This window comes from Oncorhynchus nerka, linkage group LG25, assembly GCF_034236695.1.
Source record: "Oncorhynchus nerka isolate Pitt River linkage group LG25, Oner_Uvic_2.0, whole genome shotgun sequence".
NCBI lineage: Eukaryota > Metazoa > Chordata > Actinopteri > Salmoniformes > Salmonidae > Oncorhynchus > Oncorhynchus nerka.
Window position 1 is genome coordinate 56,331,655 of NC_088420.1, and position 144,179 is coordinate 56,475,833.

The window sequence follows — 144,179 nt, forward strand, 5'->3', positions numbered from 1 at the left end:
AAAAATACAGTGGGTGGTCCGCCCAGTTCTAACTAGTGTATTTAACAAAGTTCACCTACGGGTAGTGTATGCCCATGGGCGACTTGTCTTGGTTTCCCCCTTTTCCCACCAGCAAACAAACAAACACCATAACCAAAAACAATACTCACAGGTGATGACAAAGTGCTATGGAGGTGTTTAAACAAAAGAGAGGTTAAGACACAAAGCGAGAGTGAAACACAGAGACCTACAGACATGGCATTTACAGAGAGATTGAGCTAGAGATCAAACAAATGGTGTTTTTAAACCATGGGGAAGGAACTGTGATAGGATAGGAAGTAGGAGGAGGTGTGTCTTCTGATTGATGATTGATTGTTGACTGATTGGGGAGTGATGGTTTTCACCTGTGAGGGGAGAAGGAGAGAAAAGAAAACACACACACAGGATACACACACACAGGATAACTGTATCCGTAACAGAGGCTTAATTAAAGATTTTGAAGAACAGCTGTATTTCAAGCACCACTCCCTTCTGCCACCAGTTTCCCCGATGTTTCGACAGCGATCAAGCTGTTTTTACCATCCCTGTAGCTGTCGCTTCTGCGGAGAGGTCGTTTTCTAAACTAAAACTCATAAAGAACTACCAAAGAAGCATTAGGCTCTCGGTCTGATATGTGCCGAGTAAACTCTACTCATTGCACTGGCGCTGTCATTGCCTTGACCACGGCATTTATTCACTGATATCCCCTTATACTTTCAATCAGTTGCATTTTTTATTTTTCAATTTATTTTTCAGTCCGATTCATGAAGCCCAAGAAACAAACATATAGCTTCCTAGTACATGGAAAAAAAATTATGAATTACTTTTTGGTGGGTTACTGCGGGGGGCTGACAGGTACTCCAATTTTCAGAACTCGGGATAAGACCCAGATGCAAACAGCTAAAGTCACAGATGTTTATTGACCCAAACAGGGGGCAGGCAAAAGATAGGTCAAAGGCAGGCAGAGGTCTGTAATCCAGGGCAGAGTCAAAAAGGTACAGAACAGCGGGCAGGCTTGGGGTCAGGACAGGCAGAGGTTCGTAAACGGGTCAGAGTCAGGCAGGTACAGAACGGCAGGCAGGCTCGGGGTCAGGGCAGGCAGAATGGTCAGAACCAGGGAAACTAGGGAACTGTCACTACTTCCACCGAAGTCGGTCCCTCTTCTTGTTCTGGCGGTCACCGACCTTCTAGCCATCATTGATCCATTTTTCATTTTCCATTGGTTTTGTCTTGTCTCAGCCTCCAGTATTTATGCTGCATTAGTTTATGTGTCGGGGGGCTAGGGTCAGTTTGTTATATCTAGAGTACTTCTCCTGTCCTATTCGGTGTCCTGTGTGAATCTAAGTGTGCGTTCTCTAATTCTCTCCTTCTCTCTTTCTTTCTCTCTCTCGGAGGACCTGAGCCCTAGGACCATGCCCCAGGACTACCTGACATGATGACTCCTTGCTGTCCCCAGTCCACCTGGCCATGCTGCTGCTCCAGTTTCAACTGGCCTGGGCCCTAGGACCATGTCCCAGGACTACCTGACATGATGACTCCTTGCTGTCCCCAGTCCACCTGGCCATGCTGCTGCTCCAGTTTCAACTGTTCTGCCTTACTATTATTCAACCATGCTGGTCATTTATGAACATTTGAACATCTTGGCCACGTTCTGTTATAAACTCCACCCGGCACAGCCAGAAGAGGACTGGCCACCCCACATATGCTCTCTCTAATTCTCTCTTTCTTTCTCTCTCTCTCGGAGGACCTGAGCTCTAGGACCGTGCCCCAGGACTACCTGACATGATGACTCCTTGCTGTCCCCAGTCCACCTGACTGTGCTGCTGCTCCAGTTTCAACTGTTCTGCCTTATTATTATTCGACCATGCTGGTCATTTATGAACATTTGAACATCTTGGTCATGTTCTGTTATAATCTCTACCCGGCACAGCCAGAAGAGGACTGGCCACCCCACATAGCCTGGTTCCTCTCTAGGTTTCTTCCTAGGTTTTGGCCTTTCTAGGGAGTTTTTCCTAGCCACCGTGCTTTTACACCTGCATTGTTTGCTGTTTGGGGTTTTAGGCTGGGTTTCTGTACAGCACTTTGAGATATCAGCTGATGTACGAAGGGCTATATAAATAAATTTGATTTGATTTGATTTGTCTTCCTTCACACCTGGTTCCAATCCCATCAATTACATGTTGTGTATTTAACCCTCTGTTTCCCCTCATGTTCTGTCAGAGATTGTTTTATTGTATGTTTGTGCATGTCATATGTCGGTGTGCGGCGGGTTTTATACCCACTTATGTTATTTTTTGTATATTTTGGTTTTTGGAGTTTCATGAGCATTTATTAAACGACTCCGTTTATACCAAGTTCATTTTCCTGCGCCTGACTTCCCTGCCACTGACACGCACCCATTACAGAATCTCCGACCAATACTATGGAGTCAGCAGGAGAGGGTACCCGGCGATTGAGGTGGAGGAGCGCGTCCAGGAGCATGCAGTTTTACTTTACCGTCTTGGCGCCGCCATGGACCGTGTTGTCCAGACAATGGACCGCTGGGAGAGACAGTGAGTTCTTCCAGCGCCAACGCTGTGTGGAGAGAGGGTTAGATGCGGCGTTGGACCAGTTTGAGGAGTTCCCCAGCCATTACCGGGTAGGTTTCGACCACCTGCCCGAGGGTGGAGTGGCGGGTGAGCGCCTCTACCATCTGAGGCAGGAGACGAGGAACGTCCAGGAGTTCGCCCTGGAGTTTAGGACCCTGGCTGCCGGCGCGGGATGGAACAACGATCCCTGAATTTTCCCCGCATTCCCAACATAAGGCGCTCGTCGATTCAAGCGCAGCTGGGAATTTTATTGATAGTGCTTTAGCCTATAGTTTAGGGATCCCTATTTTGTTCCCGTGGATGTGCCCTTCCCCGTTCATGCCTTAGATAGCCGACCATTAGGGTCAGGGTTAATTAGGGAGGTCACCGCACCGTTGGGCATGGTGACGCAGGGGGGTCATACGGAGAGAATTAGTCTCTTCCTTATTGACTCTCCTGTGTTTCCCGTGGTGCTGGGCCTACCCTGGTTAGCTGGTCATAACCCCACTGTTTCTTGGCCAGAGAGGGCTCTCACGGGGTGGTCGCAAGAGTGCTCAGGTAGGTGTTTAGGGGTTTCCGTTGGTGCTACTACGGTGGAAACTCCAGACCAGGTCTCCACCGTGCGCATTCCCCCTGAATTTGACGATTTGGCTCTCGCCTTCTCCAAAAAGAAGGTGACTCAATTATCACCTCATCGACGGGACGATTGTGCGATAGATCTCCTGGTAGACGCTGCACTTCCCAGGAGTCATGTGTATCCCCTCTCACAGGCGGAGACGGAGGCTATGGAAACATATGTCTCTGAATCCCTCCCAAGTTCGTTTTCCTGCGCCTGACTTCCCTGCCACCGACACGCACCCATTACAGGAACAGAACTTGAGCAAGCAGGGAGACAGGAAAACACGCTGGTAAGACCTGACAAGACAAGACGAACTGGCAACAGACAAACAGAGAACACAGGTATAAATACACTGGGGATAATGAGGAAGATGGGTGACACCTGTAGGGGGGGTGGAGACGAGCACAAAGACAGGTGAAACAGATCAGGGTGTGACACCAGTGATTGCACCAATAATCATGATGAAGCAGTATCCTATGGGATGATCCTTTTCACATCTAAGGCGGCTCTGATGATCTGGTCATGTGACTCTTGAAAGAAGGACATTTCGTCTCAATTCAACCCTGAGCGAGTCAGTGAATCACTCAGGCACAGCCTCTCAGTGCATGTTGATGTTCCAACACATGCATTATCTCTGGTTTAGCACAAGAAGCCATCGGCAGCCTGCCATGGCGGAACCAACCACATTATGCTAGACAGTCACTCTACTGGAAATGGTCACTGTCTGCACGCAAGTTACTATGGTGTAACGTTACTCTGTTTGGGAGGGATTCATTATTTCACTTCTGTGTTTGGAGACATTGGATCAGCATTCTTGTCTGGTCTTCTGTTAGTACCTTTCATGTAGGGAAGCTAATGGTCCATCATGTATGACAATCCTGGGAGTGTGTAAACTTGCATTTTTATTAGCATTTTTGTATGTTCTCTATAGTTACGTTCTTGAAAATGTGGGTATAACTTGGGTATATTTGGGCAACTCGTGAGGGACATCTGGGTGACTTCGTGCTAAATGTCATGTACCTCGCTCATTCTTGAAGTTATCAGTCTGAAACTTTGCACATACACTGTTTCCCTCTTGTGAAAACAATCTAAATTACCTCCAGCATCCTATCTGAATGTATGGCTTTTATTTTTCATGTTAAAGATGATGCAATAAAAATAGAAAATGTTTTTTTTTTGGTTTGTGTTATCTTTTACTAGATCTATTGTGTTATGTTTTCCTACATTCATTTCACATTTAGACAATTTCAATAGACACGCTGCAGTTTGGTCCGACTCTCCTTCACCATTAGAAAGCCGTTACAATATGCATATCCTTGCTTCAGGTCCTGAGCTACAGGCAGTTAGATTTGGGTATGTCATTTTAGGCGGAAATTGAAAAGAAGGGTCTAATCCTTAACAGGCTTAAATAAGCCTGATTTGGCAACAACAACAAAAAACACCCTTAATTTTGCTTCTAACTACCACACACTGGGCAAACCCGCAAGCTGCCTTACTGTGAGTTAGCCAAATTTAGATTTTTGGTTATGTTGAGAACTGGAGCATGTAAAGAAATTATTTCAATTGGACAGTTATTATCATTTGGAAAAGGAACAGAAGTAACTGATCCAGCATTTGAGAAAATAGGGCCGGGTTAATGTCAGAATACATGGGAAATGATCTCTCTTGTTTTCAAACCATCTCACTGCTGTTCAGATTTGGATACAGAAAAGCATTATTGGTCCATTATTGTATGAAAAACAATACAAAAACACAGATAATCAATAAAAAGCACAATAACAGGATTTCAGAATGAATACATACCATATACTACTCATAAAGTGTAGCAGTCAGTGTATCCCGTCCTCCTCTCCTGTACCCTGCAGTCCTGTTCAGTTGTAAGGGACCAGGGAAATGAATAGCCTATAATTAAGGCCTATTGTTATTACCGAATTAAGTCATATTCTTTCTATGGACTAGAATGGGATGGTCAATCTAGTAATTATATTTCTATGTCTTCAGTCCTGTCCTCCTATATCCTACTATACACTGCAGCCCTTGTGCTCTTTATGAGTAGTAAGGGACCTGGGGACTCCTGCTACTGTATGCGTCTCATAAAAATACAATTTCTATTGACTTGAATGGGGATCAAATCAAATCAAATCAAATTGTATTTGTCACATACACATGGTTAGCAGATGTTAATGCGAGTGTAACGAAATGCTTGTGCTTCTAGTTCCGACAATGCAGTAATAACCAACAAGTAATCTAGCTAACAATTCCAAAACTACTACCTTATAGACACAAGTGTAAGGGGATAAGAATATGTACATAAAGATATATGAGTGAGTGATGGTACAGAGCGGCATAGGCTGCCCTTTGTAGTAATTATTTTTCTATTTCTTCAGTCCTCCACCTGCAGCCCTACGTATTATCAGTTGTAATGGACCATGGTATCCATGCTATGTCTTCCATAGAAATGTAAATACTACAATTACTATCATTATATTTCTATTGACTTAAATGGGGATGCCCATTCTAGTAATTCTATTTCTGTCTTCAGTACTGCTCCTATACCCTGCAGCCCCACTCATTATCAGTTGTAAGGGACTCCGCCCAGTACCACGTTAGAAAATACTGTAATTGTCCTCCCCTTCTCTCCTCTCAGACTGCCTGCAGATACATCTGTGGATCATCTCAGTCCGAGTAAAATATTCACTTAATTTCCTCCTGGATGCAAATGATCTGGAAAAATACTAAAAGGACTATTACTGTAGGAGTTCATGTATAGAGTATGGGTAGCTATAGGGATGAATGGCCCTCTAGCATGAACCTACCTGACCTCATCAAATCAAATCAAATCCAATTTTATTTGTCACATACACATGGTTAGCAGATGTTAATGCGAGTGTAGCGAAATGCTTGTGCTTCTAGTTCCGACAATGCAGTGATAACCAACAAGTAATCTAACTAACAATTCCAAAACTGCTGTCTTATACACAGTGTAAGGGGATAAGGAATATGTACATAAGGATATATGAATGAGTGATGGTACAGAGCAGCATACAGTAGATGGTATCGAGTACAGTATATACATATGAGATGAGTATGTAGACAAAGTAAACAAAGTGGCATAGTTAAAGTGGATAGTGACATAAGGATGCAGTCGATGATCTAGAGTACAGTATATACGTATGCATATGAGATGAATAATGTAGGGTAGTAACATTATATAAGGTAGCATTGTTTAAAGTGGCTAGTGATATATTTACATCATTTCCCATCAATTCCCATTATTAAAGTGGCTGGAGTTGGGTCAGTGTCAATGACAGTGTGTTGGCAGCAGCCACTCAATGTTAGTGGTGGCTGTTTAACAGTCTGATGGCCTTGAGATAGAAGCTGTTTTTCAGTCTCTCGGTCCCAGCTTTGATGCACCTGTACTGACCTCGCCTTCTGGATGATAGCGGGGTGAACAGGCAGTGGTTCGGGTGGTTGATGTCCTTGATGATCTTCATGGCCTTCCTGTAACATCGGGTGGTGTAGGTGTCCTGGAGGGCAGGTAGTTTGCCCCCGGTGATGCGTTGTGCAGACCTCACTACCCTCTGAAGAGACTTACGGTTGAGGGCGGAGCAGTTGCCGTACCAGGCGGTGATACAGCCCGCCAGGATGCTCTCGATTGTGCATCTGTAGAAGTTTGTGAGTGCTTTTGGTGACAAGCCGAATTTCTTCAGCCTCCTGAGGTTGAAGAGGCGCTGCTGCGCCTTCTTCACGACGCTGTCAGTGTGAGTGGACCAATTCAGTTTGTCTGTGATGTGTATGCCGAGGAACTTAAAACTTGCTACCCTCTCCACTACTGATCCATCGATGTGGATAGGGGGGTGTTCCCTCTGCTGTTTCCTGAAGTCCACAATCATCTCCTTAGTTTTGTTGACGTTGAGTGTGAGGTTATTTTCCTGACACCACACTCCGAGGGCCCTCACCTCCTCCCTGTAGGCCGTCTCGTCGTTGTTGGTAATCAAGCCTACCACTGTTGTGTCGTCCGCAAACTTGATGATTGAGTTGGAGGCGTGCGTGGCCACGCAGTCGTGGGTGAACAGGGAGTACAGGACAGGGCTCAGAACGCACCCTTGTGGGGCCCCGTGTTGAGGATCAGCGGGGAGGAGATGTTGTTGCCTACCCTCACCACCTGGGGGCGGCCCGTCAGGAAGTCCAGTACCCAGTTGCACAGGGCGGGGTCGAGACCCAGGGTCTCGAGCTTGATGACGAGCTTGGAGGGTACTATGGTGTTGAATGCCGAGCTGTAGTCGATGAACAGCATTCTCACATAGGTATTCCTCTTGTCCAGGTGGGTTAGGGCAGTGTGCAGTGTGGTTGAGATTGCATCGTCTGTGGACCTATTTGGGCGGTAAGCAAATTGGAGTGGGTCTAGGGTGTCAGGTAGGGTGGAGGTGATATGGTCCTTGACTAGTCTCTCAAAGCACTTCATGATGACGGAAGTGAGTGCTACGGGCGGTAGTCGTTTAGCTCAGTTACCTTAGCTTTCTTGGGAACAGGAACAATGGTGGCCCTCTTGAAGCATGTGGGAACAGCAGACTGGTATAGGGATTGATTGAATATGTCCGTAAACACACCGGCCAGCTGGTCTGCGCATGCTCTGAGGGCGCGGCTGGGGATGCCGTCTGGGCCTGCAGCCTTGCGAGGGTTAACACGTTTAAATGTCTTACTCACCTCGGCTGCAGTGAAGGAGAGACCGCATGTTTTCGTTGCAGGCCGTGTCAGTGGCACTGTATTGTCCTCAAAGCGGGCAAAAAGTTATTTAGTCTGCCTGGGAGCAAGACATCCTGGTCCGTGACTGGGCTGGGTTTCTTCTTGTAGTCTGTGATTGACTGTAGACCCTGCCACATGCCTCTTGTGTCTGAGCCATTGAATTGAGATTCCACTTTGTCTCTGTACTGACGCTTAGCTTGTTTAATAGCCTTGCGGAGGGAATAGCTGCATTGTTTATATTCGGACATGTTACCAGACACCTTGCCCTGATTAAAGCAGTGGTTCGCGCTTTCAGTTTCACGCGAATGCTGCCATCAATCCACGGTTTCTGGTTTGGGAATGTTTTTATCGTTGCTATGGGAACGACATCTTCGACGCACGTTCTAATGAACTCGCACACCGAATCAGCGTATTCGTCAATATTTCCATCTGACGCAAAACGAAACATGTCCCAGTCCACGTGATGGAAGCAGTCTTGGAGTGTGGAGTCAGCTTGGTCTGACCAGCGTTGGACAGACCTCAGCGTGGGAGCCTCTTGTTTTAGTTTCTGCCTGTAGGCAGGGATCAGCAAAATGGAGTCGTGGTCAGCTTTTCCGAAAGGGGGGCGGGGCAGGGCCTTATATGCGTCGCGGAAGTTAGAGTAACAATGATCCAAGGTTTTACCACCCCTGGTTGCGCAATCGATATGCTGATAAAATTTAGGGAGTCTTGTTTTCAGATTAGCTTTGTTAAAATCCCCAGCTACAATGAATGCAGCCTCCGGATAAATGGTTTCCAGTTTGCAAAGAGTTAAATAAAGTTCGTTCAGAGCCATCGATGTGTCTGCTTGGGGGATATATACGGCTGTGATTATAATCGAAGAGAATTCTCTTGGAAGATAATGCGGTCTACATTTGATTGTGAGGAATTCTAAATCAGGTGAACAGAAGGATTTGAGTTCCTGTATGTTTCCTTCATCACACCATGTCTCGTTAGTCATGAGGCATACGCCCCCGCCACTCTTCTTACCAGAAAGATGTTTGTTTCTGTCGGCGCGATGCGTGGAGAAACCCGTTGGCTGCACCGCATCGGATAGCGTCTTCCCAGTAAGCCATGTTTCCGTGAAGCAGAGAACGTTGCAGTCTCTGATTGCCCTCTGGAATGCTACCCTTGCTCGGATTTCGTCAACCTTGTTGTCAAGAGACTGGACATTGGCAAGAAGAATGCTGGGGAGTGGTGCGCGATGTGCCCTTTTTCGGAGTCTGACCAGAACACCGCCTCGTTTCCCTCTTTTTCGGAGTCGTTTCCTTGGGTCGCTGCATGCGATCCATTCCGTTGTCCTGTTTGTAAGGCAGAACACCGGATCCGCGTCGCGGAAAACATATTCTTGGTCGTACTGATGGTGAGTTGACGCTGATCTTATATTCAGTAGTTCTTCTCGACTGTATGTAATGAAACCTAAGATGACCTGGGGTACTAATGTAAGAAATAACACGTAAAAAAACAAAAAACTGCATAGTTTCCTAGGAACGCGAAGCGAGGCGGCCATCTCAGTCGGCGCCGGAAGTTTTTCCTCATTGTTGAGCTATAAAGACAGGTGTAACAATGTTGGTCCTGTTAATGTCAGAGGTCCCTTTGATGAACAACACTTCATATTCAAGCACCATCTATGACACAGACTCAGAAGAGCCCCGAAAACAGACATGTACCTTACTCATCATTTGTTTGATGGCGCTAAATTAAACAGGTCTCATGAATCTGGTGCGTGCAAGCTGAGCGAGTGCAGGCTTCACCACCAGCCAGGAGCCAGGTCTGTTTTCTGAATGAGTCAGTGTTTACCTGCCTTATCACAACAACAAGCTAGGGAGGGATGAGCACAGAGAAGCGAGACGCACACACACACAGAGAACCATCGTTGCCAAGGAAGCCGACCATGAAATAACCTGGCTGTGATTCTAATGAATGTGATCCCATCTGAATAATGATTATATAACTACATCAAACCGCAGATCACAAGGGCTGAACTGAAGCCCGAACACACATCAAAACACACGTATAATGTCAGCATCTAATGTCGGTGCGCTGACATTATACTGCATACTCACCGGAGTTAACTTTAGAGTTTTGACATGAACCTCAACAGGAAGGCTGGTGGATACATCACCCTACAGCTTAATGTTGAAACTGTAGACAGACAACTACCTTCTTTAGGCTTCTGACAAGGTATAGAAGGGCCTATAGTCCCATATACTTAGTGTTGCCATTTGTTCCGCCATTGTCAAGCCGTACAATATACAGTATACAGGTTCCTGTGGGACCAATGAGGCTGTATATAAATATCAATGTCTATGTATGGGACTAGGCTGAGAGAGGCTGAAATAGCCTACTGTATAAGCGCCATCCTCTATCTAAAACAACTCCTCCCCCCCGATCCACTATTCACTTCAAAACCAATTAAGAGCCATTGAGCAAGGATATTCACTGCGGCTGAATCCCAGGGATAACGGAGTGCCAGTGACACCCCAAGCTTACAAACAACATTACGTAACATGACATAAGTGTTCAGATGGAAGGGAGTGAGAACACCGGGTCTGTCAAAATCCAAATCTAAATACACACCAAGATGTGTTCTCAAAACCAATAGAAAAATGCAGAGTACCACTGATATGCTACTGTAATTCCATTTCAATGAAAGCACCACCTGCCATTACTGTCTGGCATGTCTGTGGCTGTTATCTTCGTGACTCATTATTTCTAAACCCAATTATTGTACATTCCTAGAGGAAAGGTAATGACTACAGCAACATTTGCAGAGATAATGGTGCATAGAGCAATCTAGTTGTATCTTATAGGAGCCTAGATATGATATTTCTCATCATATGTAATGATTTATGTTAATACATTATGGGGGTGGGGGTGTGTGTTCTGACACAAGTACGGACTTTGCTGTGCCTCCATGCGTGTAATGTAAGCAGGTGCTGGAGAGGAGAGCTGTGGCCGCCCAGTGTTTATGCTCTAGGGAGGGTGTCTGAGCGTCTGAACAGAGACTTGCACAGTCATCTCATCTCACCTTCTCCTTTTGGTTGCATGCTTGACACAGCTGGCTCAGGAAAACACCTTCTTGCACTCGCACACACGCACACACGCACACACACACACACACACACACACACACACACACACACACACACACACACACACACACACACACACACACACACACACACACACACACACACACAGGCAACAGCTGGCGGCTTCTCATGTGTGTCGATGGTTATATAAGTGTGAAAATATAAATATGAATCCTCCATAAGCTCAGTAGAATCCCAGTGAATTGAACACCCAGGGTGAAAGCTTAGGCAACTGCATTTACATTGCAGTGGAATTTAGAAGTGGGTTGTGAATGTGCTTGTGTGCCTGTGCCGTGTCACCCATGTGAAAGCATGGTTAAATAAAACACTAACAAAAACACAACCAGGTCATACTCTTCCTTCCTGATGAACAAGTTGTCTGTGAATTGAAAAAACAGCAGCACTCAAAAGATAACATTCATAATAACGAGGCAAGAAGAGACACAGTGTTTCAGTGACACACTTTAATTACACACACACACACACACACACACACTCCAGACCTGAAATCTTTCAAATACTTTGAGCGTTTGCTTGAGCTTGCCTGGAGTGCCAGTTGGGCGGGGTTTGTCGAACTATTCTATTGGTTCCATTGCATCAGGCAAGCTCAATCGAGCACAGTTGAGTGTGCGATAGTTTTTGAACCCAGGTCTGTTGGAAAACGGCACATTGGAGATGGGAATGTGCTCATGATAACCTGTTATTAGTGGCTCTATAACATCTATAACATCTATAACATTGCTCATGCAGATAAATGATGAAAGAATCTAAATGACTCTGAGCAAAAGAAAATCTCAAAATCTTAACAAAAACAGCATGGATTAAAATCTCCTCTAAAGCTAAAATAATACAGAATTGCAAGACTACATTTTTGTTAATTCGGGAGCATTTTCAATCTTAATGCATTTTCAAACTATACCCAACACAAATATAAATACAACATGTAAAGTGTTGGTCCCATGTTTAATGAGCTGAAATAAAAGATCCCAGAAATCTTCTACATGCACAAAAAGCGTATTATCTTTCAGATTTTGTGCACAAATAGTTTTACATCCCTGTTAGTGAGTATTTCTAATTTGCCAAGATAATTCATCCATCTGACAGATGTGGCATATGAAGAAGCTGATTTAAGAGCATGATCATTACACAGGTGCACCTTGTGCTGGGGACAATACAAGTTTATTTGACACACCACAGATTTCTCAAGTTCTGAGGGAGCATGCAATCAGTATGCTGACTGCAGGAATGTCAACTAGAGCTATTGCCAGAGAACTGAATGTTAATTTCTCTACCTTAAGTCGTCTCCAACATTGTTTTAGAGAATTCATTAGTACGTCCTCACAACCGCAAACCACACCAACCCTGGACTTCCACATCCGGGCATCTTCATCTGCGGGATCGTCTGAGACCAGCCACCCGGACAGCTAATGAAACGGTCGGTTTGCAGAAGAATTTCTGCACAAACTGTCTGTTATTTAATTAGGCAAGTCAGTTAAGAACAAATTCTTATATACAATGACAGCCCACCACGGCCAAACCCGGACAATTGTCTGCCGCCCTATGGGACTCCCAATCACGGGCAGATACAGCCCGGATTGAAACTAGGGACTGTGGTGACAACTCTTGCACTGAGATGCAGTGCCTACGACCGCTGTGCCACTCGGGAGGCAGGCATAAGCTAAGGACAACAAGCACAATTGCATTTTAGCAGATGTTATTGCGGGTGTAGCGAAATGCTTGTATAAGCGCCATCCTCTATCTAAACCACTCATACCCCCGATCCACTATTCACTTCAAAACCAATTAAGAGCTAATGAGCAAGGGTATTCACTTCGGCTGAATCCCAGGGATAATTAAGTGCCAGTGACACCCCAAGCGTACAAACAACATTACGTAACATTACATAACTGTTCAGATGGAAGGGAGTGAGAACACCGCATCTGTCAAAATCCAAATCTAAATACACATCAAAATGTGTTCTCAAAACCAATAGAAATATGGCGAGTACCATTGATATGGTACTGTAATTCCGTTTCAATGAAAGCACCACCTGCCATTACTGTCTGGCATGTCTGTGGCTGTTATCTTCGCGAGTCATTACTTCCAAACCCAATTACCGTCCTGGAGGAAAAGTAATGACTACAGCAACTGTAGCAGAGCTGTTGGTGTGTAGAGCAATCTAGTTTGAATGCACAGAGATAACGTGATGAGATACTTTGGCCCATTGTCGTGCCATTCATCCGCCGCCATCATCTCATGTTTCAGCATGACAATGAATGGCACCATGCTACAAGTGTCTGTACTGTAATTCCTGGATCTGTAATTCCTGGAAGCTGAAAATGTCCCAGTCGTCCTGCATACTCACCAGACATGTCATCCATTGAGCATGTTTGGGATGCTCTGGATTGATGTGTATGACAGCGTGTTCCAGCTCCCGCTAATATCCAGCAACTACGCACAGCCGTTTAAGAGGAGTGGGCCAACATTCCACGGGCCACAATTAACAGCCTGATCAACACTATGCAAAGGAGCATGAGGCGCAAATGGTGTGACCATTTGATAATGATAATTGCTAGAGGGCCAATGATAATGACTGGTTATCAGATCCACATACCTACTTTTCTTTTAAAGATATTTAAAGATATTTGTGACCAACAGACGCATTCCCCGTCATGTGAAATCCATAGATTAGGACCTAATTAACTTGTTTCTATTAACTGATTTCCTTATATGAACTGTAACTATTTGACATTGTCGCATGATGCTTTTATATATATTTTTTCAGTGTATAATTACAATTTTAAAATAGTCATACGTGTAGTCAAGTCATTTTTCTAATGATGCATTCTGACACACAGAGGAGTGAACATTTTGAAGCTTATACATCCATATACAATACAGAACCTATTTATCCTGATTAGACCTCGGGGCTTTAAAGCAGCTGTATGTACAAGCTAGCCAGGTCTGTGACTAAAATGTTTCTCAAAATAAAATGATTTCTACAGTATATGTCCACAATTACACCCTGATGCACAGTTGAAGTCGGACGTTTACATACACTTAGTCATTAAAACTAGTTTTTCAACCACTCCACAAATGTCTTGTTAACAAACTATAGTTTTGGCAAGTCGGTTAGGACATCTACTTTGTGCATGACACGAGTCATTTTTCCAACAATGGTTTACAAACAGATTATTTCACTTATAATTCACTGTATCACAATTCCAGTGGGTCAGAAGTGTACATTCACCAAGTTGACTGTGCCTTTTAACAGCTCGAAAAATTCAAGAAAATTATGTCATGGCTTTAGAAGCTTCTGATAGGCTCATTGACATCATTTGAGTGAATGTATTTCAAGGCCAACCTTCAAACTCAGTGCCTCTTTGCTTGACATCATGGGAAAATCAAAAGAAATCAGCCAAGACCTCAGAAAAAAAATTGTAGACCTCCACAAGTCTGATTCATCCTTGGGAGCAATTTCCAAACGCCTGAAGGTACCACGTTCATCTGTACAAACAATAGTACGCAAGAATAAACACCATGGGACCACGCAGCCGTCATACCACTCAGAAAGGAGATGCGTTCTGTCGTCTAGAGATGAACGTACTTTGTAGCGAGAAGTGCAAATCAATCCCAGAACAACAAAACCTGAAAGGCCGCTCAGCAAGGAAGAAGCCACTGCTCCAAAACCGCCATAAGAAAGCCAGACTACGGTTTGCAACTGCACATGGAGACAAAGATCGTACTTTTTTGAGAAATGTCCTCTGGTCTGATGAAACAAAAATATAACTGTTTGGTCATAATGACCATCGTTATGTTTTGAGGAAAATGGGGAAGGCTTGCAAGCCGAAGAACTCCATCCCAACCGTGAAGCACTGGGGTGGCAGCATCATGTTGTGGGGGTGCTTTGCTCAGGAGGGACTGGTGCACTTCACAAAATAGATGGCATCATGAGGTAGGAAAATTATGTGGATATATTGAAGCAACATCTCAAGTCATCAGTCAGGAAGTTTGGTCGCAAATGGACCATGACCCCAAGCATACTTCCAAAGTTGTGGCAAAATGGCTTAAGGACAACAAAGTCAAGGTTTAGGAGTGGCCATCACAAAACCCTGACCTCAATCCTAGAGAAAATGTGTGGGGAGACTGTCAACGTTTGTTTGCATTACATTCTTGTTGTTTACAATGTTCGTTTTACGTGCATGTTGAAATTGAGTTATTGATTGGTGGTAGATTGGGTTCAAGTAAAAAAGTGAAACCAATTTCAATCAAAAAAACATCCCAGTTATTTTTGTATGAAAATAGAAATAATTACAGCGTGAGGATATACTGGCTGTCGTAGCCTTATAGGGGTGCGTGCTTCAGTGTATAGTTGAGTCCAGTTTTAGGCGAAGGTGGTGTTATGTTGTTTGGTGGTCAAGCATCAGCCCAGACCCACCTACAGCTCGCAGTTGAAGATGGGCATACCATCATACATGCCATGTTTGAGCTTAGCTCAGGTTTCCAGCTTTTGGACGGGGCTCTTTTCCCTGGTGAGTATCCTGGCAGGTTTCTGCAGCTTCTCCAGTTTCCTGTCCAGGTAGTGGAGGCCCTTGGCCTGCAGCATTTCAGTTTCTCACCACGGCTCTCGTCCAGGGTGATGGGGTTGAAGCGCAAGCACGAGTCGGGAGAAAGGAGGGCGTCCAGCATGACGTGGATCTCTGGGAGGGAGCGAAGGAGTGAGGCGAACTATAATCAAGTTATTGGTGCATCTAGTTAAGTATTAGTTATTGTAAGTGGAAAAATTAGCCGTGGGAGAGGACGGCATTGTGAACCACTGGAGACATAGAAGGGGAGGGGAAGGGGGAGGGGGGTGAGATTGAGGGCACATGTATGTATGTAGATGTGCATTTACAGGCACAAACACAGACATGGACGCACATTCAAACACACCACATTGGACATTGGTTGACATACAGTAATAAATATTCAACCCCACATAACAAATAAACCTAATTGTCACAACATGCGTAAACAGTCTGAAGTCAAAAGAGCTTGAGAGAGTCAAGAGATCAAGCTAGTCAAACCCATTCTGTCAGCAACATTGACAGGATCGCGTGATTTCAGATGTGCTAACATTTAGCGGCGAGGATCTGTGAGCTCTGACAGTGTCAGAAGCAGGGTTATTCAGGGTGCAGACGTCTGAGCGAGTGTTGTATCTCAATGGTGTGTGTGTGTGTGTGTGTGTGTGTGTGTGTGTGTGTGTGTGTGTGTGTGTGTGTGTGTGTGTGTGTGTGTGTGTGTGTGTGTGTGTGTGTGTGTGTGTGTGTGTACATGCGCGTGTGTGTGTTAGGGGAGGGTTGTTTCTCAGAGTATATTCAGTCATGGATGTGTTAAAATGGCGTGTCTGTAGCGGTAGGACCAGCAAGACACACACACACACACATAGGTAATAATAGGCTAGATGTGCCTGAAGGAGCTGGTCCAATAAGTAACAGCAGCTGTTCGTGTCAATGTTCCCAGAGAAATGTGAGAGAGGTTGAGGTGAATCTTAGTTCAGGAGCTAAGACATGGGTTCCATTATAGCTACAACACGATTCTCAAACTACACGTCTGGGGGGCTGTTATTATCACTATATCTAACGGTCGCATCAGTTCTCACTACTTTTCTCACTAAGATATGAACAGATTAAGTGAGTGGTTGCAGTTTTATACAAGCCTGACGGAGGGCCACAGCCCAGTAAATACTGTTGTTTGTGTCACCAGCTGTTTGTGTCACCTTTAAGTTCCCACAGAGGAGTGAATGAGGTGAGTCTTAGATCAGGAGCTGAAACATGTTCCCATTATAGTATGTAATAAATGCATGATTGAGTTTGACTCTGTTCAACACACTTTTAAGACAACATACATGTATCTGGATGCTGTGTATTCAGGGTTCAACCAATGGGAAAGAGTGATACCTAGTAAGTTGTACAACTGAATGGCTTCAAACGAAATGTGTCTTCTCCAGAAAGGTGCAGGGGGCTGCCTTAATCAACATCCACAGCGCCAGGGAACCAGTGAGTTAAGTGCCTTGCTCAGGGGTCGAACAACAGATTCTTAAGGTGTCAGCTCAGGGATTCAAACCAGCAACCTTTTAGTTACTTGTCTACCTGCCTAGCGGTTAGCTGCTCGGTACGATATAGTTATGACCACAAGCTCGCTAAGATGACGGAAGAGGGAGTGTTTTTAGTGTTGAATTTTCTAGGTGACCTCATTCCAATACACACTCCCCCCTAGCGATACGTGATCAATTCCAGCATGCACATTATGGCGTGCTCCTACTGCACTGCAAACGACATGTATTGTTTAACATTTACATTTTAGATTAGGTCTGCTGTGCCGCTGCTGTGCTGCTGCTGCTGCTCTCTGCAGGGTGCTCCTGCAGTTCGGATCCATCTCTTCTCCCCTCCTCCCGTCCCTCTCTAATCAGACAGGTTATTTATACCCACCAGATGAACATGCTTAAAACCCAGATTTCCTATTTTCCTTCTCAAAAACTCTGCTTCCACCACAGCTGCGACCTCCTCGTCCGCTTCTCAGCGTGTCCCGGGGTGTAGCGTTCGGTCTGGGTTGATGTGCGCGCAGACAAGAAAGGTTTTGAGTGTTTGTCTTTCCGTGTCGTGCAGCCGGTTGGTTTACAGCGACTGCCAAGTAGATCCGAAGACATCCGGGGGCTGTGTGTGTGCACGTTTCACTCTAATCACCGACTTCATTCCATCCCGGAGCAAATGTGGTGAGAATTAAAGTGATCATTAGACCATAGTTACACTGGGGGTGTATTGCTGAGGTGATGTCGAAATGTCAGTATTCCACGTCCATCCATGTCTGAGGACGTCGGGAGATGACGTGGGAAACGGCCACTAGGGGCAACAGTGAGCGTTTTTGTGGGTTTGCGGTTTTGCTATGGCGTTGTGGACGGGGATGGCGGATGGGCATAAGCATCTGGTTGGAAAGGTTGCATGTTTGTTTTAAGCTTATCCTTAACCCTTGCCTCATCTATTCTGAGTTAATGCCTGACCTGAAGAATTCGTAGTTAATGGCTAAACGTAACCCCTAACCTTACAATGCCGAGTTAATGCCTAAACTTAACCTTAAACACCTTGAAATGTGTCATTTGGAACAACTTTGAAATTGGACGTTTGAGAAACAGTCTAATTCTGACATGATGTGTCCAAACATAGGCTGCTCTCAGAAATCTAACGTGCTTTTTAGTTCAGGACTAGGCTTAATCTGTGTCTAGGAAACTGGACCAAAAAGTACAACGGCCCAGACAGATGTCAAGTTACCCTCTGTGTCTGTGACAGAGCTGATGACATTGGGGAGCATGGTCTTGAGGCTGGTGTAGGTGTAGGTGGTGTTGTTCTTGCCGGCCGTCTCCACGCGACCCGTACCCAGGGATACCACACACTGCACAGACGTGTTGGGCCATAGGCACTTACATTCATGGATAGCTAACACTGTGGGGTTGTTGATGAGGAGGAAGAAACAAGGTGAGGGTCATTTATGAACATTTGAACATCTTGGCCATGTTCTGTTATAATCTCCACCCGGCACAGCCAGAAGAGGACTGGCCACCCCTCATAGCCTGGTTCCTCTCTAGGTTTCCTCCTAGGTTTTGGCCTTTCTAGGGAGTTTTTCCTAGCCGCCGTGCTTCTACACCTGCATTGCTTGCTGTTTGGGGTTTTAGGCTGGGTTTCTGTACAGCACTTTGAGATATCAGCTGATATAAGAAGGGCTGTATAAATACATTTGATTTGAGGGAAGAGAGAGTGAGAGAGCGAGAGAACATCAAATTCAACATTTTATTTATTTATTTCACCTTTATTTAACCAGGTAGGCAAGTTGAGAACAAGTTCTCATTTACAATTGCGACCTGGCCAAGATAAAGCAAAGCAGTTCGACAGATACAACGACACAGAGTTACACATGGAGTAAAACAAACATACAGTCAATAATACAGTATAAACAAGTCTATATACAACGTGAGCAAATGAGGTGAGAGGGAGGTAAAGGCAAAAAAAGGCCATGGTGGCAAAGTAAATACAATATAGCAAGTAAAACACTGGAATGGTAGTTTTGCAATGGAAGAATGTGCAAAGTAGAAATAAAAATAATGGGGTGCAAAGGAGCAAAATAAATAAATAAAATACAGTTGGGGAAGAGGTAGTTGATTGGGCTAAATGATAGGTGGGCTATGTACAGGTGCAGTAATCTGTGAGCTGCTCTGACAGTTGGTGCTTAAAGCTAGTGAGGGAGATAAGTGTTTCCAGTTTCAGAGATCTTTGTAGTTCGTTCCAGTCATTGGCAGCAGAGAACTGGAAGGAGAGGTGGCCAAAGAAAGAATTGGTTTTGGGGGTGACTAGAGAGATATACCTGCTGGAGCGTGTGCTACAGGTGGGAGATGCTATGGTGACCAGCGAGCTGAGATAAGGGGGGACTTTACCTAGCAGGGTCTTGTAGATGACATGGAGCCAGTGGGTTTGGCGACGAGTATGAAGCGAGGGCCAGCCAACGAGAGCGTACAGGTCGCAATGGTGGGTAGTATATGGGGCTTTGGTGACAAAACGTATTGCACTGTGATAGACTTCATCCAATTTGTTGAGTAGGGTATTGGAGGCTATTTTGTAAATGACATCGCCAAAGTCGAGGATTGGTAGGATGGTCAGTTTTACAAGGGTATGTTTGGCAGCATGAGTGAAGGATGCTTTGTTGCGAAATAGGAAGCCAATTCTAGATTTAACTTTGGATTGGAGATGTTTGATATGGGTCTGGAAGGAGAGTTTACAGTCTAACCAGACACCTAAGTATTTGTAGTTGTCCACGTATTCTAAGTCAGAGCCGTCCAGAGTAGTGATGTTGGACAGGCGGGTAGGTGCAGGTAGCGATCGGTTGAAGAGCATGCATTTAGTTTTACTTGTATTTAAGAGCAATTGGAGGCCACGGAAGGAGAGTTGTATGGCATTGAAGCTTGCCTGGAGGGTTGTTAACACAGTGTCCAAAGAAGGGCCGGAAGTATACAGAATGGTGTTCGCTGCGTAGAGGTGGATCAGAGACTCACCAGCAGCAAGAGCGACCTCATTGATGTATACAGAGAAGAGAGTCGGTCCAAGAATTGAACCCTGTGGCACCCCCATAGAGACTGCCAGAGGTCCGGACAGCAGACCCTCCGATTTGACACACTGAACTCTATCAGAGAAGTAGTTGGTGAACCAGGCGAGGCAATCATTTGAGAAACCAAGGCTGTCGAGTCTGCCGATGAGGATGTGGTGGTTGACAGAGTCGAAAGCCTTGGCCAGGTCAATGAATACGGCTGCACAGTAATGTTTCTTATCGATGGCGGTTAAGATATCGTTTAGGACCTTGAGCGTGGCTGAGGTGCACCCATGACCAGCTCTGAAACCAGATTGCATAGCAGAGAAGGTATGGTGAGATTCGAAATGGTCGGTAATCTGTTTGTTGACTTGGCTTTCGAAGACCTTAGAAAGGCATGGTAGGATAGATATAGGTCTGTAGCAGTTTGGGTCAAGAGTGTCCCCCTTTGAAGAGGGGGATGACCGCAGCTGCTTTCCAATCTTTGGGAATCTCAGACGACACGAAAGAGAGGTTGAACAGGCTAGTAATAGGGGTGGCAACAATTTCGGCAGATAATTTTAGAAAGAAAGGGTCCAGATTGTCTAGCCCGGCTGATTTGTAGGGGTCCAGATTTTTCAGCTCTTTCAGAACTTCAGCTGAATGGATTTGGGAGAAGGAGAAATGGGGAAGGCTTGGGCGAGTTGCTGTTGGGGGTGCAGTGCTGTTGACCGGGGTAGGAGTAGCCAGGTGGAAAGCATGGCCAGCCGTAGAAAAATGCTTATTGAAATTCTCAATTATGGTGGATTTATCAGTGGTGACAGTGTTTCCTATCTTCAGTGCAGTGGGCAGCTGGGAGGAGGTGTTCTTATTCTCCATGGACTTTACAATATCCCAGAACTTTTTTGAGTTAGTGTTGCAGGAAGCAAATTTCTGCTTGAAAAAGCTAGCCTTGGCTTTTCTAACTGCCTGTGTATAATGGTTTCTAGCTTCCCTGAACAGCTGCATATCACGGGGGCTGTTCGATGCTAATTCAGAACGCCATAGGATGTTTTTGTGTTGGTTAAGGGCAGTCAGGTCTGGGGAGAACCAAGGGCTATATCTGTTCCTGGTTCTAAATTTCTTGAATGGGGCATGTTAATTTAAGATGGTTAGGAAGGCATTTAAAAAAAAAAAAACATACCAATTAGGATCTGGCTAAAAATACTTGAAATAGTTATAGAACCCATTGCCCTTTATGGTTGTGAGGTCTGTGGTCTGCTCACCAACCAAGAATTCACAAAATGTGATAAATACCCAATTGAGACTGCATGCAGAATTCTGCAAAAATATCCTCTGTGTACAGCGTAAAACGCCAAATAATGCAAGTAATTAGGGCGATTCCCACTAATTATCCAAATCCAGAAAAGAGCAGTTAGATTCTACAACCATCTAAAAGGAAGCGATTCCCAAACTTTCCATAACAAAGCCATCACCTACAGAGAGATGAACCTGGAGAAGAGTCCCCTAAGCAAGCTGGTCCTGGGGCTCTGTTCACAAACAGACCCCACAGAGCCCCATGACGGCAACACAATTAGACCCAACCAAATCATGAGAAAACAAAAAGATAATTAACAAAAAAACAGAGCAAACTAGAATGCTACTTGGCCCTAAACAGAGAGTACACAGTGGCAGAATACCTGACCCAAACTTAAAGAAAACTTTGCCTATGTACAGACTCAGCATAGCCTTACTATTGAGAAAGGCCGCCATAGTCTTCTCCTGAGAGCCAGGTCTTTGCCCACAAAAACTGAGCTGCACTTCCTAACCTCCTGCCAAATGTATGACAATATTAGAGACACATATTTCCCTCAGATTACACAGATCCACAAAGAATTAGAAAACAAACTCAATTTTGATAAACTCCCATATCTACTGGGTGGAATACCACAGTGTGCCATCACAGCAGCAAGATTTGTGACCTGTTGCCACAAGAAAAGGGCAACCAGTGAAGAACAAACACCATTGCAGATACAACCCATTTGTTTATTTGTTTCCCCTTCTGTACATTCACTATTTGCACATCGTTACAACACTGTAAATATACATAATATGACATTTGAAATGTCTTTATTATTTTGGAACTTCTGTGAGTGTAATGTGTACTGTTAATTGTTATTGTTTATTTCACTTTTGCTTATAATCTACTTCACTTGCTTTGGCAGTAGAAACATATGTTTGTTCCATGCCAATAAAGCCCTTGAATTGAATTGAGAGAGAGAGTGGTAGAGGCAGAGAGATGTTATGGCTACAGTTATGTTGCAGCGACCAGCGGGCATTTAGCATTTATTGGAAATGGATGTAATTAAATGTCCATTTGTTTTGTTTGTTTGGAAAGTAAGAAAAAGGCAAAAGATCAAAACTTAAAATGATACAAGAACGTCTGCCAAAATGAACAAAATGGGACAGATCGCTACTGTAGTTGTGGTACAGCTTCTAGGATTCAGCTCCACCTCCAGCTACGCTCTAGTTGCTTTTCCCCCTTGCCTATTCATTGTGTCTGACTGGCTTTGATATCAAGAAGCCACCCAGGAGCAATCTGGTGAAGATCCATAGACTACCCAGGGCAATAGGGGAGTAAGTAGGGTAGAAGGCTGAAGGAGGGGAGGTGGGTGTTCAATAGGCATGAGGCTGGGGGACCCGAGGGGGGCTGGAGGGGTTGCTGGCTACAGGATCAAACACTGAGGGACAGTCCTCATTAGGGCAGCCAGGCTGGGGGGTGGGAGCTCTAGGACCCGGGGTGTCTAGGGACTTTCGGAGGAGTGGGTGGTGTGTATGTGTGTGTCTCTTTGCATGTCTGTAAATGTATATGTTTTGCTGTGTGTGTGTGTGTGTGTGTGTGTGTGTGTGTGTGTGTGTGTGTGTGTGTGTGTGTGTGTGTGTGTGTGTGTGTGTGTGTGTGTGTGTGTGAGAGAGAGAGAGAGAGATAGACACCTGTGGGTGTGAATGCATTTCTCTGTGTATATGTGTGATACACTTGGGTGTGCAGTGTGCGTGTATGTTTGCAATTATGTGTGTGAGTGCGGAAGGGAAAGTCAGGGATAGGGGGGCCTTCTCCCGCTCTATCCCCATTGCCAATCCCTAGACCTATATCTCTCCATACCACTCAAGTACCCATATAGGATAATGAGAAAGAGGGTCCCTGTTTAATGTAACAATGTCAGAGAGCATGCCATGATGGGGAATATCAGGGAGGGCTGCATCCTAGCCTACCAACCACCAAGCCAGGTCTGTTAATCATCCAGGGAGCTGGACTGAGGAATTGTATCATTGCCTCAAGGTTCCCCCCAAAAAAGAAAGAAGAAAAGAAAGAAAGAGGGAATTGGATGTGGGAGCATGATTGGGACCCTGGCGGCTGAGCGAAAGAGAGAGAGAAGAGCCCTGTTGACGGAATTATTAGAGGCACATTGACAGTGCGGACACCAAGTGCGATTTTTGGCTCTTAATATCACAGCCCTCTCAAATGGAAAGTCAAGTATGAATGACATTGAGGGATTGGAGGACTTGCAAGACAGGTGAAAAAAGCTCAACTACCAAGGGACAAATATGTAGCATAAGCTAACATGGTTGCATGGGTTAGTGGTTCAAAATGGAAAACAATAGAACTTTTAATAAAAACATTGTCTTCGATTTTGACAACGGTGAAGTTTCGGGGTCATGTTAGTTCATGTCGTCTCATAAAGAGCTATTCTCGAGTTTGGAGAGAAAACAATCTCTCATGGGTTGGCACATAGCCTAGCGGTTAGAGAGACGAGGGTTTCCAGTTTGAATCTAGCCCGAACCATGAAAAACAGCCCCAGACCATTATTCCTCCTCCACCGAACTTTACAATTGGCACTATGCTTTGGTCTTCTGGCATCCGCCAAACCCAGATTCGTCCTTCAGACTGCCAGATGGTGAAGCGTGATTCGTCACTCCACAGAACGCATTTCCACTGCTCCAGAGTCCAATGGCGGCGAGCTTCATACCACTCCAACCAATGCTTGGCATTGCGCATGGTGATCTTTGGCTTGTGTGCAGCTGCTCGGCCATTTCATGAAGATCCCGCTGAACAGTTCTTGTGCTGACGTCGCTTCCAGAGGCAGGTTGGAACTCGGTAGTGAGTGTTGCAACCGAGGACATACAATGTTTACGCACTTCAGCACTCACCGGTCCCGTTCTGTGAGCTTGTGTGTCCTACCACTTCGCAGCTGAGCCAGTGTTGCTCCTAGACGTTTCTATGTCACAATAAAAACGCGTACAGTTGACCGGGGCAGATCTAGCAGGGCAGAAATTCGATGAACTGACTTGTTGGAAAGGTGGCATCCTATGATGGTGCCACTTTGAAAGTCACTGAGCTCTTCAGTAAGGCCATTTTACTGCCACTGTTTGACTATTGATATTGAATGGCTGTGTGCTCGATTTTATACACCTGTCAGCAATGGGTGTGGCTGAAATAGACTAATCCACTAATTTGAGGGGGTGTCCACATGCAGTACCAGTCAAAAGTTTGGACGCACCTACTTATTCAAGGGTTTTTCTTTATTTTTTACTATTTTCTACATTGTAGAATAATAGTGAAGACATCAAAACTATGAAATAACACACATATGGAATCATGTACTCCCGAGTGGCGCAGCAGTCTAAGGCATTGCATCTCAATTCTAGAGGTGTCACTACAGACACTGGTTTGATTCCAAGGTGGATCACAACTGGCTGTGATTGGGAGTCCCATAGGGGTTGGCTGGGGAGGTCAGTCATTGTAAATTAGATTTTGTGCTTAACTGTCTTGCCTAGTTATATAAAGGTCAAATAAAAACTTGGTAGACCCAGACCTGGTTTAAAATACATTTAAAAAATGTCACGTGGCCTACAGCCAACTTTGAGCAGGTCGACAGGGTTGGCTGTTTTGGGACATTTCTATTGGTTCATTGCGTCATGCAAGCTCAATAAAGCAAATTTAACGTATTTAAAATTATTTCAAACAGTATTTGAACCCAGGTCTGCCATACAAATGGCGAGCTCTCATCTCATTTTGGTGACTTATATGCTGACTTAAACCACTTGCGTTGCGTGACGCGCTGCATGTTCCACCTCTACCATTTCCTCATTGGTTTTTAGGAGCATATACGCACGTGGGTGATTGAAACATGAACTGAGGTCCACACTCCAGTCCAGTTGGTGGTGGTAAAGCACCTTAAAGTTGGTTGCTAACCGCCATATAAAGTCCAAAGAAGAAGACTGAAGGAGGAGCGATTACTAGAAACTATAACTATTTTATTTGTGGATTAATTGTCAGAGTAGAGGACCTTGTTTATATCCCAGGACAAATTAGCTAGCAACAGCAAGCTAGCTACATTTCCATGAATGTTTAATGCATTTGGACCTATCCTCAAATGAATATGGTTGGTTCAGAATTCGTTTTGATATTTCAACCTGTGTGTTCTGATTGCGTCTGGTGTGGGTGGACAAAATCAACATGCGCGCGAAGGCGCACGTGGACGCACGCTTGCGCCCGGTCTAGTCGGCATTCAAGACCAAAAAAAAAAAACACAGAGAGAACAAAAAGCCATCGCCATCTCACCGTCCCCTTCCACAAAAAAAAACCTAGAGGAAGTGCTGAGTTGGCAAGGCCACGTTATTCAGCGCCAGAGGGGCCGTCGTCTGGTCTGGCAGTTCCTGAAATTAATCACAGAAGAAGTGTGTGTGTGTGCATGTTTGATGTGTGTGTGTGCGTGTTTGATGTGTGTGTGTGTTTGATGTGTGTGTGTGTGTGTGTGTGTTTGATGTGTGTGTGCGCTGGATTTCCTGCAAACGGATCATTAATGGGAGGAGATAATGCTGCAGCCAACAGCAATAGATAACGTTTGGCCGACCCCAGCTGGAACAAAACAGCTCTGTACCTTCTTACCACTTACACCACTGGGAGTGACTCCATTTTACGGTCCAGGACCTAGTAGCTGTGGCGGCTTCTTTTCCTTGATAGCCAGGGGCCATTTGTCAGTTCTCAATGAGCACAATGCCTTCCACTCATAACCAGTGTGGCAAGCAAGCACACACATTCTCCCACCAAATCCGGGAGTAGAATGATACGACTTGTCTCAACGACTCTGCACCTGTTAGGGGAATTTAATAGCCGATGGAGAAGAGAGGCGTCGCCTTGAAGCGCATTCTGTGACAAGGGACACCCTATTCCATACATAGTGCACTACTTTTGACCAGAGCTCTATGAGTAGTTCACTATGAAAGGAACTGTCCACGCGTCCTGTGAAGATCAGTTGGTCGAGCATGGTGCTTACAATGCCATCGATGTTGGTTTGATTCCCACTGCAGACCGGTAAGAAAATGTATGCGCTCACGAAGTCGATCTGGATAAAAAACATATGGTAAAACGTTTGAAAAATGGATAGGGTGCCATTTGGGATGCGTCCACAGTCTGACGACTATGAAGAGACTCCATGGTGCTATTGGATTTGGACGGAAGACTGGGTTCCAAAGACGGGTTTTGTCCACTGTGGAACTTTTGGCATAATACATCATTCAGAGTCTCATTTGCATAGATCCGTCATCTCTCTCTATCTATCTACAGCTGTCAGAGACAAATAAGCCTCCGTGAGGGAGATGGAGCCGGGCCCCACACTAATAGAAACCAGTTGGCAGACTTCTTCTGACACCAACTGCGATCGTAGGCTCTGCAGCGCTGCTTGCTGTCTTTTGGGGGCATACACACAAGCACACACACACACACATGCACACACAAACACTCTCAGTCCACTTTTCTTTCCCAGCTGATGCCATTGCCACACCGAAGCGCTGCTTACGGTCTTTGGTCGCACTCTTCATCTGAGATCCATACTTGGAAAGCTTACAGTATATACTTGGACCATTGCCATGTTCTCACATTAAGCATCTCTTCAGGCCACGAGAGTCATTTGGATAGGAGGGTTAAAGTTAGAAACAATGATCTACTTAGGGGCCAAACTGTGGCAAATGAGCTGGGCACACAGAAACCTGCCACACAAGCTGCCTGTCAAACTCAGCATGACACAGGTCAGGGTTCACTTCTCTTCAGAGGGATTTAGAGCTAATGCTACTCTCACTCTAATGCCTCTATGCCATGGCCAATGCCTGTATAGAAAGTGCTCTTACCACAAGTTAAAATGTCCTCCTTTGAATGAAAAGGTACAAACCCTCTTTATTGAGGTGATTTGACAGAATTTAAACCCAGAGCCAAAGGCAAAACTGTAATTGAAATATTGAAGAAAGATTCAGGACGGAAACTTAGCACCCCTACAAATAATAACCCCCAAAGCCAAAGGCAATGAATGTCTACAGTAGCCTCAACAACATTCTGTAGGTTAGCACCATGGTGTAGCCAGAGGACAGAAAGCTTCGGTCCTCCTCTGTGTCTCAATCAATCCCGTGAACACAGACATTTACATTCAGAGGGTGAATGGTGTCATGACGCGATCATGGATCCTCTCTCTCTCTCTCTCTCTCTCTCTCTCTCAATCAATCAATCAATCCCGTGAACACAGACATTTACATTCAGAGGGTGAATGGTGTCATGACGTGATCATGGATCCTCTCTCTCTCAATCAATCCCGTGAAAACAGACATTTACATCGGTGTCATGGAACGGGGTGTTCTTTTCTACTCCAGTATAAAAAAACACTTCTGACGAAACTTACAATAGACCAGAAAACATGGAAGCTTTCGCTAAATGTTTGGCAACTCTACCAAAGGACAAGACTAGAGAACTTGGAGATCATTCCCACGTTGAAATGGTTAAGAAATCTACAAACTAAAGAACAATTATTCAGTCTGCAGCTGTTTAAGTACTTTAGTCTGGTAAACGCAACCGGACGAACGACCGAATGTTATTCTGACGTATGCTACAACTGCGAAAGACTTTGATATCTGGTGGACAAACCAGAGACTTTCCATTGACGATGTATCCAGCAGGCGGACCGGCGATCGCAGAGAGGGACAAAGCCATACACTCGTAAATATGTAAATTTAGATTTATTTTGGAATGAGCGGTTGTTTGTGTTCAAAGTATAAGCATATTTATGAGTGTAGTGTAGGTACGGGGCTCCACTCTGAGATTCCCGCTCTTGAGCTGGCCCCACCCCTTTCCTTTGTCTACAAAGCCGTCATATTGGCTTAGCCCACTAGAGACTTTTCAGTGTTACATGTCAGTAACCAATGTATAACTACTGTGTGTGTATTTATGTAATTCTGTGATTGATTAGTTAGTTAGTAAATAAATAATTAAGACAATTTGTATATAGCTGATTCATGATTTATGATGCTAGGGTTCATGCAGATATCCAAGGGTTTGCAACATTCAGGAATGAGATTGATGAGGTAATAATACATTAATAGAAGATCGATAAGATATGAAAATATCTTAAAAGTTCATTTGGGAAATAGAGACTCTATAAACATTTTCCCTTGGTGCCCCGACTTCCTAGTTAATTAAAGTTACATGATTAGTTTAATCAAGACAATGGGCAAGACAAAATATTTAAGTGCCTTTGAACAGGGTATGCTACTAGGTGCCAGGGGCACCGGTTTGAGTGTGTGAAGAACTGCTGGGTTTTTTACACTCAACAGTTTCCCATGTGCTTCCGTTCAAGAAACATTTTTAACAGAATTGGTGGAATGAACACAACCTGATCACACGTAAACATGGTTCATGTTGTACTATTTCTGGCATCTCTGCGCTCTCCTCCGCTCACCTTTTCCCTTTGCCTGTGGACTTCAATGCACAACACATTTGTATGTGACCAGGCAAAAAAAACTTTCCAAGCTAAACCATATCATAACCACTATACACAGCCTACATCGTTGTCACCATAGCTAAAGTAACATCATAGTCAACATAGCTAATAGAACTAACATGTTAGTAAACCTGCTACAATCATGCAGTCAGTAAGCAGTTTAGCATTTACACCGGCGGGCCCGGGTGGCAATACAGTAGTAGAACCAATAGCTTACCTTGACTTGGAAGAGTTCCAGTGTGGTGTTGGATAATCCTAGCCAGTTTTCTAACATAGCATACCTCTGTTTAAGCAGATTGTTTGAGTAGGCTAAACTAGCTAGCTGCATTTGCTAGCTAAGTAAGTGAAACTGAAAGTTTCATTTCTTGCTTCTCCATTTTGAAAGAAATTAATTTAGTTCAAAACTGGTTGTCACGTTCTGACCATATTTCTTTTGTGTTTTCCTTGTTTTAGTGTTGGTCAGGATGTGAGCTGGGTGGGCATTCTATGTTGTGTGTCTAGTTTGTCCGTTTCTATGTATGGCCTGATATGGTTCTCAATCAGAGGCAGGTGTTAGTCATTGTCTCTGGTTGGGAATCATATTTAGGTAGCTTGTTTTGTGTTGGGTTTGTGGGTGGTGGTCTTCTGTCTTTGTACCAGATAGGACTGTTTCGGTTTTCACTTTTGTTGTTTTGTATTTTGTAGTGTTATCATGTATGGTCTTGATTAAACATGTTGAACTGTAACCACGCTGCATTTTGGTCCTCCTCTCCTTCAAGGGAAGAAAGCTGTTACAGGTTAACTATGGTCTTTCTCCCTCTGAGTCAACTACTCACCACATTTGATGTACTGCAGTGCTATCTAGCTGTAGCTTTCAGATCTAGATTAATTATCTGATACTTTGATTGGGTGGACAACATATCAGTTCATGCTGCAACTCTGATAGGTTGGAGGACGTCCTCTGGGAGTTGTCATAATTACACTGTATGTCAATGGAAGGGGGTGAGAACTATGAGCCTACTAGTTTTTTTTATTGAAGTCAATGTATACAGAGGAGGGTGGAAGATGGCTGTCCTCCGGCTACACCATGGTGCTACCCTAGAGGGTGTTGTTGAGGCTACTGTAGACCTTCACTGCAAAACAGTGTGTTTTAATCAGTTATTTGGTGAGTATATTTAGTATAGTTTTATCTAAAAGATAACCTTTTTTAATGTTTTACCATTTTTATTTGTATGAAATTCACTGAATAAGATGGTCCTCCCCTTCCTCCTCTAAAGAGCCTCCACTGACTCAGTGTATACTGTCTGCTGCTAAAAGAGTGCCTTCGTACTCATACACCTCCCGGGGCTAATCCCTCCTTGGGTGATGTGCTCTCTCCTTCAGGCATTAATGGCTGATTCACAAATCTGCTTCTTTCCTTTTGCTATGGCCTGACTAAAATGAGATTCCTACTAGCTAATTGGGCTCTACACTGCACCTGGGGGAGTATGTTTCACTGCTAAAACCCCAGGAATTTAAACTGAATGATTTATGTATGTGTAAACAAGTTGCGGAATATAAGTTCCAGTATCAGTAAGATGATGAAAGGATAGAATTAAAACAAGAAGCTACAATTTAAAGGATGTTTAGTTCCTACTTACAGTACAATTCATTCTGCTACCGTTACTGCCAAATGTTATTGGCTTATCTTCATTGTTCTACTAAGCTATTTTTATATGGGGTTTTAAATTGGAAAGGGGTGTGATTCAAATGGGAAAGGGGTGTTGTGCCATCTATCGTTGTGATCAGCAAAAGTCATTTCACGCATCAGTGTTTGTCAGCTCCCATTAGCAACTTCCTCCTCCATCTAAATGTGTGCCTCTGAGTTATCCCCGTCTCTCCCTCTTCATCTCCCTTTCCCTTTCTCTCGGCTATGCTCCAATGGTAGCCTTGTGTGAGGGCCAAGTTGAGCGGTCCCAACAGAGGGGGACACAGGGGACACTCTGGTCCAAAGAGCCTGGTCCAGTACTTGTGTTCAACGGGGCATTCACTCTCCTCTCAGCTTCAGCTCCAGGTCAGCTGCTCTTGTCTATATCCCAAAGGGCACCCTATTCCTGATATAGTGCACTACTTTTGATTCGAGCACTATGGGCCCATGTCAAAGTATAGCTACATAGGTAATCGGTTGCCATTTGGGAGGCAGCTCTGGTCATTAGAAGTTCCTATCAGAGCGTCCATCTCAGACAAGGCTTGGCTAGCCCAGGGGCTAAAGGGTTTTTTGGCCGAGCTGGAGCTCAGCTCTGCTGCCTTGATTTACCCACAAGGATTATTTCCCTCTGAATAAGGTTTAATTGGGGAAAGGTTACATAAGTCACAGACCATCTGATGGATGCTACCCAGTGTGTCACAATAGCAGCTCTGTTTTAATGAGCTGATCATTCAGCCTTCAGTGTCATATTCAGCGATGCTGTCACGTGTATATTGAATGAGGTTTAGCGTGAGTCTTCCTCTTCAACCCAGGTTGTTATGCTCAAACAGATATAAATCACATTTACCATGCAATCAAGTTCATTCATCTGTCCGCTCAACTCATCAATTGTCCAGATAAAATTGTATCTTAGCTATGTAATCACGTGTATATCGAACAAGGTTTGCCAGTCAAGGGTGTTTGTTCAAGAAGATATACAACCTTCCTTAGTAAATAATGTTCATCCATCCGATCAAGTGAATAAATCTGTCCGTTCAATGAATTAATTGTCCAGATAACATATAATCCATATAGTCCCTGTCACCAATAAGGAGGAGACAGACAATGGTGTTAGTGTGATGACTGTCACGATGACTGTCACGGTCTAGGAGTGCCCAGGTCAGGACAGAGGTCTCCATGCCACATTATGTAATTGCACAGCCCGGTTTTTCTCTTTGACCTTTGACCCAAGAGGACAGAGGGGTACGAATGAGGTTCAAGTTGTCATCTCAGGCGGCAAATGGAGAGGGATTTTGGGACTCTGTATGGGAGAGAAAGATAGAGAGAGCCAACTATGCCCTCAGGCTAGGAAAAGCAATTGAGCGCTATTGCCATTGAGAACCACCTTCCCCCCTTCTCTCTCACACATGCCTTGATTCCCTCTTCCTCTTTCCCTTTCTCTTTTTCTCTCACATTCACATGCACACAACACACACACACACACACACACACACTGAATATTAAAGCACTCCTGCTGAGACCCCTGAGATTGGAGCGTGTGGCAGCAGTTGAAATACTAAATGGGTGTGGCTTCTCCCTATGATATCTGATTGGTCTCTACCCACCATGTCATGAATAGGTCAATTGGCTACCTCATGTTCCAATGGTAGATTTTCACCGTCTATCATAATAAGAAAAGCGAACAGATTTACCACAGCAATATATATAGATAATTTCCCAGGTGAGGCCAGTGGAAGTATAGGCTTAACCTCTAGGGTAAGTAGGACGCCACCTGGCCAACATCCAGTGAGATTGCAGAGCGCCAAATTCAAATACAGAAATACTCATTATAAAAATTCAGAAAAGATACAACTATTTTACATAGGTTTAAAGATGAACTTCTTGTGAATCCAACCACGGTGTAAGATTTCAAAAATGCTTTACGGCGAAAGCATACCTTACAATTATTTGAGAACATAGCCCAGCAGACAAATCATTACAAACAGTAACCAGCCAAGTAGAAGAGTTACACGTCAGAAATAGAGATACAATTAATCACTTACCTTTGATGATCTTCATATGGTTGCACTCAGAAGACATTCATTTATTCAATAAATGTTCCTTTTGTTTGATAAGTCTCTCTTCATATCCGAAAACCTCCATTTGTTCACACGTTTTCTTCAGTAACCCACAGGCTCATACACAGTCACAACAGGCAGACAAAAAAAATCAAAATTGTATCCGTAAAGTTCATAGAAACATGTCAAACGATGTTTATATTCAATCCTCAGGTTGTTTTTAGCCTAAATAATAGATCATATTTCAACCAGACAATAACGTTGTCAATATAAAAGGTAAACAAGAAAGGCACTCTCTCCGTGACCGGGAGGTCCGTGGGGCGACGCACAATCGGCCTAGCGTCGTCCGGGTTAGGGAGGGCTTGGCCAGTAGGGATGTCCTTGTCTCATCGCGCACCAGCGACTCCTGTGGCGGGCCGGGTGCAGTGCACGCTAACCAAGGTTGCCAGGTGCACGGTGTTTCCTCCGACACATTGGTGCGGCTGGCTTCCGGGTTGGATGCGAGCTGTGTTAAGAAGCAGTGCGGCTTGGTTGGGCTTTGTATCGGAGGACCCATGACTTTCAACCTTCGTCTCTCCCGAGCCCGTACGGGAGTTGTAGCGATAAGACAAGATAGTAGCTACTAAAACAATTGGATACCACGAAATTGGGGAAAAAAGGGGTAAAATAAAAAACACACAAAAAACACACACAAAAAAAAGAAAGGCACTCTCTCGGTCGCGCGCATGGAAAAAGCTCTGTGACACGGCAGGGTCCACTCATTCAGACTGCTCTTACTCCCTCATTTTTCAGAATACAAGCCTGAAACAATTTCTAAAGACTTGAGGAAGGCAAAGGAACTGCAATTCGAGTCCTAAGTCAATGGATACTGTAATGGCATTGAATAGAAAACTACAACTAAAAGCAAATCCTACTTCCTGAATGGATTTTTCACCAGGTTTTCGCCTGCCAAATCAGTTCTGTTATACTCACAGACATCATCTTAACAGTTTTGGAAACGTTAGAGTGTTTTCTATCCAAATCTACTAATTGTATGCATATCCTATCGTCTGGGCCTGAGTAGATGGCAGTTTAATTTGGGCATGCTTTTCATCCAAAATTCCAAATGCTGCCCCCTACCCTAGAGAAGTTTTACAGTTTTTTACGGTTGCTTACACACTAAAATGGAACTTTTCCCACAATTAGCAAAACCTTACACTCAAGGAGCAAAACAAAAGGCTATATTTGCACAACTGTAAGCACATTGTCAGCTTCACACTATTTGCAAAACATTACACACAGTGATTTGCAAAACACTAAACACACTTGTATACATCAGACACAGAAGTATATCATGATGTCACTTCCTTGCAATTCCAAAGCACTGACTGTCAAATTACCACACCTATGAGCCAATCTGTTAAACACAGCCATCAGGTGCACAAACACATGATTGCTAAATTGTAGACACACCTATCAGGTTTAAGCACTATAAAAATGCAGCAGGGAAGGTTCACCTGCCTTCAACCAAAATGGAAGGAGTCAGAAGAAGAGTGAGGGTGAGAGGAGGAGTACACAGAGGAGAGCCAGAGGTCGAGGAAGACCTGAAGCAGGAGGAGAACGTGCACAAAGAAGAAGAGGACCAAACTTATCAAATGACATTCGTGCAACACTAGTGGACCAAGTTGTGAACCACGGATTGACACTGAGGGAGGCTGGACTGAGCGTTCAGCCAAATCTTAGCAGATATACAGTGGCATCTGTCATAAGGACTTTTCGACAGGAAAACAAGTAAAAGAAGATCTGTCTACAGTTACAGTAATCAGCAGCTTATTGTCAGCACCATATCAGCACTTCTGATACCCCTTCCTGTGACATTGTACAGTAAGTTTCATGTATTATTCTCTACATAGGATTGAGGGTCGGGAACGACAAAGAGGAAGGGGACCCATATTCACGGAAGAACAAGAGAGAGAGATAATACACATGGTTTTGGCCAATAATGCTATCAGGCTCAGAACTACAAGCCAACATTATCAGTGACCATGCCATTTTCAATAATGTCCATCGGGTCTCTCAGTCAACACTGGCACGCATCCTGAAAAGACATCAGGTTCAAATTAAACAACTTTATCGAGTGCCTTTTGAGCGGAATTCAGAGGGTCAAACGGCTGCGGCATGAGTATGTGGAGGTTTGTATTGTTCACTTTAGCGCTGATGTTGCATACTGCACACATGACTTCTTTACATTGACTGTATACTAGACCTATCCTGAACTACACAATCTTGCCTTTCACTGTATTTCAGGGAGTTTTGCAGGTGGATGCTGAGGAAATCCTGCATGAATTCATATATATTGATGAGGCAGGGTTCAACCTCACAAAAGCAAGAAGGAGAGGCAGAAATATCATTGGCCACAGGGCTATAATCAATGTACCAGGGCAACGTGGAGGTAACATCACCCTTTGCGCTGCCATTTCACAGCATGGGGTTGTCCTCCATCATGCCAAAATGGGCCCTTACAACACCTCACATTCTCACATTTTTTTGGATCGATTGCACCACATCGTCACATCAGGTAATGAAATGCACCAGATGCACAACACGGTCATCTGGGACAATGTGTCATTCCACCGCTCTGCTTTGGTCCAGAACTGGTTTCAACACCATCCACAGTTGACAGTACTATACCTTCCACCATACTCTCCGTTTCTAAACCCTATCGAAGAGTTTTTCTCTGCATGGTGGTGGAAGGTTTACGATCTCCAGCCCCAGGCTCAGGTACCCCTCATTCAGGCCAGGAAGGTTTACGATCTCCAGCCCCAGGCTCAGGTACCCCTCATTCAGGCCAGGAAGGTTTACGATCTCCAGCCCCAGGCTCAGGTACCCCTCATTCAGGCCAGGAAGGTTTACGATCTCCAGCCCCAGGCTCAGGTACCCCTCATTCAGGCCAGGAAGGTTTACGATCTCCAGCCCCAGGCTCAGGTACCCCTCATTCAGGCCATGGAGGTTTACGATCTCCAGCCCCAGGCTCAGGTAGCCCTCATTCAGGCCAGGAAGGTTTACGATCTCCAGCCCCAGGCTCAGGTACCCCTCATTCAGGCCAGGAAGGTTTACGATCTCCAGCCCCAGGCTCAGGTACCCCTCATTCAGGCCATGGAGGTTTACGATCTCCAGCCCCAGGCTCAGGTACCCCTCATTCAGGCCAGGAAGGTTTACGATCTCCAGCCACAGGCTCAGGTACCCCTCATTCAGGCCATGGAGGTTTACGATCTCCAGCCCCAGGCTCAGGTACCCCTCATTCAGGCCAGGAAGGTTTACGATCTCCAGCCCCAGGCTCAGGTACCCCTCATTCAGGCCATGGAGGTTTACGATCTCCAGCCCCAGGCTCAGGTACCCCTCATTCAGGCCAGGAAGGTTTACGATCTCCAGCCCCAGGCTCAGGTACCCCTCATTCAGGCCAGGAAGGTTTACGATCTCCAGCCCCAGGCTCAGGTACCCCTCATTCAGGCCATGGAGGTTTATGATCTCCAGCCCCAGGCTCAGGTACCCCTCATTCAGGCCAGGAAGGTTTACGATCTCCAGCCCCAGGCTCAGGTACCCCTCATTCAGGCCAGGAAGGTTTACGATCTCCAGCCCCAGGCTCAGGTACCCCTCATTCAGGCCATGGAGGACGCCTGTGACCAAGTCGACGCCGCAGCTGTGCAGGGATGGATTCCACATTCAAGACAGTTCTTCCCGCGTTGTCTTGCTAATGACGATATTGTTTGTGATGTTGATGAAATTCTCTGGCCAGATCCAGCAAGGAGAAGAGATAATGTATAGTATGTTTACTGTAGTATTTTCTGTACAATATTGTCCGGTTTTTTTCAGATTATGTTTGTTGTTGTTGTTATTTACTGTAATTGTAACCTGTACTGGATACAGTATTTTACGTTTGTCTGTTGTTTGCTGAGCTAACAGTGTTATGCACACTACTGTAGTAGCATGAAAACTGGGACATGTTTTGTTGTGATTCTCCATGTTGACATGTTGACTGATTTGGGTATATGGAGAGAAATAAATGATATTTTCCTCAGTCTGCAGCATTGGTCTTGTGTAGTGTTTGTATAGTTGCACTTTCTCTGTGTACTTCATTTACAGTACTCTAATCACTGACAATTAGACTTGCTAAAAGTGTTTTAGGTTAGCAACAGCAGTGTGTAACTGGTTCAAAAAGATTGAAGTCATATGAAATGTGTGTTTCGTATGGTAACAAAATATTATTTTTATGAAGTCGTGTATAGTTTTGACAAATGATCTGAAGTGTTGTGCTACTTTGGTGTAGGGTTGTGCTAATTGTGTGTAGTGTTTTGACAAACCGGGCCCTGTTATCAAAATTGTGCTTAAACAATTGAAAAAAACGACGTGGCTGAACATGCGCGCGTGCATATGAATGCATTAATACAAGCATGAGATTGATGGCCCGTCTTTAAAACGGCAGACTTAATGCAGAGATTTCTTTGAGGAAATCTCATTTGAGCCACAGAGAGAGTGCTGTTAGGTGCAGAGGCAGTACTGTGAGGGGTTAGGGAAGGAGGGATGGAGGGAAACAGAGAAGGATCGAGGGAGGCAGTCTTTCACACAGCAGTCAGTCAGTCAATGTAATCAGTGGACTGGCCTAATCCCTAAAGACGTGTGTCAGCGCAATCGTGTGTGTGTGTGTGTGTGTGTGTGTGTGTATGTATATATATATATATATATATGAGAGGAGAAAGAGAGAGGGAGAAAATGTGCGTGTGAATGTGGATAATAACTAAGTGAATGTGTGTACCGGGGGACAGCGCTACACCGTCTATATGGGAATAAGAGGATACAGTAGATGGATAGTAGCCCGCTTGAAAAGTTCCCTCTTCCTCCAGCACTAAATGCTTAAAGGTCCAATGCAGCCGTTTTTATCTCAATATCATATTTACAGTCTACAGTCAATCACGGATTACAATAAGAAAACCAGCCCCGTCGCGGACATCGACGTCTTGCTCCCAGGCAAATTAACAACTTCTTTGCTCGCTTTGAGGACAATACAGTGCCACTGACACGGCCCACTATCGAAGCCTGTGGGCTCTCCTTCTCCATGGCCAACGTGAGTAAAACCTTTAAACGTCTTAACCCTCACAAGGCTGCCGGCCCAGGCGGCATCCCTTGCCGCATCCTCAGACCATGCGAAGACCAGCTGGCTAGTGTGTTTATGAAGGTATTCAATCAATCCCTATCCCAGTCTGCTGTCCACACATGCTTCAAGATGGCCACCATTGTTCCTGTTCCCAAGAAAGTTAACGTAACTGAACTAAATGACTATCATTAGCACTCACTTCTGTCATCATGAAGTGCTTTGAGAGACTAGTCAAAGATCATATCACCTCCACCCGACTTGATACCCTAGACACAATCCAATTTGCCCCAATAGGTCCACTGACGATGCAATCACCATCATACTGCACACTGCCCTATCCCATCTGGACAAGAGGAATACCTATGTAAGAATGCTGTTGATTGACTACAGCTCAGCATTTAACACCATAGTACCCTCCAAACTCGTCATTAAGCTTGAGACCCTGGGTCCCGGCCCCGCCTTGTGCAACTGGGTACTGGACTTTCTGACGGGCCGCCCCCAGGTGGTGAAGGTAGGAAACAACATCTCCACCCCGCTGATCCTCAACACTGGGGCCCCACAAGGGTGCGTTCTCAGCCCTCTCCTGTACTCCCTGTTCACCCAGGGAGTACAGGAAAATAACCTCTCACTCAACGTCAACAAAACAAAGGAGATGATCGTGGACTTCAGGAAACAGCAGAGGGAGCACCCCCCCATCAACATCGACGGGACAGTAGTGGAGAAGGTGGAAAGTTTTAAGTTCCTTGGCGTACACATCATGGACAAACTGAAATGGTCCACCAACACAGACAGCGTGGTGAAGAAGGCGCAACAGCACCTCTTCAATCTCAGGAGGCTGAAGAAATTTGGCTTGTCACCTAAAACACTCACAAACCTTTACAGATGCACAATCATCCTGTCGGGCTGTATCCCCGCCTGGTACGGCAACTGCACCGCCCTCAACCACAAGTCTCTCCAGAGGGTAGTGAGGTCTGCACAGCGCATCACCGGTGGCAAACTACCTGCCCTCCAGGACACCCACATCACCCGATGTCACAGGAAGGACAAAAAGATCATCAAGGACAACAACCACCCGAGCCACTGCCTGTTCACCCCGCTATCATCCAGAAGGCGAAGTCAGCACAGGTGCATCAAAGCAGGGACCGAGAGAATGAAAAACAGTTTATATCTCAAGGCCATCATACTGTTAAACAGCCATCACTAACATTGAGAGGCTGCTGCCAACATACAGACTCAAATATTTTTTATTTCCCCATTATTTAACCAGTTAGGCCAGTTGAGAAGAAGTTCTTATTTACAATTGCGACATGGCCAAAATAAAGCAAAGCAATGAAACAAAAACAACACAGAGTTACACATGGGATAAACAAACATACAGTCAATAACACAATAGAAAACTCTCTGTACAGTGTGTGCAAATGTAGTAAGATTAGGGAGGTAAGGCAATAAATAGGCCATAGTGGCAAAATTATTACAATTTAGCATTAACACTGGAGTGATAGATGTGCAGATGATGATGTGCAAGTAGAGATACTGGGGTTCAAAAGAGCAAAAAAAATAACAATATGGGGATGAGGTAGTTGGGTGGGCTATTTACAGATGGGACCTTAATAAAGGTATCACTAGTCACTTTAAATAACGGCACTTTAATAATGTTTACATATTATATTACTCATCTCATATGCATATACTGTATTCTATACCATCTACTGCATCTCGCCTATGCCGCTCTGTCATCGCTCATCCATATATTTATATGTACATATTCTTATTCATCCCTTTACATTGTCTGTATAAGGTAGTCGTCGTGAATTTGTTAGATTACTTGTTAGATATTACTGCACTGTAGGAACTAGAAGCACAAGCATTTCGCTACACTCGCATTAACATCTGCTAACCATGTGTAATGTGACCAATACAATTTTATTTGATTTGATTTGATTTCGGGGTAACAATTAAGTACCTTACAGTGATTGTTTTCAATTAAATGGTCAAAAACAAAAAAAGCTTAAGTTCTAAAGCAAAGGGCAATTTCTAAAGCAAGAATTTTGCTAGGACTGTCTAGGAGTGGTCTGAGTGGGGAGGAGAAAACAGAGAGAGGTTTGGAACTATCTTTCTTATTGGTCTATTAACTAATTTACTGCATGGTGATGTCACCATGGATGGCCAAAACTCCATCCCACCAAAACAGGCTGAAATTTCAGGTGGTCTTTTCAAACAGCTCTTCCACTAAAACTATTTTTTACAATTTCATAGTATTATTCCAACCTCATAGTGTGGAAACATATATAAAACACAGCAAAATCCTATTTTGGACTGCACTGGGCCTTTAACACAGGAGGAACGCTGGCCCTGAGGAGGAGAGGAGATGAGGCAGACTGAGCTGAAAGCACCAATAACAGCACCCTTTCTGGCCAATGAGAACAACACGGAAAGGTGAAGAAGACAACTCCACCAAGTTTACTAGCAATACTTGACAATAGCCCGCATTTTTTATATTTGGTTAGTACACTGGTACTTGAAGAGAGGTGAAACCACTTAACACAAATATCTTGTTTAAAGGAATTTTTATGGAAGCTTTTGATTACTCACACCAACAAACACCCTCTCTGAGAGTTATGAGTTCTCTGTATAGGAAGAAGCCTCTCCTCCCCTATCCATGTGAGTGACAGTGATGGTGTGTACTCAAAGTACTGAGGTGACAGGCTCCATTCCTGCGAGGGGTCTTTCTGTTTGGGATGGCGCCATATGGGAGGCTCTCCAGTCCCTTGCTTTGATCCCTGGGCTCTGAGGTCTTTCTCTGTCAAAGACTGGAGGAGGTGGGCACAAACATGTGGTTGTGTGTGTGCTGTGATCCCAGGGTTCTGAGGCATCTGTCAAAGACTGAAGGAGGGGATGGGCACACACAAACATGCCCCATTCCTGCCCACCGCCAAGGGAGACGCCATGGCAACCAACGCAAGGAGAATCACAGGGCCTTTTCCATGCATGGCATTCCCTGGCTGGAATCCCTGGCATCCTTTGTCAATTTCTGAAGTCTTATATTTCTATGGTGTTCAGAGCAGAGATAATACAGGATTTAAATGTGGAAAAGGCTCCTCACTCCTCCTCCTCTCCTTCTTTCTTTCTCTGTCTCAGAGGCATTCTCTCCATGGTTGTGGTGACTGTGATAGTGGTGTAGCTACTCCGCTTCAAAGTTATTGCTCCCAGTCACAGTGTCTTTCTCCTATGTTGTTTACCACAGTTCTAGAATCAGAATCCTGCCCCAGCTTACAATTAGTTTACAATTTCCACCATTCCAGGCCTGTTGAATCTGAAACTGGAAATGCATCATAAAGGGACAATCAGAACATTCTTCAAACAGCTGCTTGATAATTCCACAATTCCAGCGTTCGTTCAGCACACGGACTTGGCCGTGTTCTGGCACTTCCGAAACAGATAGGTGATTGTTGCGGAGTTGGAAGTCAATGGAATACTCTGTGGGTAGGGCGACTTGTGGAAAAAAGCCGGGATGACTCTCTCGCTGGGGGATCCTGAGATCACACACAAAGGCGCAACCTTATGCTCCACTGACGCTTCGTTTGGACCGGTGGCCCTTTCAGAAAAACACCCACACAAGCAACAGAAGGGTGTTGACTGCTGGTGGGGCTTTTAAATATTGCTTATTGGACTTGAGAAGTTATGAAATTGTGAAAGACTTTATGGAATTGCGAAATTTGTCCTGATTTTACTGCTCCCACGCTAACTCCAATCTAGCCTAGTTACTTAAATGCATCAGTGGAGGTTGGTGAGGGGAGGACGGCACATAACGGAGCAAATGGAATGGCATCAAACACATAGAAACCATGTGTTTGATGTATTTAATGCCATTCCACTTACTCCACTCCTGCCATTATCACGAGCCCATCCTCCCCAATTAAGGTGCCACCAACCTCCTGGGAAATGCATGCAGTTGAAGTTGTTTACATACACCTTAGCCAAATACATTTAAACTCAGTTTTTCCACAATTCCTGACATTTAATCCTAGTAAGAATTTCCTGTTTTAGCTCAGTTAGGATCACCACTTTATTTTAAGAATGTGAAATGTCAGAATAATATTAGAGAGAATGATTTATTTCAGCTTTGATTTATTTCATCACATTCCCAGAGGGTCAGAAGTTTACATACACTCAAATAGTATTTGGTAGCATTGCCTTTAAATTGGTTCAATTGGTTTAACTTGGGTCAAATATTTCAGGTTGCCTTCCACAAGCTTGGTGTCACAGCTGTCGAAAGAAGCGGACCAAGGTGCAGCGTACATTTTCTTTTATTATAAAAATGACACCAACAAAACAACAAATGAGAAAACAACCGTGAAGCTTACAGGGCTAAATGCATCAAACAAAGTTAACTACCCACAATCACAGGTGGGAAAAGGGCTGCCTAAGTATGGTTCCCAATCAGAGACAACGATAGACAGCTGTCCCTGATTGAGAACCATACCTGGCCAAAACAAAGAAATACAAAACTTCGAAAATAGAACATAGAATGCCCACCCAAATCACACCCTGACCAAACCAAAATAGACATAAAAAAAGTCTAATGTCAGGGCGTGACAGTTGGGTGAATTTTGGCGCATTCCTCCTGACAGAGCTGGTGTAACTGAGTCAGGTTTGTTGGCCTCCTTGCTCCCACATGTTTTTTCAGTTCTGCCCACACATTTTCTATAAGATTAAGGTCAGGGCTTTCTGATGGCAACTCCAATACCTTGACTTTGTTGTCCTTTAGCCATTCTTCCACAACTTTGGAAGTATGCATGGGGTCATTGTCAATTGGAAGACACATTTGTGAGCAAACTTTAGCTTCCTAACTGATGTTGAGATGTTGCTTCAATATATCCACATCACTTTCCTTCTCATGATGCCATCTATTTTGTGAAGTGCATCAGTCCCTCCTGCAACAAAGCACTCCCACAACATGATGCTGCCACCCCCGTGCTTCACGGTTGGGATGGTGTTCTTCGGCTTGCAAGCCTCCCCCTTTTTCCTCAAACATAGCGATGGTCATTATGGCCAAACAGTTCTATTTTTGTTTCATCAGACCACAGGATATTTCTCCAAAAAGTACGATATTTGTCCCCATGTGCAGTTGCAAACCCGTAGTCTGGCTTTTTTATGGCGGTTTTGGAGCAGTGGCTTCTTCCTTGCTGAGTGGCCTTTCAGGTTATGTCGATATAGGACTCGTTTTGCTGTGGATATAGATACATTTGTACCTCTTTCCTCCAGCGTCTTCAGAAGGTCCTTTGCTGTTGTTCTAGGTTTGATTTGCATTTTTCGCACCAAAGTATGTTCATCTCTAGGAAACAGAACGCGTCTCCTTCCTGAGCGGTATGATGGCTGCATGGTCCCATGGTTTTTATACTTGCGTACTATTGTTTGTACAGATGAATGTGGTACCTTCAGGCATTTAGTAATTGCTCCCAAGGATGAACCAGACTTGTGGAGGTCTACAATTATTTTTCTGAGGTCTTGGCTGATTTCTTTTCATTTTCCCATGATGTCAAGCAAAGAGGCACTGAGTTTGAAGGTAGGCCTTGAAATACATCCACAAATTATGTCAATTAGCCTATCAGAAGCTTCTGAAGCCATGACATCATTTTCTGGAATTTTCTAAGCTGTTTAAAGGCACAGTCAACTTAGTGTATGTACATTTCTGACCCACTGGAATTGTGATACAGTGAATTATAGGTGAAATAATCTGTCTGTAAACAATTGTTAGAAAAATGACTTGTGTCATGCACAAAGTAGATGTCCTAACCAACTTGCCAAAACTCTAGTTTGTTAACAAGAAATTTGTGGAGTGGTTGAAAAACGTTTCAGTGACTCTAACCTAAGTGAATGTAACTTCCGACTTCAACTGTATATTAACCTTACTGAAAAACATCCTACATACGATGGAAAGTTCATATATTCACAGCTTGAAATGAAAATGTACATTTCATTTCAGTTTCACTTTTCTTAGATCTTTTTGACAAGCAGTAGTGGATGACAATTTAGTATTAAGTATTTTATTAGGATCCCCATTAGCTGTTACCAAGGCAGCAGATACTCTTCCTGGGGTCCAAACAGAGATAAAACATTACATCAAACAAAGCATTGTGTATTTTACAAATGTACATTATTCCATTACTTTGTTACAATGTAGCAATACTACATTGCATTACTAAGAATAATGTGTGGCTGTTTTAGAGCGTGTGTTTTGAGCTCCACAATTTTATCTTAAAAAAATATAAATATATTTGTTTCTTTCTTGCTTTTCTTTTGCTCCAAAATGTGTTTGAGCCTAGCTCAGTGCTTTCTGTGGTGGTGGGGCAGCCAGCAGAAAATACAGAGCGTAGGGGTTGGTAATGTTCTCTAGTTGCGCCGTGATTGGCTCAGTGTTCTGTCATTCATGGGGACACTAAGTCACCGCCAAATCTATGGGTAGAGCTCGAAAATTCAAGCCCCTTGGGTGCTGCCATAAAGTTACATTAGAAGTGCCCATCCAAGAAGGCTCAATTCATTGGCCACAGATAAAATTAGGTCAAATCACGTTATATCTACAGTAGCTTTGATTGGACTGATCATTTCAAAAAAAACTTTTTTTTATTTTTTACAACAAGTTGGAAATTGCAAATTCAACAATGAGTGGTTTGGAAGGAATCAGTGGCTAACTTGCAAGCATTGCAAAGCAATCACTAGCCTGCTATTCAGTGGAGTGGAGTGGGTGTGTGGTCCGAAGTCTGGGTTTAAGGGTCTCTTTTACAAGCTTAAAATGATAAACATTTAACATTGGCCTTGCTGTCAATCCAGCATGATTTCTGCCACGCTCAAAACAATTTGAAACTCGGAACTGGGAAATCTGACAAGACAATTGGGACCACGGGAAAAAAAATAGCTCCGACTGGGAAAATACCTTTTGAACGGTCATCCAACTCAGAATTGTAAGTTGGGAGCTCAGGTCTCATTCTAGAGCTACGATCTGAAGATCACTGACATTATCATGATTTGATCTTGTTTTTTTCCAGAGTTCCCAGTTGTCTTGAAAGCACCATAAATCCAGATAATGACAGAATTTGATGTCAAAGTCTAATGACAAAATTTGCCCACAAAGGACCGCCGTGCCGCCTTCCTGTTCAAGTGAGCAGAGCGCAACAAGGTGAGTCCAAAAATGTCTTGCATGCTGCTGCATAAATTATGTAATATGCCAGGGAGATATGTATACTGTAGCTAAGAAAGGAATACTAAGTGTATGTTGTGTAGTAAACTGTTAGTAGTCCATGTGCCTATTTTCACCTCTTAATTTTGCCTGTTGTTCTGACTTGGTGGTGCACATGTAACCTATAACCTGTTTTAGAGAAATGTAATCATATAATATTGTAATTTCATCGTCTGCTTATATGCCCCCTTTACTTTTCCTACGGTTCCGATTTGGTGTACAGGGAGAATACTGTAAGAACAGCCCATGTTCTGAATTCTGTTGCTGTACATTTCAAAAGTGCTGAACAAATACTTATATTGACTACGTCCGTCCTAGCTTGCTCATTAACGTCTTCATCGAAATGATGGATTGCCTCTTATCCGCTTGTTGTACAAACTATGGCATAAGGGGACATCTCAATTGTCATCAGAAACCACATTTGTTTAAGCAAGTCAACCATATCAGCTATGTTTTTTTAAAGGCAGTAAATGAGGCTGAATGAACTGTTTCACTGCCGGACAAGGCCCTGCTGGTAGCCAGGTGTAGCAGTGGTAAGGTGTTGGGACCCTGCTGTTGTGACAGCTTTATGTAGGCCCTAACAGTTTGTGGGCACTGTTTGTCACCGTTATAGTGCAATTAATGTATTGTTTAGTGTTTAGTGTTATGTAGTGGCTTTTCTGGCATGCATCGTCCCCCAACAAATGTTGTTTTCCCACCAAGATTTACATGCTAAAATCACAACTGTGTGTTTGTCTCTTCACAGTCTGCGTTGTGAGGTGTTGTTTTAAATCAGATTTCACTGCTAGCTTGAGTTATCTGAGGTGGAAGAGAGTTCCATGGAGACATGGCTCTATGTCAATGACAAAGCCATCGATCATGTGACACCATTCATCACTATGTGAAGACTCAATAGCGCATTGAAGTCAAATGAAGTCAGTTAAGATGGTGTCTCATGGAGAAATAACATGCGCAGTTTGAGCTACTCCGGGAAGTGACGTTGCAGGCTAGCTAAGTGCTGACCTCTCTCATCGAGTAACCCAAGTTGAAGGTCGACCGGGGTACTGCAGGCTGTCATTAGCAACTAAATGATCCTTCTAACGTCTTCTGTGTGCACCTTGAAAACAATCAGATCAAGGAAAAGTACATTTACATTTACATTTAAGTCATTTAGCAGACGCTCTTATCCAGAGCGACTTACAAATTGGTGCGTTCACCTTATGACATCCAGTGGAACAGCCACTTTACAATAGTGCATCTACATCTTTTAAGGGGGGGGGTGAGAAGGATTACTTTATCCTATCCTAGGTATTCCTTGAAGAGGTGGGGTTTCAGGTGTCTCCGGAAGGTGGTGATTGACTCCGCTGTCCTGGCGTCGTGAGGGAGTTTGTTCCACCATTGGGGGGCCAGAGCAGCGAACAGTTTTGACTGGGCTGAGCGGGAACTGTACTTCCTCAGTGGTAGGGAGGCGAGCAGGCCAGAGGTGGATGAACACAGTGCCCTTGTTTGGGTGTAGGGCCTGATCAGAGCCTGGAGGTACTGAGGTGCCGTTCCCCTCACAGCTCCGTAGGCAAGCACCATGGTCTTGTAGCGGATGCGAGCTTCAACTGGAAGCCAGTGGAGGGAGCGGAGGAGCGGGGTGACGTGGGAGAACTTGGGAAGGTTGAACACCAGACGGGCTGCGGCGTTCTGGATGAGTTGTAGGGGTTTAATGGCACAGGCAGGGAGCCCAGCCAACAGCGAGTTGCAGTAATCCAGACGGGAGATGACAAGTGCCTGGATTAGGACCTGCGCCGCTTCCTGTGTGAGGCAGGGTCGTACTCTGCGGATGTTGTAGAGCATGACCCTACAGGAACGGGCCACCGCCTTGATGTTATTTGAGAACGACAGGGTGTTGTCCAGGATCACGCCAAGGTTCTTAGCGCTCTGGGAGGAGGACACAATGGAGTTGTCAACCGTGATGGCGAGATCATGGAACGGGCAGTCCTTCCCCGGGAGGAAGAGCAGCTCCGTCTTGCCGAGGTTCAGCTTGAGGTGGTGATCCGTCATCCACACTGATATGTCTGCCAGACATGCAGAGATGCGATTCGCCACCTGGTCATCAGAAGGGGGAAAGGAGAAGATTAATTGTGTGTCGTCTGCATAGCAATGATAGGAGAGACCATGTGAGGTTATGACAGAGCCAAGTGACTTGGTGTATAGCGAGAATAGGAGAGGGCCTAGAACAGAGCCCTGGGGGACGCCAGTGGTGAGAGCGCGTGGTGAGGAGACAGATTCTCGCCACGCCACCTGGTAGGAGCGACCTGTCAGGTAGGACGCAATCCAAGCGTGGGCCGCGCCGGAGATGGCGGGAGAGCTGGCCAAGGACGGCACGTTCAAGAGTTTTGGAGAGAAAAGAAAGAAGGGATACTGGTCTGTAGTTGTTGACATCGGAGGGATCGAGTGTAGGTTTTTTCAGAAGGGGGTGCAACTCTCGCTCTCTTGAAGACGGAAGGGACGTAGCCAGCGGTCAGGGATGAGTTGATGAGCGAGGTGAGGTAAGGGAGAAGGTCTCCGGAAATGGTCTGGAGAAGAGAGGAGGGGATAGGGTCAAGCGGGCAGGTTGTTGGGCGGCCGGTCGTCACAAGACGCGAGATTTCATCTGGAGAGAGAGGGGAGAAAGAGGTCAGAGCACAGGGTAGGGCAGTGTGAGCAGAACCAGCGGTGTCGTTTGACTTAGCAAACGAGGATCGGATGTCGTCGACCTTCTTTTCAAAATGGTTGACGAAGTCATCTGCAGAGAGGGGGAGGAGGGGGGAGGAGGATTCAGGAGGGAGGAGAAGGTGGCAAAGAGCTTCCTAGGGTTAGAGGCAGATGCTTGGAATTTAGAGTGGAAGAAAGTGGCTTTAGCAGCAGAGACAGAAGAGGAAAATGTAGAGAGGAGGGAGTGAAAGGATGCCAGGTCCGCAGGGAGGCGAGTTTTCCTCCATTTCCGCTCGGCTGCCCGGAGCCTTGTTCTGTGAGCTCGCAATGAGTCGTCGAGCCACGGAGGCGGGAGGGAGGACCGAGCCGGCCTGGAGGATAGGGGACATAGAGAGTCAAAGGATGCAGAAAGGGAGGAGAGGAGGGTTGAGGAGGCAGAATCAGGAGATAGGTTGGAGAAGGTTTGAGCAGAGGGAAGAGATGATAGGATGGAAGAGGAGAGAGTAGCGGGGAGAGAGAGCGAAGGTTGGGACGGCGCGATACCATCCGAGTAGGGGCAGTGTGGGAAGTGTTGGATGAGAGCGAGAGGGAAAAGGATACAAGGTAGTGGTCGGAGACTTGGAGGAGTTGCAATGAGGTTAGTGGAAGAACAGCATCTAGTAAAGATGAGGTCGAGCGTATTGCCTGCCTTGTGAGTAGGGGGGAAGGTGAGAGGGTGAGGTCAAAAGGAGGAGAGGAGTGGAAAGAAGGAGGCAGAGAGGAATGAGTCAAAGGTAGACGTGGGGAGGTTAAAGTCGCCCAGAACTGTGAGAGGTGAGCCGTCCTCAGGAAAGGAGCTTATCAAGGCATCAAGCTCATTGATGAACTCTCCGAGGGAACCTGGAGGGCGATAAATGATAAGGATGTTAAGCTTGAAAGGGCTGGTAACTGTGACAGCATGGAATTCAAAGGAGGCGATAGACAGATGGGTAAGGGGAGAAAGAGAGAATGACCACTTGGGAGAGATGAGGATCCCGGTGCCACCACCCCGCTGACCAGAAGCTCTCGGGGTGTGCGAGAACACGTGGGCGGACGAAGAGAGAGCAGTAGGAGTAGCAGTGTTATCTGTGGTGATCCATGTTTCCGTCAGTGCCAAGAAGTCGAGGGACTGGAGGGAGGCATAGGCTGAGATGAACTCTGCCTTGTTGGCCGCAGATCGGCAGTTCCAGAGGCTACCGGAGACCTGGAACTCCACGTGGGTCGTGCGCGCTGGGACCACCAGATTAGGGTGGCCGCGGCCAGGCGGTGTGGAGCGTTTGTATGGTCTGTGCAGAGAGGAGAGAACAGGGATAGACAGACACATAGTTGACAGGCTACAGAAGAGGCTACGCAAATGCAAAGGAGATTGGAATGACAAGTGGACTACATGTCTCGAATGTTCAGAAAGTTAAGCTTACGTAGCAAGAATCTTATTGACTAAAATGATTAAAATGATACAGTACTGCTGAAGTAGGCTAGCTGGCAGTGGCTGCGTTGTTGACTTTGTAGGCTAGCTGGCAGTGGCTGCGTTGTTGACACTACACTAATCAAGTCGTTCCGTTGAGTGTGATAGTTTCTACAGTGCTGCTATTCGGGGGCTAGCTGGCTAGCTTGCAGTGTTGATTACGTTACGTTGCGTTAAAAGAACGACAATAGCTGGCTAGCTAACCTAGAAAATCGCTCTAGACTACACAATTATCTTTGATACCAAGACGGCTATGTAGCTAGCTATGTAGCTAGCTACGATCAAACAAATCAAACCGTTGTACTGTAATGAAATGAAATGAAAATGTGATACTACCTTTGGAGCGAAGCGGAATGCGACCGGGTTGTTGAGTGAGGAAGTTCTATTCGGTAGACGTTGGCTAGCTGTTGGCTAGCTAGCAGTGTCTCCTACGTTAAGGACGACAAATAGCTGGCTAGCTAACCTCGGTAAATTAAGATAATCACTCTAAGACTACACACTCTAAACTACACAATTATCTTGGATACGAAGACAGCAAAGACAACTATGTAGCTAGCTAACACTACACTAATCAAGTCGTTCAGTTGAGTGTAATAGTTTTTACAGTGCTGCTATTCGGTAGACGGTGGACGTTAGCTAGCTGGCTAGCTGCTGGGCAGATAGCAGTGTAGACTACGTTAGGACGACGAAATACGATAATTACGCAATTATCTTTGATACAAAGACGGCTATGTAGCTAGCTAAGAAGAAATTGCTAAGATTAGACAAATCAAACCGTTGTGCTATAGTGAAATGTAATGAAATGTAATGAAAAGTTATACTACCTGCGGGCCGAAGTGCGAATGCGACCGCTCGCTCCAACCCGGAAGAGGGTATTTGGTGCATTAGAAGCAATTATTGGTACCATGATTGTCTTCCATAAAATGTTTTATTTACACAAAGATTGCCATTTTTCCATTCTCTATAAGAGGGACCCGGTTTTCTGCTAACAGTGCCTGCAGTGCCGTGGAGAGGGGGAGTCAATCTGCCCTGCTCTATATGGTACTGTGCGTTTCGTAGCCTCTGTTCTGGACTTGGGGACTGTATAGAGACCTATGGTGGCCGTGGCATGTCTTGTGGGGTATGTATGAGTGTCTGAGCTGTGTGTTAACCGATTGAACAGACAGTTTGGAACTTTTAACATGTCAATCTCTCCTCTACTTTGAAACAGGAGAGATGAATGTGCATGTTATTGATATTAGCCGTCCGTGTACATTTAAGGGTCAGACATTCTTCTCTGTTCTGGGCCAACGGTAATTTGCCTACATGTCCTATTTTTGCAGCACTTGACCATATAACTGGGCAGTAGTCCAGGTATGATAAAACTAGGGCCCTATAGGACTTGTTTGGTCGAGTGTGATGTCAAGAAAGCAGAGCAAAGCTTTATTACGGACAGATCTCGACCCATTTTAGCAACCATTGTTTGAATCAATATGTTTTGACCATGTCAGCTGACAATCTAGGCTTAAACCAAGCAGTTGTCTCAACTTGCTCAATTGCCACATTATTAATTACTAAATTTAGGTTTAGGAGTTTAGGGTGAAGTGAATGATTTGTCCCAAATACAGTGCTTTTAGTTTTTTATATATTTAGGACTAACTTATTACTAGCCACCCATTCTAAAACAGACTATGGCTCTTTGTTAAGGGTTGCTGTCATTTGACTTGCTGTGGTAGCTGACGTGTATAATATTGAGTCATCAGTGTACAGTCGTGGCAAAAGTTTTGAGAATGACAGAAATATTGATTTTCACAAAGTCTGCTGCCTGTATGATGGCAATTTGCATATACTCCAGAATGTTATGAAGAGTGATCAGATGAATTGCAATTAATTGCAAGTCCCTCTTTGCCATGCAAATGAACTGAATCCCAACAAAACATTTCCACTGCATTTCAGCCCTGCCACAAAAAGACCAGCTCACATCATGTCAGTGATTCTCTCGTTAACACAGGTGTGAGTGTTGACGAGGACAAGGCTGGAGATCACTCTGTAATGCTGATTGAGTTTGAATAACAGACTGGAAGCTTCAAAAGGAGGGTGGTGCTTGGAATAATAGTTCTCCCTCTGTCAACCATGGTTACCTGCAAGGAAACACGTGCCGTCATCATTGCTTTGCACAAAAAGGGCTTCACAGGCAAGGACATTGCTGCAAGTAAGATTACACCTAAATCAACCATTTATCGGATCATCAAGAACTTCAAGGAGAGTGGTTCAATTGTTGTGAAGAAGGCTTCAGGGCGACCAAGAAAGTCCAGCAAGTGCCAGGACCGTCTCCTAAAGTTGATTCAGCTGCGGGATCGGGGCACTTACCAGTACAGAGCTTGCTCAGGAATGGCAGCAGGCAGTTGTGAGTGCATCTGCACGCACAGTGAGGCGAAGACTTTGAGGATGGCCTGGTGTCAAGAAGGGCAGCAAACAAGCCACTTCTCTACAGGAGACAGACTGATATTCTGCAAAAGGTACAGGGATTAGACTGCTGAGGACTGGGGTAAAGTCATTTTCTTTGATGAATCCCATTTCCAATTGTTTGGGGCATCTGGTAAAAAGCTTGTCCGGAGAAGACAAGGTGAGCTCTACCATCAGTCCTGTGTCATGCCAACAGTAAAGCATCCTGAGACCATTCATGTGTGGGGTTGCTTCTCAGCCAAGGGATTGGGCTCACTCACAATTTTGCTTAAGAACACAGCCATGAAGAAAGAATGGTACCAACACATCCTTCGAGAGCAACTTCTCCTAACCATCCAGGAACAGTTTAGTGACGAACAATGCCTTTTCCAGCATGATGGAGCACCTTGCATTAAGGCAAAAGTGATAACTAAGTGGCTCTGGGAACAAAACATTGATATTTTGGGTCCATGGCCAGGAAACTCCCCAGACCTTAATCCCATTGAGAACTTGTGGTCAATCCTCAAGAGGCAGGTGGACAAACAAAACCACACAAATTCTGACAAACTCCAAGCATTGATTATGCAAGAATGGGCTGCCATCAGTCAGGATGTGGCCCAGAAGTTAATTAACAGCATGCCAGGGCGGATTGCAGAGGTCTTGAAAAAGAAGGGTCAACACTGCAAATATTGACTCTTTGCATCAACTTCATGTAATTGTCAATAAAAGCCTTTGACACTTATGAAATGCTTGTAATTATACTTCAGTATTCCATAGTAACATCTGACAAAAATATCTAAAGACACTGAAGCAGCAAACTTTGTGAAAATTAATATTTGCGTTATTCTCAAAACTTTTGGCCACGACTGTACATAGACACACAGGCTTTATTCAAGGCTAGTTGTAGGTCATTTGTAAAAATAAATAAAAAATAGAGAACAGTAGAGGGCCAAGACAGCTGCCTTGAGGTATACCACACTATACCTGGTTTACGTTAGAGGCTTCTATTAAAGAAAACCCTCTGTGTTCTATTAGATAGGTAGCTCTCAATCCACAATATGGCATAGGATGTAAAGCCATAACACATGTTTTCTCAGCAACAGATTATGATCAATAATATCAAAATCTGCTCTGAAGTCTAACAATACAGCTCCCACAACCTTCTTATTATCAATTTATTTCAGCCAATCATCAGTCATTTGTGTCAGTGCAGTAAATTTTAATTGCCCTTCCCTATAAGCATGATTAAAGTATGTTGTTAATCTGTTTACAGTGAAATAACATTGTATCTGGTCAAACACAATTTTTTCCCAAATGTTTACTTAGGGCCAGTAGCAGGCTGATTGGTTGGCTGGAAAGGGTGTTTTGACACTCTTGGGTAGTGGAATGACTTTTGCTTCCCTCCAGGTCTGAGGGGAAGCACTTTCCTCTAGGCTTAGATAGAATATATGGCAAATAAGAGTGGCAATATACACTACCGGTCAAAGGTTTTAGAACATCTACTCATTCAAGAGTTCTTCTTCATTTCTACACTGTATAATAATAGTGAAACATCAAAACTATGAAATAAAACATATGGAATCAAAAAAGTGTTAAACAAATGAAAAGAGTGTGCAAAGCTGTATCAAGGCAAAGGGTGGCTATTTGAAGAATCTCAAGTATACATCTTTTTTAATTTAACATTTTTTTGGTTACTGCATTATTCCATATGTGTTATTTCATAGTTTTGAAGTCTTCACTATTATTCTACAATGTAGAAAATAGTCCAAATAAAGAAAAACCCTTGAATGAGTAGGTGTTCTAAAACCTCTGACCGATAGTGTAGTTCGCTACCATCCTCAGGAAGTTGTCAGAACCAGGTGGTTTGTCATTATTGATAAACAGCAATACTTTTTTTTCACCTCTTCCACACTCACTTTACAGAATTCAAAATTACTATGCTCGTCTTTCATTATTTTGTCAGTTATGCATGAATATGAAGAATGAGAGTTTGTTGTTGGCATGCCATGCTTAAGTTTGCTAATCTTGCCAATGAAAAGTCATTAAAGTAGTTGGCAGTATCAGATGGTTTTGTGATCAATTCATAGTACGTTTGCCAGCTGTGCAGACGGACTTAATTGCTTTTCCTTTTTCCTTCGCAACTATACAATTTTTAAAAATCCTCATAAATTCCTCCCTCAATGACAAGAACATTGTATAACTCTGTTGTCATTGTAAACATGTTTAACTACCTAAGGGGTCACACTTTCCCAGTGAGAGGTAAGAGTTTTCCACAGTTAGCTAGCACCTAGTGGGATAACTGAGATTTAACAAGCACATGCTTCTCTGTTTTAACGAGTCTGATGTAGATTTCAAAAGGTGTGTGTGTGTGTGTGTGTGTGTGTATGTTTGTGGAGAAGGGTCTTTGTTTGGATACTGTATGAGTATCTGGGAGAGGAGGGAGACTTGGAAGACGGTAGGAAGGCGGTTTTCATCAACCATTCTGTTTCATTTCTCAGCACACGTTTTCAGAGCGTTCCCCGCTCACCTACACCGGTTCCAATTAAAAGTGTGGTAGCATGGGATTCCCACCTTTGATGAAAACAAACAAGTGTGTGGATCTCACCTCTGTGCGATGTGCATATTTTATTTTACCTTTATTTAACTAGGCAAGTCAGTTAAGAACAAATTCTTATTTACAATGACTGCCTACTGGGGAACAGTGGGCTGCCTGCCTTTTTCAGGGGTAGAACAACAGATTTTGTCACGACTCCGACTCGGGCGGTCGTAGTCACCGGCCTACTAGCTGCCACTGATTCTTTCCTCCCCCTCCTTATGTGTTTATTGGTTACACCTGTTATGAGTTTGTGGTAATTAGTTGGGCTTTATTAGTCAGCCGACCCACCCGTTTCTTTGTGCGGGATTAATTGTTGTAACCTTTGTGTATGTAGTAGACAAACGTGTTTGTTTCATGGTCGTGGATTTTGCTGGACTGTTTTCGTCCCGTGGTTGGGGCATTTATTTTGAGCACCCAGTGTTTCGTGGGGAGGCCGTTGTTCACCGTGTGTGCATTAAATAGCACTATATTGAACTCTCTGTTTCCTGTGCCTGACTTCACACCCATGACACCCAGAGCGTTACAGATTTTTACCTTACCAGCTCGGGGATTCAATCCAGCAACCTTTAGGTTACTGCCCCCAACACTCAAACCACTAGGCCACCTGCCACCCCAGATGTATGCTACATCTGTGTTTCCTAAGCCAATTTGGGAGGATGACATGATGAGAATTCCAACCCAGGCAGAAAAGAAACTACACACATCCTTCACCTACACCTTGAGGCTACATTATGATTTGATGTCTCTAGTAGCCAGGTAGGCTTACTGAAAAACACATGTGTGGGAGTGGGGGGGGGTTCTTCTATCCTTGTGGGGACTTAAAATTCCCCCAGTCCAACAAGGATAGTAAAACAAGGAAAATTCTCCCTCGTGGGGATATTGCCCACGTCCCCATGAGGACAAAGGATATTTTAAGCTTAGGGGTTAGGTTTAGTGCTGGGTTACAATTAAAAAGTGGAATTAGGGTTAGAATTAGGGTTATGTTAAAGGTTTAGTGTTTAGGTTTAGGGTACGGTTTAGGGTTAGGGTTTAAGGAAAATAGGATTTTGAATGGAAAATTTAGGTTAGCATACACTGAGTATACAAAACGGCTCTTTCCATGACAGACTGACCAGGTGAACCTAGGTGAATGCTATGATCCCTTGTTGATGTACAGTGTATTCGGAAAGTATTCAGACCCCCTGACTTTTCCCACATTTTGTTACGTTACAGCCTGATTCTGAAATGGATTAAAGTAAATGTTTTCCTCATAAATCTACACACACTACCCCATTATGACAAAGCAAAAACAGTTTTTTAGAAATGCATGCACATTTACAGTATAACAAATAAGAAACAGAAATACCTTGTTGAAATAAGTATTCAGATCCTTTGCTAAGTGCATCCTTTCCATTGATCATACTTGAAATATTTCTACAACTTGGAGTCCACCTGTGATAAATTAAAATGATTGGACATGATTTGGAAAGGCACACACCTGTCTATAAAGATCCAACAGTTGACAGTGCATGTCAGAGCAAAAACCAAGCCATGAGGTCAAAGGAATTGTCCGTAGATCTCCGAGACAGGATTGTGTCAAGGCACAGATCTGGGGAAGGGTACCAAAAAATGTCTGCAGCATTGAAGGTCCCCAAAAACACAGTGGCCTCCATGATTCTTAAATGGAAGAAGTTTGGAACCATCAAGACTCTTCCTAGAACTGGCTGCCCGGCCAAACTGAGCAATTGGGGGAGAAGTGCCTTTGTCAGGGAGGTGACCAAGAAGATGTTTTTCAGCGGTAGGTACTGGGAGACTAGTCAGGATCGAGTGAAAGATGAATGGAGAAAGGTAAAGAGAGATCCTTGATGAAAACCTGCTCCAGAGTGCTCAGGACCTCAGAATGGAGCGTAGATTCACTTTCCAACAGGTCAACAATCCTAAGCACACAGCCATGACAACGCGGGAGTGGTTTCGAGACAAGCCTCCGAATGTCCTTGAGTGCCCCAGCCCTAGCCCTGACACGAACCCGATTGAATCGGTCTTGACAGACCTTAAAATAGCTGTGCAGCGACGCCCCCCATCCAACCTGACAGAGCTTGAGAGGATCTGCAGAGAAGAATGTGAGAAACTCCACAAATACAGGTGTGCCAAGCTTGTAGTGTCATACCCAAGAAGACTTGAGGCTGTAATCGCTGCCAAAGGTGCTTCAACAAAGCACTGAGTAAAGGGTCTGAAGACTTATGTAAATGTGATACTTCAGTCTTTATTTTTAAAACATTTGCTAAAATGTCTAATAACCTGTTTTTGCTCCGTCATTATGGGGTATTGTGTGGAGATTGATGAGGGGGAAAAAACAATTTAATTGTCAAGGGTCTGAATACTTTCCGAATGCACTATAACTTGTTAAAACCGCTTCAATCGGTGTAGATGAAGGGGAGGAGACAGGTTAAAGAAGTATTTTTAAGCCTTGAGACAATTGAGACAGATTATGTATGTTTGCCATTCATAGAGTGAAGGGGCAAGACAACATATTTAAGTGCCTTTGAATAGGTTATGGTAATAGATGCCAGGCGCATTGGTTTGTTACAAGAACTGTAACACTTCTGGGTTTGTATCACAGTTTCCCGTGAGTGTCAAGAATGTCCACCACCCAAAGGACATCCAGCCAACTTGACACAACTCTAGGAAGCATTGGAGTCAACATGGGCCGCATTCCGCTTCGCTCCACAGGTAGTATCACATTTTCATTTCATGTCATTACAGTACAACGGTTTGATTTGTTTGATCGTAGCTAGCTACATAGCTAGCTACATAGCCGTCTTTGTATCAAAGATAATTGTGTAGTCTAGAGCGATTTTCTAGGTTAGCTAGCCAGCTATTGTCGTTCTTTTAACGCAACGTAACGTAATCAACACTGCTAGCTAGCCAGCTAGCCCCCGAATAGCAGCACTGTAGCCACTGCCAGCTAGCCTACAAAGTCAACAACGCAGCCACTGCCAGCTAGCCTACTTCAGCAGTACTGTATCATTTGAATCATTTTAGTCAATAAGATTCTTGCTACTTAAGCTTAACTTTCTGAACATTCGAGACGTGTAGTCCACTTGTCATTCCAATCTCCTTTGCATTAGCGTAGCCTCTTCTGTAGCCTGTCAACTATGTGTCTGTCTATCCCTGTTCTCTCCTCTCTGCACAGACCATACAAACGCTCCACACCGCGTGGCTGCGGCCACCTAATCTGGTGGTCCCAGCGCGCACGACCACGTGGAGTTCAGGTCTCCGGTAGCCTCTGGAACTGCCGATCTGCGGCCAACAAGGCAGAGTTCATCTCAGCCTATGCCTCCCTCCAGTCCCTCGACTTCTTGGCACTGACGGAAACATGGATCACCACAGATAACACTGCTACTCCTACTGCTCTCTCTTCGTCCGCCCACGTGTTCTCGCACACCCGAGAGCTTCTGGTCAGCGGGGTGGTGGCACCGGGATCCTCATCTCTCCCAAGTGGTCATTCTCTCTTTCTCCCTTACCCATCTGTCTATCGCCTCCTTTGAATTCCATGCTGTCACAGTTACCAGCCCTTTCAAGCTTAACATCCTTATCATTTATCGCCCTCCAGGTTCCCTCGGAGAGTTCATCAATGAGCTTGATGCCTTGATAAGCTCCTTTCCTGAGGACGGCTCACCTCTCACAGTTCTGGGCGACTTTAACCTCCCCACGTCTACCTTTGACTCATTCCTCTCTGCCTCCTTCTTTCCACTCCTCTCCTCTTTTGACCTCACCCTCTCACCTTCCCCCTACTCACAAGGCAGGCAATACGCTCGACCTCATCTTTACTAGATGCTGTTCTTCCACTAACCTCATTGCAACTCCCCTCCAAGTCTCCGACCACTACCTTGTATCCTTTTCCCTCTCGCTCTCATCCAACACTTCCCACACTGCCCCTACTCGGATGGTATCGCGCCGTCCCAACCTTCGCTCTCTCTCCCCCGCTACTCTCTCCTCTTCCATCCTATCATCTCTTCCCTCTGCTCAAACCTTCTCCAACCTATCTCCTGATTCTGCCTCCTCAACCCTCCTCTCCTCCCTTTCTGCATCCTTTGACTCTCTATGTCCCCTATCCTCCAGGCCGGCTCGGTCCTCCCCTCCCGCTCCGTGGCTCGACGACTCATTGCGAGCTCACAGATCAGGGCTCCGGGCAGCCGAGCGGAAGTGAGGAAAACTCGCCTCCCTGCGGACCTGGCATCCTTTCACTCCCTCCTCTCTACATTTTCCTCTTCTGTCTCTGCTGCTAAAGCCACTTTCTACCACTCTAAATTCCAAGCATCTGCCTCTAACCCTAGGAAGCTCTTTGCCACCTTCTCCTCCCTCCTGAATCCTCCTCCCCCTCCTCCTCCCTCTCTGCAGATGACTTCGTCAACCATTTTGAAAAGAAGGTCGACGACATCAGATCCTCGTTTGCTAAGTCAAACGACACCGCTGGTTCTGCTCACACTGCCCTACCCTGTGCTCTGACCTCTTTCTCCCCTCTCTCTCCAGATGAAATCTTGCGTCTTGTGACGGCCGGCCGCCCAACAACCTGCCCGCTTGACCCTATCCCCTCCTCTCTTCTCCAGACCATTTCCGGAGACCTTCTCCTTACCTCACCTCGCTCATCAACTCATCCCTGACCGCTGGCTACGTCCCTTCCGTCTTCAAGAGAGCGAGAGTTGCACCCCTTCTGAAAAAACCTACACTCGATCCCTCCGATGTCAACAACTACAGACCAGTATCCCTTCTTTCTTTTCTCTCCAAAACTCTTGAACGTGCCGTCCTTGGCCAGCTCTCCCGCTATCTCTCTCAGAATGACCTTCTTGATCCAAATCAGTCAGGTTTCAAGACTAGTCATTCAACTGAGACTGCTCTTCTCTGTATCACGGAGGCGCTCCGCACTGCTAAAGCTAACTCTCTCTCCTCTGCTCTCATCCTTCTAGACCTATCGGCTGCCTTCGATACTGTGAACCATCAGATCCTCCTCTCCACCCTCTCCGAGTTGGGCATCTCCGGCGCGGCCCACGCTTGGATTGCGTCCTACCTGACAGGTCGCTCCTACCAGGTGGCGTGGCGAGAATCTGTCTCCTCATCACGTGCTCTCACCACTGGTGTCCCCCAGGGCTCTGTTCTAGGCCCTCTCCTATTCTCGCTATACACCAAGTCACTTGGCTCTGTCATAACCTCACATGGTCTCTCCTATCATTGCTATGCAGACGACACACAATTAATCTTCTCCTTTCCCCCTTCTGATGACCAGGTGGCGAATCGCATCTCTGCATGTCTGGCAGACATATCAGTGTGGATGACGGATCACCACCTCAAGCTGAACCTCGGCAAGACGGAGCTGCTCTTCCTCCCGGGGAAGGACTGCCCGTTCCATGATCTCGCCATCACGGTTGACAACTCCATTGTGTCCTCCTCCCAGAGCGCTAAGAACCTTGGCGTGATCCTGGACAACACCCTGTCGTTCTCAAATAACATCAAGGCGGTGGCCCGTTCCTGTAGGTTCATGCTCTACAACATCCGCAGAGTACGACCCTGCCTCACACAGGAAGCGGCGCAGGTCCTAATCCAGGCACTTGTCATCTCCCGTCTGGATTACTGCAACTTGCTGTTGGCTGGGCTCCCTGCCTGTGCCATTAAACCCCTACAACTCATCCAGAACGCCGCAGCCCGTCTGGTGTTCAACCTTCCCAAGTTCTCTCACGTCACCCCGCTCCTCCGCTCTCTCCACTGGCTTCCAGTTGAAGCTCGCATCCGCTACAAGACCATGGTGCTTGCCTACGGAGCTGTGAGGGGAACGGCACCTCAGTACCTCCAGGCTCTGATCAGGCCCTACACCCAAACAAGGGCACTGCGTTCATCCACCTCTGGCCTGCTCGCCTCCCTACCACTGAGGAAGTACAGTTCCCGCTTAGCCCAGTCAAAACTGTTCGCTGCTCTGGCCCCCCAATGGTGGAACAAACTCCCTCACGACGCCAGGACAGCGGAGTCAATCACCACCTTCCGGAGACACCTGAAACCCCACCTCTTTAAGGAATACCTAGGATAGGATAAAGTAATCCTTCTCACCCCCCCTTAAAAGATTTAGATGCACTATTGTAAAGTGGCTGTTCCACTGGATGTCATAAGGTGAATGCACCAATCTGTCAGTCGCTCTGGATAAGAGCGTCTGCTAAATGACTTAAATGTAAATGTAAATGGGCCAGAATCCCTGTGGAACGCTTTCGACACCTTGCAGAGTCCATGCTCCTACGAATTGAGGCTGATCTGAGGGCAAAAGGGTGGGGGGTACAACTCAATTAGGAAGGTAATCAGGGGCAGAAGAAGGGCTATATTATTGATCAGTAAAATAGCTGAGTGGAGAGGATTCAGGATGTACAGAAAGTATTCACAACCCTTGACTTTTTCCACATTTGGAGATGGAGATGTTTTGTCACTGGCCTACACACAATTCCCCATAATGTCAAAGTGGAATTATTCTTTTTTTTCTCTACATTTTTACAAATGAATAAAAAAAATGAAAAGCTGAAAATTCTTGCGACAATACGTATTCAACCCCTTTGTTATGGCAAGCTTAAATAAGTTCAGGAATAAAAATATGCTTACCAGTCACATAATAAGTAGCATAGACATACTCTGTGTGCAATAAGTGTTTTACTTGATTTATTAACGACTACCTCATCTCTGTACCCCACACATACAATTATCTGTAAGGTCCCTCAGTCGAGCAGTGCAAAACCTGGTTCAGTTTGCTTTCCACCAGACACTGGGAGATGAATTCACATTTCAGCAGGACAATAACCTAAAACACAAGGCCAAATTCACACTGGAGTTGCTCAGTGGCCGTCAGAGTTACAGTTTTTACTTAAATCTACTTGAAAATCTATGGCAAGACCTGAAAATGGTTGTCTAGCAGTGATCAACAACCAATTTGACACAGCCTGAAGAATTTTGAAAACAATAATGGACAAATATTGCGCAATCCAGGTGTGGAAAGCTCTTAGAGACTTACCCAGAAAGACTAACAGCTGTAGAAAGTTTTTTTTCAATAAATTAGAAAAAAATTCTAAAAACATGTTTACACTTTGTCATTATGGGGTATTGTGTGTAGATGGGTGAGAAAAAAATATTTAACCTATTTTGAATTCAGGCTTTAACACAATAAAATGTAGAATAAGTCCAAATACTTTCTGAAGGCACTGTGGGTATTTGTGGTTGCTGAGCTCTTGTCCTGTCTAATGGCTTGTCTCTTTAGATGCCTGTTTAGAATGGATAGAGTTAACCATCTCTCAGGCAGATTGCGTCTCAAACGGCATCCTATTCCCTATATAGTGCATTCATTTTGGTAAAAAGTAGTGCACTGTGTATGGAATATGGCACCATTCGGGCCACACAAGTCTGTCTGACTCTTCCTGTTCTCTGTCCAAATGTAACTGCCTGGAAACAAATGCTGATGGTTTTCACATGAATCCAAAACTCCGGAAGTGTATTACAGGGATGGGGAAGTGGGATTTTGCAGGATTATATGAACTAGGCTACAAACTGGAGGGAGGCCATACATGTCACTCAGTCCTTTAAATACAGGCTGCTGCTGGGTGAAGTAGGATAAAACCTCAAGTATTCTACTATGAATTATAATGCCTGTTCCCACCCCTGCTCATTATAGAAAAGTGGGTACAGGGATGAGGGAAAAAAATAGAGCAGACGAGAACGGGTGAGGAAAATAAACAGAGAGCACGAGAGAGGGTCCTCACCCTTACAAAATAATAATTACACGGAATCAGAGCCCAATTGACCCCCAATGCTCTCTGGTGAGCCAACCTGGTCCTGGTCTTACCTGATGGAGGTCGTGTCCCATGGCAGCGGAGGAGGCTCTGACTGCCTGCCACATGTTGTGTTCATAGCCCCCGAGGTAGTGGGAGTGCACCCCTGGCTCGGTTGGCTGGAGGTTATATTTGTCATGTTATGTCTTGTCCCTGTGCTTTCCCTTCTCTTCGTTTCCCCCTGCTGGTCGTATTGGTTACTCTCTCTCTCTCTATCGTTCCGTTCCTGCTCCCAGCTGTTCCTCATTCTCCTAACGACCTCGTTTACTCTCTCACACCTGTCCCCTCTTTTGCCCTCTGATTAAGTCTCTATTTCTCTCTCTGTTTCTGCTTCTGTCCTTGTCGGATTCTTGTTTGCTTTACCCTTGTCCCGTCCTGTCGTAATCTGCCTCTTCATCAGATGCTGCGTGTGAGCAGGTGTCTCTGTCCTCTACGGCCCGTGCCTACCCAGAGGGACCTGCAGTCTGTTGCCGCTAGCCCTGCAATTCTCCTCTACTACTAGAAGGAGGACTCTCCTGCAAAGATAGAGGATTTATGTTTTCCCTGTTTGGACATCTCCTGTAAAGATTGAGGATTTATGTTTTCCCTGTTTGGACATTAAAAGACTCTGTTTCTGTTGAATCGCTGTTGGGTCCTCACTCATCTGCATAACAGAAGAATCCGACCAAGAATGGACCCAGCGACTTCGGATCCTCTCTACTCAGCCGTCGAGATCCAGGGAGCGATGCTAGGCAGACACGAGCAGGAATTGTCTGCTGCTCGACATGCCGTTGAGACCCTGGCCGCCCAAGTCTCCGACCTCTCAAAACATATTCACAATCTCCGCCTCGATCCACCGGCTACTTCCAGGGCTTCCGAGTCTCCGGGCCCAGAATTAATAACCCACCGTGTTACTCTGGGAGCCCACTGAATGCCGCTCGTTCCTCACCCAGTGTGATATTGTGTTCTCTCTCCAGCCCAACACGTACTCCAGGGGTACAGCTCGTATCGCCTACGTCATATCTCTCCTTACTGGACGGGCTCGTGAGTGGGGCACGGCAATCTGGGAGGCAAGGGCTGAGTGTACTAACCAGTATCAGAACTTTAAGGAGGAGATGATACGGGTTTTTGATCGTTCAGTTTTTGGGAAAGAAGCTTCCAGGGCCCTGTCTTCCCTATGTCAAGGGAATCGATCCATAACGGACTACTCTATAGAGTTTCGCACTCTTGCTGCCTCCAGTGACTGGAACGAGCCGGCGTTGCTCGCTCGTTTTCTGGAGGGTCTCTGCGCGGAGGTAAAGGATGAGATTCTCTCCCGGGAGGTTCCTTCCAGCGTGGATTCTTTGATTGAACTCGCTATTCGTATAGAACGACGGGTAGATCTTCGTCACCGAGCTCGTGGAAGAGAGCTCGCGTTATCCGTTTCCCCCCTCTCCGCATCACTACCATCTTCCTCCAGTGGCTCAGGTGCTGAGCCCATGCAGCTGGGGGGTATTCGCATCTCGACTAAGGAGAGGGAACGGAGAATCACCAACCGCCTCTGTCTCTATTGCGGTTCCGCTGGTCATTTTGTCATTTCATGTCCAGTAAAAGCCAGAGCTCATCAGTAAGCGGAGGGCTACTGGTGAGCGCTACTACTCAGGTCTCTCCTTCAAGATCCTGTACTACCTTGTCGGTCCATCTACGCTGGACCGGTTCGGCAGCTTCCTGCAGTGCCTTGATAGACTCTGGGGCGGAGGGCTGTTTTATGGACGAAGCCTGGGCTCGGGAACATGACATTCCTCTCAGACAGTTAGGGGAGCCCACGGCCATGTTCGCCTTGGATGGTAGTCCTCTCCCCAGTATTCAGCGTGAAACGCTACCTTTAACCCTCACTGTCTCTGGTAATCATAGCGAAACCATTTCTTTTTTGATTTTTCGTTCACCTTTTACACCTGTTGTTTTGGGTCATCCCTGGCTAGTGTGTCATAATCCTTCTATTAATTGGTCAAGTAATTCTATCCTCTCCTGGAACGTCTCTTGTCATGTGAAATGTTTAATGTCTGCTATCCCTCCTGTTTCTTCTGCCCCCTCTTCACAGGAGGAGCCTGGTGATTTGACAGGGGTGCCGGAGGAATATCATGATCTGCGCACGGTCTTCAGTCGGTCCAGGGCCACCTCCCTTCCTCCTCACCGGTCGTATGATTGTAGTATAGATCTCCTTCCGGGTACCACTCCCCCCCGGGGTAGACTATACTCTCTGTCGGCTCCCGAACGTAAGGCTCTCGAAGATTATTTGTCTGTAGCTCTCGACGCCGGTACCGTAGTCCCTTCCTCCTCTCCCGCCGGAGCGGGGTTTTTTTTTTGTTAAGAAAAAGGACGGGACCCTGCGCCCCTGCGTGGATTATCGAGGGCTGAATGACATAACGGTTAAGAATCGTTATCCGCTTCCCCTTATGTCTTCAGCCTTCGAGATCCTGCAGGGAGCCAGGTTTTTCACTAAGTTGGACCTTCGTAACGCTTACCATCTCGTGCGCATCAGGGAGGGGACGAGTGGAAAACGGCGTTTAACACTCCGTTAGGGCATTTTGAATACCGGGTTCTGCCGTTCGGTCTCGCTAACGCTCCAGCTGTCTTTCAGGCATTAGTGAATGATGTACTGAGAGACATGCTGAACATCTTTGTTTTCGTTTACCTTGACGATATCCTGATTTTTTTCACCGTCACTCCAGATTCATGTTCAGCACGTTCGACGTGTCCTCCAGCGCCTTTTAGAGAATTGTCTTTATGTGAAGGCTGAGAAGTGCGCTTTTCATGTCTCCTCCGTCACATTTCTCGTTTCTGTTATTTCCGCTGAAGGCATTCAGATGGATTCCGCTAAGGTCCAAGCTGTCAGTGATTGGCCCGTCCCTAAGTCACGTGTCGAGCTGCAGCGCTTTCTCGGTTTCGCGAATTTCTATCGTCGTTTCATTCGTAATTTCGGTCAGGTGGCAGCTCCTCTCACAGCCCTTACTTCTGTCAAGACGTGCTTTAAGTGGTCCGTTTCCGCCCAGGAGCTTTTGATCTCCTCAAGAAGCGTTTTACATCCGCTCCTATCCTTGTTACACCTGACGTCTCTAGACAGTTCATTGTCGAGGTTGACGCGTCAGAGGTGGGCGTGGGAGCCATTCTGTCCCAGCGCTCCCATTCTGACGATAAGGTCCATCCTTGCGCGTATTTTTCTCATCGCCTGTCGCCGTCGGAACGTAACTATGATGTGGGAAACCGCAAACTGCTCGCCATCCGCTTAGCCCTAGGCGAATGGCGACAGTGGTTGGAGGGCGACCGTTCCTTTTGTCGTTTGGACTGACCATAAGAACCTTGAGTACATCCGTTCTGCCAAACGACTTAATGCGCGTCAGGCTCGTTGGGCGCTGTTTTTCGCTCGTTTCGAGTTCGTTATTTCTTATCGTCCGGGCTCAAAGAACACCAAGCCTGATGCTTTGTCCCATCTCTTCAGTTCTTCAGTAGCCTCCACCGACCCCGAGGGATTCTCCCTGAGGGCGTGTTGTCGGGTTGACTGTCTGGGAATTGAGAGGCAGGTAAAGCAAGCACTCACTCACACTCCGTCGCCGCGCTTGTCCTAGGAACCTTCTTTTCGTTCCTGTTCCTACTCGTCTGGCCGTTCTTCAGTGGGCTCACTCTGCCAAGTTAGCCGGCCATCCCGGCGTTCGGGGTACGCTTGCTTCTATTCGCCAGCGTTTCTGGTGGCCCACTCAGGAGCGTGACACGCGTCGTTTCGTGGCTGCTTGTTCGGACTGCGCGCAGACTAAGTCCGGTAACTCTCCTCCTGCCGGCCGTCTCAGACCGCTTTCCATTCCCTCTCGACCGTGGTCTCACATCGCCTTAGACTTTATTACCGGTCTTCCTTCGTCAGCGGGGAAGACTGTTATTCTAACGGTTGTCGATAGGTTCTCTAAGGCGGCTCATTTTATTCCCCTCGCTAAGCTCCCTTCTGCTAAAGAGACGGCACAAATCATCATTGAGAATGTTTTCAGAATTCATGGCCTTCCGTCAGACGCCGTTTCGGACAGGGGTCCGCAATTCACGTCTCAATTTTGAAGGGAGTTTTGCCGTTTGATTGGGGCTTCCGTCAGTCTCTCTTCCGGTTTTCACCCCCAGTCTAACGGTCAAGCAGAACGGGCCAATCAGACGATTGGTCGCATCTTACGCAGTCTTTCTTTTCGAAACCCTGCGTCTTGGGCAGAACAGCTCCCTGGGCAGAATACGCTCACAACTCGCTTCCTTCGTCTGCGACCGGGCTATCTCCTTTTCAGAGTAGCCTCGGGTACCAGCCTCCTCTGTTCTCGTCCCAGCTCGCCGAGTCCAGCGTCCCCTCCGCTCAGGCTTTTGTCCAACGTTGTGAGCGCACCTGGAAGAGGGTCAGGTCTGCACTTTGCCGTTATAGGGCGCAGACTGTGAGAGCCGCTAATAAGCGTAGGACTAAGAGTCCTAGGTATTGTCGCGGTCAGAGAGTATGGCTCTCCACTCGTAACCTTCCCCTTATGACAGCTTCTCGCAAGTTGACCCCGCGGTTCATTGGTCCGTTCCGTATTTCTCAGGTCGTTAATCCTGTCACAGTGCGACTTCTTCTTCCGCGACATCTTCGTCGCGTCCACCCGGTCTTCCATGTCTCCTGTGTCAAGCCTTTTCTTCGCGCCCCGTTCGTCCCCCGTCCTTGTCGAGGCGCACCTATCTACAGGGTCCGGAAGATTATGGACATGCGTCCTCGGGGCCGTGGTCATCAGTACCTAGTGGATTGGGAGGGTTACGGTCCTGAGGAAAGGAGTTGGGTTCCATCTCGGGACGTGCTGGACCGTTCGCTGATCGATGATTTCCTCCGTTGCCGCCAGGTTTCCTCCTCGAGTGCGCCAGGAGGCGCTCTGTGAGTGGGGGGGTACTGTCATGTTATGTCTTGTCCCTGTGCTTTCCCTTCTCTTCGTTTCCCCCTGCTGGTCGTATTGGTTACTCTCTCTCTCTATCGTTCCGTTCCTGCTCCCAGCTGTTCCTCATTCTCCTAACGACCTCGTTTACTCTCTCACACCTGTCCCCTCTTTTGCCCTCTGATTAAGTCTCTATTTCTCTCTCTGTTTCTGCTTCTGTCCTTGTCGGATTCTTGTTTGCTTTGCCCTTGTCCCGTCCTGTCGTAATCTGCCTCTTCATCAGATGCTGCGTGTGAGCAGGTGTCTCTGTCCTCTACGGCCCGCGCCTACCCAGAGGGACCTGCAGTCTGTTGCCGCTAGCCCTGCAATTCTCCTCTACTACTAGAAGGAGGACTCTCCTGCAAAGATAGAGGATTTATGTTTTCCCTGTTTGGACATCTCCTGTAAAGATTGAGGATTTATGTTTTCCCTGTTTGGACATTAAAAGACTCTGTTTCTGTTGAATCGCTGTTGGGTCCTCACTCATCTGCATAACAATATTCCCTGAACACAAAGGCCTTCAGAGGAGTGCTCAATGATGCTACCTGGAGGTAGGAGTAGGGTATGACATGACATTTGTTGTTTTTCCATTTGGCCCCATAAGCTGCTGGCGATGTTGGTTATGTAAATGTACATAGCCATGTATTGAATAAGAGTGATATTAATAGAATGTGTTGCTATAGCCAATTCATCCACATAGCAGATATAGGAGGGGCAGCACATATACATGATCCCCTTGTGGGGATCTACAAATCGCTCAAAGTCCTCACAAGGATAGTAAAACAAGGAAAATTCTCCCTCGTGGGGACATTTCCCATGTCCCTATGAGGACAAAGGCTATTTTAAGCTTAGGGGTTAGGTTCAGGGTTAGGGTTACAATTAGGGTAAGGGGAACAGGTTAGTGGTTAGGTTTAGGGTTAGGAGCGCTGGAAGATTTAGGTATAGGGCATCTTTAGGTATAGGTGACGTGTGTGATCGGTTTTCTATCGCTCATTTGCACGTCACGTCAATGATATCATGTGACTGTGGGTCAATTAACCTTGTTGGAGTGGCCGCCCCGATTCTAGTTTGTGAGCTAGGCAGGCTACTGCCTGGGAAGGTCTTCCACTCAGAAGTACAAGATGGGGAGGGGGGCGGGGTTAGGTCTCTTGACTGGAAGCCTGAGGTAGGGGGAGCGGTGGAATCTATCAAATGGTGCACCTCTAACTTTGTACGTTATTAATGCAATTATCTCAAGGCCTGTTAATCAGTCACACTACGAAATGCTACCAAATAAACCACAATTCATTCACGATACTGTGAATATATAGTTTCACGGACATATTGTTGCATTTTTGCTGGTTTGTGCAAAAAAAAAACTGTCTATACACCACCAAGGTGAATTGGTTTAGTCTTGACTCTTGGTTGAAAGCAGAGGGAGCACCTCCCTATCCACACCGACGGGACAGTAGTGGAGAGGGTAGAAAGGGTTAAGTTTCTCGGCGTACACATCATGGACAAACTGAAATGGTCCACCCACACAGACAGAGTGGTGAAGAAGGCGCAGCAGCGCCTCTTCAACCTCAGGAGGCTGAAGAAATTTGGCTTGTTTTACAGATGCACAATCGAGAGCATCCTGTCGGGCTGTATCACCGCCTGGTAGGGCAACTGCTCCGCCCATAACCGCAAGGCTCTCCAGAGGGTAGTGAGGTCTGCACAACGCATCACTGGTGGCAAACTACCCGCCCTCCAGGACACCTACACCACCCGATATCACAGGAAGGCCAAAAAGATCATCAAGGACAACAACCAGCTTCTATCTCAAGGCCTGTTAAACAGCCATCACTAACATTGAGTGGCTGCTGCCAACATACTGACTCAACTCCAGCCACTTTAATAATGGAAAATGTATGTAATAAATGTATCACTAGCCACTTTAAACAATGCCACTTCATATCATGTTTACATACCCTACATTACTCATCTCATATGTATATACTGTACTCTATACCATCTACTGCATCTTGCCATCTTGATGTAATGTATCACTAGCCACTTTAAACAATGCCACTTCATATCATGTTTACATACCCTACATTACTCATCTCATATGTATATACTGTACTCTATACCATCTACTGCATCTTGCCATCTTGATGTAATGTATCACTAGCCACTTTAAACAATGCCACTTCATATCATGTTTACATACCCTACATTACTCATCTCATATGTATATACTGTACTCTATACCATCTACTGCATCTTGCCATCTTGATGTAATGTATCACTAGCCACTTTAAACAATGCCACTTCATATCATGTTTACATACCCTACATTACTCATCTCATATGTAAATACTGTACTCTATACCATCCACTGCATCTTGCCTATGCCGTTCTGTACCATCACTCATTCATATATTTTTTAATGTACATATTCTTATTCATTCCTTTACACTTATGTGTATAAGGTAGTTGTTGTGAAATTGTTAGGTTAGATTACACGTTGGATATTACTGCATTGTCGGAACTAGAAGCACAAGCATTTCGCTGCACTCGCATTAACATCTGCTAACTGTGTGTATGTGACAAGTAACATTTGATTTGACAGTGTTGGTGGATGGGTAATGTACTGATGCTCGAGTGCCAGCCAGCCAGCCACCGGCCAGAAGCTTTCTGAGTGACCTCATTATTAAAGGGGCAATGCAGTTAAATACGTGATTTATCTGTTTTCAGATATTTCCACACTATGAGGTGGAATAACGGTCTGAAATTGTACAATTATGACAATGCCCTTTTCGTGGAAAACCTGTTCAGGTGAACCACATCATGATGTCACAATGTGATCTGATTATAATAGACCATTAGCCATTTAGAGTTGTGTATGTAAATATTTTCACATTTGTTTCATATTGCTCACACGATCAGACTGAGCATTTCAAAGGCCAAAGGAAGTTCAGGGTGATACATTATTAAACATACAGGTTGAAGTTATTTTCATTAAATAAACATCAAATATATTGATACATACAGTGATGATTGAAAAAGAAAATTCTAAAACTGCATGGGGCCTTTAAAGGCCCAGTCCAGTCAAAAATGTGATTTTTCTATGTTTTATATATATATATTTCCACACTATGAGTTTGGAATAATACTGTTCAATTTTGAAAATTAAGATAACGTGAAAATGAACGACACTGTGCCGGTATCCCCTGTATATAGCCTCGCTATTGTTATTTTACTGCTGCTCTTTATTTATTTGTAACTTTTATTTATTTTTAAGGTACTTTTTCTTAAAACTGCATTGTTGGTTAAGGGCTTGTGAGTAAACATTTCACTGTAAGGTGAATGTAAGGTCTATGTTGTATTCGGCACATGTGACAAGTACAATTTCATTTGATTTGATTGACAATGCCCTTTATGCGTAAGAGCTGTTTGAAAAGACTGCTTGAAATTTCAGGCTGTTTTGGTAGGATGGAGTTTAGGCCTTCCGTGGTATCACCATGTGGAAAATTTGTTAAACCAAGGGTGTTTTCACATATAATCTTCTTTAAAAGAACCGATCTCAGGATCTCTAAAGTGAACACTGGGGTAAAAATAAATAAAAAAAGTGAAATAACTCAGTTCCTGTACCTTTGTATTCTCAATGCACCCTTCCCTTGAATGAGGACTCAACTCTTTTGTCAGTTCACTTGAACTATTCTGTGATCCGAGTCCTCTTTGAATTCACATTGATATGTTTAGAAAGGAAACAATATATTTTTTCTCTCAATGCATTCTGGGTTTTTACAATGTGCTGGACAAGCCATTCCATCAGAATGTGTTATCAGACAGCTTGATACACCTACTTATATTTTGGGAGGCAATAGATTGCATTTAGTTCAAATATAAGACAATAATTGTAATCCGAGGATACTGTTAACATGCAAAAAAGATTGGTAACTAAATAGCAGAAGAATAACTGCAGATTACATAATGTTGTACTTAAAAAATTGTACACTCAATGTAGGCTACTGCAGCCTTTAAGAGCTAAAATAGATTTGGTTGTGATTCTCACCAAATATGTTGTCTTTTCACACTATTCAAACCCCACAATCGACTAAACAGCTTGAGAAGCTCTCTTAGCCTACAGATCACATATTGAAAACAAATCATTTGAACTAAAAATCACACATATTCTGGAATTTCTAAGCATCCTTGACAATCGTTAATCAACATTCAAAAACGGCACACGTTTTTTTGCTTGAACCTGTACATCATCATCTTCTCTCTCTTTTGGCACCAATGTGAGGGCTTATGCCAGGGGAAACAACGTTTGCAGTAATCTAGGTGTGGGGCGGGAATAATGACAAGGGAACCTGGGGAGCTTCATGTCCACATTGTCCTATTAAAGGGAACCCAAACTCAGACCCCCTCTCGAGATGGCTCTCAGTTCAGTTAGTTTCGGGGGCTCTTTTGAGAGGTTTGAGTTCCTGCACTGAGTTCACAAACATTTTGCTGAAAGGGACTACGTGTAAAAACACTAAGAAAGGGAGTTCCAAATCTCTCTGCCAATAAAAGCACATGTTCAGTGTTCCCCTCTCTGCTCAGACCAATCCCAGGCAGTCCTAGCAAAATTGTTGCTTGAGAAATTGCCCTTCGCTAAAAATCTATTTTTGTTTATTTTTGACCATAATTGAAAACAATCACAGTATGGTACTCAATTGTTACCCAGAAATGATTTGATATTGAAATAAAAATGACTACTAGGACCTTTAAGAGATCGTGAGGGCCTTCCTTCCTCACTGTCCACCTTGCCATCCATGAGAGGGTGTGTGTGTGTGTGTGTGTGTGTGTGATCATCAGCGCCACACTCCAGAGAGTGTAATGAGTCATGCCATGTGACAAAGCTTAACTTTGGGCATTTGGAGTTTCTTGATGTTTCCACCATGAGAGCCCATTTTCTCTCTGTGGGAGAGAAGGAAAAAGGAGTTTTGTTACTAGAAGGCTATGTCTGAAAATGTTACTTAGTCTTCAAATCCTTGCTTCCTCTGTCCTCGTTTCATCCATACCCGAGGAAGGGACCTTTGATAATCTCCTCCAATACACTTAGAGACAAAATGAGCGTGCTGTGCTGTTCTGAATCTATGAAGCTATTCTATTCCATACTCACTTGAGGATTTGCTCCAAGGTCTGCGAGTCGCAGAAGAAATGGCTCCAGCCCATCTTGATGGTGCCAACGATGACGTTCTGCTTGAAGGCGTCAGAACCCAGCTCCTGCAGAGCTCCTCACAATCATTTAGAGGGATCTGGAACACACCCAGCATGAAGCCCGGGATGGCACCTGAGCAGGAGGAGAAGGATATTCAGCCACACGTGGAGGACGAAGGAAGTATATTTAACAAATGCTTCTTTGTTAGGCTATTAGGACCAACAGATTTTTAGAGGAGAAACATACATAAACACACACCCTTGTAAATATACACTATAAGCACTACAGCCTCTCTTGACACTCCCTCCACAAGGAATCCAATATGCTATCTAATAATGGAACCACAATGTAAATCTCATTCTTCGAGTCCCCCGTGGACCAGCTTGGGTCAAATACTATTTGATATCATTGCAAATACTTGATCTGTAATTAATTGTGCTTGCCTGGCTTAATTGTCCAATAGAATAGTCCCAAAAATGGATAACCTTGCACATTTGTCACTCCAGGCAGGCTAGAGCAAATGCTCAAAATAAATTATGTGAAAGATTTCAAATAGTATTTGAAGTGAACACAGGTCTGAGGCTTAGAGAAGAGAGCGGCTGGATGGGAGACTAATTGCCGGCAGGATAATCCGTTATGGGCATCATTACTCAGGGATGATCCATCCACAGCCATTGACTGGGATTAAAATGGTCACTAATGAATCAACCACAGTGAGAGGCACAGGCAGATCACTGCTAGCTTCCTCCAGCACCAGCATCACCTGACCACATGGAATATACAGTGCATTGAGAATGTATTCACAACCCTTAACTTTTTTCACATTTTGTTGTTGTCACGATCGTTGAGAGATGGATTGGACCAAGGTGCAGCGTGGTAAGCGTACATTTGACTTTTATTTAAATGACACCGAAAAAACATCAAAATACAAAAACGAACGTAAAGCTACATGCAGTGCAGAAAGCAACTACGCACTAACAAGATCCCACAAAACTAAAGTTGGAAAAAAAGGCTGCCTAAGTATGATCCCCAATCAGAGACAACATTAGACAGCTGCCTCTGATTGGGAACCATACCCGGCCAACAAAGAAATAGAAAAACTAGAATGCCCACCCAAATCACACCCTGACCTAACCAAATAGAAAAATAAAAAGGCTCTAAGGTCAGGGCGTGACAGTACCCCCCACCCCCCAAAGGTGCGGACTCCGGCCGCAAAACCTGACTCCATGGGGGAGGGTCCTGGTGGGCATCTAGCCTCGGTGACGGCTCCGGATCGGGACCATGGAACCGGACCGCGGACCGCCGCCGGAAGCTCTGGACTGGGAACTGTCGCCGGAAGCTCTGGAGTGGGAACGGTCGCCGGAAGCTCTGGACTGGGAACTGTCGCCGGAAGCTTGATGCATGGGGCCGGTAGGTGGCCAGATGGCACCGGGCTGGTGACACGCACCTCAGGGCGAGTGCGGGGAGGAGGCACAGGACGTACTGAACTGAGGAGGCGCACTGGAGGCCTGATGCGTGGGACCGGTACAGGTTGCACCGGGCTGGTGACACGCACCTCAGGGCAAGTGCGGGGAGGTAGCACAGGACGTACTAGGCTGTGGAGGCGTACATCAGGGCGAGTGCGGGGAGCAGGCACAGGACGTACCGGACTGGGGAGGCGCACTGGAGGCCTGATGCGTGGGACCGGCACAGATTGCACCGGACTGGTAACACGCTCCTCCAAACGCTTACGTTGCCGCATACTCCTCGCCAACTCCATTCTCCGGTATCCCTCCTCGCACTGTTCTATTGAATCCCAGGCGGGCTCTGGCACTCTCCCTGGGTCGACCGACCACCTCTCTACCTCCTCCCAGGTTGTCTCTGGTTCACACCTTGGCACTGCCGACCACCCCTTGTGCCCCCCCCCAAAATGTGGGCTGTCCTTGTGGCCGCAAACCCCGGTGTCGTCCCTGTTGCTCCTTCGCTGCCCCCGCCTGCTTCCATGGCAGGCTTCTGTCTCCTGCCATGATTTGGTCCCACGTCCAGGACGTCTTCCACTCCTCCTGGGCACGCTGCTTGGTCCATGGGTGGTGGGATCTTCTGTCACGATCGTTTCGAGATGGATTGGACCAAGGTGCAGCGTGGTAGGTGTACATTTGACATTTATTTAAACGACACATGCAGTGCAGAAAGAAACTGCACACAAACAAGATCCCACAAAACTAAAGGTGGAAAAAAGGCTGCCTAAGTATGATCCCCAATCAGATACAACGATAGACAGCTGCCTCTGATTGGGAACCATACCCGGCCAACAAAGAAATAGAAAAACTAGAATACCCACCCAAATCACACCCTGACCTAACCAAATAGAGAAATAAAAAGGCTCTAAGGTCAGGGTGTGACAGTTGTGTTACAGCCTGAATTTAAGATGGATTACAATTAGATTTTTGGTCTCTGGCCAACACACAACATTTAGAAATGTTTACAAATTAATTACAAATGAAAAGCTGAGATGTCTTGAGTCAATAAGCATTCAACACTTTTGTTATGGCAAGCCTAAATAAGTTCAGGACTAAAAATGTGCATAACAAGTCACAGAAAAAGTTGTGACTCACTGTGACTCACTCTGTATGCAATAATAGTGTTTTACATGATTTATGAATGACTACCTCATCTCTGTACCTCACACAAGCAATTATTTGTAAGGTCCCTCAGTTGAGCAGTGAATTTCAAACACAGATTCAACCACAACGACCTGGGAGGTTTTCTAATGCCTCACAAAGGGCACCTATTGGTAGATAGTAGACATTGAATATCCCTTTCAGCAGGGTGAAGTTATTAATTACACCTTAGATGGTTTAGTAATTTTTTCCTGAATACAAAGTGTTATGTTTGGGGCAAATCCAATACAACACATTACGGAGTACCACTCTCTAGATTTTCAAGCATAGTTGTGGCTGCATACTTTGTATGGGTGTCCTTGTAATTGTTAAGGACAGGGAAGTTTTTCAGGACAAAAACATAAATAGAATTGAGCTAAGCACAGGCAAAAACCTGGTTCAGTCAGCTTTCCAACAGACACTGGGAGACAAATGCACCTTTCAGCAGGACAATAACCTAAAACACAAGGCAAATCTTAACTGGAGTGGCTTACCAAGATTACATTTTGGACTTATAGTTTAGACTTAAATTGTCTTGGAAATCTATGGCAAGACTTGAGAATGGCTGTCTAGCAATGATCAACAACCAACTTGACAGAACTTGAAGAATTTAAAAAAAAAAAGTGCAAATGTTGTACAATCCAGGTGTGCAAAGCTCATAAAGACCCAGAAAGAGTCACATCTGTAAATTGCTGCCAAAGGTGATTCTAACATGTATTAACTTGACTTATGTAAATGAGAGATTACTGTATTTAATGTTCAATACATTTGCAAAAATGTCTATGAACATATTCCCACTCTGTTATTATGGGTTATTGTGTGTAGATAGGCGAGACTATTTGTTTGTGTATCCATTTGGAACTCAGGCTGTAACACGACAAAATGTGAAATAAGTCAAGGGGTGTGAAAACTTTCTGAAGGCACCGTATATGACACGCCTGCATCATCTTGCCCTGAGACAAAATGTTACTCTGATTCTCCAGTAGCCTTTCCTCCGTTTCTCACTAGTTGTCAGACCCCTACTGCTACCTGCTCTAAAATACCAAACCTATCTACTCCCAGCAGCTCCTTCCTAATCTAACACACAACCCAATTCCAAAACCAGCTGGAATTCCCCAAATCTGTTTCTGCCTTCCTGCTCCACTCCCTCTGGGGCCCAATCCCTTCTTTGGGAGAGGAGAGAGAGGATGCCCCTGGGTTGGCGGCCTCTGCTGCCAGCCACCATCCCAGAAAAGAGACCCTTGTCCCGAAACTGTCATGACAGGGTGTACCCAGACCAGCGTGACCAAAGTGGGCAGCCGACACCAGATGTGGTGGTCCAGATGTGTCTGTCCTTAATGTTAATGTGTGCACTTCACTCAGCCTATCTGGTGGAAGGGGATTACCCTGTCCATTGACTGCAGCACACACTTGCCAGCTGTCTCTCTCACACACACACACTGGCCGGCCATCTGAGCGCTAAGGGCTAGACTGGCTACTTTCAACTGGAGAGGTTTAAGGAAATGGATATGAAAGAGGGGAATAGGGGCAGAGGGGCAGGCAGACAGAGAGAGAGAGCATGTCTGGGTCAGATGAGGAAGTTCTGAGGTAGCTTCTTTGCGAGTCGCTGGTGGGGAAAGCATTAGTTCTCTTTTGACTGTGATAAAGAGACATGGCCAGGATATTGAGGAGAGAAGAGAGGCAGGGAGTTATGGTAAACAGCACCACAATGTGGTGGTTTAGCCTAAGATCCTAGAATATTAGACAGACTAGACCGATAGACAAAACACGACATGATAGCCTACAGTCTGCATGTCGTTGGATTTATAGGGATTTCCCTTTCTCTGGAATCTCTGGCTTTTACTTGAAAACTCTAGTATAAACTGGAGACCATTGTAATCAAGTCTCAAATAAGAAAAGAGATCTGTTGAATTGAGAGCATGCCCAAAACAGTACAAAAGGAAAGTATAAATAGACCAAAGATTTGACATCCATTTGCCCTACAGGCCCCATAATAACCTGTGGCCTGGCGTGCAATGCAGGGTACAGATTAGAGAGCAGAGCTAAGGGCCGAGGCCAGTACAGGAACCAGTGGTAGAAAAAGTACCCAATTGTTATTAAAAGTAAAGATACCTGTAACGGCTGTTGTCGGGAGAAGGAAGACCAAGGTGCAGCGTGCTAAGTATTCATAATAACCTTTTAATAAATACGAATACTTGGAGAGAAAAACAACAACCGAACAGTTCTGCAAGGTGCAATACACAAAACATCTACCCACAAAACCCATGTGGGCAAGAGCTACCTAGGTATGGTTCTCAGAGACAACGACAGACAGCTATCCCTGATTGAGAACCATACCCGGCCAAAAACAAAGAAATACAAAAACATAGAAAAAAATAACATAGAATGCCCACCCTAGTCACACCCTGGCCTAACCAAAATAGAGAATAAAAAGCCTCTATGGCCAGGGAGTGACAATACCTTAATAGAAAAGGACTCAAGTAAAAGTCACCCAGTCAAATACAACTTTTTAAAGGTCTAAAATTATTTGGTTTTAATTATACTTAAGTATCAAAAGTCAAAATCATTGCAAATTCCTTATATTAAGCAAACCAGATGGCACCATTTTCTAGTTGTTTTTATTTATGGATAGGATAGCCAGGGGCACACTCAGAGATAATTTACAAATGAAGCGTGTGCTTAGTGAGTCCGCCAGATCAGAAGCATTAGGGATGACCAGGGATGTTCTCTTGATAAGTGCTTGAATTTGTCACATTGGCATGAACGAGTCGGGAGACAGGCGCAGGAATGCGTAATAGTTATTTTTTTATTAAGCCTAAATTACAGTGTGCCGTGTAAAGGCAAAGGGACGAAGACCAAACAAACACGTAACAAAACACAGGGTAGAAACCCAAACAAAAGAGCGAGGAGTACCTCGAATAAATAACACAAGCTCACAATGATTAACACACAGAACGAGACCCATAATCAACTGCGCAATCCACAACAGCACAAAAGCCATAACACACAGCACAGGTACTCACACGCTCCAACTGACATTGTAACAATAATCAACAGCCCAATGTTGAACCAAAGGGACCACTTATACAAGTACTAATCAGTGGGAATAGGGGACAGGTGTGCATAATGAAAGTTCTGGAGGGATCCGTGACAGAATTCAACCATTTTCCTGTCCTTCCAAGCATTCAAAATGTAAGTACTTTTAGGTGTAAGGGATAATGCAGTAAAAAGTAGATTATTTTCTTTAGGAATGTAGTGAAGTAATAAATAAATAGTAAAGTACAGATACAAAAAAAAAAAAAAGACTTAACTAGTACTTTAAAGTATTTTTACATCACTGCCAGGAACTGGGTCACCCATGGGTGTGAAATGGGTTCAGCCAAGTACTGTAGTGACTGGGAGGAGCGGCTCCGTTTAGGTTAATCCACCCTCCCTTTACTGCAGGCCAAGCTGCCCTCACAAACAGGCATGTTGGTCCTTCTATAAATAAAGAGGCCAACGTGTGACATAAGGGTCACATTTTCAAAATGGTTTGATACACATTTGCAGATTCACACGTGTGATTACAGGAATAAAAGTATAGGTAGGCACAACAAGACCATAACTCCACCTAACAACAACAAAACATCTACTGCACGTTATTGAAAATGTCACAAGAAGCATAGACACTGCATGTTTCTTTGTCATGGTTAGTTGCCAGGTCTTTGTGCTTCTCTATCATTTACAGCCATGCTAAACGTTCCTAAAGAATGAAAAAGATAAGCATTAGCATTTCTATATATGTTAACGGTTCATATAATAATATAACACAATAATTGTAACGGAATTCCTCTTCTTCAGAGGAGTAGCAAGGATCAGACCAATGTGCAGCGTGGTAAGTGTCCATAATGATATATTTAATAAAATCAACTGAACAAAATAACAAAAGTACAAACAACCGAAACAGTCCCGTATGGTGAAAACACTAACACAGGATACAACCACCCAGAAAACGCAATAGAAAACACGCTACCTAAATATGGCTCCCAATCAGAGACAACGACTGACACCTGCCTCTGATTGAGAACCATACTAGGCCAAACACATAGAAATATAACAACAGAACAAAACATAGAAAAACAACATAGAATGCCCACCCCAACTCACGCCCTGACCAACTAAAATAAAGACATAAAAAATGAAATAAGGTCAGAACATGACAATAATAGAATACAATGTGTTCTGTCAACCAAATAATTTACAATAATTATAATAATTGACTGACCTTCATGTCTTAAAGTAATGATGGACTGTCATTCCTCTTTGCTTATTTGAGCTGTTCTTGCCATAATATGGACTTGGTCTATTACCAAATAGGGCTATCTCGGGGGTATGAACTTGCAACCTTCTGGTTACTAGTCCAACTCTCTAACCACTAGGCTACCCTGCCGCCCCATTAAAAAGGAAAGAAATTCAACAAATGAACTTTTAACAAGGCACACCTGTTAATTGAAATGCATTCTAGATAACTACCTTATTAAGCTGGTTGAATGCCAAGAGTGTGCAAAGCTTCATCAAGGCAAAGGGTGGCTACTTTGAAGAATCTTATATAAAATATATAAAATAACACTTTTTTGGTTAATACATGATTCTACATGTGTTATTTCATAGTTTTGATGTATTCACTATTATTATGCAATGTAGAAAATAGAAAATAAAAATAAAGAAAAACCCTTGAATGAGTAGATGTGTCCAAACTTTTGACTGGTACAGTCAGGTCCATAAATATTTGGACATTGACCAAGTTATTATTGTTTTTAGCTGTCTACCACAGCATATTGGAGTTGAAATGAATTAATGGATATGAGCTGAAAGTACTTCCAGCTTTAATTTGAGGGTATTTACATCCACATCGGGTGAACGGTGTAGGCATTACAACACCTTTTTTTTTTTACACCAAAAGTAATTGGACAATTGGCTCTCAGCTGTTCCATGGCCAGGTGTGTAATACCTAATTTAGTTAATTTACAAGTAAGCAGATAAAAGGTCTAGAGTTAATTTGAAGTGTTGCATTTGCATTGGGAATCTGTTACTGTTAACCCTCAATATGAAGTCCAAAGAGCTGTCACTGCCAGTGAAGCAAGACATCATTAGGCTGAAAAATCATTAGCAAAAACATTAGGTGTGGCCAAATCAACTATTTGGCACATTCTTAAAAAGAAAGAACACACTGGTGAGCTCAGGAACACAAAAAGGCCCAGAAGACCAACGGAAAACAACTGTGGTGGGTGACAGAAGAATTATTTCCCTGGTGAAGAAAACCCCTTCACAACAGTTGGCCAGATCAAGAACACCCTCCAGGAGGCAGGTGTTTCTGTGTCAAAGTCAACAGTCAAGAGAAGCCTTCACCAGAGTAAATACACACGGTTTACCACAGGATGTTAACCATTGGTAAGCCTCAAAAACAGGAAGAGCAGATTAGTTAGCCAAACATCTAAAAATAGCCTGTACAGTTCTGGTACAACATCCTGTGGACAGATGAGACAAAGATCAACTTGTAATAGAATGATGGGAAGAGAAGAGTATGGACAAGGGAAGGAACTGCTCATGATCGAAGCATTCCACCTCATCTGTGAATCATGGTGGAGTTGCTGTTATGGCATGGGCATGTATGGCTGCCAATGGAACTGGTTCCCTTGTGTTTATTGATGATGTGACTGCTGACAAAAGCGTCAGGATACATTTTGAAGTGTTTAGGGCTATATTATCTGCTCAGATTCAGCCAAATGCTTCAAAACTCATTGGACGGTGCTTCACAGCGCAGATGGACAATGAAGCATACTGCGAAAGTAACCCAATGCTTTTTTTAAGGCAAAGAAGTGGAATGTTCTGCAATGGCCAAGTCAATAGTCTGACCTGAATCCAATTGAGCATGTATTTCACTTGCTGAAGGCAAAACTGAAGGCAAAACGCCCCAAGAACAAGCAGGGACTGAAGACAGCTGCAGTAAAGGCAGAGCATTACCATGAAAGAAACCCGGCATCTGGTGATGTCTATGGGTTCCAGTCATTGACTGCAAAGGATTTGCAACCAAGTATTACAACTCACAATTTAATTTATGATTATGTTAGTTTGTCCAATTACTTTTGAGCCCCTAAAATTTGGGGGACCACGTATAAAAAGTGCTGTAATTCCTACACTGTTCACCCGATTTGGATGTAAATACCCTCAAATTAAAGCTGAAAGTCTGCACTTTGCCCGAACAATACCAGAACATCAAGATGAATTTCATTCCATAAATACGATGCATTACAACTAAAACCAGATTTACCTAGCTCGGTGGAGACCCTAGGAACCTTAAGACTTAGGTGTCTATACTTCAATAGCAAAGTTAGATAACACGGAAGTTTATGAAGTAGGGCCTTGTAAACACAAATGGGAGAAATGTAGAGATCTATGGGTCTTTAGCGAAGTCCCGCCAACCTTTTGATACAGGATACAGTGATGAGTATCAAAGCTGTCGCCAGTAACAACACAACGGTGACTATGGTAGATGGCATTCAAAGGTTTACAAGTAGTAGCAGCTGTACTTTGATTAATACTATCACCATAATCAAGAACAGATCAAAAAAAGGTTGACTGAATAATCTGCTTCCTGCTGCTTAGAGAAAGACACAATCTGTTTCTGTAGAAAAAGCCCATTTTAAATCTTAGCTTCTTAACCAGCTTATCTATGTTTTTTAAAGATCAAATTCATATCAATCCAAATGCCTAAGCATTTATATGCGGGAACACGTTCAATTGGAGAACCATCTTGTGAACATGTAGTAATTAATCTGAAACATACTTACGTGAGTTAAAGAACAATATGAATTTTGTTTTGCCGCATTAAGCACACGTTTAAAATCAACAAGGGATTCGTGCATAGCTATAAAATCTGACTGTAGTTTTGGCAAGGGAAATGGATTTCAGTAGAGACAGAGAAACTATTTTTTTAAATAAAAATGGCCACTCCCCCACCTCTACCCTGTCTGTCAGCTCGGAACACATGACAACCCCTCAATGGGAGGTCAGGGTAGGATGTGAAGGGCAGGTGAGATGGGAGGCAAGAGTTGACTTCATTGGGGAGAGGTCTCTCCAGGGCAACCCTGGCAAATCAGCCAGAGAGTGGCAGCACAGTGGCGAAGCAGTGGCACAACAACCAGGCAGATTGTGACCTATCCAGGATACAATGCAATATCTCAATGTGTTTACTCTGGACGTCCAGCTCAGACATACATTCCTGAATAAGCTGACAGTTTCCACACCGGAAATTTTTCCGGCCAATTATCCCAAAACTGTCCAAAATAGGTGCAGCTCCTACATGGGATGAAACGTACACCGTAGTCTCTGAAGGTGGTAGTGTTACGCCCCTGAAAACAGGGGAGAAATAATCACGACAGTGATACGGTGTTGTATTCTCAATTCAACGTTTAGTTCAATCATTTCACAAAAGTAACACATTACATAACAGAAAACCCATTATACAAATAACACAGCAAAATATCTTATTAATAATCACGAGAGTGATACGGTGTTGTATTCTCAAGTCAACATTTAGTTCAATGAGAAAAGACCACGAATTTCCCCAGGAATATGGGTGGAGACCAGAGCAATCGATCTCCGGCTCATAGATTAAGAGCATTTCGTAGATCACAGATTAACACTTTTAGGCACTACAAAATAAAGTAATCAATATAACGTTTACACATTACTCTCACAATTCGTACCCTTTGACAGATTTGAACTTTAACACAATTATATGAATGTTATCAATCTCTATCAACTAATACTGAATGCATCTTTTTAACCTTAGATGTTTTAAGATCCTCACATACTATGAACTTACTAATACTTTTCAATGTATAACAGGCTATGAATATGTCCTTTAACCTGTCACAGTAGCAGCCAATATGGAAAAGTTCAGTTTACCTGTGCGGTGGAAAGTTGGAAAAAAAGATTGGTTGGAGAGGAATCAGCTAAAAGTCCATCAATCCACACAGTGTGATAGTTAGATTGAATCACACAGTTTGTGGGATCCCCACAGTTATAGGCAACAGGCCAGAACGCAACCACAGACTCAAATACAGTCAGCACTAGGACCCACAATGAACACAACCAAGGCACAAAACTTGCCAGCATAACAACAGCAAGGAGAGAGCGGTGATTTACTCAGTGAAATTAAATGCTGGGGCCCATCAAAACAGCAATGCAATGGAGGCCGTATTACCAGTATGATAGCCAGGAGAGAAGCACATTGGAGGGGAAGTAGTTTCCAGTACAGGCCGGTGGAAAGCCGGGAGGGTGGCAAGCGCTACACCGGGCCGCAGGAGAGTCCAAAAGAGTACATTCAAGTGGAGTTAAAGTTTGACAGTAGTCCAAAAACATCCAAGACAAAATGTCAAGTGGAAGGATGAAAGCAGCAGTAGGCAATTGTCTGCGCAGAAAATACCCAAGTGCAGAATAGGGTGCCCAGGTATATCCAAGTAGGACTCAAGAGTTTCAGCAGGCCTGTTTTATATGTCTCCTTAAAAATGCTGTATGCAACATTGCACTATTGTTCAATGTGTTCACAGACAGATTTGTTATATTTTTTTTATAATTGAGACAAAAATCCATGAAAAGGAAGGACCTCTGACCTTCTCATCCAATGGGTTTTGAGAAGGAGACGAGGAGAGAGGATGTGACAAATTAAATTGAGATTCTCCCAAGCACCGAGGAATTGAGTATTTGACAACTATTAAAGCCCCCATGCAGTTTTGGTAATTGTATTCTCTGGTGTGCTGCAACATCGGCACACCTATCCAAACCGTGTCATCCCTCCCAGATTCCTGTCTCACCGTGGCAGTTGCGATCACCGTCTCAGTTGGCTCTGTTCTGTTTTTTTTTTCGCGGAGAGGCTCCAAGGGGAAATGATATACAATATTTACCATTTCCAGCCTTTCATAATAAAATAATTTGACTGCCCACAATTCTTCATCAAAATTACACTATTCTAAATTCAATCACCCTCTTCAACCCCCCTCATTATTCAGTTCACTGAAGTCAATTGCACCATTATCAGTTTCTATTGCCCATTCATCCATTGATGACAGAATAGTATATTTTAATTCTAGGTTTATTATGTTACTAGTTTTTGCTTAGTGGCCAGAACAATGCTGCTCCGCAAGTGGTCATGTGCTGAATGCATAGACAGCATGGATATTCTTGTAAAAATGGACATTTGGAAATAGAGCTGCACCTCTTGAATTACGAGTGTCATTTGGCGAAGGTAAGTGCAATCCAAATGTTTTACCTGCATGTGACTCTGAAGGAGGATTTGATAAAGTGATGCTCCTTTCCCTGCATCTGTAAATGACTGATAGTCCCAATATTGTCACTCATCAGATTATTGTTAATTCAATCTGGTCTATAGGCTAACTCTTATTATGTGTAACAAAAATATGTGGGTATAGTTTAGGTGTAGTTTAGGTGTAGTTTAGGTGTAGTCTCGATGGGCTGGCTGTGTAGGCTGACTGGCATCGTTTGTTTCCCGCTCATCAACTTGGATATAGTCAAGGATGTGTTTTGCATCATTCTGAAGGCCTACTGCAACACACACCATGTTTTCATTTCCCTTACAATACATGTGATTAGTAGTAGTTACAGTAAATAAAACAGTCCTGTTATAGCTTCTTTTTACAAAGTCAAGTGTAAAAGAGAATGCTATCAACCTGCGAGCCGCGCGGTCAAATGATTAACATGAGCACCAACCCTAATAATAGGCATAACACAACCTCGTCATTACACTATTGTTGTTCTAAACTAAATCAACCTCATCGCCCTCATCATTCAGTTAGGCCTAATTTAAATTTGATTGTGAAGTAAGGTGCATAATTACTGTCCATTCCATCCATTAGTCATTCAATCAGTGGGCTGGCATCATTTGCGTCGCTGGATAGAGTCAAGGATATTTTTTGGACAATACATGTGATTAGTAGCAGTTACAGAAAATAAAAAACAGTCCCATAACAGCTTCTTTTTACAAAGTAAAACATAAAAGAGAATGGTATCAACCCCAAAGGCACGGTCAAATGATTTGCTGCTGATAAATAGGCATAACAACGAACTCTTCATTACACTATTGTCTTTCTAAATTAAATCAACCTCCTTACCATTCAGTTAGGCCTAATTTAAATTCAATTGTGAAGTACAGTGCACAACTATCGCCCATTCATCCATTTGTCATTAATTCAGTGAGGAGAGAGGGAGACGCGTTAGCGTCTGGCTGGGTACCAACGTTTTACAGCACACTGCTTGGTGGTTAAATTGGGAATACCGTAGGTGTGAAAAAACTACTTTTCAGTGTTTGATTTCAAAATTCTGACAAATGAGCAGTGTAAAATATAAAACACTTAAAAAGTCCGGGAAGGAGCAGGACATACTTGTTTTTCGGAGCTGATTTTTATTTATTTACCAAATCAAACTTCAGTGGCCATTGGTATATGGCGGTTCTAGTGTTAAAGGACCAAAGAGTTTGGTCTGCTTCGTGTTTTCATTTTTGCCATGGAAAAAATGTCACAATACTGATATCGTCCTGGCCTTACTACAACCCATGTGTGTGTGTGCTTGTGTGTGTGTATTCTACTCTCCAGGGGACTGATTGCCCTTCAGACTCTGCAGAATCTGGAAGCCCTGACAGGCAAACCCATCTACCAACTGTTTGATTACATCTGTGGTGTCAGGTCCTACTTGATATCTGGGTTACAGAGTGTGTGTGACAATGTGCCTTTGAGCCATTGCCATGTCTGGAAATTTCCGTCAACTTCTCCCTACACGAACAGACTGGTCGTATGGTACAAACTTGCTAAATAGACTATCATTTCGCTAATTGCCTCAAACGGTGCATTGTATCATGTAAAGAACACAAATGCCAATGTCTGGTAATAATGTCATTTATTTAGAAATATTTAGCATTCGTAATTCTTCTGTTCTATCGCCAACTTGTTCTACTCACCACTATTTGTACTTGGTTTATCCCATTTAAGGGGTGTTTCATTGTTACGCTAAAACATTAATGTTTGTGCAAATAATGTCTTTGTTTTCATTCATGAGTTAACAATCAGCCGTTGTCATTGAGAATTTCTGTTTAAAGGTGAGAAGGGTTTATGCCAGTTTAGGGAAGGTCCATTTGGGATCCTCGTTCTCCTCATTCACGGAGGGCTGCTTGTCAGACAACATGCTGTTTGTATTACTCTGCCATATTCATCTCAGATGTGTGAGTTTATGGACATTTTGCAGTTTGTTTAAGGCATCTTGCCTTAGTCCTCGTGTGGAGGTTATTCTGCTAAAGACCATTTAAGTTTGTAGTTTTCAAAATGATATATTTGACAATTATTTTTTTTAATTTTTCATTGCTTGAATATTTTGTAAATACAACCTCTGGATCCAGTCTTCTCTGATCAGTCTTCTCATCACTTCCCTCTCTCCCTCCCCTCCAGGAGGACCTGAGCCCTAGGACCATGCCTCACGACTACCTGGCCTGATGACTCCTGGCTGTCCCCAGTCCAACTGATCAGTTTCAACTGTTCTGCCTGCAGCTATGGAACTCTGACCTGTTCTCCGGACGTGCTACTTTGTCCCGCACCTGCTGTCTCAACCTCTGAAAGTTTGGCTATGAACAGCCAACTAACATTTACTCCTGAGGTGGTGACCTGTTGCGTGATTATTATTGTGATTATTATTTGACCCTGCTGGTCATCTATGAACGTTTGAACATCTTGGAGAACAATCCTTAATGGCCATGTACTCTTTTAATCTTCACCCGGCAAAGCCAGAAGAGGACTGGCCACCCCTCAGAGCCTGGTTCCTCTCTAGGTTTCTTCCTAGGTTACTGCCTTTCTAGGGAGTTTTTCCTAGCCACCGTGCTTCTACATCTGCATTGCTTGCTGTTTGGGGTTTTAGGCTGGGTTTCAGTATAGCACTTTGTGACATCTACTGATGTAAAATGTGCTTTATAAATACCTTTGATTTGAACTGTTAAATAAATTCCACCTATTTTTGCACCGTCTCAACTGTTGCTGCTCAACACTACAGTAAGTAGGCTGCAGGGTCCTCTATCTTATGTGTATCTGTATGTGTGTGTGTGTGTGTGTACGTACATGGGTCTTTCTGTTAACGAGGGTACCAGTGAGCATTTCTTGTAGTGAACAACTGCTTGAAGCTGTTACAAAGTCATTAATAATAATTTGCCTTTTTTTCATGTGAAAACATTAAGCTATAAAAAACAGATACATTCAAATATAATTCATGAGTTAAATCAAAGCCTATGTTTAAACCCTTTCTCAGGCTTGGAGTCTTCACAGATTTGTACAAACTAATGACATAAAACACTACCTTTCTTTCCATACATTTATGTAAGTCACTCTGGATAAGAGCATCTACTAAAATGACTAAAATGTCAATGTAAATGATACTGGTGCTTGTCATTATATCATATACTAAGCATTTAACAATTGAATTTCACATTGTAAGGAGATCACGGAAGTGCACTGTAACCTCATAATATTTCGTATCTCCCTATGGTATATAGTGAAAACAGTTTTCATGGGCACACATCCAAAATAATGTATGGATTGCAAAATCAAATGTTTTTAACAGAAAGAGTAACTTCAACAAGATGAAATCAAACCAAAAATCGATACGGTCATTAAAACTTCTTAGGGCTGAGATTCCGCTAACGGGATCGATATGACAACAGCCAGTGAAAGTGCAGGGCGCCAAATTCAAAACAACAGAAATCCCATAATTAAAATTCCTCAAACATAGAAGTATTTCACACCATTTTAAAGATACACTTCTTGTTAATCCCACCACATTGTCCGATTTCAAATAGGCTTTACAGCGAAAGCACCACAAACGATTATGTTAGGTCTGAGCCAAGTCACAGAAAAACACAGCCATTTTTCCAGCCAAAGAGAGGAGTCAAAAAAATCTGAAAGAGATAAAATGAATCACTAACCTTTGATGATCTTCATCAGATGACACTCATAGGACTTCATGTTAACCTGTTGCTTCTACTCGGGACGCTTGCGTCCCAACTAGAGCTCTGGAAATGCAAATGCGCTACGCTAAATGCTAATAGTATTAGTTAAAACTCAAAAGTTCATTAAAATACACATGCAGGGTATCGAATTAAAGCTACACTCGTTGTGAATCCAGGCAACAAGTCAGATTTTTAAAATGCTTTTCGGCGAAAGCATGAGAAGCTATTATCTGATAGCATGTAACACCCAAAAAGACCCACAGGGGACGTAAACAAAATAATTAGCATTTCGGCGTTACACAAACCGCACAATAAAATAGAAAACATTCATTACCTTTCACCATCTTCTTTGTTGGCACTCCTAGATGTCCCATAAACACTATTTGGGTCTTTATTTCGATTAAATCGGTCCATATAAAGCCTAGATATCGTTATATGTAGACTGTGTGATAAACGAAAAAAACATTGTTTCAAAACGTAACGTCATTTTTTAAAATTCAAAAAGTCGACGATAAACTTTCACAAAACACTTCGAAATACGTTTGTAATGCAACTTTAGGTATTAGTAAACGTTAATAAGCGATAAAATTCATCAGGAGGCGATGTAAAGATCATTAGCTGTCCGTCTGGAAAAATGTCCGGCTAGAAACTCAACGAAAATATCCGGCCCCAGACCGGATTAGATACGGTGTCCTGTATGTGTTTGACCAAGAAAAAACTCGAAGGGAAATGACAAGACTCTAGACACTGTAGGTACTGCAACCTCAGGCAATTAATTGTGGTTCACGTTTATCAATGGGTTCAAGTAGCGCATGGATATATTTTCCCCATTTTCAGTGATCAGTTTTTCCTGTGCTTTTCGATGTAAATGCCGTTCTGGTAAAGCCACAGCAGTGATTTAACCAGCTTTTTAAACGTCTGAGTGTTTTCTATCCACACAGACTAAGCAAATGCATATACTATATTCCTGGCATGAGTAGCAGGGCGCTGAAATGTTGCGCGATTTTTAACAGAATGTTCAAAAAAGTAGAGGGTCGACTGAAGAGGTTAAACAATACATATATGTTTTGTTCGATAAAGTTCATATTTATATAAAAATATCTCAGTATACATTGGCACGGTATGTTCAGTAGTTCCAACAACATCCAGTGATTTTGCAGAGAGCCACATCAATTTATAGAAATACTCATTATAAATGTTTATGAAAATACAAGTGTTATGCATGGAACTTTAGATACACTTCTCCTTAATGCAACCGCTGTGTCAGATTTCAAAAAAGCTTTACGGAAAAAGCAAACCATGCTATAATCTGAGTACAGCGCTCAGAGACCAAACAAGCCAAAAAGATATCCGCCATATTGTGCAGTCAACATTAGTCAGAAATAGCATTATAAATATTCACTTACCTTGATGATCTTCATTAGAATGCACTCCCAGGAATCCCAGTTCCACAATAAATGTTTGTTATGTTAGATAATGTCCATCATTTATGTCCAAATAGCTACTTTTGTTAGGATGTTTTGTAAACAAATCCAAAGTCACGAAGCGCGTTCCCTAGGAGCAGACGAAATGTCAAAAAGTTTCGTTACAGTCCGTAGAAACATGTCAAACGATGTACAGAATCAATCTTTAGGATGTTTTTAACATAAATGTTCAATAATGTTCCAACTGGAGAATTCCTTTGTCTGTAGAATTGCGATGGAACAGAGCTCGCTCTCACGTGAACGAGCGTCACGAGCTCAAAGCATTCTGCCAGACCTCTGACTCATTCCCCTCTCATTTGCCCCACTTTACAGTAGAAGCATCAAACTAGGTTCTAAAGACTGTTGACATCTAGTGGAAGCCTTAGGAAGTGCAACATGACCAATATCCCACTGTATCTTCAATAGGGAATGAGTTGAAAAACGACCAACCTCAGATTTCTCACTTCCTGGTTAGATTTCAAACAGTTTTAGAAACTTCAGAGTGTTTTCTATCCAAATACATTGATATGCATATATTAGCAACTGGGACTGAGTAGCAGGCAGTTTACTCTGGGCACCTTATTCAGCCAAGCTACCCAATACTGCCCCCAGCCATAAGAAGTTTTAATGGGGTTCTTCAATAATTATGCATACCAGTTGATTAATGCGCATTTGATGTCTTGCTGTTTAGTTATGTGGGAAAATTATAGTGCAACATCAGCTGATTCAGGAAATGTTTTCCTGAATGACAGACAAGTGATAAAGAGCTGGTGTGATAATGCACACGATTGAACAACAGCCAAAGTGTGGTAATTAATGTTGATCTGGAGAATCGACCGACATGTTGGTGTCTACGTTGTTAAGTCGGTAAAGATAATTAACCTGTCTTGGACAACATGTTCCTGAGGTAAGATTACGGTCTGTATATGTTTTGATCATTTTTTTCCCGACTTAAAATGGAGCAATCGGGAACTGCTTGTTTATTCATTTTTCAAAATATAACTGCATATTAAATCAAAACACACCACTTGATATTTCAATTTTCACATGTGGGTGGGGTGAAATGTGGAATGCCTGTCATTGGTTAAGTGCACAGCCAACACTTCCTGTACTTTCAAAGTAGTTCACCCTTCTAATGCCATTATATGAATCTATTAATTCATCAATTAATAGCTCCCCATACCATGCCACTGTGCCAAGATAAAGTAAGATTTCTAAACATCTGCTTAAGATTTAATGTGTATTGACTTATTAATGACCTGCTGTTACTGTAAATAGTTAGCTGACTCATATATTCTAGTTACCTAACTAACCATTGGTAATCTTATTCAATGATGCCATACAGCCGAAACAACAGTATCTATCTAGAGATATGCCCTGACTATATTTAGTCAGTGGTTGCACATCTAACTAGCTGGAATGAATCAAGGGTGTGAATAGTAGACATGTAAATGCTGTGGGTGTGTCCAGCTTACACCTGTGCAAATCCATGTGTGTGTATAGCAATGGAATGCAACAACCAACCAATGCCTCAAGTCGTGATGTACAGTAGAAGGTCCACCACACACCCGGAGGGTTGTGGGGGTCCTGCCCAGAAGCCACCCCTAGCCGCTATTCATAGACACTTATGGAGATCTGAGAGGATTGGACAGATGTAAGCAATACATTCCACCAAGCCTTTCAGAGGGTAAGGTGGAGCTCTCACCATGTCATCACCAGCCATAAATCCCTCTCAGATCTCCACAAGTGTCTAGACTCTGGGCTGTAGGGGCTAGGGGTTGTTGCTGAACAGGCCATGGGTATTAGGTAGCAGAGTCAGTCAGTCTGGCACAGAGACTGGTAATAACATCCGCCAGTGCCACACACGCAGTCAATGGAGAACATTGGATAAACTTGAACGCAGTGACCGTTTGACAAACCACACAGACACACAAAAAAAATGACATATTACTGTACCTGATTCGCCCTCCGTCGAACCCTGATGCTTAGGCCTTTAACAGGGTTGTTATAACCCACCAGAGTGAGGGCCTCCCTGACCTCTGCTTTCAGAGACGGATTCTCAGCCTGTCGGAGACAAAGTAGGCACGGTAATACTACATGGTGAACATACACTCATTTATTCAGTTCTACATTGCTAGTTTTTATTTACATTTACATTTACATTTAAGTCATTTAGCAGACGCTCTTATCCAGAGCGACTTACAAATTGGTGCGTTCACCTTAAGACATCCAGTGGAACAGCCACTTTACAATAGTGCATCTAAATCTTTTAAGGGGGGGTGAGAAGGATTACTTTATCCTATCCTAGGTATTCCTGAAAAAGGTGGGGTTTCAGGTGTCTCCGGAAGGTGGTGATTGACTCCGCTGTCCTGGCGTTGTGAGGGAGTTTGTTCCACCATTGGGGGGCCAGAGCAGCGAACAGTTTTGACTGGGCTGCGCGGGAACTGTACTTCCTCAGTGGTAGGGAGGCGAGCAGGCCAGAGGTGGATGAACGCAGTGCCCTTGTTTGGGTGTAGGGCCTGATCAGAGCCTGGAGGTACTGAGGTGCCGTTCCCCTCACAGCTCCGTAGGCAAGCACCATGGTCTTGTAGCGGATGCGAGCTTCAACTGGAAGCCAGTGGAGAGAGCGGAGGAGCGGGGTGATGTGAGAGAACTTGGGAAGGTTGAACACCAGACTTTTATGCAAGGCCAGAAACAAAGGCCCTGGGTTAAAATGGGTTAAGTGTCCAATCGAAAAGTCCCTACAGATAAGGCTATCTGTAATATAAATAGCCTAAATGATAAGGGAACAAACAGGGCAGTGCAAACTCGTTTTTGGTGATTTCTGGCAAATCATCAAAATAAATAAATCACATCTCGTTTTTGGACATAATTCTGCAGTTTTTACCTGATTAAGATCTATACCAATGGAAATTAATGTTACGTTTATATCCCTAAAACTTAAGTTGATAATGATTCTGTCGCTGCTTCCTGTTGACAAGACATTTTGATAAATAGCCCAATGTCAAAACACAGATTTAGCATGTCCAAATCAATAACAACAAGTCCTGCAACGGACAGGCGAGTATAACAAAATCAACAGTACCAAACCAAATATATGAATCTGTTTAAAGCAATTGATTTTAATGTATTGGTGATGACTGTAAACTAAAGATCACCAATCTGAAGCAAAAAGGATATGTAATGTGGTAAAAAAGCAAGCTTCTGTAAAGTAGTAACCCGTTTTCTCCACCATAAGGAAATGTGAGTAATATAATATAATTAAATATGTCAAAGTAATTCAATATGTTAATTTATGATGATAGTAAATAAAGCACACACACATTTTTACAACAATGACATTTATTTATTCCTAATTTAATCATGAGTAAAAAATGCTCCTAAGCACAGTTTAACCAAGCACTCTAGAATAGAGCATCCATAAGGTCTGTGCAGCAGGCTGAACGTTTAACATCCCTACTACATAGTAAGACAGTTCTCTCATTGACTGACTCATCTTATATAACATTATGTACGCTATGCTGTTGCCATAGCAAAACTTGACATTTAGGAAGACATCAGAGAGCTTAAGGTTGTGTCCCAAATGGCACCCTATTAAATAGTGCACTACTTTTGACTAGAGGTCGGCCGATTATAATTTTTCAACGCCGATACCGATTATTGGATGACCCCAAAAAAAAAACTGATACCGATTAATCGGCCGATTTTTTAAAATGTATTTGTAATAATGACAATTACAATGATACTGAATGAACACTTATTTTAACTTAATATAATACATCATTAAAATCAATTTAGCCTCAAATAAATAATGAAACATGTTCAATTCGGTTTAAATAATGCAAAAACAAAGTGTTGGAGAAGAAAGTAAAAGTGCAATATGTGCCATGTAAGAAAGCTAACGTTTAAGTTCCTTGCTCAGAACATGAGAACATATGAAAGCTGGTTGTTCCTTTTAACATGAGTCTTCAATATTCCCAGGTAAGAAGTTTTAGATTGTAGTTATTATAGGACTCTCTCTCTATACCATTTGTATTTCATTAACCTTTGACTATTGGATGTTCTTATAGGCACTTTAGTATAGCCAGTGTAAGAGTATAGGTTCCGTCCCTCTCCTCGCTCCTACCTGGGCTCGAACCAGGAACACAACGACAACAGCCACCCTCGAAGCAGCGTTACTCATCGCTCCACAAAAGTCACGGCCCTTGCAGTGAAAAGGGAATAACTACTCCAAGTCTCAGAGCAAGTGACATTTGAAACGCTATTATCACGTACCCCGCTAACTAGCTAGACATTTCACATCGGTTACACCAGCCTAATCTCGGGAGTTGATAGGCTTGAACTACACCATGTGTAGTTAACTAGTGATTATGATTGATTGATTGTTTTTTATAAGATAAGTTTAATGCTAGCTAGCAACTTGCCTTGGCTTACTGCATTCGCGTAACAGGCAGTCTCCTCGTGGAGTGCAATGTAATCAGGTGGTTAGAGCGTTGGACTAGTTAACTGTAAGGTTGCAAGATTGAATCCCCCGACCTGACAAGGTAAAAAATCTGTCGTTCTGCCCCTGAACGAGACAGTTAACCCACCGTTCCTAGGCCGTCATTGAAAATAAGAATGTGTTCTTAACTGACTTGCCTAGTTAAATAAAGATTAAATAAAAGGTGTTTAAAAAAATATCGGTGTCCAAAAATACAGAATTCTGATTGTTATGAAAACTTGAAATCAGCCCTAATTAAATCGGCAATTCCGATTAATCGGTCGACCTCTACTTTAGACCAGAGCCCAATGGGCACTCGGCCCTGTTCAGAAGAAGTGCACTATAGGGTGTAGGGTGCCATTCTAGACCCAGCATAGAAAAACAACACATGCAAATCAGCTGCCCCAGAATCTCACCAGACACAACATGATTATGAAGGCAAAAAACAATGCTGTACTGCATGCTGCTCTGATGTGAGGTGGTGTCAAAATGAAGGATTTAGGGCTAGAGGATTTGATCAGGATGGACAGATTGGACACACTGCCTGCAACACTGTAGTGGATTCAGCACAAAAGCTCTAACAGGATAACTGATCAGTGGAGGCTGGTGGGAGGAGCTATAGGAGGATGGGCTCATTGAAATGGCTGGAATGGATTAAATGGAACATTTTCAAACACATCAAACATATGGAAACCACATGTTTGACTCAGTTCCAATCATTCCATTCCAACCATTACAAATAGCCCGTCCTCCTATAGCTCCTCCCACCAGCCTCCTCTGTAACTGATATGTCCTAACATGACTTTGTCGGTAAAGACTCTAATTCACAACTCAAAAGGACAGTCTCTGACACCTCTGTTTCACCACGCTCCGCGCCGGGTCTGCGTTGCTCCAAATGACGGGCGTCATCTCCACCCTTAACGCTAACCCAGAAATCCCTCCTTTCAATGGTGCCCTGTTCCTAAGAGCAAAGCAATAAATAGATCTTGACCCGAGGATGCATGGCTCAGAGCAGCCGCTCCCTCTGGGTGGAAAAAAACACAAACAAACATCACAATTCCACGTCGGGTTAGGCCTAGTTTCATTAGCACCATGGCAGCAACATTAAGACTTCCAGTTTTCTGATTTAGTGTTCAAAATAAAATGTGTTAAGACGCTATGTGTATGATACGAAATCAATAATTTTTGCAGCTTTGCATTGTGCATAATGTTAAAATAACGTTACAAAAAATGTAAACTAAAGATAATTATTACTTTACACAAGATAAATAATATTATAAGGTGGAGCATGTTGATAAATGGTTCTAGCTTAAGTACACTGAACAAAAATATAAATGCAACATGTAAAGTGTTGGTCCCAGGTTTCATGAGCTGAAATAAAAGATCCCAGAAATGTTCCATAGTCCGTCCTCCTGCCAGGTGTGGCATATCAAGAAGCTGATTAAACAGCACAATGCCACAGATGTCTCAAGTTTTGAGGGAGCATGCAACTGGCATGCTGGCTGCATGAATGTCCACCAGAGCTGTTGCCAGAAAATTGAATGTTAATGTCTCTACCATAAGCCACCTCCAACGTCATTTAGAGAATTTGGCAGTAGGCCAACTGGCCTCACAACCGCAGACCACGTGTAACCACGCCAGCCCAGGACCTCCACATATGCCCAGGACCTCCACATCTGGCTTCTTCACTTGTGGGACTGTCTGAGATCTGGACAGCTGATGAAACTATCAAGTATTTATGTTTGTAATAAAGCCCTTTTGTGGGGAAAAACATATTCTGATTAGCTGGGCCTATGTCCTCCCAGGCTCACCCATGGCTGTGCCCCTACCCTGTCATGTGAAATCCGTAGATTAAGGCCTAATGAATTTATTTCAATTGACTGATTTCCTTATAAGGACTGTAAACTCAGTAAAATCGTTTAAATTGTTCCATGTTGTGTTTACATTTTTGTTCAGTATTTAAATCAATGTAAAGAACAAAATATTTTACAGACCCTATTGATGTAGCACTAGAGTATATATATGGTGTTATTTCTTGGATGACTGCACTTACAAAGAAAGGCGCTATCTAGAACTGTCACGCCCTGGCCATAGAGTGGCTTTTATTCTCTATTTTGGTTAGGCCAGGGTGTGACTAGGGTGGACATTCTATGTTCATTTTCTATATTTTCTTTTTTCTTTGTTGTTTGGCCAGGTGTGGTTCTCAATCAGAGGCAGCTGTCTATAGTTGTCTCTGATTGAGAACCATACTTAGGTAGCCTTTTCCCACATGCGTTTTGACGCAGCTGTTTCAGTTGTTCCTCTTGTTACTTTGTATTTAGTGTTCAGTTCTATTTAATAAAAATGACGAACACGTACCACGCTGCACCTTGGTCTTCACTTTCTTCCACCAACAGCCGTTACAAGAACCTAAAGGGGTTATTTGGTTGTCCCCATAGGAGAACCCTTTTTGGTTCCAAGTAAAACCCTATTGGGTTCCATGTAGAACCCTTTAACCGGAAAATACCAGATACCTTTCGCCATCCACTCATTGTAAAATAATGTTTTTAAAAAATTAGGATACATCTAGTGTTCTTCATGCTGTAGCTACTGTCTTTGGTTTCAGTTTAATTACGTTTTCGATTTCCACTCTTTTTCCCCTTCGCATCCAGTAGTTGGCGGCAATAAACATTTTCCGGTGTAGTACGCCCTAAACACCACCAAAGAGGAAGGTGCGCAATGGAGCATTAAAATATTAAAAATAGTGCGACTTATTAACTGAAGTTATCCTTCGCAATTCAGCAAAAAAATGTAAGTAAAACTGTATTGTTGCAGTTTTGACTCTTCGCATAACTCCATGATCAGGGTCATTCAATCATTGTTTTTTGTCAATCAAACTTGCTAAGCGTTAAATTGTGAACTAACCATCAGCTAACATTAATTAGCTAACGTTATATAAGATAGCCAACATCATCACCAGCAATGTGTCGTTTGTTGTGCCCTTATCTTTGGATGAATGAAAACAATACAAAATATCGCTAATATCGTGTCAGTTCAGGTTAACTGAGTTGTCTTAGCTAACGTTAGCTAGTTCAACCAGGCTCAATCTGCCTGCCTGTCTCCATCAATACTGTTAACTAGTTTCGTCAAGATGCAGATGATCGGAGTACGTGTGATATCACTTTTCTCAACTCAAGAAACGGTTGATAGTGAAATATGTCACACGATTAGCAGAAACTACATGATGTGGGGTATTTAGGTTGGAGATTACATCAATGCTAGTAGTATACCTTTTCTGCCCACACCTTTGCATAAATAATACAGGGTACTGTGGTCTCAGTTGATGCATTGTACGTCTTTTACACGCGTGTGCTGTATTGTAGCGTCAACTGTTCTTCTTCTCCTCCCATATTTAATCTACAGAAGCCACCAGCACCATGGCAACTTCACAGTCAGCCTTCACATTTGCAGTTTGTATCCTGATAATAACAGAGTTAATACTGGCCAAAAAGGACTACTATGACATATTGGGAGTGCCGAAAGATGCCAACGAGCGTCAGATAAAGAAGGCTTTTCACAAGCTGGCTATGAAGTATCACCCAGACAAGAACAAGAGCCCAGATGCTGAGACAAAGTTCAGAGACATTGCTGAGGGTAAGCGTAATATGGATTTCCAGGTGAACAAAGGAGAAGAGCAGTCCCGGATAATGTAAATTAAGAGTCATCTGGTTTATTATAAATTGCAAATCCCGCACAAGCAGAGGAACATGTCTAACTGGCCTTCTCTGAGCAGGCCCCTGTATCCTAATCAAAAAGTGCCAAGTGTTCTGTAGGAAGTCAAAACAAAAAAGGCAGTGACTTTGTCAGGCTGCTACAGAATCGCACAGTGTTCAGAATGTCATCAATGCAATACAACAGTGCGTCCATGTACCTCCTGTCTGGAGTCAATCGCCATCAACAGAATCCCTAACATTTGGCTTCCAGTCTAGCAGCCATCAACCCACACCTTGAGTGTAACTCTGCAAAGGATTTTCTATTACAAAAACTCTTAAATATGCTAAACATTGTGTTGATCATGCCAAATTAGATATGAAGTTTAGTCATCTTAAATATTCCTGTTACAGGTTGATACTTTACTGCCGTGCCTTTATTTATGGAAATGTCTACTCACGTTCCAGCGCTTTCTTTCTTATTATTGTGGGTTGTTTTTTTTACACTACTGCTAATAGAATCATTGGTATGATCTGAAACCCTTTTTTGCAACTCTCTCATCTACAGCATATGAAACATTGTCAGACGAGAAGAGGAGACAAGAGTATGACCAGTTTGGACATGGCACATTCCATAATGATGGAACCAAAGGCAGAAACGGTCCAAACGTCCACCAGCCCTTCAACTTTGGCGACATGTTCAAGGACTTTGATATTTACAGCCAGAACCGGCACGCCCGTAACAAGAGGCACTTCGAGGATCACTTCCGGGCCCACCAGGAGGCCCATCACAGCAGACACAAGAGACACTCCCAGGGGGCTTTTGGAGCAGCGGGTGGTGGCTTTGACGGCATGTTTAACGACATGAAGAAGTTTACTATTCACAGGGACACTACTAAGCAGACTGAGAGCAGGTTTCAGAGTACTACAGCGAAGCAACACTGCAGAACAGTGACACAACGCAGGGGGAACATGGTCACCACGTACACTGACTGCACTGGCTCCTGAGGACAGGGGCAAAGTCCGTATCCACATCACTTGGGCTGTGTTCATCAGGCATGAAATGGAAGAAAGCGGTTTGAAATGGGGAGGTACTAATTGAACCAGTTGTTGCTGATGGGAGGAGCTATTGGAGGATGGGCTCATTGTAATGGCTGGAATGGAATTAATGGAGCGGTATCAAACACATGGAAACCACGTTTGACTCCGTTCCTTCATTCCATTCCAGCCATTTTTTAAATGTTTTTTATTTGACCTTTTATTTAACTAAGCAAGTCAGTTAAGAACAAATTCTTATTTACAATGACTGCCTCCCCTAACCCGGAAGACGCTGGGCCAATTGTGCGCCGCCCTATGGTACTCCCGATCACAGCCGGTTGTGATACAGCCCGGGATCGAACCAGGGTCTGCAGTGACACCTCTAGCACTGAGATGCAGTGCTTTAGACCGCTGTACCACTTGGGAGCCATTACAATGAACCCGTCCTCCTATAGCTCCCCCCACCAGCCTCCACTGATCTGCACTTGTCCAATAAGAAAAGGTTGTTTTCGTTTACCATTGCACAACATTTTGAAATGTTTCTCTATGGTGTGCCCTAATGAACATGACCCTGCAACAGCTTGCAACAGAGTAGGCATCTGGTGGGAGCTAGGTGTTTTTGTTGATGCTGTGACCTGGTGCTGGTCATTGCTACTTTTTTGAGTTAAAGTAAGTAGCTAATGAAAACACTTGAGCAGACACTGTTTGTAAAACAATCAATAATAATAATTCAAGCACTGAACAGATTTTGAAGCTTATTGCTCACAGTTTACATCAAGTATAGTTAAGAATTTGAACGTGGTAGAGGAGAATATGTTTGGGAATAGTGTTAAGAAATATCTATTTGACCAACGTTTCAAACTCGATGCACATTTTGGTTTTTGCCCTAACACTTCACAGCTAATTCAAATGATCAAAGCTTGATGATTAGTTGATCATTTGAATCAGCTGTGTAGTGGTAGGGCAAAAACCTAAACATGTACCCCTTGGGGTCCCGGGGACCAAGTTTGGGAAACCCTGCATTAGACTATCATTCTATGTACAGTATATTTAGTACCCCTCTTGAATATTTACAAAGGCTCTTACTCGTTAGCCAAAAGTGTTGAGTAACTACTACCACTCCCAGACATTTTCTGTGTGCATTTAGTAGTTTGTATAGCCTACACGACTTCATTGTGTGACTCCAGCAACCTTTAGTTGGAACAAAACGGTGTGGACAATGACGCTGGGACAGGTTTGCTTTTGGTTGATGGATGGAGAAAAATGTCAGAAATATGTCCCCTCAGTTTGAACATTTAGTGAAACTATAATGCAGCATTTTGATGTACTGCTTTGTAAAGGGATGCTCACCACTTATAGTTGAAATTGGGTCAAACTATTCAGCTCTACAAGAACTCGTATGGCCAAGGGAACACATTGGAAACTACTTGCCGTTCACGTAGCCAGCTGTTTCTGTTGCTGCTGTGTGCTGGCCATTGCTTCTTCATCAAAATCTTTCCTCCTGTCTGCATGGACCACTTGAATTCATCAGCTCACGTTGGTGTAAATACAATCCAGTGTTGTTCATCCAACACCTCATAAACATCCGTTACCTGTTTCCCTAGACTGTAGACGAGAAATGTATGTTTTGTTATGTCATGTGTAAAGCCAGCACTCTTTTTTCTGTCTTTTTTTGTGCCACTGTTTGCTGGCTTTATCATTGTGATACCTTGACCCATATAAGCACTTTAATTATTTTAATCCTTTGGATAAAATGTTTTACTTTGACAGAAAAATTGTGTATCGTCCCTGTAAATAAAAGTGTTATATAAAATATCAGAAAATAAACATTGTTTGCATTCTTTTTGCGTTTGGCATGTGTGTATGCAACCTCATAGTAGATATTTTGTCTTTGGTAATGCCAAGGAAATTCCCAACCCTGATTTTCTCAATACATTAATCAATGCATAAATATTTTGTTAAGTGACTGTTGTCTTGGAAAATACATTTTGCTCCACATTGGTGTAGCATGAATCATGTCAACGCTGTATACGGAATAAAAATATAAAAGTAACATGTAAATTGTTGGTCCAATGTTACATGAGCTAAAATAACATTTCCATATGCACAAAAAGCTTATTTCTCCAAAATGTTGTGCACAAATTTGTTTACATCCCTGCTAGTGAGCATTTCTCCTCTGCCAAGATAATCCATCTATCTGACAGACGTGGCATATCATGAAGGTGATTAAACAGCATGATAATTACACAGGTGCACCTTGTGTTGGGTATAATAAAAGGCCACTAAAATGTGCAGTTTTGTCACACAACAATGCCACAGATGTCTCAAGTTGAGGGATCGTGCAATTGGCATGCTGACTGCTGGAATGTCCACCAGAGCTGTTGCCAGATAATTGAATGTTAATTTCTCTACCATAAGCCACCAACATTGTTTTAGAGAATTTAGCAGTACATCCAACCGGCCTCACAACCGCAAACCATGCCAGCCCAGGACCTCCACATCCGGCTTCTTCACTTGTGGGATCCTTTGAGACCAGCCACCCGGATAGCTACTGAAACTGGGTTTGCACAACTGAAGAATTTCAGCACAAACTGTCAGAACCCATCTTGGAAGCTTATTTGCGTGCTCATTGTCCTCACCCCAGTCTTGACCTGACTGCAGTTCAGCATCGTAACCAACTTCAGTGGGCAAATGGCTGAAGAAGTGTGCTCTTCACACGTTTCAACTGTACCAGGCAAATGGCAGACCATGAGCGGTTTGCTGATGTAGTCGTGAACAGAGTGCCCCATGGTGGTGGTGTGATTATAGTATGGGCAGGCATAAGCTTCGAACAGAATTGCATTTTATAGATAGCCATTTGAATGCACAGAGATACTGTGACGAGATCCTGAGGCTCATTGTCGTGCCATGCCTCCGCCGCCATTACCTCATGTTTCAGCATGATAATGCACAGCCCCATGACACAAGGATCTGTACACAATTCCTGGAAGCTGAAAAGGTCCCAGTTCTTCCATGGCCTGCATACGCACAAGACATGCCTCGCCTGAGCACAAACTTGAATTTTGTGCAACTTTCAGCACGCATTCACTGAGGCTGTACCTGCTTTAAGTTACAGTGGCCAAGTAGGCTACTTTGGCTATTTGATCATAATGTAGGCCTACCAGAGTGGCCTACCAGAGTGGCCTACCATCTAAATCAATTGAGAAAATGCATCCCATAACATTTTAGCACGGAAATAGCTGTTCTATCATTCAGCCTACATAAGTAGCCAATGTGTGGTGTTCAGTGTGGGCCTACATTCCATGAATCTTTTGAACAATACATGCAGGGCTTGACATTAACCTGTTTATCCACTATCGTCTCTATCCACTATCGTCCTTCAGACAAGGAGGTGACTGAAAAATTTTGTGTTGTTTGATGAAAAAAAAAGCATTATTATTCCCATACAATTATTACAGAGAATCAGACAAATTATGCTACCTTCTGCCTATTGGCTACTTAACACCCTTTAAGACAAAAAAAATAATACAAAAAAAAGCATTATCTGATTTGCTTTCCAAATGTATATGTTTTGTGCTCTTGTAGGAAGCAATCACTCCCCTATTGCTGATTATAAATTATCTCTAACTAGGCTAATAACTCACTAACTAGCAAAGGAAATGAACTAAATGTGCACACGTGGCTACATGCAGCTCTCTCTTTGATCCCAAAACAAGCACATCTGACCACGACTGCTCATCCAGTCCAGTTCAAAGTAAACGGCACAGATCCATATATGGCAATGGCCTATTTGCATATAGGCCCACTGCAGCTCTGATGGTTTATGTTATGTAGAGTACGGGCTGAGTAGTGCGTGTCAATGCAATAGAATCCTACTCCGATGCCTTCTGCCGACAACAAAATCTCTTGCATTGTTATTTTTGTTTCATTATGTTGCATTGTTATTTTTGTTTTGTTGCATTGAAAGTGGCTAATATTGCTTTTATTTGTTTATTTGTGTTATTGACTTGTTTACTTCATGTGTAACTTTGTGTTGTTGTCTGTTCACACTGCTATGCTTTATCTTGGCCAGGTCGCAGTTGTAAATGAGAACTTGTTCTCAACTAGCCTACCTGGTTAAATAAAGGTGAAATAAAATAAATAAATACAAATTGGATCACAATTGCCACAGTAAAGGGACACGTTGATAGAGTTAACAGGGAAAACTAGAACAGTGATCACCAACCTCTTCAAGAACACTTTCAGAGTCAAAATGCATGCTTAGATCTACTGCTCAGATTTTTTTTTAACATGACTTAAATGTAAGCCTATGCAACATTAACCAATTAAAAACAGTACTGTATTAAATGGTGGGCACTTTTAATAGTGTTGTTTGACAGTACGTTTTAAATAGTGGGCGCTTTGAATACAGTGTTGTTTGACATGACAACGAATGGAAATGCCAGGGAGGAGTAATTGTGACAGGGATAGGAACAAACTGATGGCCAGTTTTTCCTAGGGGACACTATATAACCTTTGGCTACATTTAATGTTTTTTCTTTACTAAATGTAGCTAAAATATTCATGCTTTACGTATTCCTCTTTGATTTAGAAGATACTGTTGCACAAACAACATGCTGATTTGGTCGCACCATCGCTGGTATTATCAGGCTGTATAGCTAGTTACGTTTACTCTAACTCAGTACATGTATTAGCTAGGGTAGCTAGCCAGCTAACTAGTGATTAGAATTACCGGCTAACATGATTTAGACCCAACTTGCTTAGAAAAGACAAACTATCCGTTTGCAGACGTATGAAACACAAACGAATAGTGTAATTATAGAACGCTAGTGGATTTATATTTAGACGCAAACTAAAAACAGCATATTTTTATCAACAACGTTGCATGTGCTGCATTGATCATGTAGACTGAATGCAGGTGTCACGTGATCGAAGAACAACAAATGCGCTCCTTGAGTGACAGGGGGCGGGGCTAGGGCAGTGTGGAAAGTGGCATGGAGAGAGATGATCACATTTAACAAACCAAACATTCAAATGCCTTTAAGTAAAAACCCAAACCGGTCCCTGCATCAATACCGTTATATCATAAAATACAGTATACCACCCAGTCATGTGAAATCCATAGATTAGGGCCGAATTAATTTATTTCAATTGACTGAATGTAACCCGGTAAAAATCTTTGAAATTGTTGCACTGATATTTTCGTTCAGTGTAGTTTTTCAACATTTGTGAACTGTTCCTTTAATATTTTCCATATGTAAAGGACATATCAAAGCTGCAGGCTAAAGTTAAATCTAGACTTGGTTTTCTCTATCGTAATCGCGCCTCTTTCACCCCAACTACCAAACGAACCCTGATTCAGATGACCATCCTACCCATGCTAGATTACTGAGACATAATTTATCTAAGGTAAAGGTGCTCTCGAGCGGCTAGATGTTCTTTACCATTCGGCCATCAGATTTGCTACCAATGCTCCTTACAGGACACATCACTGCACTCTATACTCCTCTGTAATCTGGACGTCTCTGTATACCCGTCGCAAGACCCATTGGTTGATGCTTATTTATAAAACCCTCTTAGGCCTCACTCCCCCCAATCTGAGATATCTACTGCAGCCTTCATCCTCCATATACAAAACCCGTTCTTCCAGTCACATTCTGTTAAAGGTACCGAAAGCACACACATACCTAGTTCGCTGCAACTGGAACGAGCTGCAACAAACACTCAAACTGGACAGTTTTTCCTCAATCTCTTAATTCAAAGACTCAATCATGGACACTTACTGAAAGTTGTGGCTGATTTGGGCGATGTATTGTTGCCTCTACCCTCAGCCCCTTGTGCTGTAGTCTGTACGCAATAATGTTTGTACCATGTTTTGTGCTGCTAACATGTTGTTGTGTTACTACCATGCCATGTTGTCGTCTTAGATCTCTCTTTATGTAGAGTTGTGTTGTATCTCTTGTCGTGATGTGTGTTCTGTCCTATTTTAATATGTATATATATTTGATCCCAGCCCCCGTCCTCGCAGGATGCCTTTTGGTAGGCCGTCATTGTAAATAAGAATTTGTTCTTAATTAACTGACCTGCCTAGTTAAATTAAAGTTAAATATAACAAATATGTTGTTTTTTAAACTCAAAGTCCCATAATGCAACGCCGAATTATTTTGTGCGCAGTTTTCTGGCCCGGGTAAAAGGTGGCAGTGTGAGGGACGTTGGATGACTTTGTGCCTGTGTTCAGCAGGCTAGTTAGGTCGTTTATTTGACAGGTACTACATTTTCAGAGCCATGGAGGCCCTTATCCCTGTCATAAATAAATTACAAGATGTGTTTAATACAGTTGGCGCAGACATTATCCAGCTACCGCAGATTGCTGTTGTTGGAACGCAGGTAAGAATCGCTGGCCAGCTAACTAGCATCCTCGTTTCATTCCCTTAACGTTAGCTACAGTACTGTTGTCTGTATCACGCAGTTCCACTTCGAGATATTTCATAGTACATGAACATTTACCTGTACTGTGTTTTCGAGGAAAGGTTAGCTAACGTTACTATAGTTACCTTAGCTGTAGAAACTTAGTTAGGCAGCTAGATAGTTAGCTTGGCTAGTGGCTATGAATCATGACCTGCTAACTAGTTGGTTATAGCGAATTTGACAGGCAGTGGAACCTGGCTAACGTTAGCCCTGTGTAATGTTAAAACAGCTGTGCTCAGCAGAAGGTGCCATTGAAATGTAATGGCATCACATGTCTCTACATGGACGTACTGCACATTTACTGAGTTGTTTACACTGGTATCCCCCTCCTAGCCTTTGAAGACTTCAGTGTTTTTTATGAATGAAAACATGAATGAATTCTTCCAAGACATCCCTCCCCTTTCTTATTGGTTGAATTATCATTCATTATATGTCAGTTGGCAACCAACTGGTGCATTAACACCACCAACTGGACTGGAGTGTGGACCTCAGTTCAGCTTCCATTCATCCATGTGGTATATGCTCCCAAAAAACAATGAGGAAGATGGCACGTGGGTATATGCTCCCAAAAAACAATGAGGAGATGGCACGTGGGTATATGCTCCCAAAAAACAATGAGGAGATGGCACGTGGGTATAAACGCTAAAATAGGACTTGGTTCTATTGGTGATACGCTGCAAGTCCCGCCTCTCCCATCACATTGGTTTTTAGGAGCATATACCCACGTGGGTGATTAATCTTTCAATGTTTAATGCTTTTACCACCTGTCCCCAAATTAATATAGTTCCTTTCAGAGTTTGTTTTCATATTTCAACCTGCGTGTCCTGATTACATGTGGGTGGACAAAATCAACATGCGCAGGAGGATGAGCGGTCTGGTCAGCATGTAAGGGACTTCAGCTAAGTGTACCCCGTGTCCAGTGTGCCTGCCAACAGAGTAAAGATTGCCTCAAGATTATACCTTCTTGAAGACAAAGTAATGAGGCTCCAAGGAGCACAGCGCAAGCTGTTCCAAGTAGTTGGACAGTTTTGACTTCCCAACAGCAGCGGCTCATTTTGAGCAGGCCAAGGTCTGCCCCAAACGCAAGTAAATTAGAGGCAAATTACAGCCTCCTTAATTTTGAGTTTTGGAAACAAGTGCTTTCATGAATGCATGGCGCAGGCCTCGTTTCACAGGAGCGTTGTAAAATAAGCTTTCTCTCAATGAACCAGCCTTAACAAATGTAGTTTATTTACAGATTTAATTTTTATTGTCCAACATCAGTTTTATAATTTCTTAATTTTGTGGCTGCCTAGTGTCCTCTTTCCACTGCTGAATTGCAGCGGGAGTGGGGCGGCCATGTTTAGTTATTACACCTAATTAAAATGCTCATGCCTATGCTACATTTTAAATTAGAGTTCTAGATTGTATTTGAAAACAGATGTTATTTATTAATAAAACATTTCATACAAATTTCCTATAGGACAGGTTGTTCGCAAATTATATTATACTAATATATTTTGAAGTTGTATTACTGTGTAGGGCTCTTGTTCTTCTAGGCTAAATGTCTTTTCTTAAATTATATATTAATTTATGATTTATACCAGGGATTAAGACACAATGGGCAATGTTTTTTTTCTCCAAACTTGTCATGTTGGTATAATAATATTGTTCTACTTTATTTTATTACAACGTTACAGGCATATTTCTGTTCCATTAAAATGAATTACAATAATCTAAATGTGATTTTTGAGCACCTTGGGTGGATGCCCTCATGTGTTACACACCCAATGCAAATAGATGTCAGGTCATTTTAAATGTTGCCCATCATGTTGTTTGGTGCCAAATTCTCTTAACAGAAACCCTGACTAGGGGGCACTCTTCCATCTGGTCTAAGGATAGAGATCCCAATGCAGTGAAGGGGACGTTGCACTGCGTAGGGTGCCGTCTTTCGGATGTGATGTTAAACGGGTGTCCTGACTCTGTGATCATTTCAAAATCACATGGCACATATCGTAACAGTAGGGATGTTAACCCCGGTGTCATGGCCACCTAATCATCTCCCTTATTCCTAATTGGCATATCACTCCACCTCTCCATCTAATAGCTTGTGTGGTGAGCATTCTGGCACAAAGGTGGTCGCCCTGCATTACCCAGGTGGGTGCCACACATTGGTGGTGGATGAGACGAGGTTCCCCCTACTGTGTAAAGTGCTTTGAGTTCCTCAGTTGGTAGAAAAGCTCTATATAAATCCAATGAATTATTATCATCATATAGGCTACACCTGTACTCTTCTCTCCACACACAGCTCTTGTTGGCCTAGGTGTTACCTGATAGGTTTACAGTAGCATGGCATCCTTGCTGACACCTTCACTGGTTTGTCACCTTCTTGGTCACTGTCTCAGCCCTTTGGCAACCATCTGAACTGAAGGTGCCATGGCGACAGGAAGGCAACCCCTTGGAGGCTCCAAGTGTGTGTCTGCTCTTGTCTCGGTATTCATTAGTGCTGTTCAAAAGGACAGATTCACATAGAGGGGATCTTTTGAAAAATCCTTGACCCTGTCAGTTCTATAATTGCCACACATGAATCGAGCCCAAGCTAAATTAGGTCAACTGTATCCAGGCGCAGCTGAGGTGAGATCGGGTAGGTTCAAATGTTGTGGAACGATTTGACTTGTGATGAGTTGACTTGTGATGAGTCATTTGAACTTTAGTTTTGTAAGCGATGTTGTTGACTACTAGCTCACTTCTACTTTCACTCTGTAGGTGAGCATGCTATGTGTTTCTGTCTCCAGAGCAGTGGGAAGAGTTCGGTGCTAGAGGCTCTGGTGGGCAGAGACCTTCTGCCCCGTGGTACTGGTGTTGTCACCCGTCGGCCCCTCATCCTCCAGCTGGTCCACGTGGACCCAGAGGACCGCAGGAAGACCAGCGAGGAGAATGGTACTGTGAACACAACACTATCACTGCTTTAGGGTTGCAAAATTCTGCGAATTTCCCCAAAGTTCCCAGGTTTTCAGAAACCCTGGTTGGAGGAGCCCTCCTCTGCTTAGGCTATTCCCTTCTAATTCTGCAAGGGAATCCTCCAACCAAGGTTTTTGAAAAAGATGCCTCTGTACCTCTGCTGAGTGCAAACTTGAACGTTAGGAAAATTCTTTGCAACTTCCAGCTCGCGTTTACTGTGAACACTGAGGCTGTACCCACTTTAAGTTAGTTTTAACAGTGTCCAAGTAGGCTACTGTAGGTATTTGATCATAATGTAGGCAATGGAGAAAATCCATCCCATAACATTTTAACATAGAAATAGCTGTTCTATCAATCAGCCTACAGTAGCAACCAATGTGTGGTGTTCAATGTAGGCCTAGACTCCATTAAACTTTTGAAATACACATGCAGGGCTTAACATTACCTGTTTATCCATGTGACTGAAAATGTTGTGGTGTTTGACGCAAGAAACCACTTAACAAAATAAAATGTATTATTATTCCCATCCCATTATTACAGAGAATCAGACACATTTTTCTACCCTCTGCCTATTGGCTACGTAGCTTATTCAAGTATGTCTCAAAATACAACACTGCCCATTTAAGACAAAAAAAAAGCTCTTTACCAGACTCGCTTTTCAAAGATGTCCAGAAATGTACGTTTTGTGCTCTTGTATCGTTGACTACAAATGATCTATAACTGGGCTAATAATTCATTAAATTGCAAAGGATCCAGAACGCCGCAGCCCGTCTGGTGTTCAACCTTCCCAAGTTCTCTCACGTCACCCCGCTCCTCCGCTCTCTCCACTGGCTTCCAGTTGAAGCTCACATCCGCTACAAGACCATGGTGCTTGCCTACGGAGCTGTGAGGGGAACGGCACCTCAGTACCTCCAGGCTCTGATCAGGCCCTACACCCAAACAAGGGCACTGCGTTCATCCACCTCTGGCCTGCTCGCCTCCCTACCACTGAGGAAGTACAGTTCCCGCGCAGCCCAGTCAAAACTGTTCGCTGCTCTGGCCCCCCAATGGTGGAACAAACTCCCTCACGATGCCAGGACAGCGGAGTCAATCACCACCTTCCGGAGACACCTGAAACCCCACCTCTTTCAGGAATACCTAGGACAGGATAAAGTAATCCTTCTCACCCCCCATAAAAGATTTAGATGCACTATTGTAAAGTGGCTGTTCCACTGGATGTCTTAAGGTGAACGCACCAATTTGTAAGTCGCTCTGGATAAGAGCGTCTGCTAAATGACTTAAATGTAATGTAAATGATATGAACAAAATAGCTACATGCAGCTCTTGCTTTGATCTCAAAACAAACACATCTGCTCATGACTGCTCATGCTGTAAACACAGTCCTGTTCAAAGTAAATGGCACAGATCCATATATGGCAATGGTCAATTTGCATATAGACCTACTGCAGCTCTGACTGGTTATGCCGCACCGCTCTGTGTAGAGTACGGGCTGAGTCGTGCGTGTCGATGCAATAGAATCCTACTCCGATGTGTTCTGTTTACAACAAAATCTCTTGCATAGTTGGTTTTGCGTACCAAGTCGTGTATAGTTCATTTTGTTTCGGTATGTTGCATTGAAAGTGGCTAATATTGCGTTGATTCAACACAGCAAAGGGAAACGTTAACAGGGAAAACTCTAGAAGTTGAATGAAGTTCAACCTTGTGTTTCTCTCTCTGGGCTGACATTTCCTCTGCATGGGAGCTGTGCTGCACGGTGTAGGGCACATGTTGTTGTAGACCCCTCTTCCCCGTCCTGTCTCCCTCATGTCTACAGCCATTAGATGACTGTTGAAATTTCTCTAGGTCAGACGTTGTCCTTCTGTGACTCTCTGCTGTTTTTTTGTCACTGTGTGTTGATAACTGGGTATATATTCAAGTCTGCAGCACTCCGTCTGAGTAGTAGCTACTATCCAGCTAGTATCCATAATAGCTAGTTAATATACTGCAGTAAATATGGCAAGTTATAGACAAATAAATAGGCTTTCCCTTAGATTCTACTCATGTTATATCTAGAGGCTCCTGAATATTATTACTGAGCCATTAAGTCACAACAGCGTGCAATGTCATGTTACTCAATCGTCAATGTCATCCCAAGACATTTGAACACAAAACCAAGCCTGTGCCCTGCTGTTGGGAGTAGTCACACACCGGATGGATCATGCCAAAAAGTACTGCATTGCTGCAGATGGCCATGGTGCAGCAGCTAGGCTAACGGCTAACCATTTTCACCTGTCATCTGATCTCTCCTGAACCACAGACCCCAATGCCTGGAAAAACGGGCGCTATTACAAAGGTCTCCTTTTCATTGTTTCTCCTTGCCTTTAGTCTCTGTGTTCGATCATCAGCTTCTTACTCTAGGCCTATCCCTTTCATATTGCCCCCCTTCCATCCTGCCTATTGTTTTTGTAGCCTTGATTAAGCTGCCAAACTTTGGCTTAACTTGATTCAGCGAATCAAGCCCAACAAGGTCAGTCTCGTGTTTCAGACAAAACAATTGATTGTCTGTATAAGGACATCCTGTATAAAATAAAAACTATTCCGGAGTGCATGATCGGTGTCAACTTTGTCAGAAATCATGGTAAGTATGACCTTTTTAAGGGCAAATAAAAGAAAATCAGCTGTCCTCAAACAGCTGATTTTGTTTTCTTAGTTTGGTAGGTAATTATTTGTTTAAATAATCCAACTAATACATTGATTTATTAGTTGAAAGAATAACTTTTGTTGTTTATCAAAGGTGCTTGGTACCTAGGTAGTATCGTATGCCTGTGCTCCCCATAACGCACCAACCATGCTTTGGCTTGTCTCACAGGCATATTTTCTTTTTTTATTGACAAACAACATTTCTCACTGTATTGTTTGTTCAAATCTCTGGCCCTATACCTCTGGGTTATTGGCCTGCAGGATGTATTCCCATCCCAGCTGAACAACTCAACCCGACCCAATGACCGTATCAGCCGGTCCCAATTCACTCCCCTTCCCCTGGCCCTAACCTTTCTTTACAGATCTGTAAGATGTACTTGATCTGGTGGATGCTCCACCACTGCACTTTTTATGTCTATCCAGACCCTTCAGATATGCAAACATGGGTTAGGGCCAAGGTAAAGGGGGAGGGAGTGAATTGGCACATGCTCTATAATCACAACACTGGTCATTAAAGTACTACTCCAAATGACATCTGCCAGACAGGCTGGGGAATGGGAATGACACTGTCTTGTGTTTTGTGTTCCCATAGGCGTCGATGGAGAGGAATGGGGCAAGTTTCTACACACCAAAAGCAAGGTATGTCTCCGTAACCATTCCTCAGAGCTAGTTTCTGTGTTGGTTCAAAGCCTGCAGGTTGCTGACAAAGCGAAGCACCTCTAACTATCTGTTCACCTCAGTGGAGTTCCCTGCCCTTTCACTGCTACAAATAGACATGCAGCTTAAATACTTGATTGACCTAATATAGGCATGCATACATGCAAAGCATTGTATTGATTTACTGACTGAAGATCACTGGAAAACCTATATGGATTTTGTAGCTTTGTCTGGAGAGTTTGTTTGACAGAAAATCTTATTTTAAATCACCTCAGGCACACACCCTTTCACAGTCGCAAGGCAAAGAAGACACAGGAGGATGTACAGTAGTACTGTCTTCTAGAGGGAATGGCCCAGAGCATAAAGTAGAGATGAGGGAATAGGGTGTAATATACAGTCAAGATGAGGGAATAGGGTGTAATATACAGTCGAGATGAGGGAATAGGGTGTAATATACAGTCGAGATGAGGGAATAGGGTGTAATATACAGTCGAGATGAGGGAATAGGGTGTAATATACAGTCGAGATGAGGGAATAGGGTGTAATATACAGTCGAGATGAGGGAATAGGGTGTAATATACAGTCGAGATGAGGGAATAGGGTGTAATATACGGTCGAGATGAGGGAATAGGGTGTAATATACGGTCGAGATGAGGGAATAGGGTGTAATATACGGTCGAGATGAGGGAATAGGGCGTAATATACGGTCGAGATGAGGGAATAGGGCAGAACATACGGTCGAGATGAGGGAATAGGGCAGAACATACGGTCGAGATGAGGGAATAGGGTGAACATGCGGTCGAGATGAGGGAATAGGGTGAACATGCGGTCGAGATGAGGGAATAGGGCAGAACATGCGGTCGAGATGAGGGAAAAGGGCGTAATATACGGTCGAGATGAGGGAGTAGGGCAGAACATGCGGTCGAGATGAGGGAGTAGGGCAGAACATGCGGTCGAGATGAGGGAGTAGGGCAGAACATGCGGTCGAGATGAGGGAGTAGGGCAGAACATGCGGTCGAGATGAGGGAGTAGGGCAGAACATGCGGTCGAGATGAGGGAGTAGGGCAGAACATGCGGTCGAGATGAGGGAGTAGGGCAGAACATGCGGTCGAGATGAGGGAGTAGGGCAGAACATGCGGTCGAGATGAGGGAGTAGGGCAGAACATGCGGTCGAGATGAGGGAGTAGGGCAGAACATGCGGTCGAGATGAGGGAGTAGGGCAGAACATGCGGTCGAGATGAGGGAGTAGGGCAGAACATGCGGTCGAGATGAGGGAGTAGGGCAGAACATGCGGTCGAGATGAGGGAGTAGGGCAGAACATGCGGTCGAGATGAGGGAGTAGGGCAGAACATGCGGTCGAGATGAGGGAGTAGGGCAGAACATGCGGTCGAGATGAGGGAGTAGGGCAGAACATGCGGTCGAGATGAGGGAGTAGGGCAGAACATGCGGTCGAGATGAGGGAGTAGGGCAGAACATGCGGTCGAGATGAGGGAGTAGGGCAGAACATGCGGTCGAGATGAGGGAGTAGGGCAGAACATGCGGTCGAGATGTGTGCAGACAGTAATTTGCTCTGGTGCTTTAGGTCCTCCATGCGTGAACAGAGAAACCCTTGTGATGTGCTATACTGTAAATGGCGTTGATGCGGTTGGTGATGGAGGATATTTTCTTCTTTCTTTATGATTATATTTGTTTGTATTTAGATTTCTGTAGTGGTCTTTTGCTGTTGGGTCCAGATCATAGTAAATCACATTTACATTTGTCATATGCAGCTATATAAAGCATAATTAAATAATTTGTTATACTGCGCAGTACCCATAAACATGTATTTGTTGTTTTTAGATCTACACGGACTTCGATGAAATCAGGCTTGAGATCGAAGCTGAAACCGAAAGAGTTTCTGGCAATAACAAGGTATGTCAACAATAAAAAATTATTTGATGCAAAGGTAGTCCTAAGCAATGTCAAACAGACGTTATCATTGCCAACTGCTGAACTGACATTTCTTTGTTTTCTTCCAGGGAATCACTGATGAACCCATTCACCTGAAGATCTTCTCCCCTCACGTAGTCAACCTCACACTAGTGGATCTGCCAGGTATCACAAAGGTACACGCAAAGCAAGGTGTTTTTATTTCAAATATAAAAGCTAATTGAGTTGCTCAGGTGTGATAGAGTTGGTTTGAACCCGCCACAATACTTATTTAGCTGTCTGCGCTAACGCCTAGGCATTAGCTCTGAGAGCTAACGCAAGTCTTAGGATCCCAGGCACTGAGATCACCTATCTTTCATGCACTGAACCACCTCTCTTTCCAAGTTTATTGAGGGAGATAGAACTCCAAGTATGGTTTGAACTATGATATGGGCAGGAATTAATTGTGTGTGTGCATGTTCTACACAGGTCCCAGTGGGAGACCAGCCCAAAGACATCGAGCTGCAGATCAAAGACTTGATCGTGAAGCACATCTCTAACCCCAACTCTATCATCCTGGCTGTGACTGCGGCCAACACAGACATGGCCACCTCAGAGGCTCTCAAAGTTGCCCGCGAGGTCGACCCCGACGGTAAACACCTCAATCTCTTTCTCTTCTTCACTCGGGTCTCTTTCTCTTTTTTTTTTGTTTGTCTATGCCTCTTCTTTTTGTGTGTCTGTCTCTCGCTCTGCTGGTCTCTGCATCTCTCTCCACCGCTCTTGCTCGCTCTGTTAACCTTAATGGTCTGTCACCTACTGTTTCCTCTAATCCTTATATCAGACACGCCATGGCGTACATCGCCTCACAAAAACTCTTGATTACCTGGATGTAGGCCCAGGAGTTTTTCCTGATTATCTCACTTGACCAGGAAAACTATAGCCTCTAGTAATAGGCTAAACTCCTTTCCCTATTTGCAGGTAACTGTGGAAAGGTTTAGTTATCATGGCTGTGGATCTGGTCCCATATTCATAAAGCATCTCGGAGTAAGGTAGACGACCTAGGATCTGCCTTTCAGATCATAATGAATAAGAGTTTATGGACAGGGGGGGGACCTGATCCTAGATTAACACACCTACTCTGATATGCTTTTTTGACTATGGGTTCTGGGGTTTGTGTCACTGTGTAGGCAGGAGGACGTTAGCGGTGGTGACCAAACTAGACCTGATGGACGCTGGGACCGATGCCATGGACGTTCTGATGGGCCGGGTCATCCCTGTTAAGCTTGGCCTCATTGGCGTGGTCAACAGGTCTGCACCATGACACAATCATCTTCCGTCTCTAGCATGTTGCATATAGCAAGGGTTCAGCCCTATGGAAAATCCAGTATGTAAGGGTGTTAGAAGCCAACAGTCACTTAGGATCAAAATGGGAAAGGGGCCAGCATTCCTTAAGTTCTGTTGGGATTTTCTTTTACTGTACTATGTACATTTACTTTTGAGTCATTTAGCAGGCTCTCTTATCCAGAGCGACTAGGTTAGTGCATTCATCTTAAGATGGCTATGTGGGACAACCACATAATTACCTCAGTCATAGTAAGTACATTTGTCCTCAAAGTTCTGGATAAGTTGCAGGGGTGTGATGGCACTAGCGGAGAGCCGAGCCAACAGCATGTTGCAGTAGTCCAGATGGATGATGACAAGTGCCTGGATTAGGACCTGCGCCACTTCCTGTGTGAGGTAGGGTAGTTGTAGAGGATAAACATGCAGGAGAGAGTCACTGCTTTGATGTTTGCAGAGAACCACATGGTGTTGTCCATGCTCACGGCAAAGTTATTTGCACTCTCCGTGATGGAAAAGACTTGGAGCGGGCAGGTCTTCCACGGGAGGAAAAGTAGCTTGCATCTGAACCTCAACAAACTTCTGAGTGTCAGAAGTTTGGAAGGAGAAGTTGAGTCATATGCATAGCAGTGATAGGAGAGACCATGTGAGGATATGACGGAGTAGAGTGTCTATATGGAGAACCGAGCCTTGGGGGAGACCAGTAGTGGGAGCATGTGGTGCAGACAAAGATCCTATCCACATCATCTGGTAGGAGCGGCTTGCCAGATAGGATGCAATCCAAGAGTGTGCAGTGCCTGAGACGCCCAGCCCTGAGAGGGTGGAGAGGAGGATCTGATGGTTCACTCTCAAAGGCAGTGAATAGATTTTAGGAGGAGGAGAACAGAGGAGAGAGAGTCAGCTTTGGCAGTGCAGAGTGTCTCCATGACACGGAGAAGAACAGTCTCGGTTGAAGGGTCAAGAAGATCGTTATGTGAGGGAGTTGGAGAGATGGCATGCTTAAGTTTTTTTGGAAAGAAAAGATGGGATACCGGTCTGTATTATTTATTTTTTAAATTACGTCGGGTCGAGTGTTGGTTTCTTGAGGAGGAGTTGCCAGTGAAAACCGGTGGTCAGGGATGAGGAATGGGAAAGATGGTCTGGAGAAGGGAGGCGGGGATGGTGTCGAGCGGGCAGCTTGTCGGGTGGCAGGTCATCACTAGTCACTGTATTTCATCTGGAGAGGGAAAGGATAAAGAGGTCAAGGCATAGGGTAGTTCTGTGTGAGTGGGACCAATGGACTCAATAGGCTGACTGAATGAGGAGCTGATATTAAAGGTAGTAAAATAACTCAAATAGTCCTATCCTTCACGACTTTCTTCAGGAGTCAGTTGGACATCAACAATAAGAAGACCGTGGCCGACGCCATCCGTGATGAATATGCCTTCCTACAGAAGAAGTATCCCTCCCTCGCCAACAGAAACGGAACCAAATACCTGGCTAGAACATTGAACAGGTATGAGCAATGTTCCCTCCCCAAAAAATTGGGCACTTAGCCAATTTTAGGTCTGCTTTAGCGCAAACTGGAATTTTGTAAATATTCTGTGTGACTTCCAGCACGCGTTCACTGTCAGCTCTGAGTCTGTACTTGCATTAAGTTCGTTTTAAGTGGCCAAGTAGGCTACTGTAGCTATTTGATCATAATGTAGGTCTGTCAGAGTGGCCTACCATCACAAACAATGGAGAAAATCCATCCCATAACATTTTAACATAGAAATAGCTATTCTGTCAATCAGCCTACAGTAGCAACCAATGTGTGGTGTTCAATGTCGACCTACATTCCTTTAAACTTTTGAAAAACACATGCAGGGCTTGACATTAACCTGTTTATCCACTTGTCCTTCAGACAAGGAGGTGACTGAAATTGTTGTTTGATGCAAGAAACCACTTTACAAAATAAAATGCATTATTATTCCCATACCATTTATTAGAGACTCCGACAAATTATACTACTTAGTTTATTCAAGCCTGTCTCAAAATACAATGCTCCTTTAAGACAAAAAAAGGCTTTTACCTGACTCGCTTTTCAAAGATGTCCAGAAATGTACGTTTTGTGCTCTTGTAGGAAACAATCACGCCCCTATTGCTGTAAAATATTTTGCATAGTTGGTTTTGTTTCGGTATGTTGCATTGAAAGTGGCTAATTTTGCATTGATTTGATCACAATTGCCACAGTACAGGGAAACGTTGATAGTGTTAACTAACAGGGAAAACTCTGAACTTAACTTTCTAATCTCGTGCTTTTCTCTGTGGGCTGATTTCTTTCCTCTGCGCTGCAGTCTTGGGGCTACTGCACGCGCGCTGTTTAGAAGTAACATTGGGAATGAGAAAGAAATGATATATTAGGCATACAAGGCCTCAACAGAAGAGTACTTTTGAGGTTTGAAAACATCTGGCCAACTATGATTTTAGAGTGTAATGTCACTCTAGAAACTAACAACTATCATGTTGTCTGTTGCCTTTTCTACTTTCTCATTCTTCTCCTTGTTGCCAGATTGTTGATGCACCACATCAGAGACTGTCTCCCGGAGCTAAAGACTCGTATCAACGTGCTGGCGGCCCAGTACCAGTCCCTGCTGAGCAGCTATGGTGAACCTGTAGAGGACCAGAGCTCCACACTGCTCCAGCTCATCACGAAGTTTGCTGCAGAGTACTGCCACACCATCGAGGGCACCGCCAAGTACATAGAGACAACAGAGCTGTGAGTAACTTATTCTTTCCAATGCAGCTGTTTTTCTCTATCAAATCATTTCTGGGTAACAATTAAGCACCTTTCGGTTATTGTTTTCAATTAAAATGGTTAAAAAAAATATTAAAAAATTGCTTCTTAACAGAGGGCAATTTCTCAGGCAAGACTTTTGATAGGACTCTGGGAGTGGTCTGAGTGGGGAGGGGGAAATTGGCTGATATTGGCAGAGAGGTATGGAATTCTGTCTTATTGGTCTATTAACTCATTTACCACCTGGCGATGTCACCATGGAAGACCTGAACTCCATCCCACTGAACAAGCTGACATTTCAGAGGGTCTTGTCAAACAGCTCTTACACTAATAGGCATTATCATTTCCAAAATGTCACAGTATTATTCCAGCCTCATACCAAATATATAGGAAAATCATAGGAACATCACATCTTTGACTGTACTGGGCCTTACATACATACATACATACAGTGGGGAGAACAAGTATTTGATGAACTGACGATTTTGCAGGTTTTCCTACTTACAAAGCATGTAGAGGTCTGTAATTTTTATCATAGGTACATTTCAACTGTGAGAGACGGAATATAAAACAAAATTCCAGAAAATCACCTGTATTAACTGCACCTGTTTGAACTTGTTACCGGTATAAAAGACACCTGTCCACACACTCAATCAAACAGACTCCAACCTCTCCATAATGGCCAAGACCAGAGAGCTGTGTAAGGACATCAGGGATAAATTGTAGACCTGCACAAGGCTGGGATGGGCTACAGGACAATAGGCAAGCAGCTTGGTGAGAAGGCAACAACTGTTGGCGCAATTATTAGAAAATGGAAGAAGTTCAAGATGACGGTCAATCACCCTTGGTCTGGGGCTCCATGCAAGATCTCACCTCGTGGGGCATCAATGATCATGAGGGATCAGCCCAGAACTACACGGCAGGACCTGTTCAATGACCTGAAGAGAGCTGGGACCACAGTCTCAAAGAAAACCATTAGTAACACACTATGCTGTCATGGATTAAAATCCTGCAGCGCACGCAAGGTCCCCCTGCTCATGCCAGAGCATGTCCAGGCCCTGCTGAAGTTTGCCAATGACCATTTGGATGATCCAGAGGAGGAATGGGAGAAGGTCATGTGGTCTGATGAGACAAAAATAGAGCTTTTTGGTCTAAACTCCACTCGCCGTGTTTGGAGGAAGAAGAAGGTTGCGTACAACCCCAAGATCACCATCCCAACTGTGAAGCATGGAGGTGGAAACATTATTCTTTGGGGATGCTTTTCTGCAAAGGGAACAGTATGACTGCACCGTATTGAGGGGAGGATGGATAGGACCATGTATCGTGAGATCTTGGCCAACAACCTCCTTCCCTCAGTAAGAGCATTTATATTTAAGTCATTTAGCAGACGCTCTTATCCAGAGCGACTTACAAATTGGTGCTTTCACCTTATGACATCCAGTGGAACAGCCACTTTACAATAGTGCATCTAGGTCTTTTAAGGGGGGTGAGAAGGATTACTTTATCCTATCCTAGGTATTCCTTAAAGAGGTGGGGTTTCAGGTGTCTCCGGAAGGTGGTGATTGACTCCGCTGTCCTGGCGTCGTGAGGGAGTTTGTTCCACCATTGGGGGGCCAGAGCAGCGAACAGTTTTGACTGGGCTGAGCGGGAACTGTACTTCCTCAGTGGTAGGGAGGCGAGCAGGCCAGAGGTGGATGAACGCAGTGCCCTTGTTTGGGTGTAGGGCCTGATCAGAGCCTGGAGGTACTGAGGTGCCGTTCCCCTCACAGCTCCGTAGGCAAGCACCATGGTCTTGTAGCGGATGCGAGCTTCAACTGGAAGCCAGTGGAGAGAGCGGAGGAGCGGGGTGACGTGAGAGAACTTGGGAAGGTTGAACACCAGACGGGCTGCGGCGTTCTGGATGAGTTGTAGGGGTTTAATGACACAGGCAGGGAGCCCAGCCAACAGCGAGTTGCAGTAATCCAGACGGGAGATGACAAGTGCCTGGATTAGGACCTGCGCCGCTTCCTGTGTGAGGCAGGGTCGTACTCTGCGGATGTTGTAGAGCATGAACCTACAGGAACGGGCCACCGCCTTGATGTTATTTGAGAACGACAGGGTGTTGTCCAGGATCACGCCAAGGTTCTTAGCGCTCTGGGACGAGGACACAATGGAGTTGTCAACCGTGATGGCGAGATCATGGAACGGGCAGTCCTTCCCGGGAGGAAGAGCAGCTCCGTCTTGCCGAGGTTCAGCTTGAGGTGATGATCCGTCATCCACACTGATATGTCTGCCAGACATGCAGAGATGCGATTCGCCACCTGGTCATCAGAAGGGGGAAAGGAGAAGATTAATTGTGTGTCGTCTGCATAGCAATGATAGGAGAGACCATGTGAGGTTATGACAGAGCCAAGTGACTTGGTGTATAGCGAGAATAGGAGAGGGCCTAGAACAGAGCCCTGGGGGACACCAGTGGTGAGAGCACGTGGTGAGGAGACGGATTCTCGCCACGCCACCTGGTAGGAGCGACCTGTCAGGTAGGACGCAATCCAAGCGTGGGCCGCGCCGGAGATGCCCAACTCGGAGAGGGTGGAGAGGAGGATCTGATGGTTCACAGTATCGAAGGCAGCCGATAGGTCTAGAAGGATGAGAGCAGAGGAGAGAGAGTTAGCTTTAGCAGTGCGGAGCGCCTCCGTGATACAGAGAAGAGCAGTCTCAGTTGAATGACTAGTCTTGAAACCTGACTGATTTGGATCAAGAAGGTCATTCTGAGAGAGATAGCGGGAGAGCTGGCCAAGGACGGCACGTTCAAGAGTTTTGGAGAGAAAAGAAAGAAGGGATACTGGTCTGTAGTTGTTGACATCGGAGGGATCGAGTGTAGGTTTTTTCAGAAGGGGTGCATTGAAGATGGGTCGTGGCTGGGTCTTCCAGCATGACAACTACCTGAAACACACAGCTAGGGCAACTAAGGAGTGGCTCCGTAAGAAGCATCTCAAGGTCCTGGAGTGGCCTAGCCAGTCTCCAGACCTAAACCCAATAGAAAATCTTTGAAGGGAGCTGAAAGTCCTTATTGCCCAGCAACAGCCCCGAAACCTAAAGGATCTGGAGAAGGTCTGTATGGAGGAGTGGGCCTCCCTGCTGCAGTGTGTGCAAACCTGGTCAAGAACTACAGGAAACGTATGATCTCTGTAATTGCAAACAAAGGTTTCTGTACCAAATATTAAGTTCTGCTTTTCTGATGTATCAAATACTTATGTCATGCAATAAAATGCAAATTAATTACTAAAAATCCTACAATGTGATTTTCTGGATTTTTGTTTTAGATTCCGTCTCTCACAGTTGAAGTGTACCTATGATAAAAATTACAGACCTCTACATGCTTTGTAAGTAGGAAACACTGCCGATTTTGCAGGTTATCAAATACTTGTTCTCCCCACTGTGTGTGTGTCTGTATATGTATGTACACACACACACAGTGGGGCAAAAAAGTATTTAGTCAGCCACCAATTGTGCAAGTTCTCCCACTTAAAAAGATGAGGCCTGTAATTTTCATCATAGGTACACTTCAACTATGACAGACAAAATGAGAGAAAGAAAATCACATTGTAGGATTTTTAACGTAACCTGCGCGACCTCGATATTTACATGCTACGCATGAGGAGCACGGGCCACTACAGGAGTTCCGCCGGTCAGATCTCTTCACTTTGATATCCTGATGCGCCAAACCCAGCGAGCTTGACATTTCTACGTTTTTGGGCTGCGCATCAGCCGCCTTCCTTCCGACCGGAGGCCTTATATCGCGACATAACCACAATGCAACACAATCGTGGAGCAAATTCCCATTAACTCCTCATGTCTAGCTTTTAACCCAGCCTTAGTTGAACGAGCGGATGTTCGGCGTAATCAACAGACTTTCCTACTGATGGGCCCTTCGGAACGCTCCGAACCGGTGACGGAAAACGGGGTAAATTGCTACTTCAAGGGGTCCCTTGACCCAGCCTGTACTCCTTGGAGCTCACAGTGTTTGAAAATGTTGTACGGCAGCCAGTGGCAAAAACTCCCAACTCCCAGTGGAGAAACCCTGGGAGGACCCGGCTCCTTTGAGTGGCCCTTCCTCTGAGGCTGTACTGGGTCAAGATAAGAAGATTTCGCCAGTGGTACCCAACCCACTGGCGGCACCTTTTTTCGGTTCTCAGGAAGTGCATCCTGCATTATTTAGCTCACTTGGCCTGGTTTGGCATGTCCAGGTTTTTAAAAATTTGTTTTCACTGTACTCTATCCCATTGTTGGGTGTTGGGGTCCTGTCTACAAGGCCCCTTTAATTCTAGGTTTATTGCCTTCTTTCTTGTTATATACCCTTTGTTGGCAATGACAGAGGTCAAATGTTTTCTGTAAGTCTTCACAAGGTTTTCACACACTGTTGCTGGTATTTTGGCCCATTCCTCCATGCAGATCTCCTCTAGAGCAGTGATGTTTTGTGGCTGTTGCTGTCTTGTATGTCTTCCATTTCCTAATAATTGCTCCCACAGTTGATTTCTTCAAACCAAGCTGCTTACCTATTGCAGTTTCAGTCTTCCCAGCCTGGTGCAGGTCTACAATTTTGTTTCTGGTGTCCTTTGACAGCTCTTTGGTCTTGGCCATAGTGGAGTTTGGAGTGTGACTGTTTGAGGTTGTGGACAGGGGTCTTTTTTATACTGATAACAAGTTCAAACAGGTGCCATTAATACAGGTAACGAGTGGAGGACAGAGGAGCCTATTAAAGAAGAAGTTGCAGGTCTGTGAGAGCCAGAAATCTTGCTTGTTTGTAGGTGACCAAATACTTATTTTCCACCATAATTTGCAAATAAATTCATTAAAAATCCTACAATGTGATTTTCTGGATTTTTTTTCTCATTTCGCCTGTCATAGTTGAAGTGTACCTATGATGAAAATTACAGGCCTCTCTCATCTTTTTAAGTAGGAGAACTTGCACAATTGGTGGCTGACTAAATACTTTTTTGCCTCAGTGTGTGTGTATATATATATATTTATTATTATTTTATTTTTTTCATTTATTTGAAGAGATAGATGAAGGATGGAGAACCTTTTTCAAACATCCTTGTACCTCTAGATACCAGAAGGGGGCATACAACTATAGCATCACAAGTCAACCAATTTGAAGCTTTTGCAGTGTAGTGGGAAGATTACTACGTGAGCTAAATGAACTAGGCTAATACGTTGATCACAAATGTTAAACATTTTGTTGCTTGTATATGTAACAGTGGACCATTCTCTTTCAGGTGTGGTGGAGCGCGAATCTGTTATATTTTCCATGAGACTTTTGGTCGGACGCTGGAGTCTGTGGACCCACTAGGAGGTCTGACCACCATAGATGTGCTGACAGCTATTAGGAATGCTACGGTGAGTGTGCAATGCTATATACTGTATTGTGCGCTACTAAACTGAACAAAAATATAAACGCAACATGTAAAGTGTTGGTATATTCTTATTGCCTGGGCCTGGCTCCCCAGTGGTTGGGCCTATGCCCACGCCCCTGCCCAGTCATGTGAAATCCATAGATTAGAACCGAACACATTTATTTATATCCTTTTTATGAACTGTAACTCTGTAAAATCATTCATTGTTACATGTTGTGTTTTTGTATATTTTTGTTCAGTATGTTTATCTATACAGACTCATATTTACAGTCGTATGAACAAGTTTGGGCACCCCTGACAATTTCCATGATTTCCATTTATAAATAATTGGGTGTTTGGATCAGCAATTTCATGTTGATTTATCAAATAACTGATGGACACAGTAATATTTCAGTAGTGAAATGAGGTTTATTGGATTAACAGAAAATGTGCAATATGCATCAAAACAAAATTAGACTGGTGCATAAATTTGGGCACCCCAATAGAAAAATCACATCAATATTTAGTAGAGCCTCCTTTTGCTAAAATAATAGCCTCTAGATGCTTCCCATAGCCTCTGAGTGTCTGGATTCTGGATGAAGGTATTTTGGACCATTCCTCCTTACAAAACATCTCCAGTTCAGTTAGGTTTGATGGTTGCCGAGCATGGACAGCCCGCTTCAAATTATCCCACAGATTCTCAATGATATTCAGGTCTGGGGACTGGGATGGCCATTCCAGAACATTGCTTCAACTTTGTGACTGATTCTTCAACATTATTCCCAAGAATCTGCTGATATTGAGTGGAATCCATGCCACCCTAAACTTTAACAAGACTCCCAGTACCGGCATTGGCCACACAGCCCCACCATCATGATGGAACCCCCACCAAATTTTACTGTGGGTAGCAAGTGTTTTACCTGGAACGCTGTGTTCTTTTGCCACCATGCATAACGTCCTTCGTAATGACCAAATAACTCAATCTTTGTTTCATCAGTCCACATCACCTTATTACAAAATGAAGCTGGCTTGTCCAAATGTGCGTTTGCATACCTCAAGTGACTCTGTTTGTGGCGTGTGTGCAGGAAAGGCTTCTTCCGCATCACTCTCCCATACAACTTCTCCTTGTGCAAAGTGCGCTGAATTGTTGAACGATGCACAGTGGCACCATCTGCAGCAAGATGATGTTGTAGGTCTTTGGAGGTGGTCTGTGGGCTGTTTTTGACCGTTCTCACCATCCTTTGCCTCTCCGCTTTTTGTAGCCTTCCTCTAAACCATAATGTTGAACAATCTTTGTTTTCAGGTCATTTGAGAGTTGTTTTGAGGCCCCCGTGTTGCCACTCTTCAGAGGAGAGTCAAAGAGAACAACAACTTGCAACTGGCCTTAAATACATTTTTCTCATGATTGGGTGCACTTGTCTATGAAGTTCAAGGCTTAATGAGCTCACCAAACCATTTGTGTGTTCCAATTAATCAGTGCTAAGTAGTTACAGGTATTCAAATCAGAATGACAAGGGTGCCCACATTTTTGCATAGCCTATTTTTCACATCTGATTTAATTTCATACAACTTAATATTGCTACACTAAACATCTTTGTCTTGACAATACCCCAGTACTCAGCTTTTATTAGAAAATTATTGGCATGCCACTGCGATCATTTTCTGTGACGACAGAGTAAATGATTATGCAGCCTCAGTGGGGTGCCCAAACTTTTTCATGCGACTGTAGCTGTATTGGATGGCAGGTAGTTTAGTGGTTAGAGCGTTGGGCCAGTAAACAAAAGGTTGCAAGATCGAATCCCCGAACTGACACGGTAAAAATCTGTCAATCTGCCCCTGAACAAGGCCGTTAATCCACTGTTCCTAGGACGTCATTGTAAGTAAGAATTTGTTCTTAACTTCTTGCGTCGAGCCATCCCGGATCCAGGATCGTGAATACAGCCTCAAGCTCATTACCATAACGCAACGTTAACTATTCATGAAAATCGCAAATGAAATGAAATGAATCTATTTGCTCTCAAGTTTAGCCTTTTGTTAACAACACTGTCATCTCAGATTTTCAAAATATGCTTCTCAACCATTGCAAAACAAGCATTTGTGTAACAGTATTGATAGCTAACGTAGCATTTAGCGTTAGCATTCAGCAGGCAACATTTTCACAAAAACCAGAAAAGCATTCAAATAAAATCATTTACCTTTGAAGAACTTCGGATGTTTTCAATGAGGAGACTCTCAGATAGCAAATGTTCAGTTTTTCCTGAAAGATTATTTGTTTAGGACAAATCGCTCCGTTTTCTGCGTCACGTTTAGCTACGAAAAAAAACCTGTATCCAGGATTGTGTAAATCTATCCGCAAGCTCATTAGCATAACACAACGTTAACTATTCATGAAAATCGCAAATGAAATGAAATTAATCTATTTGCTCTCAAGCTTAGCCTTTTGTTAACAACACTCATCTCAGATTTTCAAAATATGCTTTTGAACCATAGCTAAACAAGCATTTGTGTAACAGTATTGATAGCCTAGCATAGGATTATGCCTCTCTTTCAGCATGCAACATTTTCCACAAAAACCAGAAAAGTATTCAAATAAAATCATTTACCTTTTGAAGAACTTCGGATGTTTTCAATGAGGAGACTCTGTTAGATAGCAAATGTTCCGTTTTTACAAAAAATATTGTCGACTAATCGCTCCGTTTTGTTCATCACGTTTGGGTAAGGAAAAAAAATATATATATATTACGTCATTAAAACGAACTTTTTTCCAAATTAACTCCATAAGACAGAAACATGGCAAACCGATGTTTAGAATCAATCCTCAAGGTGTTTTTCACATATCTATCGACGATAAAATCCATCGTGGCAGTTGACTTTCTCTTCTGAAGAAATGGAACGCGCATAGACCTAGAGATTATGCAATAATTTCGACACAGGACACCGGGCGGGACACCAGGTAAATGTAGTCTCTTATGGTCAATCTTCCAATGATATGCCTACAAACACGTCACAATGCTGCAGACACCTCGGAAACGACAGAAAGCGCAGGCTCATTCCTGGCACATTCACAGCCATATAAGGAGACATTGGAACACAGCGCCTTCAGAATCTGGGGCATTTCCTGTATGAAACTTCATCATGGTTTCGCCTGTAGCATTAGTTCTGGGGCACTCACAGATAATATCTTTGCAGTTTTGGAAACGTCAGAGTTTTGTCTTTCCAAGGCTGTCAATTCCATGCATAGTCGAGCATCTTTTCGTGACAAAATATTGCGCTTAAAACGGGCACGTCTTTTTATCCAATAATGACATAGCGCCCCCATAGGTTGAAGAGGTTAACTGACTTGCCTAGTTAAATAAATAAAAATGTTCGTTTGCAGAGTAGAATGATTAAATCAAATGTATTTATATAGCCCTTCTTACATCAGCTGATATCTCAAAGTGCTGTACAGAAACCCAGCCTAAAACCCCAAACAGCAAGTAATGCAGGTGTAGAAGCACGGTGGCTAGGAAAAACAACCTAGAAAGGCCAAAACCTAGGAAGAAACCTAGAGAGGAACCAGGCGATGAGGGGTGGCCAGTCCTCTTCTGGCTGTGCCGGGTGGAGATTATAACAGAACATGGCCAAGATGTTCAAATGTTTACAAATGACCAGCATGGTCAAATAATAATCAGTGGTTGTCGAGGGTGCAGCAAGTCAGCACCTCAGGAGTAACTGTCAGTTGGCTTTTCATAGCCGATCATTGACAGTATCTCTACCGCTCCTGCTGTCTCTAGAGAGTTGAAAACAGCATGTCTGGGACAGGTAGCACGTCCAGTGAACAGGTCAGGGTTCCATAGCCGCAGGCAGAACAGTTGAAACTGGAGCAGCAGCACGGATTTATTGTGAGTTGTGATGAGTTGCGGGTTGTTAGCCAGCGCGGCTGTTGGGTAATGTAGTCGTCTGTCTGTGTGTGTAGGGCCCGCGGCCTGCCCTGTTTGTGCCCGAGGTGTCGTTTGAGCTGCTTGTGAAGAGACAGGTAAAGAGACTGGAGGATCCCAGTCTGCGCTGTGTAGAGCTGGTCCACGAGGAGATGCAGAGGATCATCCAACACTGCTCCAACTACAGCACACAGGTAGACTAGACACACACACACACAGCAACTGCAGCACCCAGGTAGCCTGTTCATACACACATTCACATCAACAACACTTGCTATGACTCTTGACATCTGGCCACAGTCACTGATGAGTGTTATCTTTCTCTCTCCAGGAGCTGTTGAGGTTTCCAAAGCTCCACGATGCCATAGTAGAAGTGGTCACGTCCCTCCTCAGGAAACGGTTACCGGTCACCAATGAGATGGTGAGACGTTTTTCCACTGCATTTCAAATGGATTCTTCTTGAATGTTCTCTGCTCCACTTGTAGTGCGTTTGCTTATCTTTAGTGTACTCATTCCAACTCCTCAGGTTCACAACCTGGTGGCCATAGAGTTGGCCTATATTAACACCAAGCACCCTGACTTTGCTGATGCCTGTGGCCTCATGAACAACAACATAGAGGTAAGAAACATTCACAGCTTTAGAAATAACTTCATTCTGTGTTTTCTAACTTTCTTATAAAGTACAAGAAGTGTTGTAACTGCGTTGTTAATCAGTAGTAATGGTCGTCTCCTAGGAACAGAGACGCAACAGAATGAGAGAGCTTCCGTCCTCGGTTCCCAGGGAAAAGGTAACCGAACACACTCAAGAGACTCTCCCTCTTTCATTGTGCTTAAATTTGTTGAATTGCTACAAAGACTGTTTCTTTACTGCGCCAAGTGAAGATTTCTACCTTTTACAGCAGAGATATAAGCCATATGTTGTTTTGATTCCACACCAGACTGTCGCAGCTCATTCAGTAAAGTTTTTCTTCCGTTGCTGGCTTTTTAGGTCCTATTTCGAACTCTGTCCACTCTTCCTCCTCTCTCTCTCTCTCTCTCTAGTCCTTTAAGGGCCCAGGTGGTCAGTCTCTCTCCCCCACTGAGCTTCCTCCCCCCGAGGGAGAGGGACCCAAGGTGTGTCACTGTGTGCCACTCAACCACCCAATGCCTGCATGGCCCTGCCTGCATCCTACCTCAACCAAGATTGGGGCCCATTTCATTTCCGGAAGTTAACTGAAAATCAGTTCAGTTAATTTCCTGAATTTACTGAATTGCAATGGACTTTCCACTGACCCACCCTCATACTCCCCTCTGCAAACCTGTAGACGATCCTACTTTGTGTAGGGCGCAATTCTGAATTCCCCTCATCTGTTCCCCTTCAATGTCCCACAGATGTGTTTTAATAAATTGATGAGCCCCCACCCTAACTAACTCCACCCCCTGAGGATGACCTTTTGATTCTGGCAATACATTCCCCATCTTACACCTCTTTCCGGCATGTGTGCTTCTATACGGAGGAAGGGTCCTGGAGTGATCTTTTTGTACGATATGGCCCTGCCTCTGTCAGAGTGCCGTTTTTAATCCAGAAAGTCAGTATATGTATCTACAGACATGGCCGTATAGTCTGTAGATGTTACATCATACAAGCCTAAGGTGATGTAATAGCTCTGACACAAGCATGCTTGATTGTTGCGGTCTTGGAACAGTTCTCTCTTGTAAAATAGATTTTTAATCTCAAGGAGACAACTGTATAAGTAAAGGATGAATCCTTACCATTGAATAAACCACTAGACAGGATCTCTAACCAGTCTGTCTGTCTGTCTATTTCCTTGTCTCTAGGCTGCAGGTGGGGGTCCCCAGGGGGATCAGGATGGAGGGACAGGGAACTGGAGGGGCATGCTGAAGAAGGGAGATGAGGGGATGGGTGGAGATAGATCCATGCTCCAGACCTCCAACCCTGCCAGCCCTCAGAGGGGCCACGCTGTCAACCTGCTGGATGTGGTGGGTAATCACTTCTAGTCAGATACTCAGTCCCAATTCTATCACTATACCTTTTGATGTTTGCAGAACTGTGATCTTGGTTAACCCGAAACTAAAGTCTCACGTAATTAGTCAGCTGCTCGATTAAGTTCTGGGTCCAACACGTGATAGGAGATGGTAGACCGGAACGAGGCGCTCCACCCTCTGCAAGTTATGGGCCGAATGTCTCCTCCCCGTCCAAAAATCAAAAGATGACAACCCGGGGAATTGGAGGGACGCCATGTGCGACTGACGTGTTTTCCGTTTGCTCCCGTGGTATTCTTAAAGTTTATGTGAATTTTGCAGCAGAACCGTATTTATTTTCAAATATTAGTTTGGTGATCCTTTTCCATAAAAACCAAGGCTACTTTGCTTCCGAAAGTCAGCATGTCGACGAAACATAAGGCCAAAAGCATGACTTTGAGAGAACCCGGCCTACAAGACCCACTCTCATCAGCGCCCTCTCCTGAGTCTGAGGACCCGGGGGTCCATCAATTCGAGTCCATCAAACTACTACGCTCTGAGATAGTTGAAATGAAAACGGAGGTGGTTGCTACGATTGAGGCCCGAATACAGGAGGTTTCTGATACTTTAAAAGCAGATTTAACCATCCTGCGGAACGAGACGGTGCCAGCAATCACATCACTCAAAGCAACAACGGCGTAGCACATTACAACGATCGCAGCACTGGAGACCTCCGCTACCAATGTCTCTGACTTACTACATCCCCGGAGGCTGACGTGAAACGCCTGGCTGCAGATTTGAAAAAGGTGTAGGAGAGCTGTGAGTTTAGAGGGATTCTCTCGCCGCAATAACCTGAGACTTGTATCGGTCCCAGAGTCAGCAGAAAAGCCTCGCGCCACGGATTTCATTTCAGGGCTGCTGAAGGATGTTCTTGCCTTAGATGAAAAGCCCCTGATTGATCGTGCCCACCGGTCGCTGCGCCCAAAGCCCCGGGATGGGGAGAGGCCCCGTGACATAATTCTTCAAGTGCACTTTTTTCATGAGAAGATGGAGATTCTCCGACGAGCCCGCAATACCACACTGAGCTTTCAAGGACAGAGCTTCTACATCTACCAGGACTACTCCCCCACTGTTTCCAGGCAGCTCGCAGCTTTCGGACAGGCCAAACGAGTACTATGGGACCATCCAGGTGTGAAGTATGGACTGCGATTCCCGGCCCGTTTATGGATATCTCATGACAGTAAAGACTACACATTTGAGTCTCCGGATGAGGCTATGGCTCACATTCAACGTCACATCAAGAAGTCTTGAACTTGCTTACAGTTCAGCAACTATTGCGTGCGAACTGTGGATAGTAAGTAACCCACCTGTGGTACAATTATGTTTAGTTATAACAGGCTAGTCTTGTATAGTTGGGGAGTTGGCGAACCCATTCAGGCTTATTTGATGTGATCTAATGTTTTGATCATCTAGTGTGCTTGCCTTACAAGCATTCAGTCATTTTTAATTTCATTGTATTAAGGTTTTACTTAACTCCTGTGTTTCTAGGCTGTCTCGCTCACCTATTCAGTTTGTTTACATAGTGTCTCAGTGACTCAAAATATTTTTGGTTATTTGTTTACTGCAACCGTTTGCATTGACCCAGTAAACAGTAAATGCTTCCCGAGGCTACACATTTTTTGGGGTCTCACTTCAATTTTAAAAGTTTTGAGCGACATTTATGCCCAGCAAACGTTCAACGTTGCGCACACAGTTTTTTGGTATTGGTTGTAAGTTGTCTCAGTGTCAAACTAGACTATTATTATTATTATTATTATTATTATTATTGATGGTCTTATTACGATTTCATTCAAATTAGGTTTTTGGCTGAGAGCCTTTATACATTTTATTTATTTTCTCTCTCAATACCTGTTATAAGACTGGGAATATAATTATACACATCTACAAGTGGTGCTTTTGTAATTTCATTTATACAAGGGATTCACTTTTTAAAATTTAAAAATCTCTCTTTTTGCTGTTTGATCCACTAACAAAACGCGACTTTAAAGAGCGGGACTGTGGGTTTAGGTTTAAGGTCGCACTCTCACAGACATACTGTGCGAAGAGAACATGTTCTATTTAGGCTTATACCTCGTTTGGGGTTGAATTGTTCAGTTCTGATGTTGTCATTCAGTCTTTTTTTGTTTTTTTTCTGTACTTTTTCATCTACCACCGTACATTTACTCTGAGACAAGTTATTCTGGGGTTTTTGGGTGCTCATTGCTTTTCCATTCTATGCTCCTCTTGTTTTGGCTAGTGTTTATGCTCCCAATTGGGATGACACAAGTTTCATTTCTTCCTTTTTGTCTGCTATTCCCAATTTAGATTCTCATTTGTTGATTTTAGGGGGGATTTCAACTGTAAAATGTCCCCAGTTCTTGACAAGTCCTCATGAATAACTACAGGCCCATCTAAATGTGCCCTACTTATTCAATCCTTTCTTCAGAAATATGCTATGTTTGAGGCCTGGCGTTTCCTACATCCTACAGATAGACCGTATTCCTTTTATTCTCATGTTCATCAAACATACTCCCGGGTTGATTACTTCTTTTTGGACAAAAAACTTCTGCCTAACCTTCAGCGGTGTACTTACGAGAGTATTGTTATTTCTGACCATTCACCATTAATGCTTGAGTTAGTTTCCCCAGCGACCTCATGTGTTATCAATGGCGCCTCAACCCCATTTTACTCTCAGAAAAGGATTTTGTCAATTTAATTTCTTCTGATATCACCTTGTTCCTAGAAACTAATTCAACACCAGGTATGTCCTGCTCTACCATATGGGAGTCTCTCAAAGCATACCTACGTAGCCAAATTATTTTATACAGCCAACCAAAACAGAGTTCGCTCTCAGCGACTTCGGGACCTGAGCGAGTCCATAGCCACATTGGATGAGAAGTATGCTACGGATCCTTCCACTGATCTGCATAAAGAGCGCCAACTACTCCAATCTGAATTTGATGAGCTTTCTACCAAGCAAGCTGAACAGTTACTCTTGCGAGCTCGATACAAAGTTTATGAACAAGGCGACAAGGCCAGTAAACTCCTTGCACATCAGATCCGTAAATCTGAGGCCTCACATTTAATCCCACAGATAAGGACCCCGTCTGGTGCCACCACAGTTATACATAAAGAGATCAATGATCAATTCAAACAATTTTACTCTGCTCTATACACTTCTGAATCCCCTCAAGACCCTTTGCTGATTGATTCCTTCTTTAATGGCTTGAATATGCCTTCAATTGATAGACTCCCATGACTGTCTAGAAGAAGAATTTACACCCGAGGAGATTGCAACAGCAGTGTCCGCAATGAAAAGTGGTAAATCACCGGGTCCGGATGGTTTTTCAACCGAATTTTACAGGACGTGTTCTGGTCTGCTTTGCCCATTCTTGTCTCGACTATTTGCAGAGTGCCTTAATACCTCAAAGCTACCGCCTAGTCTTCATCAGGCTTCAATTTCATTACTATTAAAGAAAAACAAAGACCCCCTGTAATGTGGATCCTATCACCCAACCTCACTTTTAAACTGTGATTACAAAATCCTAGCCAAGCTTTTAGCCATCTGTATGGAAGGCTCGCTGCACCAAGTAATCCACTCTGACCAGACTGGCTTTGTGAGAAATAAGCATTTGTTTTTCAATATTAGGCGCCTTATGAATATACTGTACTCCCCAGCGGCAGAGGACCCGGAGGTGGTGGTCTCACTTCATGCGGAAAAAGCGTTTGACCGCGTTGAGTGGGATTACCTAACAGCTGCCCTTTATAGATTTGGCTTTGGCCCCAAATTCATTGCGTGGATAAAGATTCTTATTTTTCCCCCATGGCTTCGGTACGGACTAACAACTTGTCCTCTGACTATTTTCCCTTGCACCGCGGATCCAGACAGGGTTGTCCACTCTCCCCCTTGTAGTTTCCTTTGGCAATCGAGCCTCTCGCCATTGCACTACGCTCTAATGATGCCATTCAAGGTATAATCAGGACGGGCTTAGAACAGAAAGTCTCACTATATGCTGACGACCTCCTTTTGTTTATCTCTAACCCTGATACCTCATTGCCACGTGCCTTATCTGTTCTTAAAAAGTTTGGATCAATCTCAGGGTACAAGCTGAATCTAGGCAAGAGTGAGCTTTTTCCTGTAAACAAGGCTGCCTCAAAGTGCTCTTTTACAAGCTCTCAGTTTAGGATTGTCCAGGATCAATTCACCTACTTGGGAGTTAGTGACAAGGAAATATTCAAATTTGTTTCAGGAAATCTTTGTTGCTCTAGCAGACAGTTTGAAACAATCTTTTAATTTTTGGAATTCGCTACTTCTCTCTTATAGGAAGGGTTAATGTCATTAAAATGACAAAAAAAGTGTTTCAATGTTTACCCATTTTTATTCCAAAATCTTTTTTTTATTTCAATGGATCAAACATTCATGCATTTTATTTGGGATGGAAAGGTACCACGGATTGGTAGAAAACATTTACAGAAGCCTAAGTCATTGGGGGGTTTAGCTCTACCAAATTTTCAGACATACTATTGGGCTGCAAATTTCAGAGCCCTTCTGTACTGGCTGTAGACTGATCCTACTGGCCCTAGACTCTGGGTCCAGATGGAGTCTGAATCGTGTAAACCTGCTGCACTTTCCTCTGTGTTGTGCTCGTCTCTCCCAGTATCCCTAGGCAAAAGGTGTGTCAACCCAATTGTAAAGCAGTCCCTTAAAATTTGGAATCAGTTCCGTTTAGCCAATCCCACTTTTTCCGCTATCTCCAGACTAGGAACTTTGTCAGAGCTAACACACCTGAATTTCCCCATAGGCCTGTGAATACAGCTATAGAGAGCATCTTGGAGCTGAACAAGCTTCCTAGGGGTGCAATTTCAGATGTACATGCAATCATTCATGACTTACAGAACCCTTCTTTGGTGCCTTTTAAAGACTTGATGGGAAAAGGATTTGGGGGAGGAACTTGGGGAAGACACCTGGGAATCTGTGCTGCACAGGGTGCACTGTCCTCGTTTAGCACTAGACACAGCCTCATTCAATTCAAGGTGGTTCACCGTATCCACTGGTCGGGGGCCAAACTTGGAAGAATATTCTCTGATTTTGATCCTACCTGTGTCAGATGTAAAGTGGAACCAGCCACACTGTTGCATATGTTTTGGGGCTGTCATAAACTGTCAGGTTTCTGGGAATTAATATTTATATGTGCTCTCTGAAACTAGAAAAAATTCAATTCACGAGGGAACCCCAAACTGTTTAATGAGGCTTGGGCTCCATTCTGGTCTTAATTCAAACAGTCCTTTCTCTGATGGCACTCCTATTAAAACCAAAATAAGCCTGTATTTGTCCCTCCTGTGACTTAAGGGTTGGATGAGCTTTTCTTTGTGTTTTGTCTGGGGGGCATTAAGGTTGATGTTTATTGATTGTGACCCGCGGATGCCTTGTTCATCTTGCCCGGGCAGAGACTGAAGTGGGAGCTTGTTTTTCCCAGTTATTTCTATTTTTACATTTTGTTCACGCCTACATAAAATTATTATTATTATTTTTCTTAAGCATTGTAAACTTTTTTTTTTTGGTCCAGTGGTCTGTGAGTGCTTGCATTTCTCCACCCCTATCCCTTGACTGGTTACAGCAACAATGGTGAGGTGTTTGCTCTGTCCCTGTACTATAGATTGCCCTTTAGCATTCTGCCTGGTGTGTTTAACTTGTCTAAAGTATGGTATCTTTAAAGCTTTTTTTTTTTAATGTATTTGTATTTTTTTCTAGTTGAGTATATTATTTATATTGCTGTGTGTGTGTGTGTGTGTGTGTGTGTGTGTGTGTGTGTGTGTGTGTGTGTGTGTAAAACTTAATAAACAACCTTCGAAATCTTAACGTCTCTAAAAAAACCAGTGACGAAAAACACTGGAACTACTGCTGATCATTACCCCATGCCTTCCATTCCTTCCTGACAGATTCTAGAGTACCGGTTATGTTGATGTAGATCTGTCCACAAGTGATGAGCAGAACTGTGACGTGTAAGCCATTTAATATGGTGGATACTTCTCACTACTCTGCTTATGCCTATCCAACGCCTTCAGATCTGCAGACATTGAAAGGTTAGGGCCAAGGAGGGGTAGGAATGGACTTGGACTAGCTACTGCTCGAAGTCCAAACAAGTTCCATAGCAACACAATGTTAATGACCTCTGAGAAGTAGCACGTAAGTGATTGGTCTGTTTGACTCTGTGTATCCTCCAGCCTGTTCCCGTTTCCAGGAAGCTGTCTTCTCGAGAGCAGAGGGACTGTGAGGTCATCGAGAGACTCATCAAGTCCTACTTCCTCATCGTCAGGAAAAACATCCAGGACAGGTATGGTGCTGCTCTGCTTTACTTGCTGTTAGACTCACTCTCCTGTGGTTTCTGTACGATGTTAAAATAGTTTGTTTCTTTCTACTTGGTGCCATCTCGATTGCTTAAAGATCTGTTGTTTCCTGCACTTAAGAGTCCCAATTTTTTTCTCAATCTCACTCTCTCATCCACCCTTTCAATACTTCTCTCTCCCTTTGCGCTCCTCCCTGCAGCGTGCCCAAGGCGGTGATGCACTTCTTAGTGAACCATGTGAAAGACAGCCTGCAGAGTGAGCTGGTGGGTCAGCTGTATAAGGCAGGTCTGTTAGATGACCTGCTCACTGAGTCTGAAGACATGGCCCAGAGACGCAATGAGGCTGCAGACATGCTCAAGGTAATGTGTGTGTGTGCGCATGTGTATACGTACGCATACTATTTGTATCTAAACTCAACAAAAAAAGAAACGTCCCTTTTTCAGGATCCTGTCTTTCTAAGATCATTTGTAAAAATCCAAATAACTTCACAGATCTTCATTGTAAAGGGTTTAAACACTGTTTCCCATGCTGTTCAATGAACCATAAACAATTAATGAACATGCACCTGTGAAAGTCATTAAGACACTAACAGCTTACGAAGGTAGGCAATTAAGGTCACAGTTATGAAAACTTAGGGCACTAAAGAGGCCTTTCTACTGACTGACAAACACCAAAAGAACGATTCCCAGGGTCCCTGCTCATCTGCGTGAACGTGACTTAGGCATGCTGCAAGGAGGCATGAGGACTGCAGATGTGGTCAGGGCAATGTCCATACTTTGAGACGCCTAAGACAGCGCTACAGGACTGACAGCTGATCGTCCTCGCAGTGGCAGACCACGTGTAACAACACCTGCACAGGATCGGTACATCCGAACACACCAGCGGGACAGGTACAGGATGGCAACAACTGCCCGAGTTACACCAGGAATGCACAATCCCTCCATCAGTGCTCAGACTGTCAGCAATAGTCTGAGAGAGGCTGGACTGAGGGCTTGTAGGCCTGTTGTAAAGCAGGTCCTCACCAGACATCACCGGCAACAACGTTGCCTATGGGCACAAACCCACCGTCGCTGGACCAGACAGGACAGGCAAAAAGTGCTCTTCACTGATGAGTCGCGGTTTTGGCAATCAACGCTGTGCGTTACAGGGAAGACATTCTCCTCCCTCATGTAGTACCCTTCCTGCAGGCTCATCCTGACATGGCTCATCCTGACATGACCCATGGCCACCAACCATACTGCTTGTCCTGTGCGTGATTTCCTGCAAGAACCCGGATCTCAATCCCATTGAGCAAATCTGGGACCTGTTGGATCAGAGGGCTAGGGCAATTCCTCCCAGAAATGTCTGAAAACTTGCAGGTGCCTTGGTGGAAGAGTGGAGTAACATCTCACAGCAAGAACTGGAAAATCTGGTGCAGTCCATGAGATGCACTGCAGTACTTAATGCAGCTGGTGGCCACACCAGATACTGACTGTTACTTTTGATTTTGACCTCCCCTTTGTTCAGGGACACACTATTCATTTCTGTTAGTCACATGTCTGTGGAACTTGTTCAGCTTGTCTGTTTGTTGAATCTTATGTTCATACAAATATTTACATGTTAAGTTTGCTAAAAAAATTAAACGCAGTTGACAGTGAGAGGACGTTTCTTTTCTTGCTGAATTTCTATGAAAGTTTTGACCCCCTCTCCATCCTATGTCCACAGGCCTTGCAGAAAGCCAGTCAGGTGATTGCTGAGATCAGAGAAACACACCTGTGGTGAGGGCCTCTACCTCCATACACTCTCCCTCCCACATGGACATTACATTACATTTAAGTCATTTAGCAGACGCTCTTATCCAGAGCGACTTACTATGCCCTATACTCTTCCCCTAAGCCCTGTTCTCTCAAACCTTCCTGGACTGCAGTGCAGAGATGGCCAACTTAAATGCACTGGTGTCAATTTATTGAAAGCGTCTCAATTCTCCATCCTTCTCCTGAAGTGTGCACACGCAGTCTTGGATTTAAAGCGTTAGATTAGTGTTAGCATTGGCAGGAGGGAGTTTCCCCTATTGTTAATTCCATGACAGGGAGTGAAGTGCACACTTTGAGATGGGTGGAGAATCGGGAGGTACGTTTTGAATATAGTTTTATTATGTATTATGTACACATCTTTGCCTGCACCACAAACACACACACAAGCTCTACTGTCCAAATTATCTTTCATATGTAAGTACAGTAAATACCATGTAAGGTGTGTGGCATACCTAAAGAAGGTTTGTCCCTAAATGTAGTTAAAATAAAGCTAGAAATGGCAAACCTTAATGTTTACTGTAGTCTCTGGCTGGATGCTGTGTTTTAAATGCTGTCTGTTTTGATCATGGTTGTGTATCTACATGTGTCGCTGTCTATGCTACTGTTGAACATGTCATTACATGGCAATTCATTTGCGTTGATTTTCCCAGAGAGAAATACCACTCTTTCACACATACTTTTTGGGTCAGTTTGTGTGATTTGTTGTATTTTTCAACTAACATGTAAATGTATGCTACACACACAGTCTCATGATTAGTTTACTCCTGACCATGCCTAAACACTAAATGTGTTTACAACTACTGAATTATCCATGGCCCATGTGATATATATTTGTTTTTCTTGGTGTCTCTCACTGGCAAATTAAAATTTGGTATAGTAGTATGTGAATTTAGTTAACACCCACAAAACAGGGACACCTGTTTTGTTACTCCCCTCTTACCCTCAGAACAGCCTCAATTTGTCAGGGCTTGGACTGTACAAGGTGTCGAAAGCGTTCCACAAGTATGCCGGCCCATGTTGACTCCAACGCTTCCCACAGTTGTCAAGTTGGCTGGATGTCCGTAGGGTGGTGGCCCATTGCTGATACACACGGGAAACCTGAGCGTGAAAAAGCCAGCAACATTGCAGTTCTTGACACTCAAACCAGTGTACACCTGGCATTTACCTTACTTGGTTTAAAGGCACATAAATATTTTGTCTTGCCCATTCACCCTCTGTGTTTCATTCAATCTCAAGGCTTAATCCTTTGACAAGTTTATTTTAAAAAGTATGTATATCCCTTAAACTACTACTAGTTTGTTGTAGCAATCAACACATTAGCATCATTTCATACATCACCATATCAGTTCTCGCTCGTGTCCACTGAGATGTTGGGCCCACCCTGCAACCTCATTAGATAACACTAGGCTGGCCTCTTGCTAGTTGTCATTCATTCGAGGAGCTGAAGCTCATTGGTTAGAACTTGAATTGCTACGGGGTCGGCCCACGTGGGGGAAAATGGCGTGGCACAGCGTTAAGAAAAGCTATGCCAGACAGAACACACATCATGGACCGATCCCTAGCGTCGTGGTGGTTCACCTGACTAGCGATTGCTCCTTTACCTCACCTGGCCCATCTTCTTGACGTGAACTTTGATGCTGAAAGGGGCAGGAAAGAATTCCAGCTTAATCTCCAACCTGCCATGCTCGCCAAGTAGCCAGGTAGTAAGCCAGCCCTGTGGTGCCAATGGATGTCAATTACAGCAGTTTTGTTCATTCTAATTATCTACTCTTCACTCAAGTGTGCATTTGTTCACTCTCCCTCACTCATGTAAAATCATTGGATTGGTGCAATCATGACCAGTCCATTCCTTTTGAGTCTGTGAGGGGGAGTGTTTGAGTACACACTTTGGGACTGCAGATGTGGTCCACTTACAACTCAAGTGTGAATGAGTACTGGTTTCAGTCAGATGTCAAGTTCAGTGCAATCAATCCGGTGTAAGTGTTTTTAGGCTCTTTTTTTGTAATAATGGGGAATTGTTTCATTCTGCAATTTCAGACCACACCATGTTGTCAGGTTCTCCTTTTAAAATTAATAGGAGCTAGTGCATAGATGCTACATACAGTGCAGATACACAGATGCTGTGTAAACAATGGATATGAATGGTGAAATGATCAGGGGTTGGGAAGCTATAGTTTAGCTACATGCTTCGGACAGAGAAGTGTAGGGCGGGAGATGCAACTGAAATTGTGGGTGGGGAGAGAGGACAGAGGAGGCTTGACTTGAAGCACTGGGCATCTTGCTATGAAATGCATTATCTGAATTAGGCTCGCACAATTATACCTATGGAGTAGCGGCTTCCAAGAGTTGGCTTAACATTGGACCAGAGCAAACGTTAGCTAGCTAACAAGCTTGCGTGTGCAGAGCAGCACCAGAATTAAAATAAAAACATCTTCCCTTTTTGTAATGCTTTTAAAATAACGGTTCTGTTCTGGAACAGGATAAATTACTTTCTTTCCCAGTTCTGATTCTGTTCCTCTACAAATGTCATTATTTTCAGTTCTGTTTCAGCCAGGTTTTCTGCATTATTGTATAATTGGGTATCAATGGATAATGAAAGACTTGTTCAAATAAATGATTGTTCCACTGTTAAAGGACTGATTATGACCATGACCATCCCTGGTTGAGGGTTTGAAAGGAATGATGAGAAAAATAGTTAATGGAATAGAAACCAGTGACTGCCTAATTAAGATGAAAACCAAAATTATAGGTCTTGTTCATTGGGCACGAAGTTGAAGAAACTGTTCAAATGTTTGTCTCCCGCTTGTTTCCATTTCGTACCCTAATAAACATGAATTATTATGTCTCTCAAAGTCCAAAATCCCGAACCTCAGTGTTTCCTTACCTTTGGTGATCCTGGACCCGAGTGAGAAGCTGGTTCATTTGTAAGGTCACACATACTGTAAGTCCAGCTATAAGCATTTAAACAACTTTTAGTTACTGTAGAGGAAACCTGTACAAGTGTAGTCCATTGGAGAGATGGAGAGGAACATGGTGATACTGTAGAAGAATTCACCTGTTCAGTAGTACTATATGTCACCTCTGGTGTACCCACTGCCTGGGACCTCACATTGTGTAAAAATAAGTCCAAATTTCTACTTGGAGAAAAGACCAATCAAGAGATCTTTCAAATAAACTAAATCCACAATATGTTTGACCCCCTAAAATGTTTGGTAGAAGAGAGAACTTACAGCAACCCTGAGCTGCCATTCCTTCTCCACACAAACCCTCCGCGGAGCGTTTCTCCTACGCATATGTACACAAAACGCACAGTAGTTAGGTGTTTGCTTGTTGTAATGTTTTTTTTAACAGTAAATGCACTGTAGAAATATAAAGTTCATTATTTAATTATATTTCTATGGAAAGCACAGTCACGTGCTAAAACGGCCGACTCACAATCCTGTTTACGAGGGAGATGAGCTCCTCTTCCTCCGGATGAAGTGAGACTCAGAGACTGGCGCTCAGACAGGTCCTTCTCCTGACACTTCCTGTGCATGTCCTGACCACCAGAAAGAAGAAACAGATTTCGTAATGAGAATTGCTTTGGTAAGACATGATATATTACACCATATCACTAGATAGACTATTGTTTTTGGCTTCTGTCTTTTTATTGACTTTCGGCACCTCTTGCTAAATATGACAGATGGCAGCTGGAGGCAAGAGCAAACTTGTCACAAACGGTGAGTTTTCTTACCATGGTTTGTGTGTGTTGGATGGTTCAACTCACTTCAAAATCCACTTTGTCACCATCAGCCATCTTTGGTGCAGAGAGGTTTTGCATGAACCTATAGAAATGAAAAATGTATGGAATAGAATCTCAGTATGCACATTTCGGTAAACTTCAAATGTGATCCTTAATCACATAAAATGAGTCATCCGTCAGGGGAACAGAAAGAGTGGGCAACCCAGAAACAGATGTTTGTGCAGAAATGACTAAGCATGACCAACTGGTGTGACCTGGGAAAACTTGCCCTGAACAGAGTGAGATGGAGGATATTCAACAACCTATGCTCCTTTATAGGAGCCACGGTCTTAAGACTAATCAAGTAAGTCACATTGTCAAATTGAATCTTATGATTTTGTGGTAAATCAAAAACTTACTTTGGTTTAGGCTTAAATCCATCTGGAATTTTAAAATAAAAGTGACTCTTAGCTTGATGATATCATACAAAAGGTTAAGCATTATTATAATTGTGTATGTTAACTGGGATAGAAAAGTCCTTTAGTTTTACTGCATGGGGTCATAAAAGTATAATTATGTAATAAAATATCCATTATATAGAGTTGCATATACACTAGCTCTCAAGAAGCCAAGGGGAGCATACCCAGCCCTAGGGTTCTCAATTGAAGGTATGAATCACAGCTGGCTCCATGTGAACTACAATCCCGACCTGCCGTTTTAACGTTTAGAAATGTTAATAATCCTCGCTTGCTATACAGTTTTGCAAACCTATGTAACGTAACTTTCCTATCAGCAAGAAATAATCTTTCAAATACACTTCTAGTACTCAGTTTAGCAAAGTTGCACATGGCTGTGCTCTCACACCCTCCAGCCGAAGTAGGCTACAACAAATCCTCTCACTTTGCGCTTGCATTTCCATGGGACCATTCTATTCCACATTTCTGCCCTGAAGCAGGTGTAACTCAAAACACAGGCGGGTGCAACTTCGCTAAACTGCGTACAGTAAGTGTATATTTTAAAAATATATTAAGGTTAAGGTCCAAATATTTCCCAACCCGTATCGGAAGCGAGGTGTATTAACGTTTAGAAAGAGCATTTGGGTAGCGTTGGGCAGCTTCGGTGCATTTTCCCCCGGAAAATTAAACAGTACGTGGAATGACCCAATGCAATTTAAATCATGATAAGAGCAACATGCACGGAGTGCCCTCGGAACAACCTCAATTCATTGGGGCATGATGGACTGTACAAGGTGTCGAAAGCGTTCCACGGGGATGCTGGACCATGTTGACGCCAATGCTTCCCACAGTTGTGTCAAGTTGGCTGGATGTCCTTAGGGTGTTAGACCATTCTTGACACAAGGGAAACTATTGTGTGAAAAACCCAGCAGCGTTACAGTTCTTGACACAAATCCGGTGCGCCTGGCACCTACTACCGCACCCTGTTCAAATGCACTTAAATATTCTCTCTTGCCCATTCAGCATCTGAATGGCACACATACAATACACAATCCATGTCTCAGTTGTCTTAAAAATACTTAACTTGTCTCCTCCCCTTCCTCTACACTGATTGAAGTGGATTTAATAAGTGACATCAATACGAGATCAGACTGACCAGGTGAATGCTATGTCATGGAAAAAGCACGTGTCCTTAATGTTTTGAACACTCAGTGTATACACCAGCAGTCAGTTAAAAAAAAAAAAAAATCTGTACTAGTCTAATTCATTATAATAATTTTATGAAAACCTAAATTTATCGACAGACTTTCAGACAAAGCCAAAATAAATCTTACCTTCCTCCCTTCACAAAAGTAGTGGCATGAAAACAAAATAAACATTTCATTAGTTTGATATAGCAGAAGATTTTTAAAAAAAAGTTTAAGAAACATGATACTCACTGCACTTCCTCCACTTCTGTGTCTGACATGTTTTATTTGAACCCTAAAATACAAAATACACCGTAATATGGCTCTAAGATGTTGGTCTACTAGCCCGACTGTCCAGTTCCTAAAACCATTCAATTCCATCCCCGGGAGTAACCCATACCGGATTCAAACACATGGAATAACAAGCTATTATAGTCTAAACTACCATCATCACCTCCCACTATCACAGCACTTAATCTTCCTCTCGACATCTGAAGTATTTACTCTCGCTTGTTCACTTGCTCAGAGGACATTGTCAGTCTGATCAATTACTTAGCTGCTCTTAGAAGAACACTACCAGTCAACATTTTGGCCACACTTACTCATTCAAGTGTTTTTATTTATTCTTACGATTTTATACATTGCAGAATTCCGGTCTCTAGTTCATCAGGCTGCTGATTATCCCGTGCACCTGTCACCATCGTCAAGCGCACCTGACACTCACCTGGACTCCATCACCTCCTTGATTATTTTCCCTATATCTGTCACTCCCCTTGGTTCTGTCCTTGGTTGTTATTGACTCTGTTTCATGTCGGTGCGTTGTTTGTGGTTCGTGTTAATTGTTTTATTTATTAAAATACTCACTCCCTGCACTTGCTTTCTGACTCTCAGCGCACTCTTTACAAGAATAATAGTGAAGACATCAAAACTATGAAATAACACATAGGGAATCATGAAGTAACCAAAAAAGTGTTAAACAAATCAAAATATGTTTTATATTTGAGATGACAGCTTTGCACACTCTTGGCAATCTCTCAACCAGCTTCATGAGTTAGTCACCTGGAATGCATTTCAATTAACAGGTGTGCCTTAAAAGTTCAATTGTGGAATTTCTTTCCTTATTAATGCGTTTGAGCCAATCAGTTGTGTTGTGACAAGGTAGGGGTGGTATACAGAAGACCAAGTCCATTTTAATGCAAGAACAGCTCAAGTAAGAGAAGAGAAATGTCAGTCCATTACTTTAACACATGAAGGTCAGTCAATCTGGAAAATGTCAAGAACTTTTAAAGTTTCTTCAAGTACAGTCGCAAAAACGATCAAGCGCTATGATGTAACTGGCTCTCATGAGGACCGTCACAGGAAAGGAAGACCCAGAGTTATTGGGTTCATTAGACTTACCAGCCTCAGAAATGGCAGCCCAATTAAATGCTTCACAGAGTTCAAGGAACAGACACATCTCAACATCAACTATTTAGAGGAGACTGTGTGAATCAGGCCGTCATGGTTGAATTGCTGCAAAGAAACTTCTACTAAAGTACACCAATAAGAAGAAGAGACTTGCTTGGCCCAAGAAACACGGGCAATGGACATTAGACCGGTGGAAATCTGTCCTTTGGTCTAATGAGTCCAAATTTGAGATTTTTGATTCCAAACACCGTGTCTTTTTGAGACGCAGAGAAGGTGAATGGATGATCTCCGCATGTGTGGTTCCCACCATGAAGCATGGCGGAGGATGTGTGGGGGTGCTTTGCTGGTGACACTGCCTGTGATTTATTTAGAATTCAAGGCACACTTAACCAGCATGGCTACCACAGCATTCTGCAGCGATAAGCCATCCCATCTGGTTTGCGCTTAGTGGGACTATCATTTGTTTTTCAACAGGACAATGACCCAACACACTTCCAGGCTGTGTAAGGGCTATTTGATCAAGAAGGATAGTGATGGAATACTGCATCAGATGACCTGGCCTCCACAATCACCTGACCTCAAGAAGAGATGGTTTGGGATAAGCAGCCAACAAGTGCTCAGCATATGTGGGAACTCCTTCAAGACGGTTGGAAATGCATTCCAGGTGACTACCTCATGAAGCTGGTTGAGAGAATGCCAAGTGTGCAAAACTGTAATCTCAAATATAAAACATATTTTGA

General features: G+C 43.8%; 2 protein-coding genes and 1 pseudogene across 3 annotated transcripts; 2 read left to right on the plus strand and 1 right to left on the minus strand.

Annotated features, from left to right (window-relative positions):
* Positions 1-15,501: 15,501 nt before the first annotated feature.
* Positions 15,502-73,895, minus strand: LOC135564586 (calcium-independent phospholipase A2-gamma-like; annotated as a pseudogene).
* Positions 73,896-96,460: 22,565 nt separating this feature from the next.
* Positions 96,461-100,516, plus strand: LOC115108998 (dnaJ homolog subfamily B member 9-like). The gene is made up of 3 exons (XM_029633543.2): positions 96,461-96,550; positions 97,163-97,393; positions 98,018-100,516. Exons 2-3 carry the CDS (start codon positions 97,177-97,179, stop codon positions 98,455-98,457), a joined length of 657 nt encoding a protein of 218 aa, XP_029489403.1. The 5' UTR covers positions 96,461-96,550; positions 97,163-97,176; the 3' UTR covers positions 98,458-100,516.
* Positions 100,517-104,655: 4,139 nt separating this feature from the next.
* On the plus strand, positions 104,656-137,179 carry LOC115109697 (dynamin-1-like protein). 2 transcript variants are annotated; one of them, XM_029634933.2, is made up of 19 exons: positions 104,656-104,874; positions 107,730-107,874; positions 111,167-111,213; positions 113,071-113,142; positions 113,250-113,336; positions 113,629-113,791; positions 114,327-114,447; positions 115,841-115,972; positions 117,011-117,217; positions 122,494-122,614; positions 126,566-126,721; positions 126,859-126,948; positions 127,054-127,146; positions 127,262-127,315; positions 127,569-127,640; positions 128,346-128,507; positions 134,754-134,863; positions 135,076-135,235; positions 136,581-137,179. In XM_029634933.2, the coding sequence occupies exons 1-19, from the start codon at positions 104,773-104,775 to the stop codon at positions 136,635-136,637; spliced, it is 2,151 nt and encodes a 716-aa protein (XP_029490793.1). In that variant the 5' UTR covers positions 104,656-104,772; the 3' UTR covers positions 136,638-137,179. The 2 variants fall into 2 exon arrangements, with proteins under 2 accessions (XP_029490793.1, XP_029490794.1); XM_029634934.2 differs by lacking the exon at positions 127,569-127,640.
* Positions 137,180-144,179: the final 7,000 nt, after the last annotated feature.

Bases quoted from the DNA above. Each gene is read 5' to 3' on its own strand.
- LOC115108998 (XM_029633543.2), top strand. From the start codon at position 97,177: ATGGCAACTTCACAGTCAGCCTTCACATTTGCAGTTTGTATCCTGATA. The intron at 97,394-98,017 runs GTAAGCGTAATA...TCTCATCTACAG, and splicing joins GTTCAGAGACATTGCTGAGG to CATATGAAACATTGTCAGAC.
- LOC115109697 (XM_029634933.2), top strand. From the start codon at position 104,773: ATGGAGGCCCTTATCCCTGTCATAAATAAATTACAAGATGTGTTTAAT. The intron at 127,147-127,261 runs GTAAGAAACATT...GTCGTCTCCTAG, and splicing joins TCATGAACAACAACATAGAG to GAACAGAGACGCAACAGAAT. The intron at 134,864-135,075 runs GTATGGTGCTGC...TCCTCCCTGCAG, and splicing joins AGGAAAAACATCCAGGACAG to CGTGCCCAAGGCGGTGATGC.